At 27.6% G+C, this 144,179-nt stretch overlaps 6 protein-coding genes across 15 annotated transcripts; 3 read left to right on the top strand and 3 right to left on the bottom strand.

Moving 5' to 3' along the window:
* The first annotated feature begins 300 nt into the window (after positions 1-300).
* On the top strand, positions 301-12,162 carry LOC135928347 (kinesin light chain 1-like). Of its 3 annotated transcripts, none has more exons than XM_065464791.1 (6): positions 301-374; positions 3,944-4,211; positions 4,552-4,681; positions 11,135-11,699; positions 11,861-11,896; positions 11,927-12,162. In XM_065464791.1, the coding sequence occupies exons 2-6, from the start codon at positions 4,123-4,125 to the stop codon at positions 11,953-11,955; spliced, it is 849 nt and encodes a 282-aa protein (XP_065320863.1). In that variant the 5' UTR covers positions 301-374; positions 3,944-4,122; the 3' UTR covers positions 11,956-12,162. The 3 variants fall into 3 exon arrangements, with proteins under 3 accessions (XP_065320863.1, XP_065320866.1, XP_065320865.1); XM_065464794.1 differs by having other exon boundaries at positions 11,135-11,631; XM_065464793.1 differs by having other exon boundaries at positions 329-379.
* Positions 12,163-17,745: 5,583 nt separating this feature from the next.
* Positions 17,746-51,230, top strand: LOC135928346 (kinesin light chain-like). 3 transcript variants are annotated; one of them, XM_065464790.1, is made up of 14 exons: positions 25,353-25,508; positions 25,741-25,854; positions 26,174-26,306; positions 28,241-28,483; positions 29,211-29,464; positions 30,356-30,469; positions 43,146-43,335; positions 43,935-44,018; positions 44,280-44,369; positions 46,063-46,156; positions 46,422-46,590; positions 48,131-48,239; positions 49,418-49,510; positions 51,071-51,230. In XM_065464790.1, the coding sequence occupies exons 1-14, from the start codon at positions 25,489-25,491 to the stop codon at positions 51,074-51,076; spliced, it is 1,713 nt and encodes a 570-aa protein (XP_065320862.1). In that variant the 5' UTR covers positions 25,353-25,488; the 3' UTR covers positions 51,077-51,230. The 3 variants fall into 3 exon arrangements, with proteins under 3 accessions (XP_065320861.1, XP_065320862.1, XP_065320860.1); XM_065464789.1 differs by lacking the exons at positions 25,353-25,508; positions 51,071-51,230 and adding an exon at positions 17,746-17,854 and having other exon boundaries at positions 49,418-49,884; XM_065464788.1 differs by lacking the exon at positions 51,071-51,230 and having other exon boundaries at positions 49,418-49,886.
* Positions 51,231-54,246: 3,016 nt separating this feature from the next.
* On the bottom strand, positions 54,247-68,784 carry LOC135928131 (apoptosis-inducing factor 3-like). 2 transcript variants are annotated; one of them, XM_065464493.1, is made up of 11 exons: positions 68,716-68,730; positions 68,652-68,675; positions 68,463-68,603; positions 68,272-68,418; positions 68,009-68,227; positions 66,177-66,342; positions 64,517-64,745; positions 63,955-64,177; positions 63,486-63,554; positions 54,941-55,084; positions 54,247-54,640 (listed from the first exon to the last, which is right to left on the bottom strand). In XM_065464493.1, the coding sequence occupies exons 1-11, from the start codon at positions 68,722-68,724 to the stop codon at positions 54,449-54,451; spliced, it is 1,563 nt and encodes a 520-aa protein (XP_065320565.1). In that variant the 5' UTR covers positions 68,725-68,730; the 3' UTR covers positions 54,247-54,448. The 2 variants fall into 2 exon arrangements, with proteins under 2 accessions (XP_065320565.1, XP_065320564.1); XM_065464492.1 differs by having other exon boundaries at positions 68,463-68,675; positions 68,716-68,784.
* A 6,227-nt stretch (positions 68,785-75,011) lies between these two features.
* On the bottom strand, positions 75,012-78,153 carry LOC135927968 (uncharacterized). 5 transcript variants are annotated; one of them, XR_010572212.1, is made up of 4 exons: positions 77,427-78,153; positions 76,771-76,826; positions 75,747-75,788; positions 75,019-75,702 (listed from the first exon to the last, which is right to left on the bottom strand). XR_010572212.1 is itself a non-coding variant. In XM_065464257.1 (4 exons), the coding sequence occupies exons 1-4, from the start codon at positions 77,462-77,464 to the stop codon at positions 75,373-75,375; spliced, it is 405 nt and encodes a 134-aa protein (XP_065320329.1). In that variant the 5' UTR covers positions 77,465-78,153; the 3' UTR covers positions 75,019-75,372. The 5 variants fall into 5 exon arrangements, 2 of the variants coding, with proteins under 2 accessions (XP_065320329.1, XP_065320330.1); XR_010572211.1 differs by having other exon boundaries at positions 76,749-76,826; XM_065464257.1 differs by lacking the exon at positions 75,747-75,788 and having other exon boundaries at positions 75,019-75,458; positions 75,500-75,702; positions 76,749-76,826.
* A 19,007-nt stretch (positions 78,154-97,160) lies between these two features.
* On the top strand, positions 97,161-107,853 carry LOC135929009 (palmitoyltransferase ZDHHC20-like). Its single transcript, XM_065465497.1, has 5 exons — positions 97,161-97,339; positions 102,448-102,871; positions 103,463-103,834; positions 104,163-104,380; positions 106,247-107,853. The coding sequence occupies exons 2-5, from the start codon at positions 102,570-102,572 to the stop codon at positions 107,320-107,322; spliced, it is 1,968 nt and encodes a 655-aa protein (XP_065321569.1). The 5' UTR covers positions 97,161-97,339; positions 102,448-102,569; the 3' UTR covers positions 107,323-107,853.
* A 244-nt stretch (positions 107,854-108,097) lies between these two features.
* LOC135929008 (sphingomyelin phosphodiesterase 4-like) lies at positions 108,098-119,273 on the bottom strand. The gene is made up of 18 exons (XM_065465495.1): positions 119,228-119,273; positions 119,101-119,184; positions 118,856-119,065; positions 118,783-118,816; positions 118,677-118,735; positions 118,290-118,637; positions 118,178-118,246; positions 115,857-116,056; positions 115,326-115,416; positions 114,753-114,838; positions 113,844-113,967; positions 112,530-112,581; positions 111,774-112,044; positions 111,307-111,529; positions 110,976-111,122; positions 110,034-110,159; positions 108,709-108,919; positions 108,098-108,582 (listed from the first exon to the last, which is right to left on the bottom strand). Exons 1-18 carry the CDS (start codon positions 119,237-119,239, stop codon positions 108,275-108,277), a joined length of 2,655 nt encoding a protein of 884 aa, XP_065321567.1. The 5' UTR covers positions 119,240-119,273; the 3' UTR covers positions 108,098-108,274.
* Between the last annotated feature and the right edge of the window lie 24,906 nt (positions 119,274-144,179).

Raw genomic sequence — 144,179 nt, forward strand, 5'->3', positions numbered from 1 at the left:
TATTTCTTACATTTTATATTTCTTACATTTTATATTATCTTAGGCCCATGTAATTGCATATTAGTAGAAGTTAAATGACATAATTATAAAAGACTATATATAGGAAACAATTTTATAATAAAGAATCTATTGTTTTGACTATAAAAAAAATAATTGAGAATCATTATTAAATAATTTATCTTAAAATGGCCACAAATATTATATGAATAAAATACAAATCAATCTAATAGTAAATATACAAAATAAAAAAGAATACCACAAACCCACCTATTTATTTTTTAATATATTAATACTTGTGATAATGCTTCCATCCCATTTCAATTTTTCATAAGTATTCAATCGTTTTAATCCCAAAGTTGCCTTTTTCATAATTGGTAAGGTATAATATAAAATATAGTTATTATATAAATAATTTATAATTTTTTCTTGATATTTTTTACTATCTAGTTTTAGTTATTGCTATATAATATATAAACTAAATTTGCATTCTTAAATAATAGAATAATAAATCCTATAGGTTTAAAAAATTTATACAAATTTTAGATTAATACTTCACTAAATTGTTTTTAGTTTAATAAAAAAAAAATAGATTTTATTAAAAATAATAAAAATTTTAAAGGAATTAGAATATTGTCATATTTCAATATTTAATCTAAACATTTTGATGTTCCTTTTTTGGCAATTTACAGAATTTTTTAAAACTTATTTTTATATATACAAATCTTCCAACTTTAAAATTCAACTAATTTAAGTTAGAACTAATGTTGTAATTCCCCTAAATATTATTATATAATGCAAGATAATTGAGCATTTGCTTTTTGTTATAAAATATGCAAATGATTTCAAATGCTATTGTGCTAATTTATATAAACACAAACTGGTTTGCACTTTTAATACTTTATAACTCAATTAGGTTGCACTATATACATCAAGATTCACAAACAGGGCAAATATTTCTGACATGGCTAAATCTTTAGGGTTAAGTAATATTTGAATGGCTGGATACATCCTTCACCTTATATTTTACATATTTTATAAATTATTTTAACAACATTGGAATGGATATAATTTAGGCTTTTTCCATTCCCCTTGTTATCCATAAATTGTTATGATTATTTACAAATCATTGCTACCTTTTTGCCAACATCAATATACTGCCAGATATTGACACAATACACCAATATTCATATATGGAAAAAATTTGACCATTTAACTTCACCTTATTTTTCTCGTTTTAGATATGTGAAAATAAAAAAAATACATGTTTCAATTTAAAAAAAATCAAATTGAAAAATTATTAATAATTTAAGTTTAAAAATTTATTTTTAATAATTGTATATGTATGTTTTAAATGAAAATATTAAAAAATACAGTGAGCTATTGTCCTTTAGAAATGTTAGCTATCTCTTGTGGGATGGTTCATTATTAATGAAACTCTTTAATAGTACACTTGAGTTTCAAATGTTGTGTAGCAATTTCAAATAATGCATTTCAAATGGCCACTTGCTAATTGGTAAAATTACCGTTTGGCGTTAGCAACCATTTTAAAAAAACGCAAATTGGTTTGATTTTTCATTACTTTTTTATTTCTTCTCTATATAAAATGCGATGCGATCTTTTTACTTTATTTTTGTTATTTTATGTTATGTATATTTATTTTACATTAGTAATATTTTCTAAATTTTTTTTATAAACAATGTAAATGGACAACACCCTCTAAATTTTTATTTTAAAAAATAGATTTATAGTAATTTAAAAGTTTTTTAAAAAAATGAAAAAGAATAATACCCAAAGTTTTATTTATTTTATATATTAACGCCAATTTTATTATTTATACTTTAAATAAAATTAAATATGTCATCTGAATTATGGAAAATTGTCCACATTGTAGAAGCTTATGCCAGAAAATCTAGAGGCTCTCATATTTATTTTAAAAAAATCTAGGGCTGTGCCGATATTAAATATCGGATTGGGCCAATACCTGTAAAAAAACCGATCCGATCCCATCTTTTTACTTTTTCTTATGTTATGTTAATTTCTGTTATGTATATTTATTTTACATTATTATAATATTTTCTAAATAATTTTTTTAAATTTTATTTCTTTTTTAAAATAGATTTATAGTATTTTAAAAGTTTTTTTATATAAAAATAGAAAAGAACACCCAAAGTTTTATTTATTTTAAATCTTTTTAAATAACGCCAATTTTTTTATTTATACTTTAAATTAAAGAATTTTTTTTAAATACGGTATTTGAATTATGGAAATATTTTACAAAAGACAAAGATAATTTTGCCAAATGCGTTATCTGCGGAATCATCTGAGTTAGCCTTCAGTACGGCAGGAGATATAGATACTCCATATCGTAGAAGCTTATTCCCAGAAAATCTAGAGGCTCTCATATTTATTAAAAAAATCTTATATATTATAATTTTATATATTAAATATTACAATACAATTTTATAATTCATACCAACATAAAATGGATATATTATTAAATACATATTTTTTTTATTATAGTCTTAATTGTAGAAATAAGAAAATTAAATTCATAATTCGATTTTTTGCATAAAAAATATTGATTTCTTAATTACATTTGGTTCAAACGGGGGTGATTAAAAATCAGTAAAAATATCGGATCGGTTTTGAGTCAATATCGAATATTGAATCAGATCGGTGAAAAATATGTGGATCGGCACAGCCCTAAAAAATCTAATATATTATAATTTTATAATTCATACCAACATGTAATGGATATATTATTAAATATATTTATTTTATCTATTATAATATAATTTATTTAATAATTATTGTAAAATTAAATTAAATGCATAATTCGATTTTTTGCATAAAAAATATTGATTTATAAATTACATTTGGTTCAAGGGGGGGGTGAAAAATCAATATAAATATCGGTATCTGTATCAGATACTTTTTGAACAAATATCGGATCGGTGAAAAATATATGGATCGGCAGAGCCCAACTTATATCCTAAAAAGGAATATTTAGAGATTAAAGAAATAATAAGGCAGACGATAATATAATTTTAAAAAACAAATCCTTTTTTTTAGAACTTACTTAAAATTTTCAATCGACGATATTAATAAAAAGTCAACCTCCGTTTAAACAATGGATGCGTTACGTTTTTTTTATTAAAAAATTACAACAAAACGTAAAAACGCTCAATTTGTGTGCACTTTTATTCGATTTTAGGCCTTAAAATTATGGCTATTATTATCTTGGAAACTCATTTATCTTAACCCCTTACCCATGAAAAACCTATTTTTTAAGAGCACCACCTACTTTATGATTTAAATTCCCCGAAATTCTACTCCCCCCTCCCTCTCTTACTGGTCACGTCGTGTTTTAAACTAAAAGATAATTCTCTAAAATTATCAAAAAAAAATTGAAAGTCTAATTAAAAATTTCGCAAAATAAGAACAATTTTAATCTAAAAATTAACAATTTTTTAGAAGACTCCAAATTTTTTAAAGCTCATTCTCCCTCTAACAATGTTACTGATGTCATAGTCTTTACTAACTGTCAAATACTTTTCTCCCTTTATTTTGGAGCCAAATAGTATTATTTTTTTATCGATCCATATATTCTTTGTGGATTAATATGCCGAAAGGCTATATTACCATAGTATGCATTAATAATATTTTTATTTATATTATAAAACATTTTTTTTATCCCTACGCCAAATAACTTGGTTCTTTCAAATATTTTCGACTCATTGTCATTTTGTTTTTTTTTAAAAAAAAATTTATATTTTATAATTCAAAAAATTAATATCCAAAATTTTGAATTTTATATCAGTTCAACATTGATATTTTGCTGTTAAATTATTTTTTCCTATATATAATATTCATAATCGAATATGAAATATATTCTTAAAAGGTAAAAATAATATTAATAATATTTAATACATCGGATTTCCAGGTGGGAAACCGACTCCTCATAATTTTTGATCGAGTGTTTCCGGCCTGGCTCTTAAAATATACCGCAAGTTGTCTGTGCAGGCCCGCGACATCTAATTTGAATTTTAGTATTATGATAATAATTTTCTTTCTTGATGTTGCATTATTCATCGTAGTAAGAAGATAGAAGAGCTGGCTAAAATGAATTCAACCCCATCTCAGGATGAGATCGTAGCTAGCACTAAGCTGGTGGTCCAGGGACTCGAGGCCCTTAAAAGCGAACACAATACGTAAGCGATCATTTATATATATTTTTTTATATTTTTTTATATTTTAAATTTCACGAAATTCACATTTTTGAAAGTATCTCCCTCTTATCCGATATTCGAACATAATTGATCTGGCGGCCTATATCGGTTATCGGATAGGTTTTAAATTACTTTCCGAAATTATTGGATCGGTTAAAAATTTAACGATAATTTGTGCACCAAGCACACTATTTCTCTTTATTACGATATTTATTCAGAATGACCTTTTCCTTTAAAGCTCTAAACATTTTCCTACCTAATCAATTTTTTTTAAATATGAGAAGAATTTTGATAGTTTTTATTTCCCATCTTTATTTTGAAGGATACTCAACAGCGTGAATTCTCTCAAATCCACAAAAATAGATCAACCGGAAATGGAAATGGTGGAGGAAAAGGCGAAGATATTTTCCAAGTTGATCGAGATGATCGATTTGGCACTGAACGAAGCTCAGGTTTGAATATCAAAAGAAAAGATAATTTGAATAAACAAACATTTTTTATAAAATTCTAAAAAAGCTAGGAAAGCGAAGATATTGTTTTAATGACACTATTCCACTAGTGTGAAGGAGTAGAGTTGTTAAAATTCCAATTCGGGTCGATCCGAGTTAAGATATTAGCCAAAATAATATAGTGTAAGGATGGATATTTTGTTCATAGATGGCAAAAGGATCTCTATTCGACAAATCTCTCTAGACTTACATAAATATTTTAGCTAATCGGTCTTTTTAACAGGAGGGGTGTATATAAGTTTATATTGATTGATAGTAGGAATGACAAGAAAAATTTAATATTTCCTTTTCATGTTAGCCATTGCTAAAAATTTCATTATCGTATTAAATGCAATATTAATTATTTTTATATCAATTTTTTAAAAATAATACATTACGTTTAGAAAATTCTATCAATTTCTGCGTGTAATGATTTTAAGAATTTTTTTTTTTAAAAAAATGGAAGTTATAGACTTTTTTGTTTTTTTTTAAAATAAATATCGCTTGATATTTTTCTAGCTTTAAATTCCATTTTTCTTGATTTCGCAACGGAAACGGAAGTAAATTTTGAACGAATCCCGTCCCACGCGTTCGCCTCGGTTAAATTTAGTTGTCGATATTCATTTTATTTCGGCTTTCGAGGAAATAATTATTCGACGATAAATCCCCTCGAGGTGTCATTTAAATAGCTTACTTAGCTCATTGACTCCAATCCAATTATATATATTATTTTTCAAAGGCTCTAGACATTGCTCACAATTACCTACACGAATAAAATCGAAACTATATCTCGTCAGACATAACTTAAATTTCGAATTAAAAACTCTTAAAAATAAGATTTAAGAGCAAAATACCGAGATCTACTAAATACCCATAAAATACTAAATTAACAAAAAAAATAATTCATTCAGACAAAGGTCAAAATACTCTTTAAAATAGCGCGCACAAACTGAACGTTTCAACTCAACGTTACAAAACGCATACGCATAGTGTTGTTAAACGACTCGTTTGAGCCGATTTTTTAAAATGGCTAACTCAATATTTTAGTCAGAAAGATATTGCCTAAGCCTCGAGATTTCAATAATATATGTCTAGACCTTTGTTCCTTCTATGATCAAAATCTTCAGGTTTGCATAATATTTTTCTGGATGTAATATTGAGTAGCCGTTTAACACTACATACGCAGCTATGTTTAAATTGAAGCATTATGTTTTATTTTTTTCAATATGAAACGTCTAAATTTAAAAAAAAAATGCTTGCCCTATATTTACTTGAAAGAAATAAAGGAAGGAAGAGATGCAAAACATCTCAATTATATGTTAAAGGAAATCTTTGTTAGGGTTAATAATTGTACAAGAATGAGAAGATCAACCTTTTCATATATTCTCGGGCTAATATATGATAATATTAGTCCAAAAATTATTAATTGTAATGCGCAAATCGATGCTGAAGATAGATTGTTTGATACTTTGAGGTAAAATAAATTTAATTCATTAGTAATTATTTATATAAAAAGTATTTAATTAATGAGTATCTTATGCACAATTAGCATATAGTTCATGGATTTCAAAATTCTGTATAGCAGAAATGGTGATAAAAGCAATATGTATCTTACACAACATAATCATCAACAAAGTAGGGTCAGCTCCCATTGATGATACAGGTACTACAAATATTTAAATTTAAATACATAATTATTAAACATCTTATTTTTTTATATTTTTAAAATTATGCTCTTCAAAATTATACAGATACAACAATGGTAAACCTTACTACACGATTCTTGCCTAGCAGAGAAAATAATTCTTCTTCAATGGAGTCAAAAATTCTTTAAAGACAGATTTAAAAATTTTATAAATTATTAAATTGTTTTACATATTTAATTTTTATACACAATTATGATTTTTTAAGTGATATAAAAAAATTATTTCAATGTTAAGAAAAATTTAATTGATATATCCCTTAATTTCTATTAAATCTTAATTTGGACACTAATAAATTATGTTGTTAAATAATATAATTTAGTGCTGAAGTAACGTCATTACTAAATCGTTACCTTTTTAAAGAAAAAACGCCATTCGTTACCTTCTTCTAGAGGTAACGGTAATGTATAACGTTACTTGTTACTTTTAATTTTTTCTTAAAAAATTTTTAAAAAAGAAAAACATATTTTATTGTGCCATTTTATGTATTTTTTAAAATTTTATAAATAATTTAAACCGAGTTTTTAATTCATATCAACCACGATTCCTTCATTTTTATTTTAAATTCTCGTTAAATTTTCTGTCGAATGTTTATCTAATGGATAATCAATCAAAATTCAATATAAATGTTAATAATATTATTATTTTATAATTTATTTTAAGAATATTATGTCCATAGTATTTACTTCTTCAGATGAAGATGTCTCTTTCCTCGCCCAAATTTGAAACATATTTTACACCAATAAAGAAAATTAAGGGTAAAAAGTCTACACTTTATAAATGTAAATTATGCTTCAACTATTTCAACAATGTCTAGCAGTTCAAACTTAAAAAAACATATGAAGGTAAAAAGATGAATTAATATATTATTATTTTAAATATTACTTTAGTAATATAATATTAAATCATGGGTATATAAATATCCATTAAAAAGTATTCCTTCATAATATTTTAAAAACCTTAATCATGATATTAATATAATCAAATAAATTATACAAGTATAGGGCTGGGAGCCAACATTAACAACCCAATATTAACAAAATATTAATATTGGTTTAAAATATTATTATGGGTTTAAACAATAACTTCTATATCTTGATTTATCTTCAAATTGTTAATAAGTTTAACGAATAAAATAGTGATTAAAAAACTTTGTTAACTGAACCTAGATATTTTTCCTGATTCGTTTTTAAATGATAATTCTGAAAAAGATATGAAATTGAAAAATTATTTTTGGCAAACATAATTTGAATTTTTAATGTTTTCCTTGACAATAACTAGTGTGGGATTAAAAAATGCAATTAAATTTTTAAAAGATTTATCTTCAAAATTCAGGAATTAATAATATTTTAATGAAAAAATTATAGACTGTACAGTTCTCAAAAATTGACAAGATTAATGAACATTTAAATAGTAATAAAAAATAAATTGTATTTGTAGCCAATCAACTCATTCATTGAGATGCAGAATCCATCTACATCTAAGATAAAAATAGCACTATCAACTGTTGATGAATTTGTTTTTAATATTTTAATTGAAGAATTACAACCATTTTCAAATGTAGAACTGCATTAATATTATCAAAAAATTGCAGTCAACTAAAAATGTAATGTCTAGACCTACCCTTGTATTAAAAATTAACAAAGCATATGACACCATGGCAAAGAAATTAGTTATTTATTGTGTATTTCAAAAAATGTCTGTATCGGTATATAAAATATATATTTTATACATTGATAATATTGTCTTTTAAGAAAGTTCTTATTTAGAGATGACGGTACACTGGCTACACCCAGACACTCTTGAGAGGGGTTCAGCCTGCTTAGCTTGAAAAAGACTAAACCAAAGACACATTTGATTATCTAGCTAAAATAATATTTAAAATTTTTACCACATAAGATATAAAATAAAGTGACCAAATGCACCGACAATGTTAGAAATTATACAAAGCTTTCAAGTAAAAAAATTATATATTATTTATTAAAAATTTATTAGAGTATATGAACAAGGAGAGAAATCAATTGATGAAATTGTTCCTCCGCCATTATTTGGTTTATTTGAAAATCAAAATACTAATGATAGTATTTTATAATTACCTAAGCATCATTCCTGTTCAGCACACACTTTAAATCTCATTGCAAGTGCTGACATTGAAAAGACAGGTAACGATGTCCATTTTAAAACCATTTCAGAAATTACATAGATCCTTGTGAAGTGATCTTTTATAATTTTTTCAAAATAAAGATACTTTAAATATTTTTGATAGATTCTCCGAATTAAAATTTTTATTTATTAAATATAATACAACTCTTCCATCATATGCGCCAATTGAACCTGAGTTTAGCACGGCCAAAGCTGTGTGGAGCATTAAGCGCTCTTGTTTGTCTGATGATTTTGAAAATCAATTGTTGCTAAAAATAAATGATACAAAAGATGTTATTTTATATATAATATATTATTTTTGTATAATTTTAATTTATTTATATTATAATTATATATATATATAAATTTTTTATAAAAAGATCTTATCTTATATATTCTTTTTGTATAGTTTTATTTATATTATATATTGTGGAGGGAAAAAATATTATTTTTATATTAAATATTTAATTTTTTAAGTAACGAGTAGTTACTTTTTAGATTAAAAGGTACCAAGTAACGGTAACGTGTTTCTTTTTCAGGTGTAACGAGTAACTGTAGCGCGTTTATTTTTTGTAGTAACGTTTACAGAACTAATATAAATAAATTATTTGAATGTTAAGAAAAATTTAATTGATATATCATTTAACTTATATTAAATGTGAAAATAGACACTAATGCAAATATATAAAATTTTGTTAATTGTAAGAATATATCTTATACAAAAATGTCAATTATTTAACTTGTAAATATAAAATACATAAATATCACATGTAAATATAATAAGAAAAATATCACATTTAAATAAATAATTTATATAATGCTATTAAATATATCTAATGCAGATTAGAAGGTGTTGGTAAGGTATCGTTTGTTTTTAGATAATGTATAAATTTTAAAACCTCAGTTTTAGACATTAGTTGATTGTTCTAAACTTAAATTTGTACATCCTCCGCAAGGCTTTCCAAAAATATTCCATATAAAATATAAATAAATTATAGATAAAATAAGGTTTACTGCATCTCAAATGACCTTTCTTCCAATTCATTTAATAACCTATTAATATCATTAGGCACTTTAGGTTTTACTGTGTTTGAGGGTTGCACATATAAATTGCTTGATGTTGCTCTATCTGCCAGTCTTTTGCATAAAATTTATATATTTCTTATATTTATATTCATGTATTCCTCCTTTACCTGATTTGTTCAATTGGTCTTTAAAATTTTTGAATCTCTTTAGATATAAAGTACTCATATCAAAACCAGGGAATTCCAAAGCTAAGCTAATTAAATGATTATATTTAATATTCTTATATATTTATACCAGGCTCCAATAACAGATAAATGTTCAATAACAATGAAAGTTTTTTTTATGGTCTAGATGTTCTTGGTTCCAAATTAGCTCGTCAGGTTCAAACATTTTAGCAAACCTTTTAGTAATTTCATCATTCCATATGCTAAAATATTATTGTATCATTTAATAATATTAATTCTAACATTTTAGTAGATGTTATGTCCATTTTATCACTTCAAAATTTAAAAACGTTTCAAAAAACGCAAGATATTGTGTCTTTAATATAAAATGCAAAACGGAAATATGTTCAATTTGAATGAATGCATTAGCGTTGGAACGTTCAATTTGTGAGCACTAAAAGAAATAAAGTACAAAATACTTCTTTTTTTACCACTTCAAAAGAGAATAGAATTTTCGTTATTTTTATATAGGGATTTTTTTCCCATATAGGATTTGTGAAAACGGGTGGGTTTTGGTTCTACTACCGACGCCCGATTTTACTACTGGCGAGTTAAGAATTGTAAACTTTGCTTAGTAGATGAATTTGAAATATATTTGGGGCTAAATGAGCTATATTTATAAAGTGAATACATTAAAATAATATCATTAAAAAGCCAAAGCAACCAATCAAAATAAACAGATCACTATTATCTTCTTTTTTTCTCCCTAAGTATTAAAATGAATAAAATGTGTCTTAAATTTTTCGAGTTGAATTTTTAAAAATAAAATACCTATTGTTAAAAAATTTTTATTTCGCTGCTTCATCATCGCGGAGTGAAGTATATTGGAATTCAAAAATAAACGAATTTGATTTAGAGTAAGAATTATATTAGAAGTACAGCGCTAGGAATTATCAAAAATATCATTTAGTAAGACAAATTGTTTCGATTTGTCAATTTTTTTTTAAAGTATAATATTTTGCAAGATCAGCTGATTTTTTGGATTTGAAAATTGTTATTATTGTTTTAAGATTTATTTTGGACGCTTTCGGTTAGGGTGACAAACATTTTTTTTAAAAATCTTATTTATAGCTGGATAATAACTAAATATCGCCTAACTTGCCTTAATCTTTAAAAAAAACGAGCGCCAAAGAAAATTTCGATAAGTATGTCAGTCACTCTATTTCTGTTTTCTTCAAAGTTGAGCAATATTTTCAAAAAAAAACAAACTAATGTGTTAGTTTTCGGCTAATTTTTAAAGCATCTAAAAATAGAGAAATTTATTACCAAATTATTCTTACTACCGCAACTCAAAATATTATTTATTTTTAAAAAAATATTAGATTATGATGACCCTTTCAAACCATTGGCAAAGCAACGAATCCGAGAAGCAAAAGCTCAAGTTAGATGTCGATCCTCAATTAAGAATGTCCAGAAATTTATATGAATATCTTAAAGGAATGGCCAAGATATGTAAGAAACATATTGACGGGTTCAAAGTTTTAGAAGTTGAATCGGACAAACACAATGTCTTACAACTTCTCCAAAAAATGAATGATGTTATTAGCATCATTATTGACGGGTTCAAAGTTTTAGAAGTTGAATCGGACGAACGCAATGTCTTACAACTTCTCCAAAAAATGAATGATGCTATTAGCATCATGATTCCAAAATTTAAAAACATGGACAAAACTGAAAAATACTCTACCACCATAAATGACTTGAACAAAAGTATATTTATAAATAGAAACAAACTAAACAACAAAGTAGAGGGTAAAACCATGGTTATAATCAACTCCAAGACTTATGAAGACACTTTTGAAAAGGATGGCAACATAAGGTTAATCAACGATAAGAATGAAAGAGAGTTTGTGGGGGCTGAATCTATCAAAAGGCTAATGGAATTAAGTATAAGAAATCAGATAACTGATGAAGACTTTGAAGAATTAAAATTAAATTTTCTTAACAATTGATCAATCATAATTTTAAATAAATTTCTTATGTTATTATTAAAGAAATATAAAAAAAAAAAAATGTAAAAAATTAATTTCAAAATCGCAAAAAAAAAGGAACGGAATACGCCGCCCGTAGGATCAGTGCAGATCTAAAATTTTAGTTAACCTTAAATATATAAGGAACGACCTTCCCCGCACCGCAGAAATAGAGCGGATTTAAATTTATCTAATCGGCCGTCGTCAAGATCGGTTGTATGTGGGGTAAGTAAAATCTAGTCGCGAATGATTTATTGATTTTCAGTAGTAAGTAAAACAAAATTTTTCGTCGTAGTTTACATAAAAAAAAATTAATGATCGCGATTACATAATTTACACCTATATATATATGTGTATACAGGGCCTTAGTTACGAATTTTCAGCTAGGGGGGCCACTATTTTTTAAAAATAAAACAAATAATTATCAGAAGTAAAATTTTGCTATTTTTATTAAAAATTTATTAATGTAATATGAATACAAAATAATACCATAATATAATACGACGAATTTTATTTTTAAATTTTAACATAAATGAATTAAAGGATAAATTTTGTGATATTTTTTATTTCATAAGCAATCAATGCTAAATTTTGCTTACGTTAATCTTTCTTCGACTCTCTAGTGCTCAATAGAACTATCTTTATTGTAGAGAAAGAGGTCACACAAAAAGCCGTTGGTACCCTAATGATAAGGCTGCTTAGTAGCATTTATAATTCTTTAAATGCATTATTATTTTTATTCATAATATTTAGGATTTAAAATTATGTGTTTCTTAACTTCTGCAGCTAATAATCCTTTAACTATTTTCATTTCCTGATGTAACATTTCCATATTTAAGTTTAATAATGATTCTAATCGGGCCATTTTATCCAACAAAAATTAATCAGGGTCAAAGGGGGACAATGTATTAAAACATGATAGAAGATTATAGTTAATCTTGTGTAAATCTATCTAAAAAACAATCAACACAAAGTAATCAATAATTTCATAATAATTCCTTTTTAAAGAACTCCAATTGAAATCTTTTTCACAATCAAATGGTATTTTGGTCTCGACTAAAAAATCTTGAAAATTTATAGGCGTTTTACGTACCCTTGATGAATTTTGGGGAGTGAGATTAAATTTTGCCAAACGTTTTTCAGCCTTAATTCTAATCAAATCAAAAGAATTATCGCTTCTTTTATTTTTTAATATATTGAAAGTGGAATCACAATTTTTAGCATCCACTAGATACCTACTGACTGTAGATATTTTAGTGGATCTATTGTTATTATATCTCATAAATTATAATGGCGAATACTACGTAATTTATATTAACGCATTGAGATAAAAGACCAGAGGCTTCGACTGAATCATGAGTGGAAACCTCCGAATTAAGCGTTCTATTAGAAAAGTGAAATATTACTTCGCCAATAGCCTCAAAATTCTCATAAATGATGAGATGCTTCTAAATGACCAGTTCACCTCTGGTCTACAGGTCTCTTAATAGTATTGCCTGCATAGATACGTTAAAGCTCCTAAAAAATTATACAACGCTAAGTATAAATTTGAAAAAAATTAGAAATGAAAACAATATTATTATATTAATTTTGAACCACAAGTTGCAACATTTGGTTGTAAAGCAACTTTTATATTAATTTTTTTTTTGAAGAAGTGTTTGCTCTTCTTCTTCATTTCGGCCAGACATAACGTTTACCACATCATATGCCTGGCTTATTATATTCATTAAATTAATATTTAACTCATTAAGTTGCTTTAAAATGCAATTAGTAATGCTTTCAGCAGAAAGACACTGTAAATTAATAATTCCTATTAAATTTTCTTGGAAATATAACTACATTATGTCAGGTTTTCACAAATATGCATCTTTTGTCTCATCAGTCTTAAGACAAATAAAAGGCATCTCTTTTGTTATATTTATCTAAAATATATTCAAGCGCCATATCTGCCATAATAGATATTACTTCGTTTTGAATCTGGGGTGATGTATATTGGGCATTTTTGGGTATAAATTTCATAATTTTATTTAATTTTAAGATCTTTTTGGATGGTGCATGAGATCATTGATATAAATAGTCGTCGAATAAATTATGTTTTCATCGGTTGTAGCATCCGTAATTTTTTTGAACCAATCCCACGAAAAGGTAGCTCCTGTATGCTAAGAAATAGCATCAAATATTGATTTAAGATAGTAAAGATCACGGTTAATTTGTTGGCTTACCAAAATTGTTTTCTTCATAATTCTAAACTATTCACGGCTGTCTGGTTATATTATAATAATAATATTGTATTAAACCATAATAAATAAAATAAGTATCATTGATATAAGTTATAATTTAAACGTGATTAAGCGCCTATATAATGTCATACACGAACACACATGTAAATGATAAAATATGAATGAATGATGTTTTATTATAGGATAAAAATGAAACAGGGTAGAAAGAAATTTACAAACTATACATGTTTTTTTAATAAATATTTAAAATTTATTTTAAAAATATAAAAAATAATATATTACAAATAATTTTTTAAAAATTTGGAGGGCCGGAAAAATTTATGGAGACTATTTTTGGGGGCCAAAGATTTTTTCTGGGAGCCAGGTTTGAGGCCAAAAAATATTTTTGGAGGGCCTGTATATATATATTTTTTTTTATATGTTTACCTTATTAAATATCCAAAGGTACTATTTATTAAAATAATCTTCTTGATCGTACATTTCTCCAATATAAAATAGCTACAATATTCTTCTAGTATACAAATAAATACAATATTCTTCTAAGGTAAAATTAATGACTATTCTTCAATATTAAATTTTTGCGATATTTTTCACTATTCAATTGTCAATTAAAAAAAATTTTCGATCATCAGATATCAACAATTTTTTAAAAAATAAAAATCTTTCGTTATCCCTATATTTTTTTCCTTATCAACTGGTAAATATTAACATATATATTTTATCAAATTACATATTTTTAACACTTAAAAAGCATAAATACATCTTTCTAATAAAAGCTTAATTACAACACGCCCATCCTACATAAGCCCAGCGTCTGTATATTCATCAATCTTCCTCTAACGGCCTTATTTCTTCCAATCGATTAACCATGACGCACCATTCCTCTTCCATTTCCTTCCACGCAATCGCTAACAATTCATCTTCTCCTTATTGTTGCATTGGACATGAGAAAGTATATTCTCTACTTTTGAATGTACGTTTGTTTGTTGATTTCTAGACTGCATCATTTCTGGTGTATTTACTGCTTTAGATCTATAGGATATTGATCAAAAACGTGTCTAACTAATTATATCTTGAATCTTTCGCCGCCACTTTTATTACGAATCTTATACCTCTTTTTTTGGCACTGAATCTTAATATGACCCCATTTTCTAATATATATATATCAAAGGGTTGACAACAACTATTGTTCTTGTCTTAAAAGTAATAACTATTTTCACACTAAAGTACTATTATAAAAGATTTTATACTTATTGCCCATCCTTAAATCTGGCTTGGACCAATTTCAAGTGGCTTTTGGTTGAGAAAAAAAACAAAGAAAAATCATAACAAGGTTTTATAAATTTTAATGTCGTGTATTAAAAAATGAATATAAAGAACACTGATATACATAAAGGGATATTTCTTTATACACAACACAACAAGCATCAAATCTGTATGACTACAAATCATCGCTCCCGCCAGTTTAACTCTATAAGAGTTTCCGTTAGTTAATACCACCAAAGAATTCCTTCGTAACATTTTTAAAAGATTTTTACAGCTTGGAGCACATTTTATCCCATTTACCGGCACATCAAAGCTTATTATAAATACTATGCATACCAAAATTTTAAAGTTAAAGCGGATCAGGCCAGTCTTTACTGGTGCGAAAAAAATTAACATGACTTTATCTTTGAAAGGCACTTAATTTTAGATTTATTTATAATAAACCAATTATTTTGGATTAAGTTTATATTGCATAATATAATTTTAATTATATTTGTATATACCCTTTTTAGCTTCCTGTGATATTAAAAAATACTGCATTGATTGGTTTGTTCCTTAGGATTTAACTGGCAAGACCTTATAGTTTCTTAAAATAGTCATTCCTCTTCCATCTAATCTACTGTAAGTTAAGTCCATACTAACAAGTCTAGATCGATATAGTGTAATAAGAGTAGAATAAGCTGGAGTATGGGAATAGATTTTGATTTTTTGTGATCGAGAATGATCTGATTAGTACAATTATTTGTTATTCCGAATTATTTTAACTGTTTTTATCTAAAAATGAAACTCATCCTTACCTGATTAATCAAAGTGTTATATTTCTTCTAAATATATATATTTTTTTTGTCCTAATAATTTTTTGTTTCTCCTACCCAGAGATGGTGTCACATTGTACGCCCATTTCATGAAAGATTCACCATCTTATATGTGTCGATTGCTTTAACACATTTTTATTACGACCTGGGTAGTGTGTTAAACGGCCCGATTTATCAATTTTTTAAAATGGCCCGCACTTTATAAGCCTGGAGAATTTACTCCGAGATGGTAGAAGGGTTTGAACCTTCTTTTTTTGCGAAATCACGAGGCTTACACAAAATAATTTTGGACTAAAATTATGACCAAGCCCTGTTAAAAAAACTCAAATCGGACGTTAAAAAATACTAGAACCTAAGTGGAAATTCGACCCAAAAATCCCCCTCTCCATTTAGATAGTTGTCATCGCTTGGCGTATTTTATAAATATATATTTATACTAAACGTCAATCAATTTTTTTTGTTAAAATTTTCAATAATTACACTTTTTTTGAATTAACTAATATTTTTTTCGAAGATAATTATTTTGTTACTAATTTTTTTTGTTAAAATAACTCAAAATTCATATTTTTATATTAATTTTTTTTGCCAATTTGCACTAGGAATTAATATTTTTTATAAATATGATGTATTTGAAGAAATAAAATACTCGAAAATATTATAAAGTTGCCAATTTTTAAAGTTTCCATAGTATTAAAATAATTGAGTTAAGTATATTTTAGAGAAGTTCTAGGTTGTTGTTAATAAGTATCAATTCTTTTTATTGAAATTCATTTTTTTTACTAGTGTCTAGGATGATAATTAAGTTTATATACTAGTAAATCTCCAGACGTTGAACTAGTCATAGCCTTTTCTATTATTAAATTATAACTAAATATAACACTTTTAAATATCAAGACATACTCATATCCTTGTTTGGGAAAATTGTTGGTAGCACCCAGATTTAGTTACCATAGATCGAGCATTGCTTTTAATTATTTTAATTCTTGCCTTGACTTGAATAACAACAAACATTTTAGCTAAATCTGGATGTTGTAGGTATATTGCTCCTTTAAAAACTATAAGTTTAAAACAAATATTTAGTCTTAATAATAAGATAAAATGGATTGGTTAAAATTCTTGGAACATAAAACACATTAAAATTTCGATTCGCAATTTTATATACTCTTTTTAATAATTTATGAATTTTTTAAGAATATTTACCTCTCCATTAATAGTAAAACTAATATATTTTTAAAGAATATCAACCTCTCCATTAATTGCTACATAAGCACTATTTTTATATTTTCTAAACATTCTGAAGAAAAGATTAAATTTTCCTTCCTTAACTCCCACCCCTCAATAAAAATAAATAATTTTTAAAAATATAAATGGTAATTCTCTCTAGACTTATTTTCAAGAATAAACCGTTTCTTAAAACTTTTATAATACTCAAATCAATATGTCATTGTCATTGGCTCCATTAAACTATTCTAACTTCTCAACTCTTTTAAATCTATAGCAAAAGTATATAAAAATACAGAATCCATATTAAATAATTTATCTTAAAATGACCTCAAATATGAAAAGAATTAAATGCAGACCATATTAATAAATATACAAAAATATTTATAAATAAAAAAAAATGCAATAAACCAATCTAGCATTTATTTTCTAATATTATAATACTAGCTGATAATGCTTCCATCCCATTCCAATTTATTTTTCTTAAGGATTCAATGGTTTTAATTCCAAACTTGCTTCTTTCATAATTGGTAAGGAATAAAATACAGTTAATTACTAATATATAGTATATATATATATAAATAATTTATATTTCTTTCTTGATTTTGTTGCCCTCTAGTTTTAGTTAATGCTATATAATATATATGAACTAAATTTGCATTTTTAAATAATTGTATGATAATATACTCTAGGTTTACAAGTTTTTTGCAACAATTTTAGAATAATACATCACTACAATTTTTTGGTTTAATAAAATAATTTTTTATTATAAAAATTTGAAAAAAATTATCAGGAATTAATTATATAAGAATATTTAGTCATTTTATTATTTAACAATAAAATTGTGATATTCATTTTTGGTAATCTACAAAAAATTCTTTTCTTATTTATTTGTTTATATAAGTGTGCAAATCTTCTAACTTTCATATTCAACTAATTTAAGTTTGAACTAATGTTTTATTTCCTCCAAACAATTTTACAAGCTAATTGAGCATCTGCTTTTTGTTATGCAAATGCATACAAATTTCAAATGGTATTGTGCAAATTTATCACAATTTATAAAAATGCAACTGGTTTGCACTTTTAATAATTTCTAACTCAGTCTCAAGATTTTACTAAGTAATATTTGAATGGCTAAATACATGCTATACCATTTATTTTATAAATTATTTTAACATTGGAAAGGATATAATTTAGGCTTTTACCATATCCCCTTATTATCCATAAATTAGAGTCAAATCAATACCCACCAATACTGCAAGATATTGAGCCAATACCATCATTATTCACATATGGCAATTCATTTTTTCAAATAATAGAAAAAAATTGATCATTTCCTTAGTTCTCTTTTAGATATGTGAAAATGATAAAATACTGTTTTAATTTAAAAAAAAAATCAAATTGAAAAATTATTAATAATTTAATTTAAAATTCATTTTTCATATTTTTAATAATGGTATATTTATGTTTTAAATGAAGATCTTTAAATTAATATATGTGAGCTATTGACCTTTAGAATTGTAGCCATCTTTTATAGGATAGTTCATTATTAATGAAAATCATTAATAGCGTGCACAAATTAAGTGTTTCAAATGCTGTGTTGCAAACACAAATAATGCATAAAATGGCCTCTTGCAAATTGGTAAAATTACTGCTTGATGGTAACAACCATTTAAAAAAGCAAACATATTTTTTTCTATTCTTTGTTTTGTAATATTATATAAAATGTAATATAAATAACTTACTTATATCCTAAAAAGGTATTTAGAAATTAAAGAAATAAGAAGTCAGGCGATAATATAATTTTCAAAGACAAATCCTTTTTTGAATTTATTTAAAAATTTGAATTGACAATATTAATAAAAAGGCAACCACAATTTAAACAAGAGATGCATTACATTTTTTTATTAAAAAAATATGGCAAAACGTAAATGCTCAATTTGTTTGCACTATAATTTAAGTATTTTAGTTGTCCATATTTTGTTTCAATATTTTAAAAGTAAAAATAACTAGATTTTTACAATAAAAATATTTAATATATTAAAATATATAATTTTTTTAATTATAAATTGCTTCAAAAATTTATTCACCTTAAAAGGATCAAGAAATTTTAGTATTTCGAAAAAAAACAATAAAAATTATCAACTAAACTAGTGTTGTTAAATGGCTCGATTTGATCCAATTCTTAAAAATGGCTAACTCAATATTTTAGCCAGAAAAATTAGCCTCGAGATTTCGCTAATAGATGTCCAAACCTTTGTGTCAACTATGAGCAAAATCTTTAGGCTTGCATAATATTTTTTTTTGAATAAAACATTGAGTTAGCCATTTTTAAAAATCCGCTCAAATAGTACCTTTAACAACTGTACACTGAACCATGAGTATCAGTGGCATCAATCCGATGGTTCATATCTACGTATCATAGTCAAGCTTTTAAATTGATAATATGGGGTTTTAGACCTGATTTTAATAATATTTTATTTCTGACTACTTACAATATTTCTTTGAAATAATTTGGAAATTATAATATTTCTTATTTATTCTGCTTCAATTAAGTTAATGTTTTCAAATTTTGATACCCAAATTAAAAAAAATATTTTTTTAGATATTAAATTAATATAATATCATATCAATTATTTATAACATTGATTACACAATAAACCTCCTCATTTTTATCATTGATGCAATGTCAAAATAACTTATCTGAAATAGTTAATTATTTAAATTTCCCTTATATTTTTAATTTTTAACCCACATCTTTTATATCACATTTCAAATTAGAATTTAATTTTTATTTTTTTGGAAAACTTATCTTATTTTTTTTATAAAATATTTACCTTAAAAATGATTTTGGGTAATAATGAACCAAATTTATCATCAAGGATTTCAATTTTTTTTGATCAATTTTAAAATTCAAATATCTAACTTAATTTGTCAATTTGGCTAAAAATTATTTCTTTTTCGATTTATTTCTAAGTTAATGAATACCTTGAATTGACTACTATTCAGTGTTGTTAAACGGCTCGTTTTGAGCCGATTTTTGCAAGAAAATATTGCCTAAGCCTCAAAATTTCGATAATATATTGTCTAGATTCCTTCTATAAGCAAAATTTTCAGGCTCGGGTAATTTTCTGGATGAAGTATTGAGTTGGCCGTTTTTGAAAATCGGCTCAAAACGAGCCGTTTAACAACACTACTAGTGTTAATAAAATTTTTTTTAATAAATCAACATTATTTGTACAAATTAGTTTTGTCTAGTAATATTGATTTATTGATATATATATAGATAGATAGATATATTGACTTGATAAAATTTATTTCCTTTCCAACACCAAATCAAAATATTTATTTAAAATAAAGTTTATAAGTAAAAATAATAAATAGCTATACTTATTGTTAGTTATGATACGATAAACTAGTTTTTTTTAAACAATCGAATTATTTATGTAACGAATACTTAAATAAGAATTCGAAAATAACTCATATAATATCGAACTTCTTCAAAGTATTCAAAGAGAAAGCATTAACCTTTTCCCGCGTACCATTCTGAGTTATTCTTATGCCCAACGGGAACTTTAGGATTTACAGCTTGTTTCTGGCTTCTATATCCAAGAATTTAAGGGGGAAAAACTCTTTTTTTTAAGGTTAGATTTCAAACGCTGCTTTTTAAATCTGGGTAAAGGTAATAATAATGAGGCCTGTCAACGTATAGCAAGTTTACTAAACAACGCTCGGCTAAACAGAATCGCTCTTACCTTAGTACATCCTACTTTTCAAGGAGGCGGATTTGAGTGGAAAAAACTTCCGAGCTGGGATCGAACTATTCAGTCAATATATCTAATATCTGAGATCCACACCTGCCACTCTAAAAACAATTTTTTTTATATATATAATGATGATCTAAGCCTTTATCAAATATATTATCGAAAACTGATTGACACCCTATTAAATTTGCCTTTCCTTAAAAAGCCCTGTTATTATAAGCGGTGAGATTTTTGCATCAAAATATTCAATTTCCTGATTTTCAAAGACTTTTTCTGGGAAAAGATTTTATTTTAATCAAGTTTGTAGATTTATCCTAATATTTTAAAAAAGAGCACCACCTTTTGTATATTTTTTATTTATTTATTTGTACCTAATTGAATTATAATCGATATTATAATAATACAATTAAAATATTTACGACGACATACATATACATATATATATTTTACTTAAGTTTAAATTTAAAAAAAAATATATATGAAGAAAAGCAAATCACCCTGTGCACACATTGTGTGATTTGTGGAATTTATTTTATTTTAAAAAAATATATATTATTATCGATGTGCTAAAATCTTTCTTTCCCTTATTAAAAATATTTTCATTTTTTTTATATATAATTCCGTGCCTATTTACTATTTTTTTTTTACCCGGTGGAATGAAACGGTATTGTGAAATTAAACATTCCAATTAAATAAGAGTTATTTAATTTTTTTTTATCGTTTTCGAATAACATTTAACCCCATTCTTTAAAAAAAATGAATAATTTCAAAATTTATGTTATTTATATAAATCCATCTTACTATGTAACCTGGTAGTTATTTATGCTTTAGCGTAAGAGGGAGGAGGGAGTCTGTCCGTCGCAACTGAAATTCTAAATCTACTACGCAGAACCTTTGTATGCGCCTAAATTTTGAAATCGCCTCCTGTCCATGAAAAAATTGAGATGTAGGCTCAGCCTAAGCAAAAATATCTGCCCCTCAAAAACAATATTTGCTATAATTGGGGATCTTGAGGTGCAAGAATTCCTTTTATCTTGTTTTTAAAAAGATATTTTTCCAAATGTATGGACATGCAGTTCGATTAGTGAAAGTTTTTTTTAATGATATTGCACTGAGACTGCAAAAATGTTGGGTGACGGGGGGGGGGGCTAAACTGATACCTAATAACCAGTTTTACACCCACCAGATAGCCAAGAATTAAAGATTGCGAGGGAAAGAGAGCATTTAGAACTTTATATAGATGAAATGGATTTATTTTAAAAAATCCTGCGCTTATCTGGCCTTTGCTATCTCACTTCCTATAGGCGAAATGAGGTGAGTGAAACCAGATTTGTCAGGTAGAAGACTAACTAGTTAGTCCACTAATTAAATATGATTTTTTGGGGTATTGCTTCTAAACCAGAGTTTAACAAAAATCTTCAAATGAGAATTTAAAAAAATTTTTGAGTAAAAATCTTTGAAAGTCAACAAAATTGTAAAAAAAAAAAATTCTTAAAGAAGATCAAAAAATTTGTGATTTCATTCACAATATATTTATTTATTATAAAAAAAAATTTTCCAAAATAGAATCTCAACTTTAAAAATCTTTTAAACTTTTTATTTATTTTTGAGTAAGGAATCTCTTCCGGCCCATTTAGAGATAAAATAATATATAATATTGTTTTTTAGACTTTATATTCTAAAGAAAAATAAAAGATCTAAATCTGGCCATTGCTGCGTCACTTCCGGTAGGTTTTAACCTGGAATAGGCAGATAAAATTCTAGGCAAACTGTTTATCTTTTTACCATTTCTCCTTTTATTTTTCGTAATCCGTTCCATTGATTACTAATTCATTTTTTCCAGAAATGGATTTCTACACATGGATAAAGATCTTCGAAAAATGTCGAGGGTAACTGTTATCGGTCCACCAAAAATATTATAATTTTAAATTTTTTAAGACCTCTTCTTGCTATGACCATAAAAAATGTAAAAAAACCTTTTGTTTACAATGTCTTTAAAACGTTATTTATGACTATATTTTTAGCTATTTATTACGCCATCTAATGGATTTTAATTTATTGAATTTTAAAACTATCAATATTACTCTTTGAAAAGAGTTAAATGAATGGCGACTTAACATTTCTCAAAATATATTTTATACAGGGTTAGGAAAATTTTCAAATAAAAATACATCGCAATATAAGTAACAAGATACACTTTAAAAATTTTATCGAATATAAAATACTATTTTTATAAACAATGTTATTTTAATAATAAGACTTGAAATTTTTTTTATAATAATTAAAAAATAATGATGCTAAAATACAAATTATATATCATTTTGTAGCCCTATTAAAGATCTTTTATTAAATAATAAATAATTTTTTTTACATCTTGTACCACGGGTTTTTATATTTACTTTACAACTTTTAAACCAGAAAACTACAGATATTTCGCTTTTACGAATTTCTTCGAATTTCATATTTATTTACATTATTATCTATTTATAAAAAAAAATAAACTCTTTAGTAAAATTTTATCATCTCTTTCTTGTAAACAAGGATACTTTTCCCTACTCCTTTAAATTTATTGAATCCTCATATGGATTTCAAATGCTTTTAACATACGAACCTTTTTCAGATTCTGTCCCAAGAAGGCATACAGCGAGGGTATCCAAAAAGACTTTTTCTATTTTTGCTTTATAAAATCCATCATCTCATTTTCGAAATCAAACAAGTTTCAACTTATAAATTAATCAGTAGTATTTTAATCATCGAACCATCTCTGACCTTTCAGTTAACTTAGCGCTTTAAAATATTTGGAAACCAATTCCCAAGCTACCGGCCTTAAGTTTAAAATAAATAAAACTGAATTATGCTTTCTAAACAACAAGCACCAAATTATCGCTCCCGATAGTTTAACTCTATTATGGTTCCCGTTAGCTAAAATACCGCCAAAGAATTCCTTCATAACATTTTCAAAAGTTTTCACAACATGGAGCACATCTTACGCCATTTACCGGCACATCAAAACCCATTTTTAATACGTAAATGCCTATACATACTAAATTTTTTGCGCTCTTAGGTTTTCGGTCCACCAAAACTCTTATAATTTTGTTGTTTTTACCTGGGTTCGATCACAAAAAATGTAAAATATATTTTTATCTATTTTTCGCTACCCTCGTTAATTTACCAATTATTATTTTTGCCTAAAATTAAAAAAAAAATGATAACCTATGGGAACCTAAGGATTCATTGGTAGAAATAAACGAATTTAAAGATTACGTGATAATCTGTATGGTCGTGTCTAATTTTTGATCTTTCGACTAGTGTTGTTAAATGGCTCGTTTTGAGCCGATTTTTAAGAACGGCTAACTCAATACTTTATCCAGAAAAATATTATGTGGGTCTTAAGGTTTTTCCCATTTTAAACACCTATTAACGAGATCTCGAGGCTTGGGCAATATTTTTCTGGCTAAAATTTTTAGTTAGCCGTTTTTAAAAATCGACTCAAATCGATCCGTTTAACAACACTATTTGGGTTGGACGAGATCTAGGAAATTCGGGCGAAAACCCGAATAAAATGTTAATATATTATATTTTATTTTTAAAACTAAAATTTAATCTTTTCATCTTTACGCGTATAATTCTTAAAATTTTATAATCATAATATGGCGAATCCAGTTCATCCAAGAATATATTTAAGTTTTTGATAAATTTAGTTTTTTAAAAACTAATTCGCTATTATCTTGGGAGCTCGTTTATCTTAACCTCTTATCCATCCATGCCTAAAAAACCTATTTTTTTAAAAAATAACACCACCCTCTTTATGAGTTAAATTACCCGAAATTCTACGCCCCCTAACTCCCTCTCTCCTATTACTCTATAGTCGCGTCGTGTTTCGGACTAAAAGATAAATCTCTAAAATTAGCAAAAAAAATGGAAGTTTAATTAAAAATTTAGCAAAATAAGAATAATTTTAATCTAAAAATTAACAATTTTTTAGGAGATTTTAAAATTTTTAAAGCTCATTCTCCCTCTAAACAATGTTACTGATGCCATAGTTTTTACTAATTGTTAAATACTTTTCTGCCTTTATTTTAGAGCCAAATATTATTTTAATTTTTTTATCGATCCATATATACTTTGTGGATAAATATGTCGAAAGGCTATATTACGATAGTATGCATCAATAATATTTTTATTTATATTATAAAACATTTTTTTTATCCCTACGCCAAATAACTTGGTTCTTTCAAATATTTTCGACTCATTGTCATTTTGTTTTTTTTTAAAAAAATTTTTTTTTATTTTATCATTCAAATATTTAATATCACAAATTTTGAACTTTATCTCATTTAAAAATTGATATTTTTCTGTTAAGTTATATCATTCTTTCCTATATATATTCGTAATCGAATATGAAATATATTCCTAGAAGGTAAAAATCGTATTATTAGTATTACTATTTAATTAGAACGAATTTCCAGGACGGACCAAACCGACCACTGATAATTTTTGATCGGTGTTTCCGGCCCGGCTTTTAATATATGGCACAAGTTGTCCGGCCTGATAATCATTTGACTCCGCCGAGGCCCCCGACCTCTAATTTTAATTGTTTTTAAGTATTATATTATACTCTTTCTTTCTTGATGTCACATTTTTCAAAGTAGTAAGAAGATAGAAGAGCTGGCTAAAATGAATTCAACCCCATCTCAGGATGAGATCGTAGCTAGCACTAAGCTGGTGGTCCAGGGACTCGAGGCCCTTAAAAGCGAACACAATACGTAAGCGATCATTTATATATATTTTTTATTTCATTCGCGAAATTCACATTTCTAATTCCTCTTATCCGATATTCGCACAAAATTGATCTGGCGACTTATGCCGCTTATAGGATCGGTTTTGGATAACTATCCGAAATTATCGGATCGTTTAAAAATTTAAATATAATTTGTGGATCAAGCTCACTATTTCTCTTTATTAAGATATTTATTCTGAATAACCTTTTCCTTTAAAGTTCAAAACATTTCCCTTCCTAATCGATTATTTTTTTAAAATACGAGAAGAATTTTGATGGTTTTTTTTCCCATCATTATTTTGAAGGATACTCAACAGCGTGAATTATACTCTCAAATCCACCAAAAAAGATCAACCGGAAATGGAAATGGTGGAGGAAAAGGCGAACATAGTTTCCAAGTTGATCGAGATGATCGATTTGGGATTGAACGAAGCTCAGGTTTGAAAATAAATAAAAAAAAGATTTGAATAAATAAACATTTTTTATAAAATTCTAAAAAAAAGCTAGGAAATAGAGATATTTAAGAATTTTTGTTTGTTCGAATGACACTATTCCACTAGTGGGTAGATGTAGAGTTGTTAAAATCCCGATTAGCCAAAATAATATTGTATAAGCCTGGATATTTTTTTCATAGATGGCAGAAGGGTCTGAACCTATATTTGCAAACCTCTATATTACATAATATTATTTTTTATCAAGCTGGGGGACGGGTTATATAGATTGGTAGAAGGAATGACAAGAAAAATATATTTTCCTAGTCTATTTTATTTCCCATGTTAGCCATTGCTAAAAATTCCATTATCGTATTAAATGCAATATCGATTTTTTTTTTTATATAACAATTTAAAAAAATAAATAAATAATACATTACGTTTAGGAAAATTCCATCAACTTCTGGTTGTAATGATTTTAAGAAAATTTTTTTTTAAAAAATAAAATGATGTTATTATGTATTGATTTTTAGACTTATTGGTTTGTTCGTTATTAAATATCGCTGGATATTTTTTTTCTAGCTTTAAATTCCATTTTTCTTGATTTCGCAACGGAAACGGAAGTAAATTTTGAACGAATCCTGTCCCACGCGTTCGCCTCGGTTAAATTTAGTTGTCGATATTCATTTTATTTCGGCTTTCGAGGAAATAATTATTCGACATAAATCCCCTCGAGGTGTAATTTAAATATCTTAATTAGCTCATTGACTCCAATCCAATTATATTTTTTTTTATAAAGGCTCTAGACATTGCTAACAATTATCTACATAAATATAATCGAAACTATTTATCTCGTCAGACACAAAACTTAAATTTCGAATTAAAAGCTCTTAAAAAAAATAAGATTTACGAGCAAAATGCCGATATCTACTCTATGCCCATAAAATACAAAATTACAAAAAAATATTCTTTAAAAGAAATAAAGTACAAAATACCTTTTTTTAGCACTTGAAAGGAAAACAGAATTTTCGTTATTTTTAGATAGGGATTTTTTTTTTCATATAGGGTTTGTAAATACGGGTAGGTTTTAGCTCACCGACGTCCGATATTACTACGGGCGAGTTAGGAATTGTAAACATTTTGCGCGGTTGAATTCGAAATATTTTGGGGGCTAAATGAGCAAAACAGGCATATATTTATAATTTCTATTTTGTAAGTTAAAAATATATTAAAATAATATAATTAAAAAGTCAAAGCAATCGATCAAAATAACCAGAGCACTAATATTTCCTTTTTTTTTCTCCCTGGGTATTAAAATGAATAAAATATGATTTTAATTTTTCGAGTCGAATTTTTCAAAAAATAAAATACGCCTAAATAATTTTTTTCTAGTGATTTTACTTATAAAAAATTTTAATTTCGTCGCTTCGGAATATATTGGAATTCAAAAAATAAACGAATTTGTTTAGAGTAAGAATTATAATAGGAGTATAGTGCTGGGAATCTTTTCTAAGGTATTAAAAACATCATTTAGTAAAACAAATTGTTTCGATTTGTCAATTTTTTTTTAAAGTAATATTTTGCAAGATCAGCTGATTTTTTTTTTGGATTTGAAAATTGTTTTTATTTTGGACGATTTCAGTTAGAGTGGCAAACATTTTTTTAAAAAAAATTTTATTACTATAGTTGGATAATGGCTAATGATCGCCCAATTCGGCTTAATCTTAAAAAAAAACGCGCGCCAAAGAATATTCCGCTAAGTATTGAAGGGTGCCAGTTACTCTTATTTCTGTTTTATTCAAAGTTGAACAATATTTTCAAAAAAAAAAAGAATAGACTAATGTGATAGTTTCCGCTTAAAAATAGAGCAATTAATTACCCAACTATTCTTACTAGCTCAGCTCAAAATCTTTATCTATTAATTTTTTTAAAAAATATTAGATTATGATGACCCTTTCCAACCATTGGCAAAGCAACGAATCCGAGAAGCAAAAGCTCAAGACCCAAGTCCGCCGACTATGCCAAGAAAATTCCTGGTTACGGGACGAATTAGCCAACACCCAACAGAAACTCATAAGCAGTGAACAGAACGTGGCCTCCTTGGAAGAACAGAACAAGCATCTGGAGTACATGGCCGACATCAAAAAATACGACGACGACTCCAACTTAACCGCGAGTTACGGGGTGAGAAAACGCGTTTAATTTTGAGAATCAGATAACAGCGTATTTTGTATAATTCGCTGCTAATTCGCGCTAACTATGGATGAGGGGATCCGCATATTAGACGAATAAAAAAATGGAAGAGTATATAAAAAGAAAAAGAACATATGTTTCTTACAGATGATTTGCTAAACTTTTGGAAATCTATCTTGACAAAAAAAAAATGAGATATGAAATCAATCTTATGGCCAGGAATTTCCCCTTGGGGCCAATGGTCAAGATTTTTTTAGATAAAAATTTGAATATATGGTCGATAATACTAATTGTATTATTTACATACAACATCATTTTTGAGGATATTAATTTAAGTAATTATTCAGCTTATGGTGATTCTTTTTTATTTCTGATAGGAAAGTTGGCCCTTCATTAGATATTATTTAAAGCCTTCATTATGATGCAGGCAGGTTTAAAAGATGTAATATATAAATCTCATTACAGCTTGGATCCCCCAATTACTTCTACTACTGAGGAGGGAATGTGAAACATAAGATTGTTAAAATTAAAAGGGGGGGGGGCGAAAACACTCTCACAATGAGAGGATGAAAGGCTATAGATTTTTCTAATTTGAATTTTCTTACTTTTATTTAAGTGGGGCGAGGGGAGTCTAGAAGTGCTTACCCCCTCCCAATTCTTTTTTACACTACATGTGCCTTAATCTTTGTTAACCGCTTACATCCTGCGTTTTTTTTAGGAAAGCGGAGGGGACCACCGACTAAACAGCAATATCAACACCGACTCCACCCTTTTAGATCTCGGTTTTGACGACGTGGAAACATCGGACCCAAACGATAACACCTCCATCAAAAACCATCTAAACTCTTCTAACTCTGGCCGTCAGCACAAAAGCGCCGGTTCCAACTCCATGCTGAACAGCAGCGGCTACGAAATACCAGCCAGACTCAGGACCCTGCATAATTTAGTCATCCAGTACGCGGCCCAGAGAAGGTTTTAAAAAAAATTTTTTTTTATAGGTTTGGAAGAGTTTCTTTCATTCTGTCTATTTGACCGAATGATTATTAACCATCATAAATTTTTTAAAAGAAAATAACTAGGCTATATTTATAATAAAAAAATTTATTCTATAATAATGACGAATTTATCTTCTCCTTTTTAAATCGATATCGGTGGTTTCGTCGAATATAGGCCATTTAGACCGGTATCGAGTTTTGTTATCCGGTATCGATTTTGGTATTGGTTATAATTTGATATCGGTTATTTTGTTTAGTATATATTTTATTATCGGTTGTTTTAATTGGTTTTGGGTTTTTTTGCTTGGTATTGATTTAAATTTCTGTTATTTTGCCCGATACCGCGTTTGGTATCTGTTGCTTTGTTCCTGTATATGTAGTGTTGTTAAACGGCTCATTTTGAGCCGATTTTTAAAAATGGCTAACATATTTTATCCAGAAGAATATTATGCAACCCTTAAGAATTTTGCTCATAGGTGGCATAAAGGTTTGAACATCTATTAACCCAAATCTCGAGGCTTAGACAATATTTTTCTGGCTAAAATATTGAGTTAGTCGTTTTTAAAAATCGGCTCAAATCTAGCCGTTTAACAACACTATGTTATATGTTTTGATATCGAAAGATGGTATCATAATAGCACTCATAACATGATATTTTAGTTAAGGCTATTTTTTGCGACGATCATTATAGAATTTTGAGGATTTTTACGGGATTAAAAAAATCTCTTCTTTTTTAGAGTATGAGTTACACATTTGATTCGAGAAAAATTATTATGTCGTGACAATTAACGACCTATTTTTAAGTTTAATATATATATAAAACACAAATTCTTAATATAATTATTTTTTTTATCTAAATTCCTTTTAGGTACGAAGTAGCGATCCCATTATGCAAACAAGCCTTGGAAGATTTAGAGAAAACCAGTGGGCATAATCACCCCGACGTGGCAACCATGCTAAATATATTGGCCTTAGTTTATAGGTTACTTTTTTCAAAGTTAAATTTTGAGGAGGTACCATTTGTGCCCCGGCCAGGATTATAAAAAATAATTTGACCCGGATATCTTTAGAAAAAATAATTTCGGCCCGGGTATATAAATTCTTTTCTACTGTCTTGGTTTAAAAATATAACTATTCTGAATTTTACAGATCATTTTTCAGCAAATATAAAATTCACATATAATAACTTTTCATAATACCTAAAAAAAATAATAGATAATGTTGCATTATTCTAATTTTATTATTTATTACAATATAAATTTTATTTTTTGTTATAATCTAATTTTATTTTATAAACGGCGTAACCTTACTTTTTTTATATTATTTTACTTTTTTGTATTTCGTTTATATTCTAATTTGGACTTATAAAAAATGTATATAATAGAAGTGTGAAATGGAAAAAATAGTATTAATAGTATTAATAAAGTTAAATATAATAAAACACCTTTTTACCTTTGTGCACACATTCATGTTACTCTACATGGTGCCATGCAACTAACGATTTGGCGCGAGGTGCGAGTCAGTAAAAATATATTTTATTAACTAACTTCTTTTTCTTTTCTTAAGGTATATATACATTTTCTAAAATATAAATTAGAATATATATAAAAACAAAAAGTAAGGTTACGAAAAATAATAAGTAATATAAGTTGAATTACAAAATTAAAAAGTTGAATTGAAAAGATAAATTTGAATTCATAAATAGTAATACAAGTTGAATTTGAATTCCTAACCAAATAAAAATATAATGAATGTATGCAATATAAAAATAAAATACTATTCAATAACCAATATTTTAATTTATAAATTCCTATAATGTAACATTCTCACTCTTCTACAAGCCTATAATTTCATCTAAGAAGTCATAGAGAGTTTGTTGTTCAAGTGGTTTTTCGTTTTGGTTGTCAATGTTGCATAAGTCACTAATCGTTGGCTTGTCCAAATCGTTGTTTGTTCGTTTTTGTTTAAATCGTGAGCTTGATATCCATATCGAATGTTTTACAAATCGTGACGTTGTTATTATTATCATTTTTCAAAATTGTTATTATCATCAATAAGTTGCGAATAATAAAAAATAATAGTTCATAAAAATATAAAAATAAGTGAAGAATGATAAATCAATAAGATTGTTATATTTTTAGCGTTTTAATTTTTCGCGTTTTAATGACTTTTATTTTTTCGCGTTTTAGTGTTTAATTAATTTGCGTTTTAGTATTTAATTTATTTTTATTTATTTTCAATCTCCGAGGTTAAAATATGCAAATAAAATATTATTCACATTTCCCTCTCTTTAAATAAAAAATTTAAATTTCACACCCTAGTTTTAATTCAAAAAGTGTTATTTTTAATAAAAATTCTAATTTTTAGAAAATGATCTCATCACATCATTTAAATATTTATCTAATCTTCAAAAGCTTTATTTCAAAAACATTTTTATCATATTAAGCATTACTTATGGTTATTTAAATCAATCCCTTTTAATTCATATGTTTTAATTACATTTTAATATATTTAAAATTAAAGTTTTATCTTCTTGTTTAGGATTTTTAATGGTTTATATTTAATTATATCTAAGAATTCATCTTTAGGATTAGTTGTTAATTTACAACAATTGGTCATCATTCAAGAAATCAAAAAATAATATTTCACTAAGAATTTAAGTAAATAATTATTTAAAGGCTTTTTGTGTGGTCTATATCCATTATGATTTTACATTTTAGTATCAATATTTCACTAAGAAATTATAAATAATTTTTTAAAGGCTTTTTGTGTGTTCAAATATATCCATTATGATTTTACATTTTAGTGATTTTAAAAATTTATAACATGCCTTAATCCTGGCATAAAATCTTAATTTATAATATCTTTTCTTCTTACGTGGATTAGAATAATAAGTAATCATCATTGGTCTCACAAAATAGAATTCATAACCTATCGTTCAACTTCCATATCAGTTCTTTCTAGGTTGTCACATTAGGTTAGGTGCTGGTTATCATATTCCAGTCCAACATCCAGAGCCAGGACACCATAAAGAAAGAAGCTTTTTGCATGAAAGAACGTGCTAAGGTTTGATTCTTGGTCATCTCCATAGATTATGCATTAGTCATATCAATAGATTAGGCAGTCACAATAGATAAGATAGTCATATCAATAGGTAGTCATCTCCATAGGTTAAGCAGTCTCCATAGGTTAGATAGTCATCTCAGTAGATTAGGTAGTCATCTTTTTCTAGTCCACCACCCAGAGCCAGGGCACTGAAAAGAATAAGGATGGTGACGATATGAATGTGTGCACAAAGGTAAAAAGGTGTTTTATTATATTTAACTTTATTAATACTATTAATACTATTTTTTCCATTTCACACTTCTATTATATACATTTTTTATAAGTCCAAATTAGAATATAAACGAAATACAAAAAAGTAAAATAATATAAAAAAAGTAAGGTTACGCCGTTTATAAAATAAAATTAGATTATAACAAAAAATAAAATTTATATTGTAATAAATAATAAAATTAGAATAATGCAACATTCTCCCTCTTCTGATAATTTCATCGGAGAAGTCATAGAGAGTTTGTTGTCCAAGTGGTTTATCGTTTTGGTAATCAAGTTGTATCACAAATCATCATAACGTTGGCTTGTCCCAATCGTTGGTTTGATCAATTCGATTTTGCACGTTGGTTTGTTTAATCACAAGCTTGATATCCATATCGTAAATTGTCTCCATTAATCATAGCTTGTTTGATAGTGCTCAATTGTTATTATCATTTTTCCGAAATTGTTATTATCATAAATAAGTTGCGAATAAGAAATAATAGTTTATCATAAGAATAAATGAAGAATGATAAATCAATAAGATTGTTATATTTTTAGCGTTTTAATTTCTTGCGTTTTAATTTCTTGCGTTTTAATATAAGCGTTTTAACATTTAATTTACTTTATACAATTTAATATTTATTTTATATTTTAAGTTACATAGTCTTTTAAATAAGCAGGTTTTTTTTTATTCGCACAGGTCTAAAGATAGGTGTTATATCGTTATTATCAGTAATTTTTATATTTTTGTCCATACTTCCCTCCTTAAAAGAATCCTTAGAGTCATAGTTAATAATTGTGTTAAAACAGTTTCTAATTCTTATTTGATCTAAATGTCTCCTCAAAATACCTTTCTCAGTCTTAATTTGGAACATCATATCACTTTCTTTATGTGTGATCATACCTTTGCACCATTTATCATCACCTTGTATTTTATACCAAACAAAATCTCCTACGTTAAAAGTTCTATTTCGTGGTAAAGTAACGTTTATTTTATTCTCCTTCTCCTCCATCGGTTTTAATAAGTCCCATTTAATTCTAATATCTCGATTAAACATTCTCTGTGATGGTGTAACTCCTGTAGTATCATTACGCGTATTTCTGTAATTAAATAAAAATTTGCTAAGTGCGATATCTGGGTCTATTTTAATATTCCTTTTCATATGTGTTTTGAACGTTCTAACCATGCGTTCAACCTGGCCATTGGATTTCTGGTGATAAGCAGATGTAAGCACATGTTTAATACCAAAGTTGTTGCAAAATTTTTCAAAATCGTTACTCGTAAAGTTAGTGCCGTTATCAGTAACTATAGTTTCAGGTATTCCATATAGCGAAATAGTTTTAAAGATTTCTTTTAAAGTAACATCAGTCGTAATATTTTTAACAGGAATAATAATTGGAAATTTGCTGTAGGCATCGACTATTATCAACCAATTTTTTGTGAAAAACGGACCCGCATAATCTATATGTATCCTTTCAAACGGTTTGGTTGCCGAAACCCATGGTTTTTGTATCTTTATAGGATTATCATGATATATATTACAATCGTCACAACTTTTCACTTCCATAACGATATCATTATTTATGCCAGGCCACCACATGTAATCTTTGGCTAAGGATTTGATTTTTCCTGCTCCCAAGTGACCTTCATGTAATGACTGTAGTATAGTTTTTCTCATAGAAGACGGAATTATGATTTTATTGCTTTTGTAAAGACATTCCTTAATTATACTTAATTCCAATTCAATGTTTTTATAAATATTATTCATTATAGTTCTGTTGTTATTAATATCATTTATGACTTGTTTTAATTCCATATCTTTCAAAGTTTCATCACGAATTTGATCAAAGTTAATAGGTAAGTCCTCATATTCATTTATAATGGTTACATTTTCAATAGTTTCATCACGACATTCTTGTGGTAATCTCGAAAGGCAATCAGGAACAACATTATATTTACCGGCTTTATACTTTATATTAAAATCATATCCCCCTAATGTAATATTCCACTTCTGGAGTCTTAACGACATGGTGCTATTATCCTTAAGACCCTTGGTGAAGATGTGAACTAGAGGCTTATGGTCAGTAATAATTGTAAATTTTGTGCCGATTAAATATTCCTGAAATCTCTTTATAGCGAACATTATAGCGAGAGCCTCACGCTCAATATTGGTATAGTTCATTTCAGACTTTAATAAAGTTCTCGACGCGAAAGCTATAGGTTTTTCTTTACCATCTTTTTCAATATGAAATAGTACAGCTCCTAAACCACATTTTGATGCGTCAGTGGCTATCCCTATAGGTAATTCAGGGTTAAAATATGTCAAAGCAGGTGGAAGACTAATTAACTTCTTTAGATCATTAAAACTTTTAGAGTGTTCTAGGTTCCAAGCCCATTTTTCTTTGTTGACAATCTTATAAAGAGGATCGGCAATTTCCGCAAAATTGTTCAAAAATTTTCTATAGTAGCCAGCCATTCCCAGAAATGTTGATAATTCAGCAGCTGATTTTGGTTCTGGCATATTAATTATTGCTTCAATTTTGTTGTGATTAGCATGAATCCCCTTAGCGTCAATATCATGACCCAGGAACCTCACTTTGTTTTTAAAGAACACACTTTTATTAAAGTTAGGTATTAGCCCAAACGATGATATTCTATTAAACACTTTTTTTATGTTGTTTAGGTGGGCTTCATCGTTTTTTCCAGTTATAAGTAAATCATCAATATAAAATATAACGTCATCCATGTCACCGAAGATTTGATCCATAATCTGTTGAAAAATTGCAGATGAGGTCTTAAGCCCAAAAGGAAGTCTAGTAAATTGGTAATATCCCTTATGCGTAGATATGGTTAAAATGTTTCTGCAACTTTTATCAATTGGTATCTGTAAGAAAGCATTTTTAAAGTCAATCTTCGTAAATTTCTTTCCTTCCGAAAGTTTAGCAATTAGATCATTAATTCGTGGTAGAGGGTATCTAAAGTCTTCTAGAGCTGGGTTTACAGTATCCTTAAAATCAGCGCAAAGTCTAATGCTCCCATCATCTTTGTAGACAGCGGTAACAGGACTTGCCCATCGGACATCATTCACCGGCTCAATAATTTTATCATGTATCCATTTTTTGAGTTCATTACTAACAAGATCAATTTTTGAATAAGGGATACGTCTAGGCGGTATAATTTTAGGTTGGGCATCACTTCTTAAATGTAACTTGACACTTGCTTTGTTAATTGGCCCATTAGTCAATTTCGATTCACACTCTTTAATCAATTTTTTTATTTCATCTTCGTAATTAGTGTCAATATTTGCTATAAATTTATTTAAAATATTTTTGAAAGCATTGATCCACATACGTCCCAACAAGGCATTTTTACTTGATGCAACCACTACCGCTTGTAAATATTTGGAAATACCATCATAAGTCACTTTAACTTGAGTAGTTCCTATGATTTTGATTAAATTCCCGTCATAAGCAATGAGTTGTAGCTCGGATTTCTTAAGATCTCTAATACCAAGTTTTTTAGCCAGACCATGAGGTATAATAGTGTATTTGGATCCAGTGTCCACTTGCATACAAGTAACAATGTCGTTCACTTTTAAAGTAGTCATAAAAGCGTTATCTTTGTCATTAATCATATCGCCAGATAAATTGTTGACATTAAAATCATTATCATCTTTGTTCTTTGTAAAGTCGCCTTTTTCTTCAATAATTTCTTCAATATTCATGTTGTAATCATTATTGTATTGTATTTGCTTTCTATTATTTTCGTCGCCACTTCTATAATTATTTGAGTTGTTGTTATATTGTATTTGCTTTCTCTGATTATTATCATTACCTCTATAATTATTTGAGTTGTTGTTATATTGTATTTGCTTTCTCTGATTATTATCATTACCTCTATAATTATTTGAGTTGTTGTTATATTGTATTTGCTTTCTGATTATTATCATTACCTCTATAATTATTTGAATTGTTGTAATAAGATTGGTAATTGTTACGATTTCCGTCACCGTATTGGATTTGTTTTCTTTGATTATTATCATACCATGTATTATTTCTACCATAATTCGATTGATTATTATTATTATAGCGATAATTGTTATAGTTATAATTGTTATAATTATCGTGGTATCGCGAATTATTATTACCATAATTGTATCTAAAATTACTATTGTAATTCCCATTTCTATATCTATTATCATAATTATTTCTAAAATTATTTCTAAAATTATTATCATTTCTACTGCAAAATTTTTTATCTTTATCGGACTTTTTATCATTATTTATATAACTTATATCATTATCCTCCGACTTAATATTACTAGAGTCCAGTTTCACCCCTAATTCCACCATCTGATTCAATGTAAGGTCAAAATTTTTGGAGAATTTGTATTTAATTTTATCGTTTAAAGTAGATGTCCGTAACTTCTCTTTTAATCTACTATCGTCCAAAAAATTACATTTCTTATGAAGTTTCGATACTCTAATGTACCACAGCATAAAACTCTCTGATGAGTTTTGTTGAAGAAGATTAAATTTATTAATTAAAGTATTTAAATTTAGCGCTGGTAAAAGATAGGTTAACTTTTTAATCACAATTTTAAGATCTAAAATATCGGTATCAGAACAAATTGCCTTAATGTCGTCAAAAACTTCGCCTGATAAATTATTAAGCAAAGTATTAATTTTAATAGAGTCCGATAATGTACTGGTCGAAAAGTAATTTAATATTCTGTCTAAATAAATTTCAGTAAGAGGACCCACTAACTTAGGGATCTTATGTGTAAATTCTTGTTTAATTTCCATATTTAATTAATAAGACACATAAATAAGCAATTATAACATTTATTATTTTATTAATTCAAGTTTTGGTATAACTATTTATGTTTTAATGAATATACAAATTAATTCAATGAAATCACTATCGCTGTAAATATAGTGTTTCCCGTTTAATAATTCAAAGCAATTTATCATGTCTCTTAAATTCATAAATTCAAACAGTACATCCTCCGTACCGTTTATCCTAGAAAAGTTGACATCGCAATTATAAGTCTACATAGTGCTCCAGTTTTGGCAATAGAATACTCGCCTAGATGGAAATTTTGATTTGGGGATACAATTTAGTACCTTTGAAGGCGAACATAATTGATGAAAATAATTTTGAAATGGTACTTACCCATTTTTTATCCGATGCTTATATAAGAATTGTTTGTACCATTTTATAAATTATTTTTTATTAACCATATTTACATAAGGGATAAAAAATTGTTATTTTTCAAAAAAAATTTCCATGAGGCGAGTTTCTATTTGCCAAAACTGGAGCACCATGTAGACTTATAATTGCGATGTCAACTTTTCTAGGATAAACGGTACGGAGGATGTACTGTTTGAATTTATGAATTTAAGAGACATGATAAATTGCTTTGAATTATTAAACGGGAAACACTATATTTACAGCGATAGTGATTTCATTGAATTAATTTGTATATTCATTAAAACATAAATAGTTATACCAAAACTTGAATTAATAAAATAATAAATGTTATAATTGCTTATTTATGTGTCTTATTAATTAAATATGGAAATTAAACAAGAATTAGTAATATTAAGTCGGAGGATAATGATATAAGTTATATAAATAATGATAAAAAGTCCGATAAAGATAAAAAATTTTGCAGTAGAAATGATAATAATTTTAGAAATAATTCTAGAAATAATAATTCGCGATACCACGATAATTATAACAATTATAACTATAACAATTATCGCTATAATAATAATCATCAATCGAATTATGGTAGAAATAATACATGGTATGATAATCAAAGAAAACAAATCCAATACGGTGACGGAAATCGTAACAATTACCAATCTTATTACAACAACTCAAATAATTATAGAGGTAATGATAATAATCAGAGAAAGCAAATACAATATAACAACAACTCAAATAATTATAGAGGTAATGATAATAATCAGAGAAAGCAAATACAATATAACAACAACTCAAATAATTATAGAAGTGGCGACGAAAATAATAGAAAGCAAATACAATACAATAATGATTACAACATGAATATTGAAGAAATTATTGAAGAAAAAGGCGACTTTACAAAGAACAAAGATGATAATGATTTTAATGTCAACAATTTATCTGGCGATATGATTAATGACAAAGATAACGCTTTTATGACTACTTTAAAAGTGAACGACATTGTTACTTGTATGCAAGTGGACACTGGATCCAAATACACTATTATACCTCATGGTCTGGCTAAAAAACTTGGTATTAGAGATCTTAAGAAATCCGAGCTACAACTCATTGCTTATGACGGGAATTTAATCAAAATCATAGGAACTACTCAAGTTAAAGTGACTTATGATGGTATTTCCAAATATTTACAAGCGGTAGTGGTTGCATCAAGTAAAAATGCCTTGTTGGGACGTATGTGGATCAATGCTTTCAAAAATATTTTAAATAAATTTATAGCAAATATTGACACTAATTACGAAGATGAAATAAAAAAATTGATTAAAGAGTGTGAATCGAAATTGACTAATGGGCCAATTAACAAAGCAAGTGTCAAGTTACATTTAAGAAGTGATGCCCAACCTAAAATTATACCGCCTAGACGTATCCCTTATTCAAAAATTGATCTTGTTAGTAATGAACTCAAAAAATGGATACATGATAAAATTATTGAGCCGGTGAATGATGTCCGATGGGCAAGTCCTGTTACCGCTGTCTACAAAGATGATGGGAGCATTAGGCTTTGCGCTGATTTTAAGGATACTGTAAACCCAGCTCTAGAAGACTTTAGATACCCTCTACCACGAATTAATGATCTAATTGCTAAACTTTCGGAAGGAAAGAAATTTACGAAGATTGACTTTAAAAATGCTTTCTTACAGATACCAATTGATAAAAGTTGCAGAAACATTTTAACCATATCTACGCATAAGGGATATTACCAATTTACTAGACTTCCTTTTGGGCTTAAGACCTCATCTGCAATTTTTCAACAGATTATGGATCAAATCTTCGGTGACATGGATGACGTTATATTTTATATTGATGATTTACTTATAACTGGAAAAAACGATGAAGCCCACCTAAACAACATAAAAAAAGTGTTTAATAGAATATCATCGTTTGGGCTAATACCTAACTTTAATAAAAGTGTGTTCTTTAAAAACAAAGTGAGGTTCCTGGGTCATGATATTGACGCTAAGGGGATTCATGCTAATCACAACAAAATTGAAGCAATAATTAATATGCCAGAACCAAAATCAGCTGCTGAATTATCAACATTTCTGGGAATGGCTGGCTACTATAGAAAATTTTTGAACAATTTTGCGGAAATTGCCGATCCTCTTTATAAGATTGTCAACAAAGAAAAATGGGCTTGGAACCTAGAACACTCTAAAAGTTTTAATGATCTAAAGAAGTTAATTAGTCTTCCACCTGCTTTGACATATTTTAACCCTGAATTACCTATAGGGATAGCCACTGACGCATCAAAATGTGGTTTAGGAGCTGTACTATTTCATATTGAAAAAGATGGTAAAGAAAAACCTATAGCTTTCGCGTCGAGAACTTTATTAAAGTCTGAAATGAACTATACCAATATTGAGCGTGAGGCTCTCGCTATAATGTTCGCTATAAAGAGATTTCAGGAATATTTAATCGGCACAAAATTTACAATTATTACTGACCATAAGCCTCTAGTTCACATCTTCACCAAGGGTCTTAAGGATAATAGCACCATGTCGTTAAGACTCCAGAAGTGGAATATTACATTAGGGGGATATGATTTTAATATAAAGTATAAAGCCGGTAAATATAATGTTGTTCCTGATTGCCTTTCGAGATTACCACAAGAATGTCGTGATGAAACTATTGAAAATGTAACCATTATAAATGAATATGAGGACTTACCTATTAACTTTGATCAAATTCGTGATGAAACTTTGAAAGATATGGAATTAAAACAAGTCATAAATGATATTAATAACAACAGAACTATAATGAATAATATTTATAAAAACATTGAATTGGAATTAAGTATAATTAAGGAATGTCTTTACAAAAGCAATAAAATCATAATTCCGTCTTCTATGAGAAAAACTATACTACAGTCATTACATGAAGGTCACTTGGGAGCAGGAAAAATCAAATCCTTAGCCAAAGATTACATGTGGTGGCCTGGCATAAATAATGATATCGTTATGGAAGTGAAAAGTTGTGACGATTGTAATATATATCATGATAATCCTATAAAGATACAAAAACCATGGGTTTCGGCAACCAAACCGTTTGAAAGGATACATATAGATTATGCGGGTCCGTTTTTCACAAAAAATTGGTTGATAATAGTCGATGCCTACAGCAAATTTCCAATTATTATTCCTGTTAAAAATATTACGACTGATGTTACTTTAAAAGAAATCTTTAAAACTATTTCGCTATATGGAATACCTGAAACTATAGTTACTGATAACGGCACTAACTTTACGAGTAACGATTTTGAAAAATTTTGCAACAACTTTGGTATTAAACATGTGCTTACATCTGCTTATCACCAGAAATCCAATGGCCAGGTTGAACGCATGGTTAGAACGTTCAAAACACATATGAAAAGGAATATTAAAATAGACCCAGATATCGCACTTAGCAAATTTTTATTTAATTACAGAAATACGCGTAATGATACTACAGGAGTTACACCATCACAGAGAATGTTTAATCGAGATATTAGAATTAAATGGGACTTATTAAAACCGATGGAGGAGAAGGAGAATAAAATAAACGTTACTTTACCACGAAATAGAACTTTTAACGTAGGAGATTTTGTTTGGTATAAAATACAAGGTGATGATAAATGGTGCAAAGGTATGATCACACATAAAGAAAGTGATATGATGTTCCAAATTAAGACTGAGAAAGGTATTTTGAGGAGACATTTAGATCAAATAAGAATTAGAAACTGTTTTAACACAATTATTAACTATGACTCTAAGGATTCTTTTAAGGAGGGAAGTATGGACAAAAATATAAAAATTACTGATAATAACGATATAACACCTATCTTTAGACCTGTGCGAATAAAAAAAAACCTGCTTATTTAAAAGACTATGTAACTTAAAATATAAAATAAATATTAAATTGTATAAAGTAAATTAAATGTTAAAACGCTTATATTAAAACGCAAGAAATTAAAACGCTAAAAATATAACAATCTTATTGATTTATCATTCTTCATTTATTCTTATGATAAACTATTATTTCTTATTCGCAACTTATTTATGATAATAACAATTTCGGAAAAATGATAATAACAATTGAGCACTATCAAACAAGCTATGATTAATGGAGACAATTTACGATATGGATATCAAGCTTGTGATTAAACAAACCAACGTGCAAAATCGAATTGATCAAACCAACGATTGGGACAAGCCAACGTTATGATGATTTGTGATACAACTTGATTACCAAAACGATAAACCACTTGGACAACAAACTCTCTATGACTTCTCCGATGAAATTATCAGAAGAGGGAGAATGTTGCATTATTCTAATTTTATTATTTATTACAATATAAATTTTATTTTTTGTTATAATCTAATTTTATTTTATAAACGGCGTAACCTTACTTTTTTAATATTATTTTACTTTTTTGTATTTCGTTTATATTCTAATTTGGACTTATAAAAAATGTATATAATAGAAGTGTGAAATGGAAAAAATAGTATTAATAGTATTAATAAAGTTAAATATAATAAAACACCTTTTTACCTTTGTGCACACATTCATGTTACTCTACAGATAAAAAGTTTAAAGTTATTTTCTTTCTAAATCAATATAAATTGATTTATCATTATAGGTAAGCTATTTATTTTTAACAAACGTTTTCATGTTAAGTGAATGAATATGATATATTCTTCTATAATAAACGATTTTTAATTAATATATATAATAATGGCGATTTTAAATATTCGGCCTGGCTCGGGTATAAAAATTTTTTAGGCCCGACCCGGCTTTACTTTAAAAAAATTTACGGCCCGGCCGTGTACCCGGGCTTAGTACCAGGCTGGACCTGCAGGTTCCTGATCTTTCATTTATAGCTTTTTTAAGTACGTGGGTCTGAAGTAATGACCAAAAGAACACACTATGTGACTAAAAAAGCTGTTAACTTTATTTTCTCCGCTAGTAATTTAGTTCTCACTAAAATCCGACCTAAAGATCAATTGAGAATTGATCGTTAAATCTATTCAGATTGAAATCCTTAAAAAAAAAGAAGCATTATTATCTTCATACCACGAAAAATAACTGTTTAAAGGGACCAAAACAAGCTTAAAGAAGCCGCAACCCTATTGAACGACGCTCTGGAAATCAGGGAAAAAACATTGGGCCAAAACCACCCGGCCGTTGCCGCCACCCTCAATAACTTGGCCGTCCTTTACGGAAAACGCAACAAATTTAAGGAGGCCGAACCACTTTGTAAAAGGGCCCTCGAGATCAGGGAAAAGGTAAAACTATTTAAAATTTTGCGCAATGGAAGGGGATGATTGTTTATTGCATATAAATAGAGATTAAAATTGAATTTTTTTTTGAGATATATTTCCAGTTCATATAAGATCAGATCTTAAAGGAAGAGCTAAAAATTTTTACTAGGTTCTTGGGATAATTCGAACATATCGTGATTTATTTATTGGTTTGGATTTTATAATTAGTATCTTTAATTGTGTGGTTTAAAGATCTAAAAAAAAGTTCAATATAAAATTAAATTTCATTTTTATTCGCCCCCACCCAGCTGTATATTTATATTATTTTCTTTCTTTGTTTAATTTATTTATTGGTTATAATTATAAGTTATAAATAAATATTAATTAATCAATAATTTTATATCTATCTTATCAGTAAATTAGCTTAATTTTTCTAAAGGGATATTATACCAATAATTTTATTTAAAAAAAACTAATAGGCGCCAATAAATATTGCACATTCGAGGGAAAAATTAGATTTCCCTCTTTTTTTAAAATAAATTGATTTATTATTCTTGAATTTTTTTACCAAATAATTTGGTGTATACTTAGATGATATATTCTCACGTAAAAAATTTTTTTAGGTAATGGGACTGGATCATCCCGATGTGGCCAAACAACTCAATAACCTAGCCCTGCTTTGTCAAAATCAAGGGAAATACGAAGAAGTTTCATTTATCTTAAAATATAATCTACCAAAATCTTATTGAGAATTTATTATCACGTGATCACTTTTAACTCGCAAAATTCGTTTAAATTTAGTTTATTAAATAAATTATCCCTTTTTTCAAAAAGAATAAGAAGCTTGATTATTGAATTTTTCGTAAAAACATTTGTTTTTTATTATGTGTTTTTTTCCATTTTTATTTACATTTGGAAAAAAAACATCTGTTTTTTTACAATTTTTTTTTCATATTCAAAACTGAAAGGTCGAAAAATATTACCTGAGAGCACTGGATATATACCAATCTAAACTCGGTTTCGATAACCCAAACGTCGCCAAAACGAAAAATAATTTGGTAAGAAAAACAATTTTATATTGTAATAAATATTTAATTTAAATAATAACTCTTGATAAAGATGTATTCAATTTCATAATCACTTATGGAGTAAAAAAATTCATATAATAACACTCATAATCGGCAATGTGTGTTCTGCTCATTTCGCTTAGAAAAATATTAAAAATTCACCCGCCTACGCCCGACCATTACTTAAAATTTTTTTAACACGCCCGCCACACGCCCAGTATTTGAAATATTTTAGAAAACCCATCCACCCCCGCCCGAAGAATGGGCAGGTGGGCTAAACCCCAGCAAATTGCAGACCTGTAATTGGTAATGAATAGGGAGAGATGATTATAATATCGTAAAACGTTTTTTTTTGAACACTCCTAGAGATTCTCCGGACTTACATATTTTCACGTTGCGTTTGAAACGATTAAAAATTTTGTAATTTTAACAGATAGGAAGCTAAACCCAATTATTAATTTTTTTAAAAAAAACACTTGATCATGCAATTATTAATTTCTAATATATATGTATATGACTCTGAAATTAATTTAAAAAAAATTTTTTTTTAGCCTAATAACACTTAAGAATTTAAAAAACTGCGCCGCTTTTAAATCATCGTAATTTTAATAAGTATAAAAAAAAACTATTAACCGACACAATGTCGCAACGCAAAAAATAAAATCAGGAATAATTTTGTTAAAACTGCTCAATTTGAGCCGATTTTTAAAAACTGCTAACTCAATATTTTAGCCATAAAAATATTGCCTAAGCCTCGAGATTTAACTGATAAATGTCCAAATGTTTGTGCTCTTTATGAGAAAAGTTGTCAGGCTTGCGTAATATTTTTCTGGATAAAATAGCTCTTTTTTAAAAATAGGCTCAAATCGAGCCGTTTAAAAACACTAGTTGGAACGACTAACCATCATCAACAGTTAGCACGAATTCGCGGCAAAATATAGATTAATGTAAAATCATATTTTTGTTTATTTCGGCGCCAATTCGAAGAAACTAAATGCAGGGTAACTCTTATTGTTCGGCCCGATTAAGATTTTAGATAGAGGTCACCTCTCTGCCATCTATGAGTTTATATTTTTTTTTTGCCGAAAATCTTAATCGGGTCAACCCAAATCGGCCGTTTAACAACAACGCTGCGTTTGTAGTAAACGCGATTTTATCGAGTGAGGCAAAATTAATCGATGCTTAATTTACAAAAACAAGCCAATTATGGGTACAATTTATAAATTACTGAACTAAATGATAGAATCGCCACAGCTGTTTATATATATATCAAAAAGTAGTATTATACATTAGATGGGACTAATCAACTGTTACTTTTTGATAGCGATTAATATTTCTCATCCTTTGAGCAAATCGCCCTGATAATAAAAGTGTAATAGTTAAGTAATTATAAAATATATTTAAAAATGTAAATATTTATTAAATATACACACTTATAATTTTAAAAATTATGATCATTATTCGGAATTCAATTTAATTAAAGAAGCAGACGATAATAATTTAATTTATATGCAAAACGCTTAAATATTCAAATTTTTTTGGAAATTATATTTTGCGACATTCTATTCTTGGCTCGCTATCTTTTTAGCATTACGCGTTAGAACTCTCTGGTATGGCCTTAGTTTGATAATAATTTCTCGAAATAATTTCTTCAATTATGGTAATTTTATTTTTTAAAAAAAAGGCTGCCGCTTATCTAAAACAAGGCAAATACAAGCAGGCTGAAATCCTTTATAAGCAAATATTGACACGTGCTCATGAAAAAACATATGGATCTGGTAATTATAAATTGTACATAGTCTTCTTTTTTAATAAAGAAATTAAGAATCCCAAAAATTTCTAAAGACCTTAGAAAATTAACACGTGTTTTAATGGGATTGACCAATCCAAAAATTTTTGAAGACCTTAGAAAATAAACACGTATTTTGATGGGATTGACCACATTTTTAGGTTATGGTTGCGAAAAGTTTTTTTTAAAATAAGTTATGTTATACTTAAAATGCCTATAAATTTGATTTTAAAAATAATGATGACGACATAAAGACGAAAACAACAAACCCATATGGAAATTAGCCGAAGAACGGGAAGGTTCTAAAAACTCGACGATATCGAATGCCACTGAAAACAATACAACGAATACTCTAAATAATTCTGCCTTCTATTCGGACGGCAATGAGTATGGCTCCTGGCATAAAACACCTAACGTGGATAGGTGAAAAAAAAACTAACTGTTTCACTTCTCTCTTTTTTTTGCTATTCTCATTTATATTGACTATTGTATGAAAGGAATGCTTAATATAATTCGAAATATTTTGAGAAGATAATATCTGGCTTATTTTCACTTACAAACTTCATTTGCTCTTGTTATTCAAATTACTTTTTTAAATCCATTTGCACAAATTTCTCGATCCATCCATCCATAAGATATAGTTTATTTTGTTTATATCCAATAATTTTTTCGATTTTTTTTTTAGAAAAATTAAAATGTTGATCACTAATTTTTTTTTAAAGTAGGCCTCCATTTTTAATATAAAAATGAAATTCAAAATATTTTTTTTAAACCATCAGTTTTTGTCTTTTTTTTACTAAATAGCATGCTATCTTGTGTTAAAGAGTAAATATATTATAATGCAAACTTTTTTCTGAGGGACAAAAGATAAGATGTTATTTTGTCAAACCACATAACATTTATCCAGAAAACATTCATTTTAATGCCTTTAGTGTATAATACATTCCTTCCTAACGAATCCGCCCACTTCTTAAACCACGGCCGAATAAATTTTATTGTCTTTGTTATTTTAGTAAATATAATTTTGAAATCTTTTATTCTCACCCCATGTAAATTATTTAGCGAAATCTATTGCCTAGAATTATTGAACAAGCCAATAAAAAAATAATTTAAAATTCATTGATTTTATTATCTATTTAGTAAATTTATTTATTTTACTTTCGTTATTTATATTTCACAATATTTGCATTATAATTAATAATTTTTTTTTTTGCATTATAAATTATAATATTTGCAATATAATGCTTTTTATATTATATATATATATTATATTTATAATATATTAAGTAGAAGAAAAAAAATGATTTAAATGTCTAATAAATTAATTTAATTTTAATATTATGGAAACGTGTCTATTTTTTGTGCCCTTATTTAATGTCGTAAATTGCATGATACTAGTGTTGTTAAAAAAGCCTGGTCAAAACGGTTCGATTAAGATTTTAGCTATAATATTATGAAAGCATCGAGATTTGACAAATAGATGTCCGAAAATTTCTGCTAGCTATGAGTAGAATCTTTACGCTGGCATAATATTATTTAGGTTATAATATTAATCGGGCCTTTTTCTAAAATTGACCCGACTCGTGTTTTTTAATAGCACTCACAACGTGATACGAATTAGTAGTAAGTACGCTTTTTATATAGCAGGGAATTATTGTAAGCTTTGACTATCTGCTATATAATAACCCGTTTAACGTTTTATCTCGACTGATCAGAATTTTAAAACGCGTCAAAGCGGGAACCGTTATAACCGACAAATATTTTATAAAAATTTTGGAACCGGAAATTTAAAAAAAAGGAGGTTAGAGAACGGGTTATACTGCATATTATAGATTCGAGGAAAATTTCGTCTTCTTTGTGCATTTTCATTTGATAAAAACTATGCTTTTTAAATTTTAAAAACATGGATTTTAAAATGTAATTAATATTTCTCTTTATTTGAAAAAAAAAATGTATTTTAAAGTCCAACGATATCCAACACCTTAAAAAGTTTGGGGGCTTTATACAGGCGGCAAGGCAAGTTTGAGGCAGCTGAAGTTTTGGAAGAATGTGCGTTAAGGGGAAGAAAACAAGTTTAAGTCTTTTTTTTAATATCAATTTTTACTTTTCCTTTTTTTCTTATCATTATAAGCTCTTAGGAAATTATATTGTTTGACATTATGGCCATGATATTGTAATAGAATTAAATTAACCTCAAAGGCAATTAATTATATGATTAATTGTATTCAAATTTATTGTTAATTGTGTATTGATGTATTTAGATTGATTTGTAAAAGATATATAAACTGAAGTACAAAATATATTAAGACAGTTAAAAATATAATAAATTGTTCAATAAGTGAAATATGTCGGATATCCTTAAAATACGTTTAGAATGGTGTACTTATCCCTATCTTTGAAAACTAAAAATTCGGCTATCAGAGAAGTTTATTTAGAATATTAAAAAGAACCATAGGTTAGGACTCGACCTCTTTTTTTTTGATTATTTTTATTCTCAATTTTATTTGGAATTCTCAATTATTTTGTTTTACTCCCCGAGAAAAAAACAACATTTATTTATATGTAGGAATTTTTTATCGAGCCAAATGTTCCTGCGAGTTTAATTAGAATTATTGTGTATTAGAATTATTCTACGTCAGAACAAGCAATTGAAATTCGCGATAAGCAATATGATTGGGTAATTTATTTTGCAGCAAACGCATTTTTAAAGCAATGTGATTGGGTAGTAGTATTTGGCAACAAACCCATTTTTAATTGAAATTTTTTTAATTCTTATAAAATTTAGCATTTTTAATTATATTTGTTGTTAGCAGGGTTGGGAAAATTTTCAAAAAAATATAGCTGCCTTATCTAAAGAGTTTTCACATAGTCGAATTTAAAGTATACTGGATCCAATGACATATAATAATACCTAGACTGATATTGCATTCATAATAATGCATTTGAAAGTGTCGTTGAATGCAAATCAGCTGAACCCCTCATTTTGGTAGCCCATATAGTAATTATCATGTTAAAAAAAATTACTATTAATTTGATAACTTGCTTCCTTATTATCTCGATGATCAGGCAATTCTTTAATATAGTTTTTTAAAATTTTTGATAATGATATAGGCAATCAAAATGGCTTCCCCAGCTGTTTTCATTGATGTGCACCTTTAATGAATGCATCGTCAGTCATATGCGATTGACTAGATCATATTATCATTTAATACACACTTGACCAATTTTTTTTTCCCTCTAAAAAAAATAGGCCTTCGATATAATAAGCCAAAACGGAACCAATAACGTGTCGATAGATATAGAAAACTCGACTTCCCGTTACAATAACCCTTCCAGCTATAACGTAAACGTAAATTTATCCGAAAATTTAAATTGTGCTAATGTGAACAAGTGTCTAAGTAAACTAGGGAATCCGGTCAGTGGGCAGACCCCAACCCCCGCTAGTTTACAACAAAGGCTCAAAAAATTGTTTGAATTATGATACGAAATATATAACGACTTTTTAGAAATTTTTTAAAAAATTGAAAAACTCTACAGAAAAAAAATAGCATTTTTTTCTGTTTATTAAGTATTGATTGGTATTTGGTTTGGATTTTATTCCATTAGGAATAATCTTAGACTCCCTCCACAACAATATTGTCCATAAATCTTTTATTATGACCATTCATACACACTTTCCACGATTTCCATTAACGATGTCTGATCTCTAAAATATAAATATTCTATTTAAAGTATTAAAAAACCCTACTTAAAACTATACCAAATTTATTTTTGAAAAAGTTTTTTGGGTCAAATGTTAATTTAATTTGATATTTTTATTATTACATTATTCTTTCATGTTAAGTATTTATTAAAGCATTTCATATTAGTCATCGACAAATATTTGAGTATCGTATTTTTATATCTATAGTTGGACAGAAAAAAAAAGCTTGTATAAGAATAATCTGTGCTTTTTTTAAAGATTAAATATCGTTATGCTTTATTTATTTTTAATACTGAAATTTAAAAAAAAAATTTTTTATCTTCAATATAATCCAAATTTGAAGTCTTATAAATATTGTATATATATTTTAATTCAGTTTATTATAACCGTCCACCTAAATGAATTATTTTCATATTACTATTATAGCATGAAATGTCTAAATATATATTTATTCGCATTATATTAAATTAATATAAAAATAATGTTTTTAATTATTGCACGATAATAAATTTACTTCGCTTAATAAATTAATATTTAGGTTTTATTATATATATAAAAAAGAATTAAATTTATAAAAGTTTTTCGTAAATATTCATTATTGTCACGTGCCATTCATATGTTTTTGTATTAATATTCTAAACAAAGAATCATTTTTTATATCTATGTTTATAGCTATCGTGTATCTTATCATGAAGGTTAACCAGAACCTATTCAGATGGCCCCAAAATCCGCTTTTAAAGGAGTAAAGTAATTTGCCCGACAAAGCAACTAGATTTAATCTGGTTTCTAAAATCGACCTAAATGCAGCTTACCATTTTTTTTAGAAAAGGCGGTTTGAATCGGTCCGGTTGACCTCCACTACATAAATCTTGGCTTAATATTTTTGGCTTGGCTTTAGTTAATGAAACTAGATTTCATTTTTTTTATGACGTCAATCATTGGTGCCAATCTTAAAAGATACATAAGCTTATTTTCTTTCAAATTAAATTTTGCTTCAAAATTCAGTTTATCTCATTAAATATATAATTAGTTTTCGCCTTCCATCATTTTTTTTTAAGTTATGTTATCATAATTTTATTTTTTATGTCAATCAATAATAATTTTAAATATTTTCTGTTAATTTCTATTTTTCGTTGTGTGGATGTTACCTGTATACTTTTAGCATGAATTTATTAATAATTTTGTTTTTCTTTATACTAGAAATGAGGGCAAAAGATGGTTTGTGTCATAACCTATATTCCCAATATCTTTTATAAACTTACGTAATAAAGCTACTACACCAATAACCAAAATTATTATAGAAATCATTTATTAAATATTTATTACGTAATTCTATTTCGTTTTTATATACATAATTGATATTTATATTGCGCCCTTGATTACATTTATTCATTAATAAATTCTTGGCTTTAACTCGAAATTGTTATAATTCAAACATTTACAATTTCCTCTTTCTTTTATTATTATCTAACCTTTTATTTTAAAGTGATTGAAATTAAGCCTTTTTTAAAAAAAAAATATTGTCAAGATAAGCCTAGTGATAATAATTTTATGAACATCATATAAAATTTAGTGCTGTATAGAAAAATAACATAATTTGTTACTCTTCTTAAAAGTAACGAGTAACGCTTTTCTCTTTTTGAGTAACGATGACACAAAACGTTATCGTTGCTTTAAAAAAACTTTAAAATATTTAATTTTGTAAATAATTTAAGCCTAGCCTTAATTCAGGTCAAGCACCCAAAATTCGGTTAATGTAAATGGTGCAAAGTTAAAATAAAGATTAAAAAAAAATTCGATGAAGATTTGAATGAATGTTCTGTGATAATCTAATAATTTTTTTTTTAAAATATTTCTTATAAATTCCAGTTAAAAATTATATTTATTGAATATTATGCATTCTTCCCATCCTCTGGACCATATACTGATGATTTTTTAGATTAATTATATACAACTAAATCAAAAATTGGTTATTTAGATATTTTGCACACTAATATATAGGAAATAGAATTGCTATAATACTATATGAAGCATTTAAAAGATTATGGATTTAAGTCATAGTGAAAAATTAATACGTACATCTTATGGATATTAAACAAATATTTTGATCATTTAATAATTATTAATAACGACGCAGATATGGTAAAATATAATACACTACCACAAGGAAAAGAATGTTAAAAAAAGGTAAAATTATTTATTTTATCTTGGCTGAAACCGGTTAACTTTTTTATAAAAGTTCTTTTTACTCCTTCAAAAAATAAGCATTGGTTCAGTTACGTTTCAGATATTTATAAAGGTTTAGTGGTTCACTCTGGGTCCCTCCTTTTTCGAGTAACGCCTTTTCTTTTACAATTATTTTATTTTAATAAAAAAAACTGAAGTCGGGTCCCACTATGAATTTCGCCCAAAATAGATAATTATTAATATTAACCCAATTCATAATTAATTGGCATGTAAATTTATGAGTGAATAGTAGTGTGACAGGATAAAGAATCAATATAATCATGAAATTAAGTTGTTTTTGTTTAAAAAAAATGCCGTTAAAATATTTTGTAAGATATTAAGTAAAATTATGCGTGAAATTGTTGAATTCGTTTGTGTATATATATATATATAAATAATGGAAACAAAATTATGAAATGCCGGCTTAGCAGTTAATTTTTATTATGAAGCTTTCTGTATGACTGATTTTTTTCTAATTCTATAAATTTCTTGATATTCTGTACGTAGATTTCATCTTGAGTAAATTGGGATTTCAAGAGATTGACATCATTCTCGACGACTTTTGAGCTGCTTAGAAAAATTTGTGTTAATAAAGATACAACTGGGCCTTTCATGAGTGTTATAACTGCTCTAACAAATTTTATTCCTCAAATTTATTACCAAATAATAAACGGTATATAAAAAAATTTAAAGTTATTTTCATATTAAATGCCACAAATTATAACTTGTGATCATCTTGATGTATGATTAGTTTATCGTAGACTCGCCTGTATCCAGTGTCTCTAAAACTTTCTCTCCCTATAATATCTACTTTGACATATCGCTATTTTACAGACAAATTAATTAAGTATTTTACGGTATGTTACTCATAACACTTCTATTGCAATACCGGGTTAAAAATAATGATAATTTAATAGATTATGCCAAAATTAAATTATGGTTAACAAACTCGAACATAGTCAAATTTAAAAAAAATTGATGGGGATAATTCAATGTATCCGTTATTTTTACATTTTGGAAGTGAGGATTCGTTTAACCAAGAGAATCACAATTAGAGGTCTACAATTGGCAGGTTTATAACCAAAAAGCTTGTCCACTTGTTTTGAAATTTATTAGACCCGCCCGCCAAATGTTTAAAAATTATTTTAATGGCTGGTTTGGTTCTTTATTCATTTTGAGGTATTTTTAATTAAACATATAAATATGCAATATTATGAATTTTTAGCTAATAACTTCGAAATGACTTTTTATTAGCTAATAATTTTAAAATGTTTTTTTAGGGAAATAATTTTAAAATTACCACCCCTCCCTTTTTTTTAAAAGGTATTTTTTAAAAAATTTTTAGAGAGGTCTCTACAAAATTTTTTCAAAGAGACTCGAATCTAATATTCGATTTGAACCGATCTTTAAAAACGGTATTTTAAAAAAAAATCTTTATAGATTTTGCTCATAGATGGCACAAAGGGTTTTAACATCTGTTACCGAAATCTTGAGACCTAGGCAATATTTTTCCGGCTAAATTATTGAGTCAACCCTTTTTAAAAAATTGGCTCAAATCGAACTATTTAACAACACTACTCGAGCCCCTGTGTCTCCCCCGCCCCGCTATGACGTTAATGTTCTAAGCTAAGAGTCAAAGCCATCCTAGACCAATGGCGCTTAAAAAAAGAGAATTTCCGGAATTGAGAAAATGTTTTAATTTATGTATATACTCTTATTGCAGAATGTTCATACTTTTTTTTTGAGGGACACTTCTTCTGGAAATAATGAAAAGAAATCAAAATTTAGATATAAAAACTGCAACGTCCAAATCCAAATACTCTCCAGTTAAGAACCCTAAGTAAAATAGTTGAAATTAAAATATATAATTTAAGCAAAATTAACCCAAATTTATATAATAATAATTTATTAATAATGACCTGTAAAATTTGTGCGTGAAATTCAATATATGTGTAGTAATGTATAAATAATATGTATAAAGATAATATTATCATAATGATTATATATGTATGTATAATGTCAGGTAATGTTTAACTGCAGAACATTATTATTTCAATGCAGAAACTTCTATTATAATATTTTATATCCTGCCCTGTGAATGATTATGGTTGTATAAATAAATGAATTATACTATGTGATAAGTGCCCATTTATTATAACATGATATAAAAGGATAAATATAATCATAAAATTTCATTTAAAAATGAAAATTTAGGAGTGCAGTTCAAATATTTCGTGATATATTAAGTAAAATCGTGCGTTAGGTAATTGAATTCGCTTGTAATGTATATATAAATGGAAGTAAAAATTATTAAATGCAGGTTTTAACGGGTATTTCTAATCATGAAGCTTTCTATAGATAACTGATTTTTTCTGGTCCCATAAATTTTTTGATACCCTGTACGTAGATTTCATCTTGAGCAAATAGGGGTTTTAAGAGATTGACATCGTGCTCGACGACTTTTGAGCCACTCAAAAAAATTTCGGCAAACAAGGAAGCAACCGGGTCTTTCATGAATGTTAGAACTGCTCTAACAATCTTATCCTTAAATTTATCGTGAAATAATTAAAAGAGTATTTTTAAAAAAATATAAGATATTTCCATTTCCATTTTTTGTAATTTTACAGGAGAGGAACTGTAAAAATTAAGTTTCTATTGTTTTTAATAGGATATAACTCTATATTGGCTATAATTTAACTTATTTTTATATTTCGAATTTCTTTGTGTAAATAGAATAGTATAAGGATAAAAAATTCATTTGTAATTTTTGACAAAAGGTTGAAATAGAAATATCTAAGGTGATATAGTGGTTATAAATACTTTTGAAAAAAAATTAAAAATTACTTTCATATAAAATGCCACTAATTTTGACTTGTGATCATCCTGATGTATGATGATTTTGTCGTAGCCTCGTGAGTATCCAGCGTATCTAAAACTTTTGCCAAATTGGACAGTCCAAAAATAGGGAACGCTCTTGATGACTACCCGCTGAATAATAAATGGAGAGAATTTATCATTTAGAATGTTTATAAAATTATGATTTCATCTTTCAAATTATAATCTAAAATGGTATATCAATATCTATTAAAGTTATTTTTTTTTGTTTGATTTATAAAAATATCGATCAAAATTTGTAATTTAACAAAAAAAGAAGAAAGTATATATTTTAGGTAATGGAAAAAAGATGAAGGAACCTGTGTTTGTAATTATTTTAAAATTACTTGAGTCTAAGGTAATATAGATAAATAAGAAGTTACATTTAAAACATTCGGGGGTTGATAGATTCTACGATAATCAACTTATCAAGTAGTTAGTAAAATAACCACCTAACCGTATACAATTAGGAATATAAAAGAAAAAATAAAGCACCAAACGATATATTTTACTCGTTATGTAAGATAAGATAACTAAAAACAAAAAAAAAAAATTTTTTTGCGTAGGTAAAATTTGCTTTACTTTTAAATGTGATAAATAAGAATTAAAAGTAATTTCTTTAAAAATATTATAGCCCCCCAACGTTTCTCGAAATAGCATTTATTATATATAGCAGAGACCGGCAGGCCCGGCCCAGCCAGGTTTTTTAAAAATACCCGGTAAGGGCCTGATTTTTTTTTTAAATAACCGAGCCGGGCCTGAAATATAAAACCTGGGCCGGGCAGTGCAACTGGCACCTCTGCAGGTCTCTGATATATAAAGAAAGAAAATTTAAGGGTCTATTCATACTTTGCGGTTTTCCGAAAAACCAAATTTCCAAAGATGCATTAATAAGCTAGCTTAAAATATTTTACAGGGATACTTTTTAAATAACATCTCTAGGATAAAAATAAGGAGTATAAATTCGGATAAATGGGAAAATTAATTTTTCGTTAACAGCTGACTGACATTGTTAAATTTAAAAAATTTTGACAGCGACACTTCAATCTTTAGATATTTTTCCAATGGTTTATACAAATAAAATCTTTATTAGTTTATATCACCAAAAAATTATAATTCATTTCAGGTGTTTTAGACAAAAATATTTACGCCATCTATTTTACGATTAATTTGGAAAACTGAATCTAAATATAATAGATTTTTCTAGAATCAGACGATTGGCGTTTTGTTACCGCTCGCGCCAATTGGTTATAAAATTTCACGTGATCAATGATAAATGCCAATAATATTTGGCACGTGCGAATGTCAAATTATATTATTGTTTATTTATTTTTTTATAGAGCAGACGATAAATTTTGTGTTGCACCAAAATATAAAATGGATAAAGAACGTTTTCTATTTTGCGTCAATTCTAACATAAAATGTATTTAAAAAATTTAAGTTTCGAAACCTTCAACATCTTGAAAGATCTTATTTTATGCGTGATAATTAAACCAAGATTAACTTATAAAAAAAAATGGCATATTTATGTAAAATTTTAGAATAGTTTTTGTTAATAAAACTTTGTAGCAATTTTGAGACAATTATTATGAGTAAAATAGCATATTTAATTAATAGGTATATCCTTTACATATTTGGAGGGCCTATTAAAATTTAGATTCTAAGGATGTATCAAGCTTCGTTTAAAAAAAATTAATTAGAAGTATCTTTGTTGTATATATATTTGAAATCCTCCCCATATTTGCAGTTCTAATGACGTGTATTAAGTTTACTAAACATTTCATTTACCAAAACACAAAAAATATCTTCGCTAAATATTATTTTTAGACCGAAATGCTATTTAACTATATTTATGTCTACTTTAAACCATGACTGAAATATAATTGTTCATTCTTTTATACAGCAGGCTCGTAGAAAACTTTTAATTATCCATGGGGCCTATGCCAAGTCTGTAAAGCAGAAAAATAGGAATTGATTCTACAAGTGTAAATCTCACATGAATTTATTAATAACTTTTATAGAATTATAAAAATTTAATGTTGAATTTATTTAATTCCTATACCCCCCCCCCCTCTCATCCTAATTTATAATCTTAGATTGTGAAAGCTATAGGTAGTGTAGGAATAGCCGAAATTCGCTGCACTGTTTATTTGAAGATAAAAATAAAATTGGACATTATGTTTTTTTCTATTAAAAGTTGTTAATAAATACATATGGTGAATTCAGACTTATCAAAATAATATTATATACTCTTTAATAAATTAAATACCAATTTCAATTAATCCTTATGGCCCATGGATTATAAGTTATCTACGACCTCGGCCGCCGTGTAAAAAGTAAACGCGTTATTTAACGCTATCGAAATCATAGCTGATTCTTTATGGTGATAATAATTCTTGAAACATATACGTCCGCAACATGTTTTTCGAATCTTATCAATGTGTTTATCACCATAACGCCTCCATATTTATAAATTATGCTTATTTATTGGATTTTGTTAATAACACTGCGTTAAATAAAGCAACCCTTGAACATAACACGTTTACTATAAATGAGGCCTCACTCATGTCTCCTTTAAGTATGAACATGATAATAGCCTACATCATATTAGGAAAAATAGCACGCTTTAATTATTTATGTCCCGGCCAGGGCCTAAAAATTTGTTTTTTAAAAATCCGGGCCAGGCCGTGCAAATGGTACCTCTGCAGGTCTGTGATAAAAAGATTACTAGAACTAAAAAAAAAATCTAATTCATATCTTAACAAAGAAACACTTTTTAATCATAGAATTCCTTGGTTTAACGAAATAATTTTAGGGTTTTTTTTTTAAACTTAACACAATCGAAAAAAAATATCGGCGCTATTATTTGTAACTATATAAAAGTTCCTATCTGTATTTTGGGTAGCTATAATAGAGGTCTGCATTAGGCGGGTTTCGGCCCGCGCGCCCATACCCGCCCATCTAAGTTGCGGGCGGATGAGGGGTAAAAATTTTTAAGAATGGGCAGGCGGGCAGGCGGGCGGGTGGGCGGGAGGGTTAAAAATTTTGAAAATATGGGCGGGGTGGGTGGGCGGGTTAAGGAAATTAAATTTTTGATCAAAAACAAACTAAAGAAAAATCATTATTAATTAAATGATCAATAACAACATTTCTTTTTTTATTTTACCAATCGTTTTTTCAATTGAAGAACACTTTACTAGTTTTTCGACATCTTTATCTAATTTCTCCCACCATATATACTGTCTCGTAATGGATTTCATTGTTGTAATACCTGGATGTCCCGTATGCAATATATACAAAACTCCTTTTTGAAGTGAGTACGGAATGATTAATTTGCCATTCCAAAATAAAATACCGTCATCATTTTCTATTTCATCTTTTCTTGTTCTATAAGCTTATAATTCCGGTGCTTGATTTTGTATATTTGTACCATTTCTTTTCTTGATAGAGTTAATGTGTCATAAGTAAGATTTCTCTGCAATTATATTATAAGCGCCATTCTTTTACATTATATTATAATTATATGGAGGTAATTTATAAGCCCAACGTAATAATCTTTGGCTTGTTTATTACCATATATCTTTATTAAAGGTTTGTGGTCTGTTTAAATTTTAAATTTTCGTCCATACAAATAGTTATGAGATTTTTCTAAGCCGTTTATTATTGCTTTTGCTTCTTTGTCTATTGTAGAAAAATTCTTTTCAGCGTCTTGTAAAGTTCTTGAGGTTAGAGCTATTAGAAATTCGTTACCATTATCATATTTTTGCATGAATACAGCTCCAAATCCTTGGTTAGATGCATTTGTTTCTAATATTAACTAGAGGTCTGGTTTATAAAACTGTATAGTATTCTGTTCTGTTACTATTCCGAATAGCATGAAACGATTACGAAAATAGCACGGTATTTTATTTTGGAATGACAGATTAATCTTCGTACTTACTACAAAAAAGAGTTTTACATATATTGCATACGGGACATCCAAATCTCACTTGAGTAAGAGGATATACTTCAGACGGATATCCTACTTTGGTGGAAACGACAAGAGATTTGCCAAAGCTATCATTAGCAAGAAAAATATTGGCAATTCCTGCAACTAGTGCTTCTTCTGATCGAGGATTTAGTATTGCTGGAAGGTTTTTAGAACAAAGAAGAACGTGTTTGAATCCAGAAAATGTCGATTCATTATTATTTTTGCATTTTAATTACATGCAATATTAATTTTATATTTATATCATAAATATTCTATTTTGATCAAATAAATTGTTCATAATTTAAATTGAATATATTTTTTTATGATTGAATCCTAAATTATAAACTTTTTGCAGAGGTGTAATGCTGAAATATTTTTATTAGAACGCTTAAAAAATTGAAAGAATGGCTATATTAAATTTTATAAGTGGACTTGGGTTAAAATTTTTTATAAATAATGGGTGGGCGGGCTTTTAGAGCAAACACGAAAATCGATAATTTTATTTCCTTATTTTTTTCTTCTTAAAATATGAAATCGTACATAAAATAATAGTTGTTTCTTTTTTTTTTCGCGCTTATACATTTATTTTTTTACAACATCATCGCCGTTTATTTATTTTTCTATTTATCAACAGTCAATCAACTTTTTTTTAATATATATTTATTTATTCAATTCCTTATTATTCGTATACTTTGCCATTATATTCCTTTAGTGCTAGGCGTGATAGCTTTCTCCCTTAACACGCCCCCTTCAGAAAAGTCGATCCTCCGTCTTCTCCTCCCAGAGGTTGCCCCACTCCGAATCCTCTACCATGACGTCCAACCAGCCTTCGAGCTCATCAACATCGTCCAGAACCGCCACTAGATCCCGCCATTACGCTGTTCCCATCACTCCTTGATTATTTCCTATACGTTCGGGGGCCACAGTAACCTCTCCCCTCGTTATATCGTTTCCCGCCTTCATATCGTTTGGGCCCTCACTCTCGGCTGTTAAATCAACCATTGGCCATATCCTTTAATCCACGCTAGCTATGGTGTGGTCAACATACAACCTCTGATTTACACATGGTACATGACTGCTGGTGGTGTCACCCGTGCCTTACCTAACATCGCAATATATGACTCGCAAATCACTAAAGCTGCACAGAGATCGAACGTCACTAATGAACTTCTGTACACACTTGACCATGCGCCCTACTTAGCGGATAAATGGCTACCTGATGTAGTTAAAGCAGTATCTGATGGCAAAACCATCTGGGATAAAGTGGCTGACATGTCTATTAAATCGGAGAACAAAAGTTCGGATCAAAGATGAGGGAGACTTGGTCGGCTGATGCAATTACCCGGGGGTTGTTAACAGAATATGATTTCAGTTTAATCCCAATAGCACGCTTACACGAAGAAGTAACCTCAAGAAGATCAGCAAATGAAATCGCCAGAATATTCGATAGAATCAACAGGTATGCAGAAGGTGACACTTATGGTGTAATTTGTTCTAATGACTCATCTGGCTGTAGCCCAAGTGCACCAAGGCACCACTGGGCAAAGCACCACGATTACAACCTCAGATTTACTAGTACAGGAAAATGGTTACAGGGATGGACTGGCACAGCGGTTTTCAATGTCCATATCAGCACTTACTGTGTCAGGGTGGGTAAACAAGCTGGTTATTTGCCTGGTGACGCAAGAGCCGAAACGTCTGGGTTAATAGACGATGCCGTACAAGGTATAATGGGACATCTAAAGAATACGCACAACGAGCAGCTGATGCGCATTACTCAACCACTAAACGCGTGTGGAGAGAGCTAAGAGCAGAATTGAATGACGCAAAAACATTATACTCTTCCATAAAATTCATATATCTCAACAGATTCTTCAGCCAAGGCAGTGAGAGGTGTTATGTGACATGAAAACCTTCTCTAAAGTTGACCGCGACTACACTAGGCGGCTATCCACTCTCACATAGCAGATAGACACCGTGTTTGGTGCTGCGCGAGCATCGTCCGAACGAGGCACAGACCCAATCTTAAGCTACTACTACGCCACTTTCCGATCTATTGACTTAATTACCCAAACATCTGCGTGGGGTCGTGACTTGAGTTATCTTGAATTAGTGGCTCCGTGCTTTGCCCCACGCAGCCTCTGCGGTTATGGCTTTCCCCATTTTATAGCCTTCCTAACAAAAGAGAAGTTGGGTTCGATCACTATGTATTTGGGAATTATCCACAAGATGAAGTACTACTCATGGTGCGGCCTCATAGGACCGGGGGTAGGTGTCGGGGAAGCGGACGGGTAATGATAAGACGAGATATGGAGGACGGAAGACGGTGCTATCGCTGCAAGGAACGCGGACATATTCAATATAGATGCCCATGGAATTGGGAGAGAAGGGCGGATGGTAATCGGACGGGATTGCAACAGGCTCGAGCAAGGGTGGAGGAGATACTAGCGAGGCAGATAGCGGCGATTTTGTGGGCGCGAACGGAGCAAGTAAGAAGCGGTGAATCAAGGCCTGTCGCAGAAATTCCGGGAACGAGGAGAGATGAAGAAGAGGAACAGCGGATTTTGGGGGCGCGAACGGAGCAAGTGAGAAGCGGTGAATCAAGACTTATCGCAGAAATTCCGGGAACGAGGAGAGATGAAGAGGAACAGCTCGAACATCGTACGAGAATAGCTAGCGTGGATCAAAGGATATGGCCAATGGTTGATTTAACAGCCGAGAGTGAGGGCCCAAACGATATAACGAGGGGAGAGGTTACTGTGGCGCCCAAACGTATAGGAAATAATCAAGGAGTGATGGGAACAGCGGCGGGATCTAGTGGCGGTTCTGGACGATGTTGATGAGCTCGGAGGCTGGTTGGACGTCATGGTAGAGGATTCGGAGTGGGGCAACCTCTGGGAGGAGAAGGCGGAGGATCGACTTTTCTGAAGGGGGCGTGTTAAGGGAGAAAGCTATCACGTCCAGTACTAAAGGAATATAATGGCAAAGTATACGAATAATAAGGAATTGAATAAATAAATATTTTAAAAAAAGTTGATTGACTGTTGATAAATAAAAAAATATAAACGGCGATGATATTGTAAAAAAATAAATATATAAGCACGAAAAAAAGAAACAATTATTATTTTATGTACGATTTCATATTTTAAGAAAAGAAAAATAACACTCTGGCATTACAACAACAAACAACTACTTTTTAATTTATCTATGTTTTTTTTTTACTTACTTCAATTTTTTTTTTCTTCTTGAAACACGAAAATCGATAATTTTATTTCTTTATTTTTCTTTTCTTAAAATATGAAATCGTACATAAAATAATAATTGTTTATTTTTTTTCGCGCTTATATATTTATTTTTTTACAATATCATCGCCGTTTATTTATTTTTCTATTTATCAACACTCAATCAACTTTTTTTTTAAAATATTTATTTATTCAATTCCTTATTATTCGTATACTTTGCCATTATATTCCTTTAGTGCTAGGCGTGATAGCTTTCTCCCTTAACAATTTATATAAATATATATATATTTTATCATTTTACAAAACTAAAAAAAAATTAAAATGTAACTTTTAAAATTTGAATCCCAATGGTGTACATCTATTCTACTTCTATTTTAAATATTGTTTATAAAAACATATGTTATTATAATCAGTAGTGTTGTTAAAGTAGCGTGTGCGCGCTTTTATCATCAAACATGACTAGTAGCTTCAACTGGGAAAAATTTGAAAGTAATTATATCAGATAAATTTTATATCAGGCCCAATCCTTATCCTTTAAAATAAAATTTAAATCACAGCTGTATCTATAATTAATAGTTCTTGAGCTAGATGAGTTTAAGTGAGAGTTGATTCTCTGGAGCACCAAGCATCACCACAAGATATTATTAAAGAATTATTTTAAAAAAATTTACTATAAATAATTAATATTAACATCTCATTTTATCATCAAATTCATCTATTATTTATAAATTTTATTAAAACATGCTAAAGAATATGTATTTGATCCTTTCACAAATAGGTGAAAAGTTAAAGGGTGGTGGCCTGGCCAGTTGGCAAACCTGACCATACACATATCCCCTATATAATCTTTATTCTATTATTATTATTATATTAGACCGACCCTAGCCAGATTAAAAACTTCACCTATACTATAAGATGAATTTTTTTGATATAAATAATACTATTAAAAATCTTTGTATTATTTTTAATTCTAAAAATACTCAAATGAATATTTTTGATGATTTTTAATGGAAATGTTATTATTATTATTGAGATGCAATAAAAAAATATTTTATATTTTGAAATTTCACCATATTTTTAATTTATGAAAATAGAAATAGGTAAAAAAAATATTTTTAAAAAAATTGTGGAGTAGTGTAAAAATAGCTAATAGCGCGCTAGTTTTTTGAACACGCTAGCGGTAGCGCATTACTTTCAAAAGTAGCTCTTAACAATACTGATTAATTAGGCCCAGACCCGCTTATTATGCAATTTAAAGAAAATAAAATTATGATTGTCATTTGATGAATAATAGCCAAATAACCTTTTTGAGGATGTTCAAGGCCGCTATTTGACCATGCTTCGTAGCCATCTGCCAATGCTGTATACTAACCTATGTGGAAAAAAAAGGATAATATATTTACCAATAAATAGCGTTAGATTTCAACTTACTCTTTTTTTTTATTTGTGTACTTTCTCACTACCCTTCGCCAATAAATTGAGAATTGGTTTATAGAGGAAAAAAAATAAATGTATACAATATATCACCATAAAGAAGATTTTGAAAGAAAAATTAGTAAAAGTTAATAATATTTTATATGACGACTATAATCAAAATATTTCAAAAAAAAAGGCATTTTTTCAATAAAATTTATGGCGGAAAACCGGGCCAAATAGTGTTACACCTCCCGCCTACCCCACCCCCAAAGGAATCACGGATACGCCTATGCGTCATGCCCCCCTTCTCATGGCAGAAGTACGTGCCCTTATAAAAAATGTAAAATAAAACTTACATTCCGATTTTTCTCCGACCTATCTAACAAAAATAAGGGAAAGGTGACCACATCACCCCCGGCGAATACGTTGGGAATGTTTGTGGTCATATACTCGTCTACCTCTATAAAACCGTCCTGGTTCAGATTTAGGTTCAGAGAGTTATTCGCGTCTTGAGGCGATCGGAATAAATTATTATCGGGTTTGACTCCGAGACCCAGCACGCAGATATCGCAAGGTAAACTAAAATCGAGAGGGGAAGAAAATGGTGGGGGGGGCGGGTGTATGATTGACATTTGTGAAATATTTTAATCTAAATTTAATACAATTTAATAAGCTTATTCTTTTTATTGCCCAATGCCTACTAACATTTTGTTAAATAAAAAAAATATTTGACTCGTATCAGGCTTTAATATAAAGTAGTTATAACCCCTAAGTTAGCGAGAATTCGAGGCGAATTATACAAATTACGCTATATTTTTTTGTATTCTCTGCCACGAATTCGCGCTTGAATGCAGGAGATAACATATCTTTTTTTTTTGTTATAATGGATTAGGAGAACTCTTAGTTATATTTATTTACATTTTTCCGTTGGATAGAGATACGTGGGTAATCGTTTTTTCCGGATTATTACCACCACCGAACTCGTCGATTTCTACGTTGGTTTCAAAGTAAATACCGTTTTGGATGTGCATGTTTTTGATGAAGTTTCCTATTTCGGGACCGAAAGACGTGGCGAAAGGAGCATCGGTTTTCGTTATCACCGTAATAGATTTCACTTTTCCCGTAAGGGCGGATGCAACTTCCATGCCTGCACGTGAGCGCGAAAAAGAATAAGAAGGAAAAAATATTAAACACGTGATTTAGTTTAGAAAAGAGTTAGAGGCCAGCATTAAAGTTGTCCAAACCCTGCTCAATTTTCACTTCTTAGAAGTTCATTCGATATCTGAAAAAAAAATTGGTTAGCGTGACCATTTTTCTAAAAAAACTCGCTCATTTGTGGGATGTAAAGATGACAAAACGCGAAATTCCAACAACTTTAACTATTAGTGAGTTACGGTTTAGACGGGAAAATAACCGCGGAAACGCTCAATCACCTAACTGATAACTTAGTGGCAAAACTTGTCTACATATATGCTAAAAGAATGACTACAAAACAACACTTGATTTATTGATGCATTTTTAAAATTTATTTAAAAAAAAAAGGAAGAAAAATAAAATTTCCTCACGATCCTCAAGGAAATTTTTTTTAAACCCAATGCAATGGTCTATTCTAGTAGGTAGGTAAGGGTTAACGAGATGGTATAGAAATGTTAGAAATATAAGGGTTAAAAAAAAAGGATTCTATAAATTTGGTTGCTAAGCACCCAAACTGTACATATTACTACCCTTTTATTTCAGAGAATCAACAATTCTAAATCCGACCCAAGGAATATAATTCGATAATGTCAAACGATAAAAAAAATTGTATACGGAGACATAAAACGCGTTTCGATCACGCGACTCGAAGCAAACCATGGTACGCGTCCCGGAACCAGGAGTTTGTAAACAATTAATGATATAACAAAAGTTTATAAAGTTTCCGAAACTTATCTTGAAGTGAATTTTTAAGAATTCGATATTTTCCCCGGGATAGAACGGAAACGCAAAAAAAATCTTTTGTCGCGTTTTATTTGACGTTCTAAAATCCTATTAATGTTGCAATTTGAATTTAAATATTTTTTGAATTTGATTCGAGATAAATCGTTTCCTTCAAAGTACCGTTATTAAAAACATTTTAGCTAGTATCAAAATATTGCCCAAAGCCCGAGATTTCGCTAAAATAGGGTAAAACCCATTTTTGTTATCTATCGACTAAATCTTTAGATCTTAGGGTTTAGGTAATATTTTTTTTGGCTAAAAATTTTGATAAAATACCTATTTTCCTAGTGGTAGAATACTAAAAATGTCAAACTACCTCCTGCTTATCACGTGATTATACTTAAACGTTAATTGTAGAGCAATAGATATCAACAAATATTAATAATCAGGTTTTTCTTTCTCTTAAATCTCCCAAATCCAAATTTCTTAATTTTCATAATTCAGCCTAAACAACAGCCAATTAGAGTTGAAAGAATCATCTTGATTCACGTAACTGATCTCCATAGTCAAGAGATCTTTAATGCAATTCAAAAGGAAGACAAATACTTTGAGTGGTTTTTGAAAATAGTATAAATATTTATGAATATTTTTATCGTATAACCTATAAACGAACTGCCGACTATAACGACCCGTTTGTTGAGAGTGATTTGATCGAAAATGTTTCTGGCATCTTGGTAACGTCTCAATATAAATATGTTTTTCAGATCGGCGCCTGGGGCTTTCGAGGTTATGGGGATAGAACCCGTCGCGATCATCAAATTGTCGTACTAAGCACCATTTTCACAGAAGAAGAGGGGGGGGGGGGTGGGTAAGCAAATTTGTTTATAAGTTATATATGATTTCGGGACACAATTTCTTTCTTCCTCTCGTTCCTTTTAAGGGTGAAATTTTTTGGTCAGATTGATTCTTTTGAAAAATATTTAGGGGGGGGGATCCCTAAAATCAAACATTTTTTAAATTTGTAGGATGCTTAAAATTAATTTTATAAATCGACATTTGTTTGTTTGTTATATTAAATAGTAATATAATGTTTTAAAAAATTTAAATTTATTTACCTTGGGGAGAGGATTGATAATTCATGATAATTCAAAAGAGGGGGGTTATAATTTTTATTGTAATTATGCTAAGCCTCCTTACTCTTTATGACTGACGATGCATTCATCAAAAGTGTACATCAATAAAAACATGCCATTTTGATTACCCATATCATAAAATTTTAAACGAGAGGTCAATTTATTCCTATATCTAACGCAAATTTTATTAAAGATGTGCCTGAATTACGAGATAATAAGGAAGCAAATTAGCAATTTAATATAGTTTTTAACATAAATAATTACTATATTGGGTTACCAAAATGGCGAGTGCAGCTGATTTGCATTCATCGACGCTTTCAAATGCATCGTTTAGTCTATCTAGGTATTATTATGGGCCATTGCCTTTATCCCTACCTTCTGTTTCCAATGCTTTTGATTGCATAATTTATATTCAAGATTCAATCAGCACCCCCCCCCCCCTTTAACAAACATTTATAAAATATTAACAATTCAAATAAAAATAAAAATATTTTTTAAAAAAGAAATAAAATTAAATTCATTTTTTCTTTAAATAGTGGTATATAGAATTAAAAATTATGGATTAAGGGCATGAGATAATTTATTTATTTTTAGTCATAATAAAGATAATATTTAAATTAACATTTATGTTATTGTTATATTATATGTTCATGATTCATGGTTATAAAAGAAAGCAAATATTTTAAAAATAGAAGCAAATTTTTTAAAAATAGAAAAATTAAGAAAGGTTGTTTTTAAAATTGTTGAATAAAATTTAATATTATTTTTTGATATCGTTTTGTGGTAATTAATGTTATTACATATTTTTTTTTGTTTTTCTAGTTTTAACCAGATTTTGGAATTTGGATAAAAAGGGAGTTCCACTAGCTAAATTTGACTAGGATCTAATATTTTTAAAATCCCAATTCAGGCTGATTTTTGACAGCCTGATTAAGGTTATAACCAAGATAATATTGTATAAGCCTGGTGATTCTGCTCATAGATGGCAGAAAATTTTGGGCCTTCTACTTGCTCATAGATAGCAGAAAGGTTTAGGCTTCTACTTTCCAAATCTTGAGGCTTAAAATAATATTTTAAATTGACCCAAATCAGGCTTTTTAAGACTACTAGGTTCCAAATTCCTTCTTTCTATTACGTAAATATTTATAAAAATTTTGGATTAGCTATATACATTTAAATATATTAAAGTTCCTATATGTCTAAAGTTTTGCAAAAAAAAATTAAAATTTGATTTAAATATTCTAAAACTATAATAATATATTGTTTTATTGCCTTAATTCATGGAAAAGCATAAATTATTAAAGTATATATTAGATTAATTAAATCAAATTTTGGATATAAAAATAAACATATGGCTTACTTCTAATTTAGTATTATCATCAAACCCAATAAGTTTTTTGGCAAAATCAATCACTTTTATAGGCTTGCCTAATAAAACTTCTATTCTATTTTCTCTGAAGAATTCTTGTTTCCTTAATTGTATACTATCAATGCTTGTATCAGTGGATTTACTTAATTTTGGCCTGTCATATGGTAAATAATCATCTTTAGATATTAGAGTTATGTTACCATCATAATTCTAGAGTATAATATAAATCTTAAATTAATGAAACCATTAATTACTTCTCTTCTCAAAGTTTCTGCACATTCTAAACCACATGGACCACTTCCTATTATAAGTGTTTTATTGTTTTTGATATCTATAGAAAATTTAATATTTTCTTTCAATAGTTTTGATATTTTATATTTATCGGTATTTATTTGTTCAACCTATATGAAACATTAACACTGTTTGTAGGAAAAAAAATACTTACATTAAAGCATGTTAATCCATCCAATCCAGGGAAATCTTCAATATCCCCAGTTTTGGTATTAAAACATGCACCATGCCATGGGCATCTTATTTTTCCATTATTAAGTACCCCATTGACTAAGGGTGCACCATAATGTGTGCACTTATTTGAAACCGCATAAATATGATTATTCTGTTTAATAATAAGTACTTTTGAGTCTTTCTCAAAAGGATACTTTAATATTATTAGGTAAGCTTAAAATTATATCTAATACTTCTTTCATTTGATCGTTCTGTAAATCAGTTAGATCAATTTCACAAGAAAAAAGTTCAGTCATTTTGGAGTAATATCGTTTAAAATCTAAAATACATTTAAAATTACTCAATCAAATTTTTATATTTTTTTACCAGCTGAGAAATATTTAAATATCCTTTTCCGAACACATAAGGGTTTATTTTTATAAAAACACATGTGATTAAAAATATAATTTTAGAAGTGTTAGATTTAAAGTTGACGCTATTTATTGTTACAAACTGGTCTGCTAATTATGATTAAGTAATCATGGATAGAATATGTAATTAATATTTTGTTGTATTTACTCACTAGCTTGTTATCAGATTATTTAATGATTCATAGAGTATCTTAGTTTTTGTCGTATATTATATTATATTATTTTGCTTATACTATTTGGGTTAATATAATTTTGTTTTAAAGGATTATTTATTTTTGTTATGTAGGGTGGAAGGTTATATATATTTTTTAAGGTTTTGAAGGAAGAAATATTGGAATTTAATTTTGTATTTGAAATTTAAGGTGGTATAAAAATATAACATCTTCGCGAGGTTAAATACAAAATTAAGTTTAACAAAAAAATAATACAAACATCATAATACGAAGTAGTTGAATAAAGATAATTTTATTAGGGAATCAAAGTACTATTTCATAACATATTTTTTCGCATTTGTATAGAAAGAATAAGTTAAGAATAAATATATATTATTTTTATTTGCAAAAATTATTTTTAACCGTTTTTCTATATGTGAAAAATATTTAAAATGAAATCAGGACAGGTACCCAAACATAATTGATTTGTCTCAATCAAAAAATAGGAGGCTGGCAGTTCTTTGTATTAGTCTTAATATTTTTAAAATATATATATATTAAAATTGTATGCTCATACATATGAGATAAAATTTGCACTTAAATATTTTTATTTTTTAGATAAAAAAGAGTTAAATAAGTATATCAAAATATATCTTAAAAGTATCTATAAACTATATAGATACCTATGAAATAGTTTATAGATATAGATACATACACTTTTTATACAAATCTGATAATCTTAATAAATTTTCAATAATATAATCACAATTATTAAACATTAAATATTGCTTTTAAAAAAGAAATTTTTTTTAGGCTGCAATCATAATGTTTTGAAAAAATCCTTAAAATTTTAAAATTTTAAAAATTAATAACAAAACACGGGTTAAGTTTTAAAAAAATAATATATTCAAAATGCTTGATATGATTCAATTATTAGTTATTTATTAAAAGATATGTAAATATTTAAGTGTATTTATTATTTTATATTAACTTTCAATTATTAAACTTTGTAACCTATTATTTGATAATGGTTATATTTAAATTTTATTTATATACTTAATAAATACATATATGTTGTAAATAATGAATCAATATTTAATAAACAGTTAGAAAATCAATAATAACTTTTATTTTGAAAGATAATTTTTCCATATATATAAATTATTATATTTGAGTTATATAAATTTGTAATATAAATTATATAATATCTTTTAAAAATAGGAATAGGAATAAGGTTCATTTACTTTGTTGGCATTATCCTGATCTAGCTATTATTCAATAATAAATATCAAATTATAGTAAAATAATTTACAGAAATTATAGTATCATCAAAAGTCAATAGACATATTTTGCCCAATATTTATATCATTAAGTGGGTTAGCAATTTCATTAAGGTATGATGCAGTCTAATAAAATATATTTGGTAATATCATAAATATTAACCATATATATTGTTCAACATATACCTTTTAAATTAAATTATAATATAATATTTATTTTTACCAGATTTTGTTGGGTGAAAGAATATAATTTAATAAATTTAGCCTTTACTGCTAAATATTTCTTTTCAACTATCATAAATCAAGTTATGTTTTTCCTATTATTTCCTCCCAAATTTTCCTATTTTCTACAGAATCTCTGAATTTTAAGTCATTTTTGCACCAGAGGTTCTTATGCACTCTTACGCTTTCCATAAAATTATATTCCGACACTAAATAATATATTAATACAAAAGGCTATAATCGTTTGGGTTAGTAAATTTATAAAAATTAACAGCATAAAAAATAGTATTTACTATTTTTTTTATAAAAATTTTACAAATAAATAAATTTTGAATAAATTTTTATTCAAATTTATTTTTTTTATTTTTTTAATATTTTTTTAAAAAAATAAATTATTATAAATATAGAAAAATGATATTGGGCACCATTTTATTTTTACATTAAAAATAGCTTATGTTATTTTTATCTTCAAAATTTCTTTTTTATATATTTCATGATTTTGGACGCAGCCTAAATAATGTAAGGAAAAAAAATATAATATAAAAAAAATTTTTCACTTTTATTTATTTAAAAAAATAAGCATTTTTTTTATTTTCTTCCCCAAAGCTTATTTTTTTTAAATCTAAAATTACACAATACATTCGCCTGATTTTCTCTTTATTTATTAAAAAACAAGAATTTGACCACCCTTATAATTAAAAACCGATTGAAATCATTTAGTAAATTTTATCAATGTTTGTATCATAATTGTATATTAATTTAATCCGTTTGGAAGATGGTATAAAGGAAAAAGGAAAATTGCATATTAGGATATCCTGCTAGAATAGAAAATATAACTTTATATCTGGCGTGCGCTAATATTTAACCCCCCTAAAACTTGTAGTTTCATATAAAATCATAAAAAAGAAACTGAGTTATGAAAATAATAATGACATCACGCTCTAAGTGTGAAATGAGCCAGGCTTTTCTCAAGCCGGGTATGGGTCAGGACGTTATTTGCAGTTCTCTAATTTGTAATTCGTTTGAGTAACAAATACAAAATTATATTTAATTTTTTATTAACTAAATATACTTTTGAAAATATTCGAATAAATAATTAAATATAAATTTTAAAAAAAGTATTTGTATTTAATATTTTAAATAAAAGTAATCCTGTTACTGTCAACCTTGGGCATAAAATATAATATATTTCTGATTCATCCATCAATAAAGGTAAAATTTATTATTTATCCATTATTGAGTAAAGAAGAAAATTCTGATTCCCCGTCATTCTTGACGTGTTATCATCTAGTTTTAAAATAAGAGCAATCGTTTACAACTCTTGGGCATGGAATTTGATAATTTTTAATCGTTAAAACATTTAGATACGATAAATTACTTTCATAATTACTATAATTGATTAAAAATATTATATAAAATTTAAGAAATAATTTATAAATTTTAATATCATAAATACGCCATCTAGTGGATAAAATATTAACATGTTTATACCTTATATATTAGGAAATTCAAAAGAATATTTAAATTTATTAAAATGTTTATTTAAAATATCTTATAAATAATTATTTATATCTTGTCCAACATTTATATTAATTATTAAAAAAATATTTACTCCGAATTAGTTATTAAAATATTAAAACTTAATAAAATATATTTAGAAATAAGTATATAAATATCCTACTACATTATAACATTATATACCAGAGCTCCCATTAGTCAGCATTGCTGATCATTTTTTTAAAAAATTTTTATGAGCAAACTGATTTCTATTAAGTTTAATTAAAAAATATTAAAAATGATGGGGAATCAGAATTTTTTAACCAAATCTTATTCTTTTGCACTATATCAGCATCAGTCCAAAGTTTTTATATAATTTGAATCATAAAAATTTTTCATCATTTTTCAAACTTTGACGAAAACCATTATATTTCAAATCCCATTAAAGTATACTTTCTAAATTTTTTTGGAATGTTTAATCGCACCTTGTATTAATTAGTTGCTGAAAATCCAGACATTCACTTATTTAATAATCTATAATTATTTATAACTATTAATAGCTATTAATATCTTTATGGTCTTAGAAATATCTTTTTCTATCTTACCCATTAATTAATATCTTTACTTTCCAAATCGCACGTATGTCTCCTTTCTAGATATTCAAAATCATCCCATCTTCTCAGTGACGAAGTTTAAGTTTACTATTAGGGAAGAAATCAAAAATATTTTCTTAATTTATAAGTAGGATCCGTCGTTGTTCTTTGAATAAAATGATTAAGTATTGAATTATAAAAGTTATTACTAGATTTTAAATTTTTTTAATAAGTTTTTTTCAATCGCAAAAATAGATTTAAAACTGAAAAAAAATTAAATAAAAATACTAAAAACTTAATATCATAAATACGCCATATAGCGGATAAAATATTAATATTTTTAATAATTTATAGATCAAGAAATTCAAAGGAATATTTAAATTTATTAAAATGTTTAGTTAAAATTTTCTAAGATCTCGAATTTACTCTTTAATGGAATTAACTTAATCTCTTTTAACTTACTTAGTTTTTTTTGGCTTGACAATTTTTGATTATATTATATTTTATTTAAAAGAAAGGTGTCGTGTTATGCATATCGTTTTTGTATTTGTTATGAATTATTATTCTCAGAATTGATGTCATTTTATCGATTTTTAACAATGACGAAATTTAACAGTATTTTTGTTAAATTATATTTTTGTAATATTCAATTTCAAGTATAAGAAATTAGTTTTGTAATATTCAGATTTCAAACACCAAATAATACTTTATTTTTTAACGAAAAGATGAATTGGATTTTGAATATTGTGGGATAAAAAAAAGAACAGCGATATAAAATAAAGATTTTATCATTATTATATTTTTTTTTATAATTCACTTAGATTTATTATATTTTATATCTTAAATAAATTAAATTTATATTAATCAATTGTGTTTCACATTCTTCGGATTTATCATATATTATCTTAAATAAATTAATTAATCACACCATAGTATTTCTTTCTCTAACACACACAACTAGTGTTGTTAATTAGTCGAGTTCTTTCGACTACAACTAATAGTCGTAGTCATGGAAATCGACTAAAAACTTTATCGACTAAAACGACTAATTTAGTCTAAAATAACTAATTTAGTCGACTAAAACGACTAATTTAGTCTAAAATAACTAATTTAGTCGACTAAGTTGATCTATTTAGTCAGCATAGTGGAATAATTTAGTCGACTAAATAAATTTTTTGAGCCAAATCGAACTTGATTACGGCATAGGGGTTAGTCTAGTTCTTCCGACTACTTGAGATATCAGAGAAGATAAACGAAAAGTCACAAATCTAATATTCGTTATTTTTAAGAATTTTTTGTTTTTCTTAATTTCTTTGAATCAAATAGGCAAAAATATACATGTAAAATTAAAATTTAAATTAGGATGTATCATAGAAAAGTGACCATAATTATTATATTTTAACCTTTTTGATTTTTTTTAAAACAAATAGGTAAAAATATATATTGTAAAGATGTTAAAATAAAATTTATGTGGATGTACCATAGAAAAGTGACAATTGTCATTATCGTTATTTTTGTACTTTTTTAAAGTAATTAGGTAAAAATATATATATTGTAAATGTGTTAAAATAAAATTTCAGTCAAGATATACCATAGAAGAGTGACAATTGTCATAATCGTTATTTTTTAACTTTTTTGAATTTTTTTAAAATAAATAGGTAAAAATATATATTGTAAAGTTGTTAAAATAAAATTTTAGTGAAGATGTACCATAGAAAAGTGACAATTGTCATATTCGTTATTTGTGAACTTACCATTTTTCGCAAAATCGATTTTCATAATTCTCCCTCAAAAAAAATTTTTCTCACAATTGATCAGAATTATTATGTTTTCTTTAAAAGTCAAAACAAATCTTTTCCTCTTTTAACAATTTTTTTCACAAAAGCAAAAACATAGCTATTATTTACCATATAATGTCAATATTATTTTTAAATTCATATAATAAAATATCGAATCCCAGAAAAAAAACCCCGGAAAAAAAACCCTGGGAAAAAACCTCGGAATAAAAGCCTCCGGAAAAAAACCCCGAATTTTTTTTTCGAATTTACTTAAGATCTAATAATATCGGTATATTTTTATTTGGATTAAATAAAGTATAGGTAAATTAGTATTTTAGAAAAAATATTATAGAAATATAATTTAATAATAAATTTTTTAGGCCCCAATTCATTACTTAAATATTACTCATATACCCTCCAAAAAATGCTGATGTTCAAATTGGTACTGGGGCAAAAAAAATACCCTAGTAAAATAACCCTGTATTACTAATTTTCGTAAAAATTATTTGCTATAGTAATAAATACAATATCCATCCTTAATTACTATATTAAGTAGACTAAATTTGACAAAATTTGCAATAAGATCTATTTATTTTATTGGAAAATCATTATGTATATACAAATCTAATAATTTAGAATAATAATTATATCGGTTGACATCAAATAAAGGTGAAAATAGCCCTCATAAAATCTAATCTGGAAGGCTTTGCACTCTATCACGGTATTCCTCGCGAAGTTTCTTTAACCGAATCTGGGTATTATAACTCTGCGATTTTGTTTTGGTGTCCAACTACCTACACGCCATCGTTCAAGTTTGGTTTCGTCGGCAGCAACCTCGCATTTCATTTTATTAATCAATACCCAAATTGATTGGCGTTTATTCCCAACCAGATATGAAAAACGATGATCCCAACCTTCGCATTGATTATTTGTGGGTTCTTCATCGGATAGAGTGCTCTCATTCACGATCCAAGTTTATTGAGAAAATCGAGGCCCAATTCGACGTGTCTGGGATTGAGAATTGCTTCTTGTGACCTCCCTTTACTCCATTGATGTAATTTTTATCGAAATATTAATATCTTTACCATTGGTCGGAGTAACTGATCTCAGGAATGCATTTGCATTGCCCATATCACATAAAGGAACAAATGCTAAGCCGTCCATCATGCCACAAAAGAAGCTTAGGGCTTCATTGGTTCTGTATTGTCTTTCCGGACCTAGCTTTTGTAGTTTTCTTTGGGTACTTTGACACATTTGGTATAACATCCTCTGATTATGATGTGATCCACTAATTGAAAAAACAAATATAAATAAACATATTAATGATCATACCAATGACAGTTTTAACCGCGCTCATAGCAAACATTTCGAAATCTATGTATATATATGGATCAGGAAATAAATCTTTTTCTTGACATTTAGATAATAATATTTCGAATATTTTTCGAAAGATTTTGTGTTTTTTTTGGAATACTGATATATAATTGCAGAAATTTTTTGGGGGCATAAAATATCCACCCATATTAATTTAATATACCATGAGCACTCACTTATAAATTTATTTATCAAAATTAATTATTGCTAGGTTATACTAAAAAAATTAAATGAAAATTGATAAAGATCCGAAAAATAAAGATCAAAATAGAAATGACCAATCCCTCCCCCGTCTCTCTCTCTCCCCCATTGTTATTTAAAAATTTGTAACAATAGCAAGATTTTTTGGTTCTTTAAATTATTTCAATTTAAAATGTATTATCTATATTATATATATAATCACTGTAATCAAGAAATGAACGTTTTCGCATATCCTTAATGTTAATTTTTATTTTTCTTATCAACTTTCCTATCTTCTTAATGTTAAATAAATCTATGGAGACTATATCTCTCTAATGTTAAATTTTAAGAAAATTTTTTGTATAGATTCGAACCCATGACCTAACGATTTAAAGGCAAACGTTCTTCCCGCTCAACCACCTTCTATATTAAATTTTGTAATATAATCTTTCTTATATACTTTATTATTTTGCTATTATTTATTTTTATTGGGTAATTAATCTTTAATTGGTTTATTAAGGTCTTATTTCATTGGTTTAAATTTATTTTCTATCTATTTTATTGGTTTAAATTTATTTTCTTTGTTTTATTAATTAATAATCAACCATTTTTAATTAACGATCTTTTTTTAATTAACGATTTTTAAGAAGATCACAACCTTTTTTATATTTTTAAGAAGATAGTCAAGTATAATTTTTTTTTATTAATAAAAATAAAGTTTAATATCTATATATATAGATTATCAATCAGTGTCAACCCTTCAATCATGTAAGAAATAACCTTTTATCATGTAGGTTTATACCTATCAGAACCTGTGTTTTTCCATGGTCAACTTTATAAGGCCTTAAGTAGATGTACCTTTAAAAAATATACTAAAGTTATGATTGCACCTTCAAAATTACAAGGCTATTTACTTCCAAATAAAAAATTATATACACAAAATATAGTATATGACTCAATTATTTAAAAAATAATTATCTCAATTACTATTCAAATTTATGGATTAAAAATGCTCAAACAACTAATCCAAGTAATTATTAAATTATCAATTCAACAAATAAAGATATCTTATATTTAGCCAATTATTAGATATAATCAATAATAAATGAATAGACATTAATAGTTATATTTTCTTTTATCTTATAATAAATAGTTTAAATCTATTAATATTATTATCTTATAAAAAGTATTATGATAAGATTTATAATTACAATAATAAAAAATCCGCCAACTTGCGGATTTAATATTAATGAAATTTAAAATGTAATTATAATTATTTTTATTTTAATCATATTAATGGCTTTAAACTCTTTATTATGAGATAAAAGGAAATACAACTATTAATGTCTATTCATTTATTATTGAATATATCTAAGAATATAATTTTTTATAAGTTATTTCTAGAATAAGAAAATGAACCTCACTCCAATTAAGAGAGAATATATCAAATAATTTTACCTTACATTTGCATTACTTTGGCATTTGTAGTTTACCATGGCATTTGTAATTTAGTCAAACCGTCACAATCTACTATATTTGATTAGGTTCTAAGAAAAACACCTATATAAAATCTAGGAAAAAATGTTTATCTATGGTATCGCCAATTACGTATTATAAAATATCTACATAAATTATGACATTAAGGGGGGGGATTGGTTGATAAAAAATTATATTTGTTCTACATATGTTAACCCCAATTTCTTACAACATAGAATCTTCCCAGAAATCCTCGGTGACCTTGTCTCCAGACCTCGATATGATTGACCCTTCAGTATGGCCGTTGACATTACCTTACTCAGTATAACCCGTTGATTATATTGAGCCATCACGGCTGCAATATTCGTCCTGGAGTTTCTAGGAATTGCGGATAAGGCCGACGTTGAAGCAGTCTACTCGTTCTCTGACTAATCGTTGAGTCATTAAGCTAGAGTCCATCATGTGGTTATCGTTACGATCTCCCAGAAGCATCCTCCCATTTCGCAATTTCGGCACAGCCCGGCAGTTGAGACAGCTTCGCTTCCTTGCCCCTGGGATTGGCTGATATTTTCCTTTTGTTGCCCATTAATAATATTCAGGCCGTTGTTCTATGGGATATGTGTCACATGCAGGTAATAATTAGTGAAGGTCGTGAAAGTCTTCTTTTTTTTACAAAATGAAATTACAAAATTTTCTCTTTTTTATACGAGATATAATTATAAAAGTTTTAACTATTTTTTTTCTTTGGAGAAAAATAAATGAAAAAAAATGGAAATAAACATCCGAGATCGAGATTAAAAACAAATAAATTATCAAAGGTTATCCATTGAAGGAAAAAATAAACATACAAAAACAAACTGACATGTGCATCACAAAGTTTAATTATTATTTCTTTTTTTTTCTAGAAAGAATTAAATAATTAAACATTTAAAACTCCACTTCCGTTTTCTCCATTTTCTTTTCGGTTAAAATTATAATTATTACATATAAAAATATAAAAAAAAATAAGGATGGAAAGAGATAAAAAGGAATGGAAGAGAACAAAATCTCTTACTTTTTATGGCCTTCATTCTACCATCATCCTGACATTATCAAAATATTTTCTCTTCTAACAAATGTAAGGTCATTTTTAAATCAATGAACTCACCAATATATCAAAAAAAAATCCTTCATTGGAGCTCACCATACGTTTTTTTTATTTACGGGATACACAACCGATTACCATTTATTCCCTGATTACTTCCGGGGCCAGATATGGTCAATTATGTCTCAGGACAATGACCCCACTCCCCAAATTTATGAGATTTAATCTCGTTCCCCTATTCTCCAATATAATACCTTTAGCCCGTTTTATTGTCAAATAAACGAGCCCATTTACTTTGTCCCTTATGAAACATTATATTCACTTTATCGCATGGTAATATAGTAGCATTGCCTTTTTGTTTTAAATAATCTAAGGGTAATCGGGTTCTTCTACCCAAAAACAATTCAACAGGCAAAACACCCTCCCCATTTCTAGAATTAAGAAAAATATATAATTGAGACATGTAAGCCTCATCTTTATGGTTTCCAGCGTTTTTAATACAATTTTTAACAATGGCTATCATCCTTTCAGCTTGACCATTCGAGTTGGGATGATACGGTGGAGCAAGAATGTCTTGGGTCTGTGACTCAGCACAAAACTGTTTTTATCACTTATGAAGGCAAGACCTCCATCAATCACTATTGTATCGGGTGACCGAATCTGGCATATAATTCCCGTAATTTCCTAATAACAATTTTTATGGTATAACCATGTACCTCTGCATATTCTACACTTTGAATATGAATCTACCCCCAAAAAATATGTTTTTAAAAAAATCTAGATCGAAGAAATCGATGTGGCGTCGTTCCCACGGTTTCTTTGATTTGGGCCAAATTTAACCTAATTTTTTAGTAGGGCATAGATGCACAGGTATTAGAGTGAACACATTTCCTTGCAATTTTTCTCAATATCATTACTCATATCAGGTCATCATACATATTCATGAGCCCAAGATTTCATTTTATCCCGACCCAATGTCCTGCTTGTAATAAATAAATAATTTTACTACGTAATTTAAAAGGAATTACAGCTCTATTTCCTCGCATTAAACAATCATCCACCACTGACAATTATTTTTTTTTAATTTTTTTTTTTATAAATTTTACAATTATTTTTCCACGGCTTTTCCCCCGGTTAAGAGTAATTTTATTTGACTCAATTCTTTATCTTTTAAAAATTGAATTTAAGATCTTCCCAATTTGAGGCCACCCTTTAGCATATGTGAAATAGAACTAACCAATGCTTTTTCTTTATTCATTACTTTATTTTTATTAAAGTCGAGATCTTCTTCACTCGATCCCAACCTGGATAAAATATCGGGCAAACAATTTTCTTTGCCTCGACGATATCCAATTTCCACATTGAAACTTGCCACAAATAACAACCAACGATGACATTGATTCTCGATTTTCCTTTTTGAATAAATGAATTAATGGTTTATGCTCGGTATAAATTCTAAAAATTTTTCCAATTAAATATTCTTGACATTTGGTTAAGCCAAAAATAATGGGTATGGCTTCCATTCAATAACATGACCCCCCCCCCCCCTCTCATTCAGATCAAGTCCAACCCATTAATACTAAGAGGGAATACTATCATTTGAGTCAAAATATATTTAAATTAGCTTTTACCCCATATCAAAATTCTTAGTTAAAATATTACTGATTACCTATGGCTAATATTTAATATTAATAATTTTTAATCATGCCCGGCCCAGGCCAACAAAAATATTTTTTTAGGCCAATGTCTGACCCTTATTATATAGCGTCTAAGACCTTACTAATTTTTAAGCCCAACTCAACCCATAATAATTTTGAAAATTTTTTCTCAACCCTGGTCCCAACCCATAAAAATTTTTCCCAAGCCCGGCCTATAATAAATTTGCAAAAGATTTTCCAAAGCCAGGTTCAAGCCCTTATTAATTTTGGGGAATATTTTTTAAGCCCAGCCAAACCCATAATAATTTTGGGAAAATTTTCCCCAAGCCCGGAGGAGATAGTTAAATTTCTAATTAATTTATCATCAAATAAAGGGGAAATTTCCGATTAACTAGTTAGTCTAGGGATTAACTCTTTGTTTACATACAAAAAAAAACACGTGAATTCGTAATAAAGGAAATTGGGAAAGCCCGGGCAAACCACTTATTAGAGAATCAAGACAAAATCAGGCATGTTACTAATATTTTTAAAAGAAATAACAAATCTTGCCTTGTTTTATTTGAGACCAAAAATTAAGCTATGGAAAAAAAAATGGTTTGAAATTGCTTCCACTGCTACAATTCTAACAAAATTTGGGTATTCTGGATATGATGCTTGGTTTTATGGTATTGAGAAAATTGTCTGGTATTAAATGCGTGGTTTGAAGGGAGTTCTATAAATAGGTTAAGAAGCGAGTAAGCGATCTGGGAGAAAGGTGTATATCTTGAATGAGGACACCTGTTAATGATTAGTCCATAAACATAAAATACACCTTCATTTGTTAGATGTATAAGTTTAGGCAAGGTGGGCAGATATGGGATTCGAAGGAGAATAACTTGAAAATTTATTGCTCACCTATTTTTTTACATTTTGATGTATCTCTGTTTTCAACTGGGAGGATAAGTACAAAAATAATCATTTCTGTAAATTAGGACCTGTAAATCGAGACAATGATAAGCCAAGCGGACTAAATTGATTATTACCGACTGCAAGTAATTAATTGGAAAGTTTTATGAGAGATAAAATTATTTAAATGTGTTAAACTATTATAAATCACTGATTTACAAAAAATTAATTAACTTATATAGCAATTTTATAAAAAAAAAATTTTTTTTCTTCTTCCTAAGACCCAAAAATTCTTTTCTAAAGGCTTCAATTTTTTTAAAATCTCAAGACTCTGATGGCCATTTTCTAACTAAGCTTACTGGTCAGTTTGTCATTGGTGATAATTATAGCAGATCCTAGAATTAAACAAAGCATAAATAATTTAAGCAAAGGATTTTAAAAATCAAAATTATTTTAAGCTTTGATTTCTAATTTGTTTTTTTTCTGACGATGATTGACTGAAACAGTTTGTTAAGGTTTTCGATATTAACCAGGTTTACTATTTTAATGCTATAGCAGAACTAAATGAATGTAATAACGATATATTCCTTAAATATTTATGTGATTTCAACTTTATAAATCTAACAACATTCTTTAAAAAAAAAATTAATTTTGAGTTCGCATTATTCCAATATGGGAACAATAATAAAATTAATTATTTAACAACAAATTTAGTTATCTTTTTTTTTAAATAAGAACTTGATACAAATCAGAAATTTTACTTAAAAATATATAAAACAAACAAATATGATATATTAAAATAGTGCAAGTTAATCATAAAGGTAATAGTAGCATTTACCTATATGTATTATAAGAATTAAGAGTGATAAGTAATTTTTCATAGAAACTCTTGTTAATATTCCATCTGAGAATTTCTAATCGCGTTATATGCTTAAAATATTTAATAAAGGGAATATTTATCAGACCCTATTAATTTTCAACTTTTTTACAAAATCGTTTTTATTTTAGATTATATTTTTTTTAACATAAGATGCTTTTTGACAATTAGTATTATCTAAATATGAAAAAAAAGCAAATAACTATATATAAAAATCCAATATTAATGTAAATGTACAAAAATTACATAAAGGCGAATTTGATTATTTATTATAAATTAAAATCCTATATTTATGTTTTAATTGATTGATTGTGTTATGTAAATTTGATTGTTTATAAAAATTACATTGAATTTATCTGCTCCTAAAATATGTTTGAAATATTAAAATTTAATTAATAAGTATATTTATCGATTATATAAATGTTGTACATAAAAGCGCAATTTTTAATTAATATATAATATTTCTAAATTCTCTATTTTTCGACAACTTAATTCAGTATTGTTAAAGACTCGATTTAAGCCTATTTTTAAAAACGGCTAATTCAAAATTTTAACCAATATTGTCTAAGCCTGGAGATTTTGCTAATATACGTTTAAACCTTTAAAAGCATTTATGAGAAAATTATTCAAACTTGCGTGATATCAATCTGGATAAAATGTTGAGTTAGCCATTTTTAAAATATGCTGCCGTTTAACAACACTAACTTAATTATGGATATATACTATATTAATTTAATTGTAAAATTTTTAAACGAATATTTATGTATTTTTAGGTTAGTTAGATTTTAAAGGTCTGAATATTATTTTTTTGTAAATTATAGGCTTCAATATCGATTTTTTAGTTAACAGAAAGACCTTCCATAGTAGGGGAGACCGGGGTAAAACGATAGGCATTTTGTATATTTACCATAAAAATTTTAAACAAGAGTCAAACACAACAAATTATAGATCAATGTGTAGCCCCATCCCTCTTCTACAAGATAAAAAAAAGTGTAGCCCTCTATCTATAATATTTTTAGGAGCTATGATTGGTTATGTAAAACTGCTCTGTTCGCCATTTTAGCCTGGATACTAAAATGGATAAGCACTAGGGTAAAGTGGTTAAAATAATATTTGACACATATTTATTGTTTTATTTAACAAATATTACAAATTTAAGATTTATTTATGATTTTTATTTAAAAAATTAATCGATACAACAAGGACATGTGAAATAATTATCATAATTAGCACATTTAGAATGTGCCCATTCAAGGCATATTGTACATTTTAGCCATTCATCGCCCTTGCGACTATTTTTATAGTTTTTATTACAAATAACACATAAATAATTATTTTTGATATCTTTTTTTCTCTGAATTAATAATTTTTTTATAAGGTGTAGATGTTAATATTTCTGAATTCTTTTTTTTAGATATTTTATCCGATGAAATATTGAATAATTTTGGAATAGTTATTATAGTTGAAGAATTGAATACTTTATTATAATTTTTGAGCATGATGGTAACATATCATGATAAGGTTCATCAATATCATCTGGAACATTTTCGTTTAATAATATAGATAAATCACTATCATTATTTTGAGTCACTGTAAGATTTTGAGTCACTGTAAGATTTTGAGTCACTGTAATATTTTCATCTGTTATTTTCAAATTCAATATTTGAGCTAGCATTTGAATTATTACAGCAGATATAATCTTGTTCTGTAAATATATTTGGGTTTAAAGGAAATATGCCACATGCTAACAACCCATTTAATATATTATTTGGTGTCACTGCCCTTGGTATTTCATTTTTTAACACTCCTGGAATATCATAAATCTGAAATTGTTGCCCACATGATTTCTCATCCATGTGTCAATAGCTCCATTATAAAACTTTTTCAATGGCCCATAAACTGCTTTGTCTAATGGTTGGAGTTTATGCGAGCAATGTGGTGGAAGTGTTAGAATAACAATCCCATGGAGCGACAATAGTTTATAACGGAGAATTGAACAATGAGAGCTATGGATTTATCTAAGATTAATAAGACATTTTTCTCATTGGATGCACTAGAATATTTTTTAAAGTGTTCCAAAAAGATAAAAATTCCTCCTCTTGCATCCAACCCGATGCGTTTCCCACACCCTTAGATCCAATAGGCCCATCACGAATAAAGTGATCTTTGTATCGTTTTCTTGGAAAAATAAAAAATGGTGGAATGCTATGGCCTATAGCATTGATGGCTAAACATATTGTAACTAATGTTCCTCTTTCTCTGACGTTATAGAGCCGACTTGTTTGGCACCCTTCTGTGCTATAATTTCTGCAGGAGTTTGAACGGTGGTGAAACCACTTTTATCTGTATTTATGTGGTTCAAAGTTATAAGAATTATATAGCTTAATTAAATTTTCCAAAAATTTATTGACATTTGTGGATTGAAGCCATATGCTCTTGCTAGACTAGTAGCTTCAGGGGTACGAATCGAAAGTTGGGAATGTCGTTTTCTAAAAAAAAAAAAAAAGTCCTCTCCAGCCATACCATTAGTTGTCCAGCTTTCTGGGAAAGATTTGCCATATTCTTTAGCAAGCTGATATGCAAATCCTCTTATCTTGTTTATTTATAAAATAAAACAATTTCATTTTAATAATTAACAATACCAGTTCCATAGAGTTAAAATGATATATAATTAATTAAATAAATTGAATTAATTTCATAATTTTAATAATGCTCAATTGGTAACTTTAATATTAAATATCAATATTTATTTGATTATAATAAATGAATGAATGAAAAATTTAATGTGAATAATTTTATATTTTAACCGTTTTTACCCATAACAGCTTTACCCCTAGGTGACATATATTATATATATCGTTATTGCGTGACTTCTAATATAGCTAAAGATGTCAGATAAATTTTATTTTATAGTTAATACATTAAGGAACATGTGTGCCAAATTTTGAATCCTGAGGATATGTAAATTTTACTAAAGCAAAATATACTAGAGATTGATTTTTATATTTTTGGGTAAAAAACAGTTTTTTTGACAAAATATATAAAACCAGGTAAGTTTTTTGAAAGATGAACATAGAGTAGAAATTAGATATAAAAATACATCTTCACACCAAATTTTAGGTCTTTATACTCAATGGTTAAAAATTATTCGCGTTAACATTGTTACCCCGTCAATCGCTTTACCCCGGTCTCCCTATCTCTTATAGGCTTAAATACCTCGTAGACAAAACGTAGTAAATTTAAAAATATTTTTTTACAGAGAACCATTCATCCTCTACATCAGTTTTATCCAATGCCGAACCACTATTAGATGCCGAATTACTATTAGATGCCGAACCACTACTAGATGCCCAATCATCGATATCTGATAAATTAATTATATTAAATAATAAAATTACTCTCTAATTTAATTTACATACATTAATCTCTCAAATTAAAATTATATAATAATTATATTATATCCTTCCAAAGTTGTTTGATATAAGATTTTATTAGCATAATTATATTTAGTTTAACTAAGTGATCTTGGCACATGTCTAAGAAAGATAGCTAGAGACTTTAAATCTAATCTCCGAACAAAGAAGTATCATTTTTTTTTGTAATCCGAATTATTCGGTTTTAATGTATTTAATTTATTGTTAATAAAAATATTTTAAAATACCTCCTAACATATGGACTCTAATGACTTGATGATAAATATATTGAATTAAAATTTATATTTTTATCGAAATCATCTTTATCCTCTTCCTCAGTCTTATTCCAAGCCGAACCAATATTAGAAGTTGAATCGATATCTGATATATATTAATTATATTAAATAATAAAATTACTTCCCTAATTATTTAATATCCATTAATATCTCAAATTAATATAATATTTATATTATATCCTTCCAAAGTTGTTTGGTATAAGATTTTATTAGCATAAAATTTATATTTAGGTTAACTAAATGATCTTGGCACATGTCTAAGAAAGATAGCTAGAAATCTAATCTCCGAACAAAGAAGTATTGTCTTTTTTGTAATCCGAATTATTCGGTTTTAATGTATTTAATTTATTGTTAATAAAAATATTTTAAAATACCTCCTAACATATGGACTCTAATGACTTGATGATAAATATATTGAATTAAAATTATATTTTTATCGAAATCATCTTTATCCTCTTCCTCAGTCTTATTCCAAGCCGAACCAATATTAGAAGTTGAATCGATATCTGATATATATTAATTATATTAAATAATAAAATTACTCTCTAATTATTCACATCCATTAATATCTCAAATTAAAATTATATAATATTTATATTATATCCTTCCAAAGTTGTTTGGTATAAGATTTTATTAGCATAAAAATTATATTTAGGTTAACTAAGTGATCTTGGCACATGTCTAAGAAAGATAGCTAGAAATCTAATCTCCGAACAAAGAAGTATTGTCTTTTTTGTAATCCGAATTATTCGGTTTTAATGTATTTAATTTATTGTTAATAAAAATATTTTAAAATACCTCCTAACATATGGACTCTAATGACTTGATGATAAATATATTGAATTAAAATTATATTTTTATCGATCATCTTTATCCTCTTCCTCAGTCTTATTCCAAGCCGAACCAGTATTAGAAGTTGAATCGATATCTGATATATATTAATTATATTAAATAATAAAATAATAAATTTGTTTACATCCATTCTCAAGTTAAAATTAAATAATATTTTAATTATATCCTTCCAAAGTTATTTTTGGTATAAGATTTTATTAGCATAAAAACCGGATTATATTTAGGATCACTAGGTGATCCTGGCACATGTCTAAGAAAGATAGATCTTGATTAGGCTTTAAATCTAACATTGACCTAAGAAGTTTCATTTATTTTTGTAATCCGAATAATACAGGTTTAATATATTTAATTTAAACTAAAATAAAAATAAAAGAAACCTTCCATATTGCCAATAATAGATTTTAAAAATAGTAAATTAAAATTGTTTTTTTACCGTAATCATCTTCGTCCTTTTCATCAATCTTATTCCTAGCCGCGCCATTGTTAAAATTAGAACCGTTATTAGAAACTGAACCTATATCTGATGTATTAATTATATTAAATAATAAAATTACTCTCTATTTTTATATATATCAATTAATCCCTCAAATTAAAATTGTATAAGAATCCTTCCAAAGTTGTTTGATATAAGATTTAATTAACATAAAAACTGGAAAATGATCTTAGCACATGTCTAAGAAAGAGGATCTTGCTTATGCTTCAAATCTAATCTTTGACCCATGAAGCTTCATTTTTAGAAATCCGAATTATTCTGTAAATAAAAAAAAAACACCTTGCATTTTCTGCCCTTTTCATCTTACCAAACAATATACTATATACTATAAAAATGCTCATTGCAAATGAGCGTGGGATTATATTATATTATATTATATTATATTATGTTATATTATATTATATTATATTATATTATATTATATTATATTATATTATATTATATATTATATTATATTTATTATATTATATTATATTATATTATATTATATTATATTATATTATATTATATTATATTATAATATATTATATTATATTATATTATATTATATTATATTATATTATATTATATTATATTATATTATATTATATTATATTATATTATATTATATTATATTATATTATAATGTATTATATTATATTATATTATATTATATTATATTATATTATATTATATTATATTATATTATATTAGTATTATATTATATTATATTATATTATATTATATTATATTATATTATATTATATTATATTATATTATATTATATTATATTATATTATATTATATTATATTATATTATATTATATTATATTATATTATTATATTATATTATATTATATTATATTATATTATATTATATTATATTATATTATATTATATTATATTATATTATATTATATTATATTATATTATATTATATTATATTATATTATATTATATTATATTATATTATATTATATTATATTATATTATATTATATTATATTATATTATATTATATTATATTATATTATATTATTTTTTATTTTTTAAATTCATGGTTCTAAAAAATAATTCATTTACATTCACAATTTTTAGATTGTTGGTAGTAGAGTATTGATCATATAAGCTATTCATTTTAAAATGTGTGAATATAATTAAAACGTGCAATTAATAAGTAAGAATATCCGTCGAAGGCAACAAAATTTTTTAGGTAGTAAATTTTTAAGGGGAATATGGTTTTCAGTGACTAATACTGTCATGTAGACGCTTCTCATAGACATACATAATAAACATTTTAAAAAAAAAATATAAAGACATTATTCTTATCGTCTTTATAAGTTACATCTCAAGCCGAAACAATATCAGAAACTCTTGCATTAGTTGATATATTAATTATATTATGAAATTAAATTATTTTTGATTGTGATAAACATATCTATCTCTCTATAAAATTAAATTAGCTTTTCCAATCCTTAGGGATGCAAGATATTATTATCTTAAAAACCTGCAGCCCGTCACCGTTTTATTTTATAAATAAATGTATTAATTTTACGTTAAAGAAAATTAAATTCATAATATAAATTTGTTGACATAAATTTAGATAGCTCTAAAACAGTCAATCTAAAATAAATTTGTATTATCACCTTGCATGGGTTTTTAATGAAAATGTTAGAATTAAATTAAATTAATTTATAATAATAATTTAATTCTGGCAATCTGATAAAGCAAATTATAAAAAAAAAATTATTTCATAGTTATGTTGTGAGTAAGATTTCAATATTAAGTTGCAGAAGTGCTAAATTTTTTTCAACCGGGGGGGGGGGTGGGGGATATGCAATTTGATTAACCTCGATAATATAATATTATATGTCGGAAAGTTATAATAATATAATACAATAACGTACTCTTGAAATATATAACGTCCTTTTAAAATATATAACGTAACCTTTTGAATATATACGATATTCAAATATAACAGGGGAAGGCTTTAAATTAGCGTAATAAAGAAGATTCTATCTAAAGTTAGCAAAAAAATATATTCCGGCGGAATTGAATAAAGTTTCGGGGCTTGAACTTCTCCCCCCCTCCTAACCTCCTTATCCCCTTAATAAGGCTACTGCCAGCTAAAACTTGCTTAGACTAGAAATAAGCCGAAGATTGGAATCAGGTAACTGGAAGTTATCAATGGAGTTTAATATATAAGAATGAGAATAAATTATTTTTGTGTCATAATTCATTATATTCGTCACACTAGTGAAATGTGATAACCAAGAGAAAATTAGTAAAAAACTGACTAATCTCTGATAATGTATTTTAATCTTACTAGTTTGATGTTTTATTTTATATATATTTAGTTTAGCTGGAATTTTAAGGGAAATATAAATAATAATAATTTTTTTTTTTGAAATCGCATATTAATTAGTCCTTAGACGCGCAAAATAAAATCAACCATTTATTTTATTCCCAAAGTTCTCCTCATCGATATCAGTTAAATTTTACCAGAAACACCACCGGTAGCCACCTGATCCATAAAGATTATAAAATAAAAAGCAATTCTAATTTTATATCGTTAAAATATTATTCCTTGGTTATGAGGGAGGTGTAAAATATTTTGTCAATCTAGAAATCGACAGAGGATAGGTAAATATATTAAATTTAATTAACTCATCTTGATATAAATAATATCCAAAAAACTCTTTTTAAAATTTTTTTACGGCTTATATCTTAGATTTATCAATCTAGACAGGGGGTTGAAAAAAAAAATCTCAAAAAGACTCTAATAGGAATATTATTATACAAACATAACATATAAAAAAAATATTTTTTACCAGATAAGTTATCTATAGCAAATTTATTTGAATGGCCAGAAGTTCTCAAAGAGCTAGCTAGTTCTAAAAATATATATGATATAAAATTATTTCATTCATAATGGTATTTAGTAGTGTTGTTAAAGTAACTAGCTAAAAGTAACTAGTTACCTAGCTACATTTTTGCTAAAAAATAACTGTAACTAGTTATATTTTAAATATTGTAACTAGTAACTGTAACTAGTTAAATGTAACTGCCAAAAGTAACTAGTTATTTTAAAAAATATGTGTGTAGTTTTGTCTTGCTTTTTAAAGTTTAAAAATAGACAAGACAACAGGCAAGCCTGAGTGCTGGGTTGGAAAAAATTATTTATTTTAATCCTATGTGAACATTTATTTAATTTACATTTTACGAGAAAAAAATTATCATTTTATTACTATTTTCTTCAATCGCCATTTTTTATTTTAATGATCATATCCCCCTTTTGGCAAACTTGCAAATTTTTAAAAAAAAAATAAATAACTACCATCTTTCTTCCAAAAAATGAACCTATCAAAATCATCCATAGTCAAAACAAATTCGTGGCCAAGTCAATGACATATAATAATACCTAAGCTGGCGATGCATTTATAATAATGCATTTGAAGGTGCCATTAAATGCAAATCAGCTAGACCCGCCATTTTGGTAACCCATGTAGTAATTATTCTCATGTTAAAAACTACTATTAAATTGATAACTTGCTTCCTTATTATCTCGATGATCAGGCAATTCTTTAATAAAGTTTGCGTCGGACATAGAAATGAATTGGCCTAACGTTTAAATTTTTTAAATAATGATATGGGTAATCAAAATAACGTCCCCAGCTGTTTTTTATTGATGTACATTTTAATGAATGCAACGTCAAGTTTAGGTATTATTATATGTCATTGGGGAAAATATACAAAACATGCTGTATTTTTGTGCATATTTATATACCTCGCTACGAATTCACTCTAACTGCTTTTTTGTAAAAGTTTATTAATATCAACTCTACTCTAAATATTTATTTTTACAAATCAATAAAAAAAATTATTTTAGAGCTAACTCCCAACGCCATGTAACACATTCGAGTATGCTATCACTTTCTTTATTCAATGTAAATCAAACGCTTTTATAATTTATTTAAGCTACATATGATACACCACAGAGGTCTGCAATGGGAGCTCTAACCCTCCCGCCACCCGCTCAATGTTGAATATAATTAAAAAGCCTGACTATGCCCGTTCAAAGTATGGGCGGGCGGGCGAAAAACAAGCCCGATGCAAACCTCTAATAGACCTTCCAGTACTTATATGAATAAGTCAGTAAGTTCAATTCGCCTTGAAAGCGAAACAATAAAAATATTATTTCTTTCATCTTGAACTACTTATAAGGAGGAAAATATTAAAAGATAATGACATTTATATGAATTATTGATGAAGCACAATTTTACTATCGCCACAATTTTGTTTTACCTATTATTATTCAATTTAATCTTGATAATATTAATGACAGTTAATACTAACAACAGTTCGCTTATCAAAAAGTGTGTGCACGTTGAAATTCTATAGTCAATAGCTTTAGTTAGACGCCATTGAATGGTAATTCATTTAAATGCCTTACAGTGACTATAATGTGTTCACACTTTTTAATGTATTTTAGTGAATGATTCTTCAGTCTAGATTAGTACTAATGTCATTAAAGAATATATATAAGTTTGAAAAACTAAATTTAACCTTTAATGATTATAGGATTTGTAGACACGTCACGATATAAGAATGAAAAAGTTATGGCCAATAGATAAAAATTTATCATGGTATATATTTTATTTATTTTTTTTAGAAAAATATACTAAATTAATCGCATCTAGAATCAAACACAATGCCGCACACATTCTAAGCCCCTATCAACTTGGTGTAGGGATACCTGGTGGGTGTGAAGTCTGCCGTGCACTTAACAAGAATTCACCTTGAAAATAACCCAAAAAACGAATCCCTAGTAAAAATTGACTTCTCTAACGCCTACAACACTCTTTCGCGCAACACGTTCCTTACATTCAACTTGCTTCCATTTCCCCGCTTATACCAAATTTCTTTTCTCTTGCTACCAATCACCAACAATCTTACAATTCAACAAAGAAAAGATACTTTCTGTCGAGGGTATCCAACAAGGTGACCCTCTCGGATCCCTTCTCTTTAGTCTTGGAATCAATGACATGATAAAATCAATAAACTCTTCATGTACTCTATCGCTCCACGCTTGGTATATTGATGATGGAATCTTGAGTGGTCCCAGTAGTGAAATTGCCAAAGCAGTCACCATGAATTAAAGAAATGGGCACAGCCATTAGACTTTCGCTTAACCAGAGCAAATCTGAATTCTCACTTTTAAATTCTAATGCTTCCAACACTCACGATTTCAAATTCACATCAAGCGTTGAATTAACACATCTAGGATCGCCTGTTGGAGGACACGAGGCAATAAGCACCTTTCTTCATTCCACACTTGACATACTCCTTAAACTGGAGGACATCTTTACACTTCTTCCATCACACAAGTCCTTTTTTTTGCTAAAAAATTTCTTTTTTATACCAAGGATTCTTTACGCACTTCGGTCAACACCAATTTTTAAATATCCTATTCCTCTCCAAACTTACGAAAAAGGAATAAAGGACTTAACCGAAAAAATAGTAAATATCAGATTCAACGAAACCGCTTGGGCCCAAGCAACTCTTCCAACCAAATTTGGTGGTCTCGGCATCAGATCTCCACTTGACTTAGCAACAACTACTTTCATATCGAGTAGTCTCTTGACAAAGCCAATAACCACCGCCCATAATTCTAAAGAAGATCTTTCCTTAATCGTGGCTAAGGATATTTGGAAAACAAGGATCAATGCTGATTCTCATCCCCCCACAACCCATAAACAGAAAGACTGGGATGCACCAGTAGGTTGCTCGCTGCGTTGTAACTCTCTTATCTAGCATGCAATCTACCGACCGCACCCTATTCTCTTCCTTGCTCAATGGTACGGGACATGAGTTTCTTGAGGCCATCCCATCTACCAATCTTCAGCTTCAACTATCCAACAATTAATTTACCCATGCCATCGGCATTCGTCTAAATTGTTCCATCACTCACCCCCACATCTGCTCAGGGTGCAACTCGCCAGTTGACTCGAAGGGTAGACATAGTTTACATTGTCGCTCCTGCAATGGACGATTCATCAGACACAAGCAATGTAATACAATCATCCAACATGCTCTGAAATCCGCCCAAATTCCTTCCACGTTAGAACCACAGGGTCTTTTTAGATCTGACGGTAAACGTCCTGATGGGATCTCTCAAATCCCATGGAGGAGAGGCCAACTTTTGGTATGGGACTATTCCTGTATTGACCCCTTGGCCCCATCCAACCACGCCATCAACATCCTTGACCAGAAGGAACAACTTAAAATTTCTAAATACACAGAAATAATAAACGATCATTTCTTCATCCCAATCATATCAACCACTCTTGGCACCTTCGGCAAACTCGCCTTAGCATTTTTCAAAAACTTAGGATCACAAATCAGCAAACTTTCAGAAGAACCTCGAGAGGGTTTTTTTCTTCGTCAACGATTATCCATAGCGATTCACAAAGCTAATTATATCAGTTTCAATGGTAGCCTTCTAGCCAAAGAGCTATCATAGACCAACGCTTACGTTCCTTTTTCATTTTTGTTTCCCTGCGTCACACCATCTCCGTTCTTTTTTTTAGATAGTATTATTATATATTTTTCAAACATTTTTAAATATATTAAAATTTATTATAATGAAAATTTAAATTATTATATCTTATATTGATAATAAATTATTGTATTTATATAATTGAAAAATAAATTAGATATTTTTTTGTTCAAGTAAAATAGGTCCATAAATAATATAAATAATTCAAAATTTTAACTGATCATCAAATTTTTGAAAGAGGATATTTTAGTATATTATAATTATTATATTATAATATATTGATATCATCCATAATTATTTTATTATTATATATTTCATTTTTTAAAAAAAAGGTAGGATCACAAATTTGCAAGCTTTTATAAATATCATTTTAAGCTAATATACCTCACTAGATTTACCCGGCCTATCCTACCCCCAAATCATTCCCCCCCAAAAAAATATGAAATTAATAATATCATTATAAATATTAATTTAAGTTAATTATATATTTTTTAAAAAAAATATATAAATGAGTATAATTATCGTTTATATATAATGCAAATTAATATTCTAATCATTGCGAACTCATGATTAACTTTCCCCCCTCCCCCCACATCGGGTTTTATAATCCTTTACTAATATAAACTAATCTAACTCATTGAAGTCACGCAGACTTATATATATAATACCATGCAAGTATAATTATAACGTATTATTCAAACTCATACACATATAAAAATCTTTGACAGCAATAGGTCTTACTACATTTTAATATACTCTATCAATTGAAGGCACCCTTGCCTTACCACTGCATATAGTTTAGGTGAATAAAAGAATTAAAGAAAAAAAATAGTCAATAAATGCAATATAACTCGAACAATATTTAAGGGACCCGTTTAGGGGGCGGGAAGATTCCTGAAATATAAACAAAAAATTTTAAGTTAGTTTAAACATCATCCTTGATTTCCTTTTTTTTTAACAGCAAGTAAGACATTGGTTTAACGATTTCCTCTGGCATATAAAGTCCATCGAGCGTCTACAGGCGCTCATACACCCTCCCCCGCCCCCACACACACCCTAAAAATAATTCCAACCCCATGTTATTAATCAAAAAAAATCTAATTAAAAACCTTTATAAATTTTTTGTTGATCTAGTTGTTATTTTTAACCTGCTATTGTTACTTGCCAACTATGGTTGCATTTTAAAAAAGTTTTTTAAATAAAGTAAAATTTTCACTTTTTTGAAGAACGCATGTTGTTTTTTTTTTTACCATTAACAATATTTGTGTAAATAAATTTTTGATATAATTTTTTTTTCCAAATTATTAATTATTGCTCTTTTTTTGTTTATACCAATGGTGGAAATCAATCAGTAAATAAGTATATATTTTTTTAAGCTAAATACTCTTTTTTTTTACTTAATAAATTTCTTTTTCTTTTTTAGAATCAATATGGTATTAGTAGACCTGCGCGCCGATGTCTCAATCGACGGCGGGCGATATTTTTAAAATTTTTTTAGGCGTTCTGCACGCCGACGCCGCAGCTTAATATGTTGGCGATTTAAATAAACATTTTTTTTTGATGGATTTAATTTATAAATCAATGTATTACATTTATTTTAATAATATATTTGGGGGCTCTTTTCTAAAACAATGTTAATATAGTTTAATTCATTTCTTAAATTATTTCCTGTCTCACTCCAATTTAAATTTATGTATTTTCTTATTCTCGGAATTATAATAAGGAATAGCATTTTTACTCAGATAAGAGTCACATAAACAACACATATTAGTGATATTCTATTGATTTTTATTATAACAAATTAAAACAGGGGCGAGAGCCCGAACCTTACCGAACCCTCAATTTGCTAAACGTAAACCCTTTTTTAAAATTTAGGGTTCCAGGGTAACATGAAATTTACAAATTTTATTCATAAAAGATTTCCTATTTAAAAAGAGTTCTTATTTAAAAACAATTGTTTTTTTCATTTTTTCGTGTAATTATTTTTGTTATATTTAATAGTCGGCCATTTTTCGTAAAATTTTTTTAAATTTTACCCAGCAAAGCAGATAGATAAAATATATTTTTTTAAAAATGATGATAATATATAATAATTAAATAAAAGGTAACATCTATCGAAGAACGAAAAAAATTCTCATTCCCCGTCTATTTTGACGAGCTATCTACTAGTATATATAATTTGTTTCAATATAATATTCTTTACTTGCACACTAATTTAAAATAGAATGATTTGAAATAAATAAATAATAAAAATAAATAAATAATAAAAATAAATAAATAAGTAGCGATGAGATGACCTCACGATGACGAAGTGAGGATATTAGAAAATTATAATATAGAAAAGAAATATTAAATTTGCTTTGTATATTTTTTTAGCGTAGTAAAAAATAGTAATTCTTCTTAACAGTAAATATAATATTAATATTTTTAACGTTATAAAAATATAAAAATTATATTAATTTTTTTTAACGAAGCCACGTTAGTTTTTTAATATATTATAATGATTATATTAAATTTATTTAAGAATTTTGTAGGAAAAATTTTAATGGAGCTTCCCTTGCTTCTATGGAAGTTTCGTCACTGCATCTCCTATTATATTACTAGAATTTTAAAGTAATTCTTTCTGTAACATTTTATTGTTATTTTTCTTCTCAATAACAACACTTAAAATAATCTTTATGGTTTATATATGATATTTCTTTTTCCTTATTCATTTAATAATATATTTCTTCCAAATCGCATTAAAGCTTGTCTTCTTTCTAGATTTTAAACATCGCAAACTCATCTTTTATTGATTTGACAGTAAATAATCTATAGTTTTCTAAATAGTAAAACAATATTTGATTGATCAAATCAAATATTTAAATCAACTGATTTATATTTGACATGTGAAATAAAACTCGTAGCCATCTGCCGATCCAATTATATAATCATTGGGATAAATCATTTTCCTGTTATATCTTTTTATTTTTTTAAAAATAATGTAGGAATTTAATAGTATTTATCAATTAAGTAATAATATCATGATTTATATATTTTATTTGTATAAAATTGCATTTTATTATAAAAGATAAATTACATTTTTTATTCCCCTTATCAACAAAAACAATTTCTCTTTATATATCTTTTTTTAAACAATAAAAAAAAATAACTAATTGTGTGATAATACAAATTGACATTAAAAAAATATAACGTTAAAATGATAAAAAAATGTTAATGTAAAATTTTCACCGATTAAATTTAAATACAAATTGATATATATAAAAAAATAAATCAATTGCCAAAATAAATAATAAAATAACATCGATCAACATATTCAACATTTATATATATATTTTATCATCCTTAAAATAAATTATGTAATTAAAAAACGTTTAAAAATTTTTCAGTAAACACTTGTATAGTCTTTTTAATAATAAATAAAAATATGGCCTACTAGTAATATTCATAACCTTAATAATCTTTTTGAAACTAGTTTTTAGAAACAACTTTAGCAAAAAATAATTATAATTTTAGTATCAAATAAATAAATAGAAAAACAGAATATATACATTACATTAATGTTTGTCAAAATAATTCAGAGATGTCAATCGATTTCATTTTGTATCCACAAATATTCGACCCAAAACAGCTGTTAAATAAAGGAGAAAAATTAATCAATTGATGGGGAATACAAAAATACAATAATTATACTCAAATTTTATTTGTACGTAATCCCATGATGCCTATTCAACTAATATGAGCTATAAATATCTTCTGATTCTATTTTCACGTTGGCTTGATTTGTGGATGCATTTAAAGTTATATTTATCTTCAAATCATTTTGATAGTAATTGTAATGTGATTATATACAGTTTAATTTTATATATACTCTCATTTATTAATGAAGGAATGAGAATAAACTTGATTCATCTAAAACTTCAAGCTTAAATTTTTTGACGTATTTACATATTTATTTGCTATTTCCCTAAAATTTTTCATATTCTAAATAAAATACTTAAATAGACTTTTACACACCCAATTTTTACATTTAATCATACATATTTAATAGTTTTAAAATTAATTTTTTTAACTCTAATACCTAGAAATAATAAGCAACCTATATCAATATATTAATATTGCAAACATCTTTTTCATTTTATATAAAATAAACTATTTAACTAAGAAGCCAATAAAAGGCATAGGGCCAATTGGCATGAAGCTACTTGCCCATATTCAATTTTTAATTCCTGCCTAAACCAATCAGGGCCCATTTTAAAAAATAATTAAAAAGACTTTGCTGGACAAAATGTGAAATATTTTCTGAACCATTTTCTGTCCTTATTTTAAATTAATTTAGGAATCCAAAGGTCAGGATAAAAATTGGGAATATTTGAAATTTTTTAAAAAAATTAAAGCCTTGAATTATGCAAATTAAGATACTTCCTTCACAAAAAAATAATAACAGATGGGACAAAATAATCAGGTTTTGCCAGGCAGCTAGGCCATTATGGGCTAAGCCATAAAACTTTAAAAAAATCTTCACAGGCTAGTTTGCACTGGGCCATTCTGATCTCTAAAAGAATTTTATAAGCTTAATAAAAATTAGGATTATGGCTTTGCTTATCAGCAAATTTTTTTTTTTTCTAATACAATTTTTTTCTAATATTTATACAATACCAAGATAACCAATACCAAGATAACCAATACCAATCCAATATTTAGATTATTTTTATTTACGATCATCTTTTACCTAAATATTATTAAAAAAAATAATTGTAACCTATGGGGCAAAATAAAAAACACTTTAAAATTTCTCCTTTCTCATGGTGCAATATTTTGAGGATTTAACAATTTATTAAAGTGTATTCATTTTATTCCCCAAAAGTTAGTCATTTGCCAAATATTTTAAAATCCTTTTTCTTGTTGCAAAGGAAAATAATATCACATTTTAAATATTCTTTCTTTTTAAAATATTATATAAGTTTTAATATATATTTTTTAAACTATGTGATTATACGAAATTGAAAATAAAATTAAAATATTTTAAAAAAATTACATTTTGGTTCCTATCATAGAATTACCCAAAACAATGATAATAATATTATCAGGTCATCTATTTTGGAAAAAATAGGTCTTGATCCAATCTGATATTTAATATCAACACAGCCTTAGCAAGGATTCTTTTACATAATTTTATTATATAGAATATTTTTTTTCATGTGGCTGTTAGCCTTAAAAATATTATTTAAAATACTATCTCTTTTTTGACATGCAAAATTTTAAAATATGCTTTATAAAAAAATAATACTTTGAATCATTTGCACTAAATATTTAATTAGTTTCAATCTTTTAATCTCTCATCAGCAAGGATTCCAACTTGAACCCGAACCTGGAGAAGAAAACCTCGGTTTTTGAAAAAAACATCTGAACCTGAACCGAACCCGGGAATTTTATATGAATCCGGGTTTAACCAGGTTCAGTATTATTTAAAATCATATATTAAGATATTTGTAACAAATATTAATAATTTAATTGAGATTTTATATTATTTTCAAATTTCCAATATAATGAAGTGTTAATGAATTTTAAACAACTTAATTCATTTACTCCATTTTAAATTTTTTTTATATTTATTCTCAAAGATTCCTATTGGAGTGTTAATAAATTTTAAAACAATTAAATTCATTTACACCATTTATTTTTAATCCTTAACTTATTCTCAGAGATTATTAATTAGAGGAAAATGAAAGTGAACAAGTCAAAGTAAAAAATTGATATTGGATATTGTTAATTTAAAGAATTCTCAAAATCTAGCTTAAAAATTGTTAAACAAAGATTCAGGGTAGTTTTTGTAAAATTTTGTATTTTTAACTATATTTTGCCTATAAATAAAATAAAAAATGAATTTGATATACTAAATTTATGTCTATTTTTTTTAATTATGATTTAAATATAGAATTTTTTTTATCAATTCAAAAATTCTTAAACCCAAGCGGGACTCGGAACCAAACCCGAGTTCAAAAATATTTCCCTGAACCGAACCCGAACTCAGTCAAAAATTTTGCCGGGTTCGCACCCCTGCTCATCAGTATATATTAGATATTAATCAATTAACCCTGTCTTGGCTTCACTGCATTTTTATACGTAACATGCTTAAAAATGTAATTTCTGACAAATAAAAAAATTTCCCTTTAAATTCAGAATTCAAAATCTCCAAATCCCAGCCTGTGGAATGGGCCAGGAAAATTTTGGGCATTAAAGTTTTTGTTTATTTTTTTGAAATTTAAAGCTAATATTCTGATTTTGATTATTACTATTTGAAAATAAATTACAATATGCATATTTCCTCGTATTTTAAGAGCTGTCCAATTAAAAATACCAATTCTATAGATAAATAATATAGTAAATTCACAAAAAATTAAATAAAGTTATCTAATTACGATGTATCCAGTTACAAATAATTTTTATTATTTTAATATTTGCAAAATAAATGAAGTTTTTTATTTTAAATTTTATTTTTATCCATGTTATCCAAAACCGAAATAAAATTTGGTCCTAAATATGGTTCGGATCAGTCTCTACATTTGTGGTTTCCGGTTTGGGTTTTTCGAAAATCGGTTTCAGGCACAAACCGTTATCATATTATAGCTATAGCTCAATGACATACAATAATACATAGACTGACGATGCATTCATAAATGACGCATTTGAAAGCGTCGTTGATTGAATATCAGCTGGACCCGCCATTTTGGTAATCCATATAGCAATTATTCTCATGTTAAAAACTACTATAAAATTGAAAAATTGCTTCCTTTATCGTCTCGATGATCAGGCAATTCTCTAATAAAGTTTGCGTAAAGCATAGGAATAAATTGGCCTCTTGTTTAAATTTTTTTAAAATAATGATATGGGTAATCAAAATGGCGTCTCCAGCTGTTTTCATTGATTTATATGTCATTTATAGCCACCACTAGACAAAATAGCTGCGCATGTTAGTGTCAATATGATCATTTTTTTAGCTCGTTTTTATATTTTTTAAAAAAATTAAAAAAAAACGTAAAAATCCGATTCTAACAGAAATGTATTCCGGAATGTTTAGAAAAAAAATCTACTTCCGTGATTCAAAAAAAATAAAATAATATAAATTTGTTATGAACATTTACAAATAATTATAATTTATATTAAGTATTTTTAGGAGAAATTATATCAAGTAAAAATTAGAAATGATTTAAAAGTTAACGGCGAAATTGTCTGATTCGTAGGGAAGGTATTCAAGCATGCTGAACTGTATTTCCGGTAAAATTCAAATTTTTAAGTTGTAAAGAAAAAGGCGCTAAAAATGATTTAAAGTTGAAAAAAAAATAAGATATTGACGGGAAAAAAAGTGTATAAGTTAGGGCTGGGAATATTTTAAAAAAAACCCAAGATTAACGAAATTATTTTTTTATTTCTCGTATTGGTATTATTGGTCAATGACATATAATAATACCTTGAATGACGATATATTCATTAAAAGTGTACATCAATAAAAACAGCTGGGGACGCCATTTTGGTTGCCCATATCATTATTAACAATTTTAAATTAGAGGCCAATTTATTCCTCCTATGCCTGATTCAAACTTTTTAAAAAAAATTGCCTGATCATCGAGATAATAAGGAAGCAAGTTATCAATTTAATAGTAGGTTTCTAACACGATAATAATTACTATATGGGTTACCAAAATGGCGGGTCCAGCTGATTTGCATTCAACGACGCTTTCAAATGCGTCATTTACGAATGCATCACCAATCTAGGTATTATTATGTTTCATTGATATTGGCTTAAATTCATATTATTAATTTCAGAGTTGTTAAAGGATCTAGATCCTGTATCTAGATATAAAAATGTGGTATCTGTATCTAGATAGATTTTTGATTAAAATATCGGTATCTAGATATTATTTTAGACGATGTATCTGTATCTAGATCCATTTAAAAAGTATCTTTTAACAACTCTTATTAATTTAAAAAAAATAGAAATAGTGATCAGGGTCGAGAGAACCAACTCATAATTTTGGTGAATCCAAATTCCTTCCTTTTTTTTTTCTTTTTAAACTAGGAATTTGTGAAGTGATTGAAAATAAACGTATATTGATTTTGATACATGTAGCAAAATGAGTATAAACTAAAATATCATATAAAACTGTCTTATTTATATGGAAATATACAGTGCGAAAGATTGTTATATTCTCTGCCGCGATTTTTCGCTAACCGTGAGTGAGAGGTTACCCTGTATATTCAGCACGAATTTGAGGGGAGGTATACAAAATTTACTTATAAATATATTCTCTCCCATCATTTTCCGCTAACTGTGAATGCAGTATAAGAAGGATAACTTTTTTTAGGCACATCTTGGATAGTATGAATGTTAGTTCCCTTTATAATGATCCACGAAACAAAAAACCAAATAATTCTATAGATATATATTTTTTTTATTTTTAATATTGGGATTGGTATTGGTATTGGTTTACAATATATAATTAAACAATATATTTAGGTATTTTAAATATATATTCGTTATTTGGTATCGTAAATCATGAATATATTTTATTGAATATTTAAAAAAAAAAAATTAACAATTGACACCTTTATATATATTTATAAAAGTAAGATTTTAAATGACAATTTTTTTTTTTAAATTCAAGGTATATATTTTACTTGAACTCGTGTCGTGAGTCTATATACATAAAATATGCGTTTATATTTTTTGATTGCTTAATTATTAACCTTTTCGCAGTTCGGTCGATCTCTTCTAAGAAATGAAGGAATTTTATTATAAATGTGGATTTATATTTGAATTATTTTTTTTTGTGGATGAAAATTACAAAATATGATTTTTTTTTATCAAACTTTTGATTTTCATTTATAATAATAATAATAAACAAAGATAGTAAAAGTTTAAGCGCAACACGTGATTAGTCGTCTCGACAAGACCGGAATTCGTAGAAAATTTAAAAATACCGAAAAAAAAGTAAGTTGATTATCTAAAATCCAACCGGGGATAATCCTATGTACGTAGGACGGCCCTGCTGCAATAAATGGTTATGTGGTGGCGGCTCAACAGCTCGCCAAACCTTACCCTTTGCCCCCGCGAATATTAACCGATTGTCGACGTTTCCCAGAGCTTCTCGTATCCCCTGCCTCTCCCCTGACAATTTGTGCTTGAGGGCCTTCAAATGGATACCCGTCGTATTCGTGTGTTTCATATTGGTTTGGTCGTATTACGCTTACGTGGTTCAGTTTTGTTGCTACACCCTTATGACGCCTCAATACTCTTTGCCGCAAAACGGTGACGACCCCTCTTATAAAAGGTAATTTATTCTTTTTTTTCCATTTTGCTCCAAATCGGTTCGGTTTTACGTTTTAGTTTGTCACATATTTTCATATTGTCGGCTGAGTGTTATAGTGTTACATATCTACATTTTCGCAAATGGCATAAAAATGGTTACAGAACATTATAATACTCAACCAGTGTGAAATGAGACTTTCGAGGCATCTACTAGTTAGGCTATCATAAGGTGTCAGTAAATAGTCACATGTTAAAAGGATATTTTTAATCTCATATCCTATATTTTTATTTATTTTTAAGCTAGTCCTATATATATATCCTAAAGCGTATTTGAAAAAATTGCGAAATTTAGCATTATACTTTTTAAAATAAAAACCTTTGCCAAAATGACGCCTTCACCTATATCTGATGTATACCAAATCGACCCCACTAACCTACACCGGGCATTGGTCTTCTATAGGTAGAGTCATTTTATTTTTAACTAATTTTTAAGTATTCATTTTTAATATGTGGCTATTTACCGACACGGTGTTCCGTAGCATTAATCGATTAAACATTTATATAGTCAACTTCAATTATTATTATTTTTTTTAAAAACCGCACCCAAATTAAGTCATGACGCTAAAATTGGGCATGGAATGGAAGATAATTCAGAATCGGCAGCGTTATTCAATAGCAGCGAACCGTCTAGCGATCAAACCGCTAATATATCCGATCAAGTTAATACGACCCCTCGAGCTATAGCCTACTTGATTGTCTTTCATCCCTTGTTCCTATTATTGCTTTGGTCCTATTTCTCGGTTACCCTGACGCCGGCTTGCAAGGGTAAAAGACGCGAAGGGTGCGCGGTACCCAAAGTATACGCGCTCGAACCGAGAGAACTCGTCGAGATAGAGAAAGCCAGGGACGAAAACGAGTTATCCATAATACTCAACCAGGTCGCCCTTAGGGTGTTCGACTATCCGCGGACTAATAATCAAATCAAGTAATTAAAAAATTATATGAATTATAAGGTCAAATATTTGAGCTAAGGACTTTGATATGAAAATAATTTAATAAAAGTGTTCAAACATTTGAAGTCAGCTGTAGCTGATGTCATTGGCTGTAATAGAATTCTTCGTCTAAATGTCTTTCAATGGCGGACTTCAATATTTGTACACTTACTGCATTTTAATGAATGAATCATCACCAGTCTAGATTGGTTTAATTTCAAACATATGAGCAGATTAAATTATTAATGCATCGTATAAATTTGATATTACAATAAAATTAATTTACCGCATTTAACCGACTCAATTTTTTTTTTAAAATAGACCCCTTAAACAATGCACCCTCGAGGGAGGTCCTCGCTACTGCGACATTTGTAAACATCTTAAGCCGGATAGGTGCCACCATTGCGGCGCGTGCGGTGAATGCGTGCTTAAAATGGACCATCACTGTCCCTGGGTCAATAACTGCGTTAATTTCGGGAATCAAAAACAATTCGTTTTGCTCTTAATTTACGGCTGTTTGATAAGTCTCTTCGCCGGAAGTAAAATTTTTTATGACCATTTATTAATAAAAAGTGTATTTTACACAGGAGTCAGCCACAGACGTCATTTTTTTAAATAGTCTACACGTAACTTAATGATATTTATCGTTTGATAAAAAAATTCATTTCTAAAATAGAATGTTTTTTGTAAAATAAAGTAAATGTTATTAAACCAACCTGCAGAAAAAATGGCGTCTACCGCTAACTTCCATGTAGTTAACTTCTATCGCTGACTCTCATGTAGTTAACTTATATACAAACTTAATTAATTTACACACTTTCTAATTAGTATTGACACTAGCTTACTAATTTTTGTTTTATGAATTTTTTTTCAGGTACATGATTTTTTTAAAAAAAAATTTAATTGATTTTTTACCAAGAATTCTGTTACATTTTTTTTAATATAAACTATGCTTTGTAGCCACTTTTTGTTGTTTGCCACATTAAACACAGCTGGTTATATAAGTAAAACTAAATTACTAGAAAAATAGTTAGAAAAGTGGGAATCCATCAAGTTCCTTCAATATGAGACTGATGACAAATAAAATCTATAAAACAAGCCTCTGGAAGTAAGGTAGTTAAAATTAAAAAGGAATGTGAGTAAAGATGCTAAAATATCTGCAATATCTAAGCTAATATTAATCCACGCGGAAGTAAGAAAATGGTCTGAATTTGGTTTCCAAATTTTTATTATAAAAATAAAGAAATAAGAAATATGTTGGTAGTATTTATGAGTCAAGAAGTTGAATGGATTGTGCCAATAAATGTATAACGCCAACAGAGAATAATGATTCCTTTTAGTATTCCGCATTATAGCAATAGAGAAAATTATACAAGTTTAATACTTTACAGATCAAGTAACATTATTGGATTTGGGTTTAGAAAATAATAACGAGAAAATTGTTTAAAAAAGCCAAAATCTCGAAATTCAATATAAGATAAAGATAAAAGGTAGAAAAAATTAAGGCTCTGTTCAGGTTCTATTTATTTCCAAACAGCAGGCTATGTCGCTTCGACTGAACAAGGTAATAAATAAGAAAGAAAAAAAATAACGATACGAAACACTAACGAAAATAGGGTGTCGTAGTAGGCTAAAACTGTAGTGTTGTTAAACGACTCCATTTTTTAAAGACGGTTATTCCAATATTTTAGTCAGGGCATAAAATTTAAACAAATTAAGAGATAGGTTTTATTGCATTGTTATATGGAAGCATGAATAGCAATGTAATTACTTTGATGAATAGCCATCGTAATGGGTTGTTTGAAATAGAAGGCTTCTCTACTATCGCCATTTATTTTGCCTTATTTTCTCCCTAATAATGTGATAAATTAAGGAATTATTCACCAAAATTACCAAGAGTATTGGTGACAAAAAAGTTATAAATATCAGCCTCAAAAAAAATCTTGTAATGCAAAATGTTAAATGATTAATTTAGATTTTTTTTTTAAAAAAACTATTATTTAAATCAAATGATTTTTTTAAAAAAATAGCCTTGATTTTTTTTTTCCACAATCAGATAATAGCATAATTTGTTGAGCCAGTTTTAAAATTTAAAGATCTGATTTTGCTCAAAATGATGCCTGAATCGATTCCTATAAGTTTCAGACAATTTTGTCATAAACTTCTAAGCCAATTTATAGAATAAAATTATACGAATTGAGTTGACTGACATTAATATCCACATTGCCGGTAACATATAAAATATCATAGGTTTTATAGTAATTTTTTTTTCTTCTTTGCCTTGTTTATTTTGAAATTTCTCCATGCTCATTTTGTAAATAAATAAAAAAAGATATCCTTCCTATTTATGCAACCCATAAAACAATATTTAAAATTATTAACTTTTTTTTAAAAATAAAATCTAGTTACGACATTTCCCTACTTCGTCTCTTTCTGGTCCAACTCTAGCGCTTACCAACTGCCGCTTCCCGCCTCCGACTCTACCCCACTTCCGAGCTCCTCCCAATTCAAATACGCTATACCCGCTTCCAATTACACCGACAACCTTAAAACGAACGCCTCATTTTCGCTTACTTTTGCCAACGCCTCCCTATTTTCCTCGTTAATCGATTATCCTTACACTTCTAACTTCGTGGGACGGGCTTTGCTGACTACCCGTTTCCACGTTTTATTCCTGTTTTTCGTGGTTATCATGTTCGGCATAGCCCTGAGTGCCTTATTGGCCTACCATTGCTACCTGATCTCCCTTAATAGGACCACTCTTGATACCTTTCGAGCCCCCGTATTTCCTCCCCAAAAAGCTTCCCCTAACGCTTCGATCAAGGATCAGAATACTCCCAAACCCGACTTAAACGGATTCAATTTGGGAACTTGTAGAGCCAACTTTGAACAAGTATTCGGGAAAAATCCTTACAAATGGGCCTTCCCCATCTTTACGGCCATCGGTGACGGCACAATCTTTCCAAACAAATATGAAACGGTAAACGAATTGTGTCAGAACCTCGGTTCGGTTCCCGATTTCCATTCGTTCAATAATGATCACTTCGACTCTTCGGGCCATCACATTGATTCGGCTTTCAATTCTCATTTTCCTCCGTCTCCTCGGGGCAACAACGAAAATAAAAAACCTGGCAAATATACTACGCTCTTCGAAAAAGATACTTCCTTACGCGCCAACGATGGTAATAACTTTGTAAACGTTACCATTGACTCGAATACCGCGCATTCTTACGCTTCCCCGCGCAAAAAATTTTCCAAGAGAATATTTGGTTCTCACAGGAGGTTACCTTTTGTTGATAACGCCAGCTCCAACAAAAATTTTCCCTTACCACCGTTAAACTCGCCCGTGAATGTATCGAGGGTCGGTCTTTTGTCCTCATCGCAAAATTTGTTATTGGAAAGCACCGGGACATCTTCTTACTTACCTTACGGATCTATAAATCAATCCAGATTTACTAAGATAGATCTCAACGCCTCATAATTTTTTTTAATATAAGTATTTAACGACAAATATATATATATATATTTAAAAAAAATTTTGTTACATTTAATAAGACTCAAATTTATTATTATTATTTTTTTTATTAAAGTAAAAATTACTCACTCCTTTTATCGTGTTTTTCGAATTGACGTAAATTTCGCGTCGCATTTTATCTTTCCATTTCAAAATTTTGTCATCTATACACTATATTTAGTGTTGTAAAACGGCTCAATTTGAGTCGATTTTCAAAAACGGTTAGTAATATTAAGCAAGTCCGGAGATTTTGCTCGCAGATGACACAAAGGTGTAGACATCAATTATCGAAATCTCGAGGCTTCAGGCAATATTTTTCTGGCTTAAATTTACTGACCGCTTAACAAGACTAACTATATTAGAAGAAATTTCGATTTTTGACTTTTTAAATATAATTTTTTTTTTAAAAACGCAAAATTTATATTAATGTGTAGGTTTTTTTTTATAAATGCTTCAAAGCTAACACTCATTTGATTTGGAGAAACTAATATATTATAAAATACTGTATTTTAGTCATTGTATTTTTTTATGATAAGATTTCACGTAAATTACGTAAATTTTTTATTATTTTACTATTATGCAATTTATTGTAAGTTTTTGCATTTTAAAATTGAAATAATTGTAAAAATAAAATATTATTATAACAATTTATAAATTCTTACATATACATATATATAAAAATAAATAAAATTTTATCCTTGAATAAATAATTTTAAATTATATAATACAATATATTTACTAATCTTTAAAAACAAAAGTCGCAAATATTATGCTAAATAATTATGTTTTTTTTGTGTATAAATTATAAATTTGTTTTGTTTAAACAGTCACAACACAAATTAAAATAAATATATCGTTTTTTAAGGAAAATAATACCGGGTATTTAAAACTATTTATATAAATTAGATTATAAAAAAATTCACCAAAAATTAGTTATAGGTTGCAGGGTATATATCAATAGCGTGTAAAAGACTAGACCTATAAATATTGCGTACAAACAAACTTTATTAGCGTTTTTCTTGAACATTATTAATCCGGCATTATTGTTGGTCAAAAAAAATCGGCGCTTGAACGGGGAAACGGGCGAAATTCTCGTTCCATTCTGCGCATCCTCCACGTTTAATCCGCAAAATGAATTGGCCATCGATAATATGAAAAGCCACGTGACCATTTTTTTGTAGCCCCAGCCGAAAAAGGATAATACGGCCGTGAAGAATAGCATATAACCTGCGGTTTTGAATATAAATAATTTTGATATTCCAAAGATTAAAACTCGCCATAAAAATTGACTTAAATTCCAAATCTTTGTATATTAATTTCATCGTTAAATTTTTAAAATTATTTGTATATAACCTATAAAATAGTAATTTGCCAAAAATCGTAAATTAATGCAGGGTCTCAGAGTTTGGGACATTTTGTTTGTCGGTGAATAATTCTTGAAGATGGGGGATCTAGGCGGCGAAGAGATAACGGGTCTGAAGGATACAATCGGTGATATGATAAGAGATAGGAGTACGCTGTAGAGGTCTTCTTTGTTGTAAAGAATATTGAGTTTGGTTTGAAACTTTAAGTTCGTAGAAGAGGGAAAAAAAAGATACATTACAATAAAACTAGTGTTGTGAATGTAATTAAGTTACATTTATTTAGAACGGCTATAACTTTATAAATTAAGAACGACCAGTTACTTGTTATCCGTTACTAGCTACTTTTTAGGAAAACTATAATTAACTAATTGTATATGCGTGTTTTTTTAAATATAACTAATTTTTCAAGTTATTCAAATTTTTATTTTTTGAAAAAATGTAACAAGGGAAACCAGCTTTTCGCAACTGGAACGAAAAATAATTTTAATAACACTAATGCTAAAAACTAAAAATGTTTTAAAACACGATGCCATTTGGAATCATGAGATGGGATTTTATAATATATTTGATTAAATTTAAAAATTGGTTTTTTTATTTATTTTTTTCCAATGGATTTAATTTTTATTTTAAAATAATTTATAAAATTCATATATTAGTTATTTACCTTTCCAAGATGATGAAAACAAACAACCTTTATCTTATTGCACGATAGACCAATATCATTAAAAGGTTAAAAATTTCAGATTAATTTTTAGATTTTTTTTAACATCCTTAGTACTAGTAATCACATTAAATACCTATTAAAAAGAATTGCCTGCCGATGATTGGTAAAATTTCACCCATAAAATAATTTTAACGACCTATAAAAATTTCTTTTAAACATATTACAGTAGAAGAATATATAAAAAGCAAGTGACATTTTTAGATATTTTCCTTTAAAAAAAGAAATTTCTATTAGGGATGCAAAAAGCTAAAAAAAAAGGAAAAACTTATCAAGCAGTGTTATGAATCTGAATTAGAGGTCAGGAATTATAAACTCTATTTACCAGAAATTTCGATAAAGAGAAACTTAGTCGAAGCCAATTTTATGAAAGAGATGCGAACCCGCCCCGGATTCGATGGGAATCGAACTTTGTTTAGTTCTACGGTTTAAAAAAATGCCCAACCAAACATGGGTTCACAACCCCGATAAAAGATTGTATAAATAAAAAAAGGACGCTTTTTTTGGGACATTATAATAATTTTTTGCGCGAATTCCAGAGTTATTATGTAGTCAGTCACATATAAAAAAAAGGCACTCAATTGTGTTTGTACTTTATTGTTTAGGAGGGTCGAAATTTTATATAAAACACGGACCAAGTAAGCATTTTCGTAAGATCGTATAGGCCTCGTTTCGTATCCTCCCAGGTGTAACAAGGACGCGCTCGACGGAGTGTATAACTTGTACGATAATTTTTTTTAAAGGCATTTTAAAATGTTTTAGTTATTAAATAGTCCTCGAAACAACACTAACAAAAAAATGGTATCTTCAACGATTATTATCGACACTTTATGGTTTTATGTTTATGTACTGATTTTATTATATATATATTGGTGGTTTTATACTTTCTTTATTTAAATATTTTCGTATTAAATTTCCTTTATTTGATTATTTTCGTAATTTCAATACACAATATATTAAATTTATATAAATTAAAACAAAGTTTATAATTTTTAAAAAAAAAGAATAAAATTTTTTTTTCCTTTTTTAGAGTTTATATACTTTCTAAAATTATTAAATTAAATATATATTTATTAATAATCAAAAAATATAATATTACTCCTTACAACGATGAACTGGTAAAAACAATTATAAATTTATTAGTAATCATGTATAAAATAATATGACGATGACTACACAATTTACTATCATAAATTTTTCATGACCATAACAAAATATATATATTTATAACAATGGCTCTACGAGAATATATTACTATTTCTTTCTCTTTCTTCTTTTCAATATCTTTTAAAAAATACAGTATAATAAGACTTAGAGAAGTACTGATAAACGGCTACCTCAACATTTTAGCCAGAAAAATATTGCCTTAGCCTCGAGATTTCGATAATACATGTCTAGACCATTGTTCTTCTATGAGCAAAATCTTCAGGCCTGCGTAATATTTTTCTGAATGAAATATATTGAGTTAGCCGATATCTTTTAATAAAATACGTGAATGAATTACTAGGACTCCTTTTTAAAAAAATTAAAATCACCTTTGGCGTTTTTAGAGGTATCGAGCTGGACAGAATTCCCGTTCGATTTAAAACAGTTTTGGGTGTGTTGTAAGCATTTTGGTAGAATGATAGATTATTATTTGGCGATGAAGATTTCTTGAGCACGGGAATATAATTTGGGGCAATCTATTAGTTATATTTTGGTTAAAAAAAAGAGACAATATTTAATCATTTAAAGTAGCCCTTTTATTTTAATGGAGATACTATTCTAAAGTGAAACATGAAGAATGTAACTAAATGGCGACAAAAATCGACACAAGGAAATAATAAAAGTTTAAATTAAAAGCACACAAAAAAAACTATAACTTACGGGCCCAAACATAATCTCCAGCATCCGTATACTCTCATCCAGATAGAAAATACATTTATCGTTCCTTTCGGCATTATTATGGTATTTATCAATATAATTCGGATTGGAGGAAGAAATCATTCCCTTACGCGCCATGAGGCTCAAAAATAGTGGGGATTCGTCAATTTCGTCACTGTAACCAGACCCATTAAAATAACCATATTTGAGGCTAAAGTAGGCGTATCTTTACATGTTAAGTTATATATATATATAAAGTGAAAATATGGGTGCCAATTAATAAATACGCCTAAAAATGAATATAAAAAAATACCAGATTATAAAATAAATAAAAACCAATTTTAAAATCCAAATCCTTGGCCATATCAAGTCTTCACTCATATAACTCTCAACAATTCCAATTTTCCAATCTCGACAATGTCATATCATCCCTTATAATTTTATTTTGATTCCTAAAAAAAAATACATACCTTGCTGGGTAAACTATATAGTTGCGCCAAATTTTATCCAAAAACATTCGCAAGGCCTTCACGTATAAACGACGAAATTTCGAACTTTTATCGTTGGGATTTTTGGAAAATTCATCCCTTTTATCATAGCTATCGTTTAAAGAAGTTGACAGGTTTTTTCGGCTGTCCACGAGATTGGGTAAAAGACGGAGTCTGATCAGGGATGAATTGGCTGACGAGAAACTGGGGTTAAAATTTAAGATAGGATCTGATGTTTGGATAGGAAGGTTGTCTGAAAACGCAAAATAGTATCGTCAATTAATGTAATATTTAAAAAAAATCATAAGTAAACAGGGCCGTAACAATGCTATGGGTGGCATTTGAAGGCTAGTCTAACCCCCCTCCCCGTCGGGAAAATTTCTGGCCCCCAAACAAATTTTCATAAAATTGTTTCTATTTTTTACCGTTTCTATGCTCTTCTTTACATATCTTTTAAAGAGAATTTGTAATTTTAGAAAAAGTATAAATATTACATAATATTGCCTAATTATTATATTTTATTATAACTTGTATACAATACAAATATGGCCCAACTCACATCCCAAGTTAATTATTCGCAAAGCCCCTTTTTTTAAAAAAAATGACAGACCTAGCATTATATCTTTCGAATATGATGGAAATATGCAATATTTTTTAAACTCACTAGTGTTCCACTTTCTTTTTTTAAAAGAAAAGTTAATTAATATATTTTTTTAAAAAATATGAAATGAAGAATACCTGGTCTTTCGATCTGGTTGAGAAGTTGATATAGGTCACCTTTGACAAAAACCTTATTGAATAAAAAAAACATTTTTTTAAACAATAAGTAAGCTAATTAAAAATTAGTATTATAAAATTATTAGCTCTGCAAAATTAACCCCAAAATTTTTTAAAGATATTATCCCGGATCACAAGTGAATTGTGCTTGTTAAAGGCAAGAAAACGTAGCTCTGATAGGAAAATGAGGATTGCGAGATTAAAAAAAATATATAGCATATAAATAAGATAAGTAAATGTGGTTTCAATCAGCACAGTATTGTTGTTGTATAATTTAGATAACTCATATTCATGACAAACAATATGGTATAATAATTGATTCATTGTAAATGAGGGTTAATTTAAAATTCAATTCATGTTTTAAAAAATAACTCCTATATATTATATTGGTTATAGCATAGTGATAATCTAAGTTATGCTTTTTAAAATATATATGAAGGGAGTTTAATTATAATAATAAAAACATTTAATTAACAATGTGGGAATATCGCCGCCTTAGATGGTAGTATAGGTTTTTGAGGGTATTTTCTTCCAGTGAATGTCCTGTCATGTAGACGCTAATCGCGACACATTAAGTATCGCTCGACACCAGTATAGCATCGGTTCAAAAAAAATGGTATCAATATATCCCCGATTTCAAATGTCGACAAGGTATTTGAAACAATCTATGCGCCTTTTTTAAATTAATAAACGCTCTATTTTTTTTAGCCTAAATTAACGACAAGTTTTTAGCCAAAAAACTATAGCCACAAGCTTCAAAGTTATCGCCAAATATACTATAACCTTAATTTAGAGCCGGAAAAACTCAACTCCGGCCTCAAGGCTAACCTGATTTTATTCGGCATGCGCCTCAAGTATTAATCAATTACCACGAATTAGCTAAAGTCAGCGATGTTCAGATCACGCCACAAACCGAAAAAAAATTAGTCGGTTGCATTTAGAAACAAGTTTAGAAATCCAGTTATTTTGTCAGCCTGTCTGCAATTTTGTGCAAATTAGATAGTAAATTTCTAATAACACCCCCTCAGTATTTTGGTGATTGAATTAGCCCGGTTCAGGGAGCCTAACAATGTCCTAACGATCAATTTTCTTCTTCAAAAATCCATTACCAAGACAAGAGACTAAAAACCCCAGCCCATTTTTCCCTTTTCCTCCGCTATCGTAACCGAGGGCCGTGTTGCTACCCGGTACCGTGAGTGATTTCAAATCAATTAAACATCACATACATAAATATAAAAAGCGTATATTATTTTTGAAAAAAATCATTTCATAAACCTTTAAAACTCTGTACAGCTGACACGCGTTTTGCGATATGGTCAAATCTAATTGCGACATTCTTGAAACGAATCGATTAAATATGACAGTGTAATATGGTTCGTTGGCTCTAAGGTAATTTTTCCTGAAAAAAAAATCATATTTGTTTTAGGCTATGTCAAAGGTTGTTTTTTTTTAAATTCAATTTTAACTTATCCTTAATCTTAATTTATTTTTGTTGCAACTGTCCCAATCAATTTGATAGACAGTTCCATATCAAAAAGTCAATCCTTTTAAAACATTGCGTTTTTTAAAGAAACGATATTGATTGTCGGATACAAATTCACAAAATTACAAAAAAGTCTAGTTTTAAACCAATATAAATGGTGAAAAGTAAGTTTTAAGGTTCTACGTTCAAAACCGATTTTCCTTCATGACCTGGTTATAAATTTGTATATATTTGAGGAATAGCATCGGATTGGCAGATATCTTTTACGCACTGACATATGTTGGCGTAGCATTTTAAAAGAAGATATTAATTTATATGGAGTCGTTAGGATCGGTAGCTCCAGAGATTTGCTCAAATCCCTGATAGACTTAAAATATTAATCGCTACTGATCATCCCCTCCTCCTCTCAAAATATATATTTGTTTGGTAACTTTTATTAAAAGTTTTATTAAACATTCCAAGATAGTTATAAGCAATAAAAAAAAGATTAACTGCCAATTTTTTCCAATTCCGAAATATTCAGTTGTAAACCGGGTTTAATATAAGCGCAACACCTATCTATTTTAGATGGTTGAGTATTAAGAAGTTAAAATAAAAAATTTGAAGACTAAATAATCCATTTAAAAAAAATAGATATACACAATAGAATCTCTCTATTTATGATTACGACACGATATTTTAGTAATAAGAAAATTTTAAACCAGAGATGTAGAGATAGCTTTGATCCAAACCCCAAATCGTGACTATGTTTCCAGGGTTGAATGTAGGTTAGCCAAGAGTCAATTATCTATTTTAAAAAAAAATTTTTTTTTCACGATATATAAAAGTATTCATATATTTGGTTGTAATTGTTAGGGTTTGGAGCGGAGTATTTTTTTTAACAATCGGATGTCCTTCCTGACATTTACCCACCCTTTTAAGAGACCAACCAGCCGAGGAGATGATGATGGTAATCTATACCCAGACTACAGAGAACCTTTAGAACCTCCAAAGCCGCAGCTGAGTTGAGACTGAAGGCAGGTTTTACTATGACACTTTCATAGCAAAATTCCAGATCCTTCCAAAAATATTTTAAATATGATTTTTAAAAAAATGTTATCACTACTCTCCTCAATGAGGGAATAGCGAATACTGATATGGGAGAAGTACTTGGATATGTTTTTTAAAAAATAAGTTTAATAACAGCAAATATTTATTCTTATAATTAATATAGCAAAAAAAATATATAATTATTTTTAGAAATAACAAATATGATTGACATATTTTTTTCATACCCATTTAAAGGAGGGTAGAAATGGCCATCGATTGAACAATTGTACGTAATAATCCAAAAATTGATCTCGTATCATCAAAGGGAAAATATACCTGAAAAAATTTTATGGTATAGATAAAGTATTTATATATAAAAAAAACACAAAATGGCTTTATAGTAGCAGGGGTCCAAAAAAGAACATTCTTGTGCTCAGTAACCTTTCCGAGAAAAAAATATTTCAATTCCAGTTCTGTTCCTATAAAAAATGTCTAAATTAATTTCAAATTTTTTTATTCATAAATTAGTATAGTATAGCTCAATAATTATGTCCAAGTATAAATAAAGACATTTTGCTTAAACGATATAAATGTACATTTTTGAGTGTTCAAAATAAAAAAAAAATCTTTCCCTCTACACCAATTCTTGGTGACAAAATTAATCCACCGAAATCTAAAACTTTTAAATATTAATTGTACAGTTATTTTTTGTATATTTTTAACATCACGTGATAAATAATAACCGGAAGGAAATAATTTTTTTTTAAAAAAAATACCGCTTCAGATAGTGAATGGCGTTCGCATCACAATTTTTTTCGCTTTTAGACGATAAGAGAAGTGATTTCAGGGTAGTCTCGTCGAGTTTGATAGCCGTGAGAGGCGACTTGGTATCGCAAAATTGAAGTAAATGTGATAAAACACTCCGAGACAGGCATATTTGATTGACGGAAGGGAGTTCGGATACAACGTTAATTTGCTTTATATAATGTATAATAGTTATAACTAAAACATATGTCTTCCATAGCCATCTTAAAATTACATAAAATGAATGCGTTATAGTTGGGTAATGGCTAAGAAAACGGGAAAATTTAGCTCAATCCAAAAACCGAGCGCCTAAGTAAATCTCTACCTTTTTTCAAAGTTGAGCGGCATTTAAATAAAACCCGGAAGTGGAAATGATAGTTTTTGGCCAGAAACTAGGAATAACCGTTTTTATCCAGCTAAAAAACAAAAAATTACCAAGTATAATGATCATTTCTAACAAAGGATGAAGAAATGAACTGCTGTAATTATTTGAAAACTTACTTTCTTCCATATCAATCTAGGCCCCTCCAAAGCTAATAGAGAAATCACCCCGTCCCCTTCTCGATCCACCCTTAAAACTTAATAACAAAACTGCTTCGTAATCCCTCTTCCTCACGAGTTAAAGGGTATGCCTTCCTTATGGGTTGGTACGCTATGACGAGGAGAACTGATTCCATTGGCGAAAAAATCCTGATAAGTTAAAAGACCCCGTTACTGGGAATTTTTATCATTAATTATAAAGAATAAGATGCGGCAGGAAAGAATCCATTCCAACAAATTATGCTTGGAAAAAATATTTAATTTATATAGATAATACGCCACCATCAATCATGGTATAAAAGTTGGTGATAGGAAAAAAAAACCCCAGGAAAAACTATCGGGATTTTTTTTTTTCATATTTATAGAATTTGTCACAAGAAGCATTTCTCAATTCCAAACACGTCGAACTCGATTTCCTCAAGAAACTTGGAACGTGAATCAGAACACTCTATCCGACGAAGAACGCACAAATAATCAATGCGAAGGTTGTAATCATCGTTTTTCTAATCTGGTTGTGAATAAACACCCATCAATCTGGGTATTGATTAAGGAATGCGAAATGGCTACCGCTTGAACGATGACGTGTAGATAGTTGAACACCAAAAAAAATGGCAGTTATTATGTCGAGATTCGATTAAAGAAACTTTGCTAGGAATACCGTGATGGGGTGTGAAGCCTTTCAGATTTTACAAGAACTCCTTGAATATCCGATGTCTCAATATAATTATTAATCTTAATTATTAAATTTGTATGTACATAATCATGATTTATCAATAGATAAATATATTTTATTATAAAATTTTTTAATTTAGTCTACTAATATTGTAATTAAGGTTTATTACTATAGAAAATAACATTTGCAAAAATAAGAACATGGATTATTTTACTGGTATTTCTTCCAATTAAACTTCAGCATTTTATCTTGTTAAAGCATTTTTATGGAGGGTATATGAGTAATCTTTAAATAATGAATTAGGGCCTAAATAAATTTAGCTTATTTATATATTATATTTTTATAATATTTTTTTCTAAAGTACTAATTTGTCATTATAAATATATGTATATCCATTATAATTCAAATAAAAATATACTTACATTATTAGGTCTTAAATAAATTCTATAAATATGAAAAAAAATCAGGGGTTTTTTTTCCGCAGGTTGTTTTTCCAGGATTCATAAAAGTTGTATTGTCTGTTTAAAAACCTATCAATAAGAAGCCCTCATGGTTTCAAAATGAATTGAAATATCTAGTATTTTCAAATTAATTTAAAAACTTAATTAAATTATTGGCAGATTTTGTCTTAAAAATGTTTGAAAATTATCTGATTGATTGGTTTAACTCTTTATTTGTTATATTTAAACATACTTTTAGCCCATAGATCTAACTACTTCAGCTAGATAAGTTAAAATGTGCATACAATTGGATCATATAATCCAATCAAAAATCGATACATGATAGTGGTATGCAGTGCATATAAAGTCTACATTAGAGTTGAATCTTTTATTACCAATTTTTCAAAGTTATAGTAGATAATCAATTTCAGAAAACTGCATATTTATATTAGAAGTTTAAAAATTTGAATAAAATGAAGGTTAGAGAATAGCCAGGATTAAAGGAAAATGGATTAGGCAATTCATTGTACATTAAATGGGTATTAACCTAAGAAAACAATTAACAAGTGTTCACATTTAGGTTAACCTTTTTAAATATTTTTTTGTAACATTGATTATAATAAAACTAAATGATAATAACCTGTTGACCAATCAGATGATTTGAGCATTTTGATTTGGCATTTTGGTAAATATTTGTCATGAGAAAAATCTTATTTAAAAAAATATATAACCAACTAAAATATAGATTATACCTTTAAGAAAAGAATAGAAGCATAATTTTCAGGACTAAATATTTCATTTAAAATTGTTTTATTATTATAAATAATCATCTTTATTATATCATTTTCTTCTAAACTTGTTTGAAATGAATTAGCAATGTCTTTTGATGTAATAAATGATATTGCAGAATTGCAAAGATTAAAGAGAGGTTGATGATTATATACAGATAATGTTATATTATCTTCTATATTATAAGAGTGGAAATGATTTTCTTTGTAAAATATGTTTTTGTCAACATTAAATGGGTAAAAATAAAAACAATAAGAATGCACTATCTCATCATATGCTGAATAACTAAATGTATTATCACAATCATCCTCCTAAAATAAAGTTTAGATATTTTTATTGATAATTCTTACATTTTCTTTAATTCTACCAAAATAGGAGAAAAAATTCCAAAAATAATATTCAAATGCATCTAAAAAATGATAAATATTTTTTAAATGCTAAACAAATTAAATTTACTTAAAGAAAGACTCTGATTTGAATTCAATAGTTTCTATAATATAATAAATATTGAAAATATAAATTTATATACATTGTTTTTATCCAAATATACAATTAACGTTGGGCAATTTTCATATAGTAAACGTTTAATACAATCAATTATAGGACCATTTGCATCTAAGAAAAATACTATTGATTTATATTCCCTTAAATAATTATCTTCATAAATTAAATCAATATTCCATCCCTTATCCACATGAAAAATATTATCTATTGTCTTTTGAAAGATGCTTATTAATTCCTAAAAAAATATAACTTAATTCAAGATTATTTTACTTGACATGATGAAGTTTTTAATAAAAGCAATAATTCTGTGATGCATTCTGTTAACGGGAGAGTAAATATCCATTGTATAGTTTCCTATAAAGTTATAAATATATCATATTATTTCATATTTTAAAACTTCTATATTCATATTTTCCTATCCTTGAAAAATTAAAATTCATATGTTTTATTTATTTATATCCACATGTTATGAAAAAAATAATATATTAATCTGAAATTCCAAACATCCCTAGAGCGTGGATGACTCGAAAAATATTATAATACAGCATGAATTCTCTTCAAAATTTTGTAATGAATATTTTAAAAATTTTGTGAGGTTTAAAAATTACAAAATGCCAGAGTTTTTAAAAAATCATATTGTAGTATTTACATTGTCTTTCTTCAAATAGTATTAGAGATAAATCTGACCTTTTGTTGCCCTCGTATCCCGATATGTACCTGTATATAAAACACTACATGTTTATAGTTTATATTAAATATTAATTTCACAGGATAATTTACCTGCTATTTACCCGCGATTATAAAATCAGCTCAATGGTCTCCTAAATTCCTAGATTTAAATTAACTAGATTATCTGTGTGGTACATATTAAAGATATTCCTTTATAAAAATTGTAACGGCTTTTGCAATTGAGACGAACTTGAAAGAAAAATTCGCGAAGTATAATTTAGATTGCTAGTTATTATTCAAGAAAAGGGAGAAATATCTAACATAAATTTTGTTGATTTTTATTTCTGTATTTTGGTATATCTAATAATTCTATTAAAAAATTTTAAAAAAAGTATCTTTGTATTTTGATAATTTAGTAATAATTTATAATTGTTAAATATTTGAGGTAAGAAAGTTTATGCCTGATATTAATGAGTCAGTGTGACAGGTAAGTAACCCCCCCCCCCCCCCCATTCTTAATACCAGAACTAACCAATGCAGATTATCAAAATATTTAAAAAAAACAATGATACTGAAAAGGATGAATATAAACTTAATCAAGAAGGTTCATCATAAACAGATAGGGGAAAATGTAGGTAAAGGATTAAAGACGAAGAGGACAGAACGAGGGTTTTATGATAGAATTTTATAGAAGAAAACAGACATAACTATCAAGAATGATACTACTTCTGATAAAGAATTAAAATCGTATAGGGCAGGACGAAGATTATATAGTATAATTTTATTGGAGAAATGGAATAAATTTATATTGAGATTTCAATTAAGAAATTTTTTCTAAAAACACCTTCAATTTTTTAACAATGGTTTATTCATATTCTTCGTCAGCAAATAATTAAAAATATATTCAAAAAAAAGACACGTCAATTTAATGTTAATAAAATAAAATAAAGAAATAAGTTGATTAGGCAATAAATTTGATGAAAGATTTGTATACTAAATTTAAGCAGTTAAAAAGAATAGAATCTGAAAGTCATTATAAATAATTTGAGTTAGAAATAATCTTTGGTGAAGCACCTGGACCCCGTGATATGTGCTGATGATCTTTTACCTAGGCCTTTAACAATCAAATAGCCGTAGTAATTGAACCAGAGTTGTTAAGGAGCGGCGCTATAGGAGCGGCGCTCCTGGAGTGCCACTACATTTTTCAAAAACACCTGGAGCGCCCCGCCTTTTTAAAATTGAGGAGTGGGAGCTAGAGCTAGCTCCTTTTAGGGCTGGAGTGGAGGAGGTCCGCTCCACCTCTCTTTTAAATTTAATGTATATTAAATTATTTTATAAATATTCAATAAAAATGAAATTTTATTTTATTTAAATTTATCCACTAGTAAATGTTTAGCCGAGTTTTATATTGGTTTTTCATCTAATCATTTTAATTATTATACATCAATTTTCTTTATTATATTGAAAATTTTTTGGAAAATCTTATAAATCATATTAATATTTATTTTAAGATATATAATAAAAAAATAGTTTTAGATATTATGGAGATCATAGACCAAGAAATCGAATTTCCATTTCCATCATACACAAAATATTTTTAACTTCTAAAAGATGTTGACCCAATAATCAAAAGGGCAAAATCCTTATAAAACTATTTAATTTTCAAAAGTGAGCAGCTTCAATCTAAAAAAGCATCTAAAAGTAAAAAATCTTTCTAAATAAATGATTTGGAAATTTTTTTTGGTTTCCATGTAATTATTCATCAGGAAGATAATATATTGAACATATATTTTTAAATATTGATAACAAATTACTATTTTTGATAAATTCCCTGAATTAAAAAATATCTTTATAAAATACAATACCCCGCTTCCCTCTAGTCTTCTGTGGAGCATCTATTTAGTATTACCAGTGGCCCCTACACTTTTTGAGCGAATGAAGCAGAATACCCCCATGAAAAGTACCCCCTTGAAAAGTATCCCCCCCCCCCCTCCAAAAAATGAGAATTATGACACACATAAATTTCATAAATAATTTTTATTGCATCAATTTTTAATATATAATATAAATAAAATGCAAAAAATATATACTTAATAAATATTATTTTTAAATTAATAATTTAGATAAATTAGATAGAGAGAAAGCGAAAGAAATTATAATTTCATCAGTATTTAATTTTTTAAATAAATTTTTTTCCATTGATAATATGGTTAAATTATTGAGAAAAGAATCTTTCATGGTACTGCGAAGTCTTGTTTTAATTAATTTAATTTTACTCATGACTCTTTCGGCAGTACATGAGGTTGTGGGAATGGTTTATAAATATTTGTATAAAATTCTTAAATTAGGGAAAGCAGAAAAATTTAAAAGTTAACGATAAGGTAAAATAAATGAATAGTTTTTCCAATCTGAATTATCATCATCATCAGAAGAAGCTAAATAAAGTATTGGTAAAAATATTTAAATTAAAAGAATCTGACAAATCTTTAGATTCTTGAACCTCTAGGTCATGAGTAATAATTACATTGCCCTTTTGGCCATCTTATAAATATTTCTAAACTTCAACATTTCTTAGAAAATTTGACTTGAATTTAAATTGTAAAATTCACAGATATCCTCGATATCTTCTTTAATAATTGATTTTTTTGCCATTCCCTTCAGCGTAAAAAATGATGTTTGATGTAAAAATTTCATGGAATCATCATTAAATCTTTCGTTAAACTGCATAATAATTAAATCGAGTGCAGCATAAAACATACCTATTTTAAAGCTAAAAAAAATTTCTATATTTAATGATGAAAGTATATATACCTCTTCTTTTTGGATTGTAATATTTGAAGTCTAGAACTTTCAAAATCAAAAGGTAGATTTCTCTCCTTCATAAAATCTTGCGCCTTTAAAAAAACATCCAAAAATTCAGTGTTATTATCTATTAGATTAAAAAATAATTAAGACAATAATTTATATTATACTTCTCAAATTAATCAAGCAATCTTTTGCCAATTGAATTTGATTTATTGCATACCCTATATCCTTCGAAATGGTTTGCAATTTTGTACAAGCCAAACTTGTTATCAACAATATTTTATCCAAAACACAAAGTAATAAGATAAAATCAAATTTTTCTATTCTAAAGACTATAGCACTAGCCATAGTGGAAGTTGCAGGATCTTCAGAATCCTTTAAATTTGTTAAAGCTGCCCTCAAGGCATCATAAAGTTGGAAAAAATTTACAATAGTAGCTTTATATGACGATAGCCAGCTTCTAAATAAAAAAAACATTTAAAATCTAAATAAATAAGGAACTATTACCGAGTGGTATTCTTAACGTGTAGAAATCGTTGCGATTTTTTCAGATCATTACATTGAAATTTTTTGAGTGCCTCATATCTTTTTACACCATTAAAATAGACATAAATCTCATCTAGTATCCTAGAACATTTCGAAGTTTTTTAATTGATTGGCATAATTGAACAACGATTAAATTTAATCGATGACAATAACACCAAATAAAAGCTGCCTTTGGCGCCTCTGTTCTAATCAAGGCTTGCACACCATTGATTCTTCCACTCATGTTTGAGACTCCATCATAACTTTGCTCAACTAGATATTCAAGGAATATTTATTACCAGTAAAGAGATAATAGGAATTTCTTGTTCTACTTTATCAAATCTCTGCTCTGTGTCTTCCAATAAAAAATATAGTAGATAAAAAATATGAGTAACTAAATGTCCTCAGGTTCACTAATTTCATGATCATTATCAGAATCATCAGATACTATATTTTCTTCTAACACATTTTCTTTATTATTAGGACACTTTTAAAAGATAATTATATTAATTAAAAATATTTATTATATTAACAGCTTTGAATTCCCAATTTTTACTTCTTTCTTCTTAAATTGCGATTTAATACCCATTATAATAAGATAGGTATAAACAATTAAATATTTATTAAAAAAATTAATTTGCTATTTGTCCAATTTTGAGTAACATTCTTAAAAGCTACTATTTCATTTTCTTTATATCATTAATATTAAGCCCACCATGTCTTTTTCTAATGTGATCTATCCATTTATCATCTCTTATATTATGCGATTTGCAATTTTTTATTAAGCATTTTGTATTTTTTTTGGTTAATATTTTTAGGCATATTTTAAAATTGGAAAAATTATTTATGACAAGAAATCTCGGATAACAAATTTACTAAACATCGACCAAAATCTCCGTCAATATATTAAATTAAATATTAAGTGGGGGGGGGATCTTATTATTACATTTATAAACCAGAAATCACATGATCATGATGGATGTAAAAAAAAGTACCCCCACTCAAATTTACTGAAGCAGTTGCTTCGGACCCCCCCCCCCCGTTGTAGGGGCCCCTGAGTATTACAAAAGAGGTCTTAAAGGAAAGGCGTGGATGTTTGTTAGATTCTAATTTAGAAAATTCGTTACTTTTAAAAGCTAATAAAAGGATAAATATTTTGATGGAATATAATAAAGCTTTTTTAAAAATAAATATGATTTTGTTTCGTATACCTTCTAAAAAATGAAAATAAAAGGAACTGTTATGGAGTGGCACTCCATTACTTGAAGCGGGAGCTAGCTGCTTTTAAAAATGTAGTAGCGAGAGCGGGAGCTAGCTCCTTTTGAGAATGTAGTAGCGGGAGCGTAGCTAGCTAATTTTAAAAAGGAGCCTTAACAATTCTGAATTGGACTATATTCTACGTCAGAAGAATGTTCCAAATTTATTTCAAACCTGTCAACCATAGCCACACCTTTAAATGGCCTATTTAGAAAAGATTTTAAATTTATTTTAGAAAAAACAAAATACTTTTTCTCCAAAGTTTTATATATATTAAATTTAAAAAAACCCCAGTTATCTTAACTGGTAATGTCTCACCTTATGGAATCGTAGTCGTAATCGACCAATATTATTTGCCACAAAGAGTTTTAGATATTTCCTGTTAGCAGAAAAGTTTACTATCATAACAGATCTTATGCCAATATTATAGAGATAAAACTATTTTGCCGAGTTTATCTTCCTCTTGATAACAAAGTTGGTTTATATCCAACGAGTTTCATTTTTGAAATTCAATTTATACGAATGCGAATGGCCTATCACTGTTTCCAATCGAAATAGACAAGGTTAAAATAATAGAAAACGAGGAAAAGGCATTCTACATACTACCCATATTCAACTCTCTGACAATTACCATATGAACGATCCTAAATCATGGTCCTGGATAAACAAAAGTTTAATTAAAGGGCTGGTCTAAATGTTCCTCCATAATTTTGAAAGTACTAATGATACGTCATTTATTTTCAAGAGGAGTAGCTCGAAACATTATGCCCAAACCCTACATATTCTAAAAGAAATACAAAAAGCTATCTCGAGTTGTTAGCATTCATTAAAACTTAGATATGAGTGGTGAGAATCTGGTGATAACATTTTTGAGATAAAATATAACACATGAAAGCAATCTCTTCTAAGATTTAATTATATAAGTTTTCCTGCTTATATTATTTTATATTTTTGAGAAGCATATTTTTGATGAATAATTATTTTCTAACAAAAAAGAAATATCCAAGTGTATGTCTAGTTTATTATTAAGGAAAAAAAATATAGATTTATGGAATATATAGGCTTGATATTCTATTTTTTTTTAAATAATAACATGCAAAAATTAGTCTAAACTTTATTTTTTATAAAATAACTACTTCTGAAAAAACCGTTCATAATTATACAGAGGACCGCAGGTCCTAGACTAATGTACCAGAAAAGAAAATAAAGAAGAAATTTACAATCAATGTTTATTTTTAATTTTTTTAAAAAAAATATCCAATAATAAAAGACAGACTTTAAAATATTTAAATAATCTTTATAAAAAAAAAATGTATTTCTTTATTCCCACCACTAAATTATGAAAACCATATTATATTTATATAAGTTTATGTCTAAATTTAAATTCTAAAGTAATATTCTTTGATGTTAAAAAGTCTGTTTTAGTTAAGGAAACTTCAGATACTTGACAATCTCTATCCTAATTTATTGAATCTTCGGCTAATATAGGCGCCTTGTCGCAAATCTTTTTTTAAAAATACAAATTATATTTTTTTATAAAAGGATAAAAAAAATAATAATTCCAATTATAATTTTCAAGCTTATGAATCATTCTCATGGGGTTAAGTAAAAAAAACTTAATTTCACATATTTTTTTTTAAAAAAAACTTCTAAATCATGATTTTAGCTAATACTATATGAACCTTAAGATGTCACCAAAAAAAAATGGCAGAAAGATTGATGGTTTGTTTTGTCCTTTTCTGACAAAATATAAGGCTTTGATATTTTATCTAGCTAAAAGTGATTTTATATTTATCTAGAGGTGATCATTATGTAAAAAGTTTTAATATATTAGTATCTCATAGATAGACGATACCAAGCGCGTGATCAGGAATTCGCTATAAGGGAGGGAGAATGGGATAAATGATTTTTATAAAAAATAATTATTCTAAGGAGTTATTTAAAAAATTTTAGTTTTCATAAATTTATTAGGATTAGTGCCTATAATAAATATTGACAATTTCAAATATACAAAAATTAAAATATAAATTATAGATAATATATTAAATTTATATAATCGGCACATGAATCAACTATAAAATAAATGTCTCGAAATGAGACTTTGAAAAGGAAATAATTAGAAATTTTTTAAGCATTTAAATTGTATTGGAATGTATGGGGATTCTAAATATCTCAATTTAATGTTATTTTAATGAAAGCGAATTTTAAGCTTGGTGATTTGACTTGAAATGTATTCTAGCAAATATTGGGTAAATTGACCTATTTTATTTATCATTAAATTTTGTCTATTTTTTAGTTGGTATATAAGGATCTAAATAAAAAATAAAGTAAAAGTCACGACAAAATTGTCGGAAATTCACAGTGTTTGGAACTCTATATATAGATTATAAAGTATTTCTGGTCAAATAAAAAAAAAATTTCAAATTTCAAATTCGCCCTCAGTAATTGATTTAACATTGAGAGATAGAGACTCTTAATCCCCCATGATTTTCATATCCCAATACGATATATATAAACGAATATTTATTATTCATGAAAAAATGTGATGTACTAAAAAATGAGGGAAAAATTTAATTAAGACTATATATAAATTTATCATGTAAAATTCATTCTTCCTTGGAATTTAACCAATTTTTCTATAATTTAATCAGTGGTTGGTATCAACTCTATATATATATATATAAGAAAGGACTAATCAATATTTTTTGTTGTTAAACTCCTACAATTGCGCCGGTTCTCAAAAACGGTTATAACTCAATATTTTATCCAGAAATATTACGCAACTAAAGATTTTGCATAGATGGCTAAAAGGTTTGTATATCTTTTAGCGAAATCTAGAGGCTAGGGGAATATTTTTCTGGCTTTTTTCCAAAACGGCTCAAATCGAGCCATTTAATATCATTACTTCGCAGGTATGTTTTATTCTTGTTAAAGAATATTATATTTATTTCACCCCTAGAAGTTCATAGGTTAAAAGATTAACCCTTTTTAAAAAGATGACTTGTTAATTTATTTATCAAAGAATGGCTGGCGTTAATAATCGCCTTGACTTCTATGTAAAGAGGTTAAAGTTCATTCAATGATGAGGTTAAAGGAATTCGCAGGCAAGCCAATAGCTCATCAAGATCACTCTTAGTTATTTGATAGTAAATGTATTACTCAGGTCCCCTAGTTTTGGATAGGGAAGGATTCCAGTAGTACATTTTAAAAATATTGGGATTATTTGCATTAAGAACTGTTTTAACGATAAGTTATATAAAAGTTAATATTCGACACTATTTCGATTTTGTTAAATTTATTTAAATATTATATATTTTACAGCTTATCAAATGATAAATAAGTCTTTGAACTACAATAAATTTTTATATTTAACTATGAGGGCATATATAAATTTTTATATTTGTTAAATAGACATCTAATAAATAAGTCACTTTGAACAATAAATTTTTTTTTAACTATTGGACATATAAAAATTATTATATTTGTAAAATAGAGATGGTTATAGACAAATTTCTATATTTAAATAATATATCCAAACATTTAGATATTATAATCCTTTAAAGGAGTTATAGGTTTGTAAAGCAAATTAATAGGAAAGAAAAATATATTGATGTTGTTCACATATTAAATTACAAATTACACCTCAATGTGTTTCGGAGTTATTTATAATTTAACAGTAGTTATATAATTGATTTTTTATTTATCATAAACCTTAACTTATTCATCCCCAAATATAAATAAAGAATTACATAAATGCATGATTTGTTTAAACTTAAATCTCCAAATTTTCAGAATATACGTAAAACTATTATTGAAATTCAATTATTAATTAATTATAGATTTTACTCATAAATTTTAAATTACACCTATCTATAGCTTGAAACCGTTTTTCCACATTTACCAATTTATCTTTAATTCATGATTTAACTTCGAAATGGTCCAAAGGCTCCCGTTTAAATAAAATGCTGCGGTTGACGAATGTAGATTATTGCGATAAGCGAATTAAAATTTTCTATATAGTTTCTTGAATTTTTTTGCATAAAATTTTTAAACTTTTTTTCACTAAACAATATTTCGCCATTGGAGCGGAGCAACGTTAATAGGGTGCCATTCATATTATATTTTATCTTTTGCACCAATTTATTAATTCCATTTCTTGAAAAGGAGGCACTTTATGTATGACCATATAACAAGGATAGTAAGAAATATAATATTTCTATAAATGATATATTTTCAGATATAACAAATATATCTCTTTAAAAAAATATTGGTTGTGATGCTTAAAAGAATAAAGAATGATTTAGTGAATAAATATCTATCATAAAACAACACCTGGACATATTGTTTTGATACTACCACCTATTAAATTTATTCTTTAATAAAAATTATATTATAAATTTTATCTTATAACCTTATTTCATTTATTATCAGTTGAAATATTTTAATTTTTACAGTTAGAAAATGTATAAAAACCTATATATTCAGGGATATATATTTATGTTTATTTATGATTTTAATAATTTCTAAGACAAAGATATTTATATAAATTATATGTTAAAAATAAATGATATAATATAAAAAAAATTCTAAATTGATATATCAATTCTAATCGATTTAGCTAAATATGCTATTTATTCATTTATAATGATTAAACCATAATATACTTAATGCAAATGATTGATTTGAAACGAAATTAACTATAAAAATATTCTAAATTTAAGCGATAAAGAAAATTTTATCAGTTGCGGTTCTGTTATTTTTGATGTAATTGCTAAAACATTTACGATAATTTATTGAAAATTATATAAATCTAAAGTTAATAAAATAATTTATAGTGAAAATAGTTCGAACTAAAGATAATTTAATATTTAATTGATAAAATTTATAATATTTTGCATGCTAACGATATTGATGTGTTAATAGTATTGGTAAAATTAGCAATTATTTATTTAAGATATATAATAATCATCAGTTGTGTCACTGGTAGGAGGTTCATGGACTCGAGCCCACAGAAAATATGAAGAGTCCCTTGTTTTTAAATCATTAAAAAAAGAATGATGTTTTAAAGGTTAGTGGCGCCCCTGATAATCATTAGAAAAACTTACATTTTAAAAATATAGAGATAATTTGCATTAAGAAGTGAAGTTATATAAAAGTGAAAAAATAATATGGAAAAACCTCCAGATCCAGACTCTTTAACTTAATAGGAATGAAAAATATATTGATACTCTATGGATAAAAATAGATAAGCTTATTCTTAATTTATTATATTGTATTAATGATTTTTTAAGTATCTTTATTATTTAATTTTGATAAAATAAATTACATTTAACACTAAAAGGTAGCATCTAACTTTAATGTCGATTTATTAAATTATAAATTACACCTCAATATTTTTCTGAGTTATTTTTAAATTAACTTAAAGTAGTTATATACTTAATTCAGTGATGAAGCGTCCATAGAAGCAAGGGAAGCATTGCTTCCCTTGAAAATTTTCTTACAAAATTCTTAAATAAACTTAATATAATCTTTATATTATGCTAATAAACTAAACTGACTTCGTTAAAAAAATTAATATAATTTTTATAACGTTAAAAAGATTAATATTATTTTTACTATATTAAGAAATATTATTACTTTTACTACGTTAAAAAATTTACTATTAAATTTACTACATTAAAAAATTTACTATTATATTTACTACATTAAGAAAATATACAAGAGGGAAGCATATTTAATATTGCTTATTTTTTTTAATAAAAATTGCCATGGTATTATATAATTTTACTTAAAAAATAAGCATTGGGGAAGCAAATAAAAAAATGGTTATTTTTTTAAAATAAATAAAAGAGAAATAAAGGTTTTTATATAATATTTTTTTCATTACCTTTTTTAAATAAAAAATTTTTTCGTTTTTAAAATCCTTAATTAATAATAATTGTAATTTTTTTTTTATTATCAATATAAGATATAATAATTTAAATTTTCATTATAATAAATTTTAATATATTTAAAAATGTTTGAAAAATATATAATAACACTATTAAAAAAAAAGAACGGAGATGGTGTGACGCAGGGAAACAAAAATGAAAAAGGAACGTAAGCGTTGTCTATGATAGCTCTTTGGCTAGAAGGCTACCATTGAAACTGATATAATTAGCTTTGTGAATCGCTATGGATAATCGTTGACGAAGAAAAAAACCCTCTCGAGGTTCTTCTGAGAGTTTGCTGATTTGTGATCCTAAGTTTTTGAAAAATGCTAAGGCGAGTTTTCCGAAGGTGCCAAGAGTGGTTGATATGATTGGGATGAAGCAATGATCGTTTATTATTTCTGTGTATTTAGAAATTTTAAGTTGTTCCTTCTGGTCAAGGATGTTGATGGCGTGGTTGGATGGGGCCAAGGGGTCAATACAGGAATAGTCCCATACCAAAAGTTGGCCTCTCCTCCATGGGATTTGAGAGATCCCATCAGGACGTTTACCGTCAGATCTAAAAAGACCCTGTGGTTCTAACGTGGAAGGAATTTGGGCGGATTTCAGAGCATGTTGGATGATTGTATTACATTGCTTGTGTCTGATGAATCGTCCATTGCAGGAGCGACAATGTAAACTATGTCTACCCTTCGAGTAAACTGGCGAGTTGCACCCTGAGCAGATGTGGGGGTGAGTGATGGAACAATTTAGACGAATGCCGATGGCATGGGTAAATTCATTGTTGATTAGTTGAAGCTGAAGATTGGTAGATGGGATGGCCTCAAGAAACTCATGTCCCGTACCATTAAGCAAGGAAGAGATAGGGTGCGGTCGGTAGATTGCATGCTAGATAAGAGAGTTTCAACGCAGCGAGCAACCACTGGTGCATCCCAGTCTTTCTGTTTATGGGTTGTAGGGGGATGAGAATCAGCATTGATCCTTGTTTTCCAAATATCCATAGCCACGATTAAGGAAAGGTCTTCTTTAGAATTATGGGCGGTGGTTATTGGCTTTGTCAAGAGACTACTCGATATGAAAGTAGTTGTTGCTAAGTCAAGTGGAGATCTGATGCCGAGACCACCAAATTTGGTTGGAAGAGTTGCTTGGGCCCAAGCGGTTTCGTTGAATCTGATATTTACTATTTTTTCGGTTAAGTCCTTTATTCCTTTTTCGTAAGTTTGGAGAGGAATAGGATATTTAAAAATTGGTGTTGACCGAAGTGCGTAAAGAATCCTTGGTATAAAAAAGAAATTTTTTAGCAAAAAAAAGGACTTGTGTGATGGAAGAAGTGTAAAGATGTCCTCCAGTTTAAGGAGTATGTCAAGTGTGGAATGAAGAAAGGTGCTTATTGCCTCGTGTCCTCCAACAGGCGATCCTAGATGTGTTAATTCAACGCTTGATGTGAATTTGAAATCGTGAGTGTTGGGAGCATTAGAATTTAAAAGTGAGAATTCAGATTTGCTCTGGTTAAGCGAAAGTCCAATGGCTGTGCCGATTTCTTTAATTATGGTGACTGCTTTGGCAATTTCACTACTGGGACCACTCAAGATTCCATCATCAATATACCAAGCGTGGAGCGATAGAGTACATGAAGAGTTTATTGATTTTATCATGTTATTGATTCCAAGACTAAAGAGAAAGGATCCGAGAGGGTCACCTTGTTGGATACCCTCGACAGAAAGTATCTTTTCTTTGTTGAATTGTAAGATTGTTGGTGATTGGTAGCAAGAGAAAAGAAATTTGGTATAAGCGGGGAAATGGAAGCAAGTTGAATGTAGGAACGTGTTGCGCGAAAGAGTGTTGTAGGCGTTAGAGAAGTCAATTTTTACTAGGGATTCGTTTTTTGGGTTATTTTCAAGGTGAATTCTTGTTAAGTGCACAGCGGCTTCACACCCACCAGGTATCCCTACACCAAGTTGATAGGGGCTTAGAATGTGTGCGGCATCGTGTTTGATTCTAGATGCGATTAATTTAGCGACCAATCTACGGTAAGTTGAACCAATGGCGATGGGCCGAATGTCCTTGTTTGGTTTTTGGAGTGCGATGAGTCTGGCACCGAATAGTAAGGGGGTAATAAAGCTGGGTACGTCTCCATTTAGGATTTTGTTGACTAAGTTTGTGATTTTAGTGAGAATTGAAACCTGTGTACAGATCACAGGAGAGGTAATGTCCTGTAAAAAAATTGGTCTAATCCCATCTAGACCATGAGCCGAATCCCGATGAAAAGATAGGATTGCTTTCCTTACTTCTTCCTGTGTGAAATCTGCTGCACAATGGGAGAAGGGTTGGGCAATATTGGCATAAATGTTGTTGTGGGATGCTTTGATCGAAGCTTAATTAAGGTTTCTAAATTGGATTCCGCCAGAGTGTCATTGGTTGAAATGAGTTTGAGGGCCCCATTGATATTAAGACTGTCAATTTTCTTCGAAATCAATGAGGCTTTTTGTTGAAGTGGTGTTTTTTTGTTTTTGTTTTTTGGATGTCTGGAGATTTGGGACTCATGAAGATGAGTGTTGATGTTTAAACAGGCATCTTTTATTTGTTGAGTTAATGATTTTTGGAGTGATATGTCAGGTATTTTGAAAGTATTGTACCCAAAGTTTAAAAATTTTAACCATTCTTCTTCTTTGTTAAAATTTTGCAAAAGAGAAGATATGCAGTTGCTGAGAGATTTAGCTACTTGTATTCTCGCTCCTTTGGGTATTCTCGTTATGATACTTGGTTTTGTGGAGTTAAGAAAAATATCTGAGAATGAGGCACCAATTACTTCGTTTAAGGGATAATCTATGAGAGGGGGGGGAAGCGAGTAAGTGATCTGAGAAAGAGGCGTGTGTTTTGAATGCGGACACCTGTTAGAGATTGGTCCATCAAAGAAAAATTCTCCATCATTTGTTAAATGTATTGGTTTCATGCAGGATGGGCAGATTCTGCGTTCGTGGGGAATGGCCATAGGTATAAAAAATAAAAAAAATGCTGCCAATAATAAAGCAAAAGCACCTGTGAGAGGTCTGTTGATTGATGTGCAAAAATAGCGAAGGAATGATGAATATGTATGTCAGAAAAATCGAGCAAAGAGCGAGAAAGATGCTCAATATGAGAGGTTTCAAATAAAAAAAGGATTAATTATTAAAAATTTTTAAAATTTTCTAGAATATTATTGAAAATTTATTAACATTATCATTTAGCTCAAGAAATATAGAAGCGAAAAAATTGATTATTGAAAAAGGAAGACTAAAACCAATTTTAACTTAAAAAAGTAAGCAAAACTTGCATCCGTAATTTTTCTATCGATAAATAATATAAATCGCTCACTGGTAAATTTTATAGTTCTCTATATTGTTGGTCATGCCTATTATTCCCAAAGGAAAAATATGTTTGGAATGATAAAGGATTTTCGGATATGATTTTTCAAAGGAAGTTAAACGTCATGAAGAATCAACCGCTCATTTACAGGATTCAATTATAAACATCTGGCCAAAATTGTATTGAAAATATGATAGATTCGATGCGCAAAATATCAATTGAACAGCATAATTCGAAAGTCAAATCAAATAGAGAAATATTGAAAATACTCTATATGTTATATTGGAATTCAGGAGCTCGCATTCCGTGGTGATGATGAATCTTCTAATTCAGTAAATAGAGGAAATTATATTGAATTAATTTATATGCTGGAGAAAGAAAATTTACTATTGAAATATCATTTAGAAAATAGTATAGTTTTTTATTGGACTATCATGCGATATTCAAAATGATTTAATAAATTCCATTTCATATGTCATACACCAAAAAATTTTAAATGAATTAGAAGAAACGGAATTTAAATCAATAATATTAGATAAAACAACAGATATCAATAATAAATCTCAACTGGCTGTAGTTCTTCGATATGTTTTTAAATAACACATTGTATGAAACAAAATATTTATTAAATTTAAACGACACTTATTCTCAATTTTTCGACTTACACAAGCTGGAAACCTAATTATAGGTAGTGTTTCGGGACGATGAATTTAGAAATGATTAGAGAAAACAGGATGAGCCAAATTCGATTATCGAATTTATCTTTGATTTCGATTGAAAAAAATTATTAAAAAATTTAAAATCTAGCGATAACTTACTCAAAAACAAAGACGAACTAATTTATAAATCTTAATGTTTTTATGGTTTGAGTTTGACTAAAATATAAAAATTATTTTTAATTGCTTCCCTAGTAGTAAACTTGACGCTTCGCCACTGACTTAATTGTATATTTATGTTAAACCTTATCTAACTCAGCTAATACATATAAAAAATAATATAGTAGATGACCATTCTTTTTTCATTTTTATATTCGCTTATTATATTTCGCATTACTTTTTTAAATATTACAATTTTAGCATTGAGATATAAAATTTATGGATATCATGTTTGTTGAAATTATACACTGTTATATTTTTCTACGTATTACATAAATTTTTATAAATAATAAATTTACTATCTTCATCTTCATCATCAACATCAATAACACTGCCTAATTGATACATAAAATATAATATAGTCATGAATCATTATGGTAGTTATGAAATATTTTGTGTGGGAAAAAAACCTTTAAATTCGAATGTAGCATACGATAATGATTTTTATATGCTTAAGATCAATCTTCACTTAATAATTACCTTAATGACATAAATATATAGTTGAGATAAGGAAAATAGATGGAGATTATTAAAAATGTAATATGCATTAATATAATAAAAAGAATAAAATCGATTCTTAAACATAAAATTTAATAGTTTATTATCTAGCATCTTTTCATTTTAAAATTTTATATAAATTTGATATTTTCTAAAATGATGGTTGTTGAATATGTTCATTGATGTTATTTTATTATTTATTTTGGCAATTTATTTTATATTATATCAATTTGTATTTATATTTAATCGGTGAATTTATTAACATTTTTTATACATCAATTTGTATTAGTTATTTTTTTTATTATTGTTTGAAAAAAAAATATATAAAGAGATAAAAAAACGTAATGTTGGAAAATAAAAATGTAATTTATCATACAATAAAATTTAAATTATGACAAAAATAAAATATATAACATGATTTTATTACTTAATGGAAAACACTATTTAATTCCAAAATGGTGGCCAAGACGAGTCTCGAACTTGCGATCTTCGCGTTATCAGCACGACTTAACAAAAAATGTAAATTTAATGGCATTCAAAGAATTATTGAGAAAGTGAGAGTATCTTCGTATTCCAAAGATGTCAGAAAAGCAGTCAAGAGCTCTATGACCATAGAAGACATTTACAATCTAGGACTAGAGGAAGATCGGACCCATAAGGCATCAAGGGTGAGATGAAATTGTTACATTTGAATGAATCATCTGGTGTACAAGAGGTTAATCACATGGGCAGAGTCAAAAATAGTTACGTAAACAAAAACCCATTCAGGACTCTCAAGCACATGGTGAATCTCTTATCAAGCAACCCCAGTACACCAATGAAAATCTCCCCGCACAGCATTTTGATGAACTTTACGATTTACGCTAAAACTATTGCTGTGACACGATTTGATGAACGTTACGTTATACGCTGCCAACCACCGCGACAAACGATTCAACGAACGCGATGATAACGACCGCGACAAACTATTCAACGGACGCTACAAAAACGACCACGACAAGCGATTCAACGGACGGCACATCAACTTCCACGACAATCGTTTTGATCAAAGCTACGATAATTGTCACTATAACCGCAACCCTTTTGCTAATCGCAACGATAACCACTACGACAATCGATACAACAATAGCGGGTACAATGTCCCTTGCAGTCGCCACGAATCTCATTGTGACCATCATCAAAGCCCTGATCGATGGGATGACTGTTATAGAGGTGATAACCGAATCAACTATTCTCGTCTTGGTCAGCACAGACACAACCCTCAAAATATTAATGGTTAGCCGAAATATTCGTCGAGGCCCAACCAGTACAAAAATGACAATAATATTTACAATAGATCTTCTGATTACAAAGATCGTGATTGTCAATTGAATACGAACCATGTTATGAACATCGAAGTGATCGATGATGACAACGAGTCAAACACAGACCTTAAAGAAATTTTAATTTCACCTTTTTAATTATAATGATACTCTTTGAGATATTTTAAAAAGAATAACTTAAATTACTTCATCTATACTCAGCGTCTACATGACAGGATTTTTATTGGATGCAGACCCCCTTTAAAAATCTTTGCCAACCCCCCTAAAAAATTCCCGCCACTTTCGGCGGCGGTGTGACTTTATTATTCTTTTTACTTATTTAATTTATTAATACTCTTATCAAAGAATTTATAAAGGATAACTTAAATTAATCTATCTCTACTACCAACTATTGATATTTTGTGAATATTATATGGAATTAATAAATTAAAATATTATATATTTTGGTTATTGAATAGTAATGTTTTAATTTATGTAACGTACATTCATTCTATTTATTCAAATAGCGCATTCATTTAATTCTGTTTATTCAAATTATATTTTTATTTTAGTTTTACCTTTTATTTTTGTAACTTAACCTTTTTAATATTGCATTCTAATTTTAGTTTGTAAAAATATATATAAAGGATGATGAAGCCCACCTTAATAATATAAAAAAGTGTTTGATAGAATATCATCATTTGGGCTAATAACTAACTTCAACAAAAGTGTGTTCTTCAAAAACAAAGTGTTCCGGCGTCATGATATTGACGCCAAGGGGATTCATGCTAATTACGACAAAATTAAAGCAATAATTAATATGCCAGAACCAAAATCAGCTGCTGAATTATCAACATTTCTGGGAAGTGGCTGGCTACTATAGAAACTTTTTGAACAATTTTGCAGAAATAGCCGATCCTTTGTCAACAAAGAAAAATGGGCTTGAAACTTAGAACACTCTAAATGTTTTAATGATCTTAAGAAGTTGATTAGTCTTCCACAATGCTTTGACATATTTTAACCCTGAATTACCTAAAGGATAGCCACTAACGCATCTAAATGTGGTTTAGGAGCTGTATTATTTCATACTAAAAAAGACGGCAAAGAAAAACTTATAGCTTTCGCGTCAAGAACTTTATTAAAATCCGAAATGAAGTATACCAATATTGGGCGTGAGGCTATCGCTTATATGTTCGCTATTAAGATGTTCCAGGAATATTTAATCGGCACAAAATTCACAATTATTACTGACCATAAACCTCTTATTCACATTTTTACCAAGGGTCTTAAGGATAATAGTCCTCAAGACTCCAGAAGTGGAACATAACATTAGGAGGATATGATTTTAATATAAAGTATAAAACCGATAAATATAATGTTATTCCTGATTGTCTCTCGAGATTACCACAAGAATGTCAAGATGAAGCTGTTGAAAATTGACTCTAATAAATGAATATGGGGATTTACCTAAATTTTAATCAAATTCGTGATTAAACTTTAAAATATTGTATTAAGACAAGTTATAAATGATATTAAGAATAACAGGCCTATAAGAACATAATTTATAAAAACATTGAACTGGAATTAAATATAATTAAGCTTTGTCTTTACAAAAGCTACATAATCATAATTCCGTCCTCTACGAGAAAAAATATACTATAGTCATTACATGAAGGTCATGTGGGAGCAGTAAAAATCAAATCCTTAGCCAAAGATTACATGTGGTGGTCTGGTATAAATAATGACATAGAAATGTAAGTGAAAAGTTGTGACGATTGTAACGTATATCATGATAATGCTAATAAGATACAAAAACCATGGGTTTCGGCAACCAAACCGTTTGAAAGGATACACATAGATTATGCGGGTCCATTCTTCGCAAGAAATTGGTTGATAATAGTAGATGCCTACAGCAAATTTCCAATTATTATTCCTGTTAAAAATACGACTGATGTTACTTTAAAAGAAATTTAAAATCATTTTGGGAATATCTGAAACTATAGATACTGATAACGGCACTAAATTTACGAGAAACGATTTTGAAAAATTTTCCAAAAATTATGGTATCAAACATGTGCTCACATCTGCCTATCACCAGCAATCCAATGGCCAGGTAGAACGCATGGTGAGAACGTATAAAACACATATGAAAAGGAATATTAAAATTGACTTAGACATCGCACTCGACAAATTTTTAATTAATTACAGAAATACGCGTAATGATACCACAGGAGTTTAACCATCTCAGAGAATGTTCAATCGAGATATTAGAATTAAATGGGACTTATTAAAACCGTTGGTTGAGAAGGAGAACAAAATAAACGTTACTTTACCACGAAATAGAATATTTAGCCTAGGAGATTTTGTTTGGTACAAAGTACAAGGTGATTATAAATGGTTAAAGGCATAATCACACATAAAGAAAGTGACACGATGTTTCAAGTTAAGACAGAGAAATAATTTTGAGGAGACATTTAGATCAAATAAGAATTAAAAACTGTTTTAACACACTTATTAATTATGACTTTAAGGATTATTTTAAGGAATGAAGTGTTGACAAAAATATAAAAATTACTGATAAAAATGATATAACACCTATTTCTAGACCGATGCAAATTAAAGAAAAACCTGCTTATTTAAAATACTATAAAATAAATATTAAAACGCATAAAGTAAATTAAATATTTAAACGCTTATATAGTGTTGTTAAACGGCTCATTTTGAGCCGATTTTTTAAAACGGCTAACTCAATATTTTAGCCAGAAAAATATTGCCTAAGTCTCGAGATTTCGATAATATATGCCTAGACCTTTGTTCCTTTTATGAGCAAAATCTTGAGGCTTGCATAATATTTTTCTGGACGAAATATTGAGTTAGCCGTTTTTAAAAATCGGCTCAAAACGAGCCATTTAACAACACTACGCTTATACTAAAACGCGAAAATATAAACGCTAAAAATATTATATAACAATCTTATTGATTTATCACTCTTCACTTATTTTTATATCCAACTTGATGAACTATTATATCTTATTATTCGCAACTTACTGATAAAACAATTTTGAAAGTGATAATAATAACAACTGAGAATGACAAGCAAGCTATATGACAAATTCACGATTTATAAGGACAACTTACGATAAGGATATCAAGCTTGCGATTTAAATAAACCTACGTGCAAATCGATTTAAACAAACCAACGATTGGGACAAGCCAATGATTACTATGACTTATGAAACAATTTGATGGTCTAAACGATAAACCATTTTAACTACGATAGTACAATTAAACTTATGTGAATGCTTTTTAAAAGAGGGAGAATTTTATATAATAGGAATTAATAAATTAAAATATTATATATTTTGGTTATTGAATAGTAATTTGTTTTAATTTATTTAACGTTCATTCATTCTTCTATTTATTCAAATCGCGCATTCATTAAATTCTGTTTATTCAAATTATATTTTTATTTTAGTTATACCTTTTATTTTTATAAATCTTTTTAATATTGTATTCTAATTTTAGTTTGTAAAAATATATATAAAGGATATAATTGTTTTTAAAAGACAGTTAATAATAATAAAATAATAAAATATATTTATTCGTTTTTTTCATATTCTTTACAGTGAATATAAAGAATTTATTTTTAAGATAATAAATTCAATTAAAACCTTCATTATTGACAATGAATTAATTATTATGGCATTATGAGCTTGCTGAAATATCTAAACCTTTTAAATTACATTTAAAAGAATAGTTTATTGGAAAACAATGTGTATAATTGCTTGCAACATATAGATTTGGTCGATGAATTGTATTGTAATAATTCTATATTGTAAGTATATACAGCAATAAAATTTGCCATATTTCATCTCAAAATTTAATAGATAACCCCTCAAAAAATTTATCCTACCCCCATAAGCAGCCTAACCCCTCAAAAAAATAGGATGCAAACTGTTTCTACCCCTCCCGCTCATATAGACGCGTGACAAGTTTTAAAAGTAGTTAATTCCAGCAATTGCTTAATTATTTGATTTGAATGGATTCATCTAATCAAAACCAAATATTTTATACGCTATTACATGAATTTTTATAAATAATAAATTTACTATCTTCAACAACATCATATGCCATTCCTAGTAATATATAAAATATAATATAGTTATGAAATATTATGGTAGTTATGAAATATTTTGTGGGGGAAATACACCTTAAAATTTAAATGGAGCTAATACGATAATGACTTTTTTATATCCTTGAGACTTTCCTTCACTTGATAATTATACTAACGACACAAATATGTAGTTGAGAGAAGGAATACAGATGGAAATTATTAAAAATGTAAATTAAACATGATTATAATGTATAATAGAATTGCCATTTTTGTATTTAAAAAATTTAAAGGTGTAGTTCATGTAAAAGAATTCACAAATCACTTATCCAATTTAATTAATGTTATTGCCATATAAATGGGGCCTGAAAAATTTGGCAATTATAAATATAGTTTAATATGCCATAGTAATTTTTTATCAAAATCGTCGAGTTTTTGAATTGAAAGTGTTTGCCATTAAGGGATATGCAATTAAACGGCTTTGACTGTATACACATATGAGATCATACTTTCTGTTACAAAATTGATTGACAATATATCTAGTAAGATTGGATATGTCATGTTTGCTTTAAACGATTAAATTCATTCATTATTACTAAATTATTTTACTATCGCTTATCGTATAAATAACAACAATAAGATTTACATTTATCAATATTTCAGATAATAATTTTTTATCAATAAATGAAGTTAATATGTTAAAAATAAATACCTGTTGTATCATAATCAAAGCCTTTTTAATAAGAAAAAAAACTGATAATAGCTCTATGATAAAAAACAATTAAGCTGTGGCATAGTTTATTTTAATATATTATATCTTTATATTCTAAATTTATTAAAAGTTATTAAGGATTTTTGAAAATCCTTATTATTAATTCTGATAAAAATATATTCCAATCAAGACTATATATTTAAAAAAATTAGCATCAAATATACTATATATAAATTGATTGTGTCAACTTATTAGATTAAAATTACATCTATGTGTGATTTGAAGTTAGTTTTAATTTTTGACAAATATTTAATCTATATTTATTATAAACATTAGATGGCTATTTTTTTTTATATTTCATTTTATCCTAATAACTCGCAATACTTATATAAATATAATATGACAAGCATTCTGAATCTTTGAAATTTTAATAATTTACTGAGAAGATTTAAATTTACAATGTCAAGTTAGAAGTTTAATCCAGCAATTGCCTAATTAATTTATTTTCATAGATTCATCAAATCCGAGCTAAATTATAATATGCCATTACATAAATTTTTATAAATTATAAATTTACTAATACCATCATCGCTATCACTATCACTACCTAATTGATATATAAACAAAAAAATATTATAAATTAATTAAACTCTTGATGTTTATATTTCAAAAATTGTCTAAAAGGCTCCCGTTTAAATAATATTGAAACTGGAGCAACTTCGGTTTCCGTATGTAGAGCTTTAAGATACACGAATTAAAACTCTTCTTTATTGTTTCTTGAATTCTTTCGCAAAATTTTAAACAGACTACATCATAAATTTTATCTTATAGTTTCATTTATCATCAGTTGATATATTAAAATTTTTACAGTTAGATATTGTGTAAAAACCTAAATATTCAGAGATATATATTTATTTTATTTCCTAGTAAAATTAATTTTATCAATTTAATATTTTCTAGGACAAAGATATTTATATATTTATAAGTTAAAAATAAATGTAATATATAAAAAAATTCTAAATTAAAATATTATTTTTAATCGATTTAGATAAATATGCTGTTTATTTATTTGTACTGATTAATAATATACTTAAAACAAATGATAGATATCAAACGAAATTAACTATAAAAATTTTCTAAATTTAAGCATTAAAGTTAAAATTTTACGAGTTGGCGGTTCAGTTATTTTTGATGTAATTGCTAAAACATTTAATAAAGCGATAATTTATTAAAAATTATATAAATCTAAAGATTAATAAAATAATTTATAGTGAATGTTCGAATGTTCGAATTATTTAATATTTAATTGATAAAATTTATAATATTTTGCTTGCTACAGATATTGATGTGTAATAGTATTGATATAATTAGGAATTATAATTAAGATATATAATAATGATCAGTTGTGTCACTGGTAGGAGGTTCAGGGACTCGAACCCACAGAAAATTTGAAGAGTCCCCTCAAATTTGTTTTTATATCGTTAAAAAAAGAATGATGTTGTAAAGGTTAGTGGCGCCCCTGATAATCATTAAAAAAATTAAATTTTAAAAATGTGGAGATAATTTGCAATAAGAACTGTTTTAACGTGAAGTTATATAAAAGTTAACCAACTTATATCGATTTGATTTAATGTATTTGAATAATATTTTAAAGATAATCATATAATGTCATTTAGAACATGAATAAATTTTGAATGTGAGAGCATACTTAAATAATTATATTTGGAAAACAGACACGATTATAGACAAATTTCTTTAAATAAAACAAACATTTGGTTAATTATAATCTTTAAAGAAGTTGCAGGTTTTGTAAAGTAAAAATAAAAAATAGTTCAATAGCAGAATTGATCATTTACAATGCTTATCATGTGTATATAATAATAAGAATTGTATTTATCAATATTTCAGATTTAATAAATAATGTTAAAATGTTTAAAAAAAATTACCTCCTGAACCAGATCTAGAGTCTTTTAATTAATAAAAAATAAAATTATATTGATGTTGTTCACTTACTAAATTACAAATTACACATCAATGTGTTTCGAAGTTATTATTAAATTAACAGTAGTTATTTACCTAATTTTTATTTATTTTTCCCCAAATATATATAAAGAATTATATAGTAGATGACTACTCTCTTTTCATATTTATATTCACTTATTATAATTTTATTACTTGTTTAGATATCATAATTTTGATATTGCGATAGAAAATTCATGGACATTCTGTTTTATTGAAATTCAGTTATCACTGAGAAGATTTATATTTAAAATGGCTAGTTTGACAAGAAATTTATACTAGCAATTGTCTAATTAGTTGATGATGAATTTATCTAATTAAATCTAAATTATATTTCTATACACTTACATAAATTTTTATAAATAATAAATTAAGTATCTATAACTTCATAAACAGCACCACTCACTAATTGATACATAAAATATTATATTGAAAAAAATAATGACGGTAGTTATGAATTATTTTGTAAAGAAAAAAAAGACATTAAAATTCTAATGTAGCTATTACGATGACTTTTATATCCTTAAGATTCACTTTTACTTAAAAATTTCAATAACGACACAAATATAATTGAGGGAAAGTAAAAAAGATGAAGATTATTAATAATATATATAAAAAATAATTATTATTATAATTGAAGGAATAAAATATATTCTTAAACATAAGATTTAGTTAGTTGAAATGAAATCTTAATATAGATATTATTTTTCTAAAAAGCCTTATTAAAACTTCCCACACGTTTATTTTATTTTCCTTTTACTGTAATTTTTAAATAAATTTGATATTTAACATGAAGGTCTTTATAGTTACAAAAGAAATGTGTTAATATTGAAATTGTATTTATTTAAAATATTATCCCTAAATGATAAAATTTTTATATATTAAGTTTAATATTCAATACTAAATCGATTTGGTTCAATTTATTTAAATATTATATATATATTATAGCTTATCATATGATAAATTTATTTAGTACTATATTAAATTTTGATATTTAACTATGAGCTCATATTTAAATTATTATATTTGGAAAATAGACACGGTTATAGACAAATTTTGCTAAATATGTAAAAATATTTGAATATTTATACTTAAAGAAGTTGCAGGTTATGTAAATTAAAAATAAAATATAATTCAGTGGTAGAATTTTTACAATCGCTTATCATGTGTTTATATATAACAATAAGATTTATATTTATCAATGTTTCAGATAATATTTCTTTATCAATAAATGAGATTGAAATGTTATAAAAAATTTCCTCCTGAACCAGCAGACTCATTTACTTAATAGGAACAAAAAAT

Source organism: Gordionus sp. m RMFG-2023, chromosome 4, assembly GCF_954871325.1.
Source record: "Gordionus sp. m RMFG-2023 chromosome 4, tfGorSpeb1-WG-v2, whole genome shotgun sequence".
In the NCBI taxonomy this organism is placed as follows: Eukaryota; Metazoa; Nematomorpha; class Gordioida; order Chordodea; family Parachordodidae; genus Gordionus; species Gordionus sp. m RMFG-2023.

What these genes read in the sequence shown, in the direction of transcription:
- LOC135928347 (XM_065464791.1), top strand. Translation starts at nt 4,123, where the DNA reads ATGAATTCAACCCCATCTCAGGATGAGATCGTAGCTAGCACTAAGCTG. An exon ending in CTTAAAAGCGAACACAATAC is followed by an intron (nt 4,212 to 4,551) that starts GTAAGCGATCAT and finishes TTTATTTTGAAG; the next exon opens with GATACTCAACAGCGTGAATT. An exon ending in CAAAAGGCTAATGGAATTAA is followed by an intron (nt 11,700 to 11,860) that starts GTATAAGAAATC and finishes GCAAAAAAAAAG; the next exon opens with GAACGGAATACGCCGCCCGT.
- LOC135928346 (XM_065464788.1), top strand. Translation starts at nt 25,489, where the DNA reads ATGAAATATATTCCTAGAAG. An exon ending in CAGTACGCGGCCCAGAGAAG is followed by an intron (nt 29,465 to 30,355) that starts GTTTTAAAAAAA and finishes AATTCCTTTTAG; the next exon opens with GTACGAAGTAGCGATCCCAT. An exon ending in CCAAAACGAAAAATAATTTG is followed by an intron (nt 44,370 to 46,062) that starts GTAAGAAAAACA and finishes TTTAAAAAAAAG; the next exon opens with GCTGCCGCTTATCTAAAACA.
- LOC135928131 (XM_065464492.1), bottom strand. Translation starts at nt 68,778, where the DNA reads ATGACTGAACTTTTTTCTTGTGAAATTGATCTAACTGATTTACAGAAC. An exon ending in CCTTGAACATCCTCAAAAAG is followed by an intron (nt 55,085 to 63,485) that starts GTTATTTGGCTA and finishes TTTATTATTCAG; the next exon opens with CGGGTAGTCATCAAGAGCGT. An exon ending in TAGTGGCATTTTATATGAAA is followed by an intron (nt 54,641 to 54,940) that starts GTAATTTTTAAT and finishes GATAAATTTAAG; the next exon opens with GATAAGATTGTTAGAGCAGT.
- LOC135927968 (XM_065464257.1), bottom strand. Translation starts at nt 77,464, where the DNA reads ATGGTAAACTACAAATGCCAAAGTAATGCAAATGTAAG. An exon ending in CAAAGTAATGCAAATGTAAG is followed by an intron (nt 76,827 to 77,426) that starts GTAAAATTATTT and finishes TATTTTTTAAAG; the next exon opens with GTACATCTACTTAAGGCCTT. An exon ending in ATAAACCTACATGATAAAAG is followed by an intron (nt 75,703 to 76,748) that starts GTTATTTCTTAC and finishes TTTTTCAATTAG; the next exon opens with TGGATCACATCATAATCAGA.
- LOC135929009 (XM_065465497.1), top strand. Translation starts at nt 102,570, where the DNA reads ATGTACGTAGGACGGCCCTGCTGCAATAAATGGTTATGTGGTGGCGGC. An exon ending in GACGACCCCTCTTATAAAAG is followed by an intron (nt 102,872 to 103,462) that starts GTAATTTATTCT and finishes ACCCAAATTAAG; the next exon opens with TCATGACGCTAAAATTGGGC. An exon ending in CGGACTAATAATCAAATCAA is followed by an intron (nt 103,835 to 104,162) that starts GTAATTAAAAAA and finishes TTTTTAAAATAG; the next exon opens with ACCCCTTAAACAATGCACCC.
- LOC135929008 (XM_065465495.1), bottom strand. An exon ending in CTTCTATTCTTTTCTTAAAG is followed by an intron (nt 118,247 to 118,289) that starts GTATAATCTATA and finishes TTTTTAAATAAG; the next exon opens with ATTTTTCTCATGACAAATAT. An exon ending in TACCTCTAAAAACGCCAAAG is followed by an intron (nt 110,160 to 110,975) that starts GTGATTTTAATT and finishes TTATCGTACAAG; the next exon opens with TTATACACTCCGTCGAGCGC.